The sequence below is a fragment of the Saimiri boliviensis genome, chromosome 6, assembly GCF_048565385.1.
Source record: "Saimiri boliviensis isolate mSaiBol1 chromosome 6, mSaiBol1.pri, whole genome shotgun sequence".
NCBI lineage: Eukaryota > Metazoa > Chordata > Mammalia > Primates > Cebidae > Saimiri > Saimiri boliviensis.
This window is the reverse complement of record NC_133454.1, coordinates 132,037,866-132,156,218: the sequence shown is the minus strand read 5'-3', so window position 1 is coordinate 132,156,218 and position 118,353 is coordinate 132,037,866. Positions and strand designations below refer to the sequence as shown.

Sequence of the window (118,353 nt, the reverse complement as noted above, 5' to 3'; positions counted from 1 at the left end):
GTGTGCGTGCGCGTGTGTGTGAACATCGACACAACTACGTATACATACAGAGCCTTAAACTATGTCACGGTGGTGCCATCTGAGCTGGGGCGGGCGGTTCGGCGCCATCTGAGCTGGGGCGGGCGGTTCGGCGCCATCTGAGCTGGGGCGGGCGGTTCGGCGCCATCTGAGCTGGGGCGGGCGGTTCGGCGCCATCTGAGCTGGGGCGGGCGGTTCGGCGCCATCTGAGCTGGGGCGGGCGGTTCGGCGCCATCTGAGCTGGGGCGGGCAATTTCGTTTTCCAGTTTTTGTACTCATGTCCTTGTCTTCCCTCCTCCCCCATCTGGGGATGTGTATGTGCGCCACACCTTGAAATAAACAGACACATGTGTGTGTTCTCTTCTTGGGGCGCTTCTGGAGATGAGAGGAGGGCTTCCCAGGAAGACTCGACGCCAGCATGGAGCTGTGTGGAGCTGGGTGGAGGGGCCCAGAGGGAGGAGGGCGCGGAGTTCTCAGGGTGCCATGAGCAGCCAGCCCGACCTGTGGAGCCCATGCTGGGAAGCCAGGGTCCTGATGAGCCAGCTGAGGACAGGGAGTGACAGGGCGCAGAGGCACTCCAGGCACCTCAGAGGCTGCTGGGGGCCGTTGGCACAGCCCCCAACACTGGTCCCCATGCTGCCAATCACTGAAGGGGACCCCAGGCTGGACCACCTGACCCGCTGCCCCTGCCTGCCCCTTGCTTCGGTTCCCCTGTGGCCATCACCCCTGGTACTCAGACACCAAGGCCAGTGGAGCGGGCCTGTCCAGGGTGCCCCTGAAGGAGGGGTGCAGAGGGAGACTGCAGCCCAACCCTCACAGCAACCAGAGGACACAGGTGACAAGAGGGAGGGCGGCCAGGCAGCACCCAGGAGACGGGGACACAAGGGGCCTCGGCTCACCACCTTCCTCTGCAACTCCCCACCTCAACCCCCAGGGTCCCAGGAGAGGAGGGGCTGTGGCTGTGGTAGAGGGGGTCCTGACACTCAGCTCATCTGAGAAGCTGCCTGTATACCTCAGACAGAACCCCCTGAAACCACTTGGAGGATGGGGGGCTGCCTGGCTCCAGAGCCCCTGTGTGGAGGCCACACGCCATGGGGCAAACATGAGCTCCGAATGTGAGCCCCGGGCGCAACAGCCTTCGGCATCCTGACACTGGGGTAGGCTGCTCCAGACACCCTGCCAGGGACCCTCATCTTGTCTCCTGCACCCCAGGCCCATGCAGAGCAAAGGTGCTCAGCCAGATGGTCCTGCCCGGAGGCCGCCTACCCAGAGGTCCGCCTCCCACCAGCTCCAGCTGACTGCAGGGCAGGCCTGCGCCTAACACCCCAGCTCCTTCATACCCCCAGGGACAAGACTGGAATCCCCTCCAGAATTCTCCCTCTATCTTACTAGAACTGTTTATTTTTAAATTTATTTTTGAGACAAGGCCTCACTCTGCCACCCAGGCTGGACTGCAGTGGTCTGATCGCAGCTCAGCAGCCTTGACCTCCTGAGCTCAAACGATTCTCTTGCCTCAGCCTCCAGAGTAGCTGGGACTGCAGACACACACCACCACGTCTAGCTCCTTTTCTTTAGAGACAGGGGTCTCACTGTGTTGCCCAGGCTCATCTCAAACTCCTGGCCCCAAGCGGTCCTCCTGCCTTGACCTCCCAAAATGCTGGGATTTCAGCTGTGAGCCATGGCTCCCAGCCCCTTGCTAAGAACTGTTTTAAATCAACACGGAAGAGAAAGCAACCATCCCAGGAGGAAAAAACAGATTCCAGACCCTAGTGCGTCCTGGGGGCGGGGGGGAGCGGAGCATAATCCTAAGGGAATAATTGAACCGGTGCTCAAAGAGGTGTCCACGCGGGAGTGCAGGGAGCACCTCCCAACAGCCATTGCTTGGCTTCGGCATGCAGCTCTGCAGGGGTGGAAGGGAGGGCACCTGACCAGCATTCCAGATATTTAACACGGTTCATGCTTGCCAGGGACACTCTTTGGAGCTCTTGGGGCAGAATTCATCAAACCAATGTGCCATCAAGGCTGTAAGGTTCAGAGGAAATCAAGTGTTCTGAAATGGAAAGCCAGGCTGCACTGATCATACTGAAGAGAGGGCAGTCAGGGCTTATGGCTTCTCAGAAGAAAACCCTCCCTGCTGCTGACCACGTGTGCTGGTATCTCGGTTGCCGGGCTTCCTACCGATGCCAGGCTGTGACGGATTTTATGCACCAGGAGTGTTTGATTCCAGCTTTGCATTTGGCACTCTTCCTGTGTGTCTCGCTGCGCCTCTAATTGGAAGCAAGGCAGAAACCGGCACAAGGGGCCCCACTTTTCTTTCTTTCTTTCTTTTTTTGAAACAGTCTCACTCTGTTGCCCAGGCTGGAGTGCAGTGGCATAATGTTGGCTCACTGCAACTTCCACCTCCTGGATTCAAATGATTCTCCTGCCTCAGCCTCCCCAGTAGCTGGGATTACAGGTGCGCACCACCACACCCAGCTAATTTTTGTATTTTTAGTAGAGACGGGGTTTCACCATGTTGGCCAGAATGGTCTCTAACTCCTGAGCTCAAGTGATCCGCCAGCCTCGGCCTCCCAAAGTACTGGGATTATAGGCATGAGCCATCGCGCCCGGCCAGGGCCCCCAGATTTTCCAAATCTGTCCGTCTGGGATTTTGACCGCAGAGCTATGTCCGCTGAAGCCCATTCTCAGTCAGCTCGTACTTACATGGAGAGACTTGTGTGTGAGTTTATGGACTACGATTTGAGTGAACTGCATAAAGTGTTGTGCATGCCTTAAGAGAGACATACCTGCAAGGCTGAACTTCACTACACGGAATGTTTCCCCCGGCATTGCTGGCAAAGACATGGGGCTTACCACCTGTGATGATGATGCCGCCTCTCCGTTCCTGGGAAATCCTGGAGAAAGGTTACAGACGAAAGACTGGCCTGCCGACCTGCCGATGCACCTGCAGAGAAGGCTGGTGACCTGGGGGACATCCTGGGAAACCAGGATATATGTGCATTACCAGATGCACAGACTGAGGAGCAGGCAGTGACAACAAGAATCTACACTTTGAGCCGAAAGCTGCGGCGTGGTGGGTCGGGGTGCTTTAGGACTCAGTCCAGACTTGAGTTTTTTCCCAGCAACCTCACCAAAACCGTACGGTGCTGCGCCCCTTTCCTGAGAGGGCCTGTATACTCATTCTCCAGAAATACGGGTATTGGCACAAGGAAAATAGGGTCATTTCGGTTTAAAGACAGCTGTAGAATAAAATTATGAAAAACAAATAAAATAAGAAAACCCTGAATATGGTTTTTGGGTCCATCAGTGGAGGTTCCGCAGGTGAGTTTTATATGCAGACCCTGGAGAGGAAACTGGGTGGTGCTACTCGCTGATGACGGAGATGTGCAGCGCCCCGCCCCACTGATGACGGAGATGTGCAGCGCCCCGCCCCACTGATGACGGAGATGTGCAGCGCCCCGCCCCACTGATGACGGAGATGTGCAGCGCCCCGCCCCACTGATGACGGAGATGTGCAGCGCCCCGCCCCACTGATGACGGAGATGTGCAGCGCCCCGCCCCACTGATGACGGAGATGTGCAGCGCCCCGCCCCACTGATGACGAGGATGTGCAGCGCCCCGCCCCGCTGATGACGGAAGTGCGCAGCGCCACGCCTCGCTGATGACGGAATGTGCAGCGCCGCACCCCACTGATGACGAGGATGTTCGGCGCCGCGCCCCGCTGATGACGAGGAGAATGTGCGGCACGGCGCCCCGCTGATGACGGAGGTGCACAGCGCCGCGCCTCGCGCCCCTCTGCAGCAGGGCACCTGCTTGCTGGTCTCAGTCCCTGGCCCTCCCCTGCCTGAGCCTCGCCATCTGAGGGGCCATGACTGGCTAGGCCGCCTGGGCTTCTGTTCCACATCCCAGACGGGACAGGAGTGTGCAGGAGGACTGTGGCCTTTCCCCAGCCTGCCTCTGCCCCTGCCCTCAACTCCCTCAGAAAATACTGCTGGAAGTGGGAGGGACAGAGGTGGGGCGGGGGCGGGGGTGATGGCTGGGCATCAGAGCTGGAAGGGACCCCCAAGACATCTTGGTGGGGGGGGAACAAGGCTGGAGGCGGTGCTTGCCCTGGAGGAGCTGGGGAAGGGGAGGCCAGCGAGGAGCCCCCTTTTCTGCTGAGCGGCGCTGGTGGAGCCTGGATCCTTCTGGTGCATGGTGGTGGGAGGTGAAAGTCGAGAGACCTCTTCCCTCTCTAGGAAGTGGCCAGGCAGCCAGGGAAACCTCTTGGGGTGGGTGGGGTACTGGGGAAGGGATGGGGAGGGCCCGTCCTGGGGGACACCCGAATTCCGAAGCCCAGCCAGCAGCAACCCCCCTGAGACGACCTGCCGTGAAGCCGCGCAGCCTCGGCCAGAGCCAAGCAGGACGCATAGGGGTGCGGTGGGGGGAGGGGCGGGCAGCGCCCAGCGTTCTTCATAGCAGGTGGCACCAGGCGGTCGGTGCAACCTGCGCAGCGCGTCCTCGGGAATCCGTGTTTTTTGTTTTGTTTTGTTTTGTTTTGTTTTGTTTTGAGAAAATGTCTCGCTGTGTGGCCCAGGCTGCAGTCCAGCTTCTGGCTCGAGGGCTCCTCCGCATTGTCCTCCCCAGTAGCTGGGTGCGCAGGCAGGGGCCCCGCGACGGTTTCCATCCCCACCTGAAAGCTGCCGCGGAGACGCCGGGGGCACGGGGTCCTGAGCCCTGCGCAGGTCCCACCGCGCCGCGGGTCCAGGCAGTCCTCCTGGGCCACCCTCCAGAGCAGCGGGGTGACTTTGGGGAAGGGGATTCGCTGGGGGCCGCTGGGGGGCGGCACACTCCTGGACTGCAGCCTCCAGCCTGCCCTGGAGTGGGAGCTTAGCTGGAGGAGGTCGCACCATCTTGGTGGAGCCCTTCTGTTTAGTCACTGCTGCCGCCTGTTTATTTTCTCTTTATTTTCTCCCTCATTCGTCCTAAGAAATGCAAGTAAGCATTGATGGTTTCCACCTTCATCCATGTCCCTGCAAAGGGCATGAACTCATTCTGTTTTATGGCTGTATAGTATTCCATGGTGTATGTGTGCCACATTTTCTTTATCCAGTCTATCACTGATGGGCATTTGGTCGGTTCCAAGTCTTTGCTATTGTGGTTAGTGCTGCAATAAACGTATGTGTGCATGTGTCTTTATAGTAGAATGATTTATAATCCTTTTATGGTAGAATGATTTATAATGTATACCCAGTAATGGGATTGCTGGATCAAATGGTATGGCTAGTTCTAGATCCTTGAGGAATTGCTACACTGTCTTCCACAATAGTTGAACTAATTTACACTCCCACCAACAGTGTAAAAGTGTTCTGTTTCTCCACATCCTCCCCAGCATCTGTTGTTTCCTGACTTTTTAATGATCGCCATTCTAACTGGCATGAGAAGGTATCTCATTGTGGTTTTGATTTGCATTTCTCTAATGACTGAAATGAAAAGTCTTATACAAAAATTAGGCAGGCGTGGTGGCAGACACCTGTAATCCCAGCTACTCGGGAGGCTGAGGCAGGAGAATTGCTTGAACCTGGGAGGCGGAGGTTGCAGTGAGCCGAGATTGCACCATAGCACTCCAGCCTGGGCGACAAGAATGAAACTCCATCTCAAAAAACAAAAGTCTTAATTTACTTCTTATTTGTTTTTTTGTGAATATTCTATAGCTTTTGGTTTGTGGTTATCGCAGGGATTACATTTAACACCCTAAACTTATAACATTGCCAGGGGATTGGTAGCAGCTTAACTTTAACTGTACACAAAAACTCTGCTCCTACACAGCTTCATCTCCACTCACTGTTAATTAATGATGTCACAGAAATACATCTTCATACGTTATATGCCCCAAAATCTAGACTAATATTTTTATGAGTTTGTTGTTTAAATCATATAGAAAATTAAAAGCGGAGTTATAACCAAAATTACAATAATACTGTCTTTTATAATGCCCATGTATTTACCTTTACCAGAGACCTTTATTTCTTCACATGGCTTTTGTTTTGTCTGATTCTTATTTTTAACTTTAAGTTCTGGGGTACACGTGCAGGACATGCAGTTTTGTTACGTAACTAAATGTCTGCCTTGGTGGTTTGCTGCACCTATCAACCCATTGCCTATATATTAAGCCCAGCATGCATTAATTTTTTTTTTCCTGAAGCTCTCCCCCACCTTCTGCCCTCTCCTGACAGGACCCAGTGTGTGTTGTTCCCCTCCCAGTGTCCATGTGTTCTCATGAGTTATAAGTGAGTTCAGCTCTCTCTTATAAGTGGGAGCATATTTTCTTCACATGGCTTTGAATTACTGTGTACCATCGTTTTGTTTCATGCAAAAAGACTCACTTTAGCATTTTTTGCAAGATAGGTCTAGTGGTGATAAGCTCCTCCAGCTTTTGTTTATCTGGGAATGTCTTGATTTCTTCCTCATTGTTGAGGGTCAGTTTTTCCAGATGTAGAAATCTTGGTTCACAGATTTTTTTTTTTTTCCTTTTAGCACCTTGAACACATCAACCCACTGCCCTCTGGCCTTCAAGGTTTCTGATGAGAAATCTGCAATATTATTATATTCCCTGTATATGACAAGTTGTTTCTCTCCTGTTTCTTTCAAGATGCTTTTTTTTTTTTTTTTTTTTTTTTTTTTGGTCTTTGGCTTCTGAGAGTCTTATTATAATGTATCTTGATGTGAGTCTCTTTGAGTTTATCCTGCTTCGAGTTTTTTGAACTTCTTTGATTTATAGATTCATATCTTGAATTCAGTTCTGATCATTTTCAGTCATTCTTTCTTCAAATAATCTCTCTGCCTCTTTCCCTCTCTCTGTTTCTTTAGAGATTGCAACAATTTATATGCTGCTTTGCTTGATAGTGTTTCACAGGTTTCTCAAGCTCTGTCCACTTTTCGTTAATCTTTCATTTTCCTTTTCTTTAATCTTTCTTTTTTAAAAAATCTTTTAATCTTCCTTCTGTCCCTCAGACTCAATCATTTCCATTATACTGTCTTCATGTTTGCTAATTCTTTCTTCTCCCTGCTTCATCTAGTGAATTTTTCTTTTCAGTTAATTTACTTCTTAGCTCCAGAATATCTTTTTTGTTTCTTCTTATGTTTTCTGTCACCTATTGATATGTTTGTTTTGTTCGTAGTTATTTTCCAGGCCTTCTATGTGTTTTCCTTCAGCTTGTTGAGCCTCCTTCAGACAGTTGCTTTTGAGTCTTTGTCTATAAGTTTGCCATCTATTCTTCAGGGACAGTTTCTACCAATCTGATTTTTTCTTTTGAATGGGCCACACTTGACTATTTTTTTTATATGCCTTGCAATTTTTTTGTTGAAAAGTGGCCATCTGAATCTTATAACTCTGAAAATTGGATTATCCCCTTTCCCAGGTGGTGAACAGAACTCAAAATTGTACCCACCATGGGTCTTGCGCTCTTGTGTATCATTCCAGGGAGATGCTCTGCAACTTTTGACAGATTCTTCAAAGTGGCTGAGACAAATAAATAAAACAGAAAAATTCGGACCCCCAGCCATGTCATCAAGAGACACTAGAGGAGGTCAGGGCGTTGCTGGGTGTCCCGCTTGGGGCTGTGCTGTGCGGGTGGAACTGTTATTTTCCCTGTGTTATGGATGAGGCAGCAGAGAGGGTCAGTGGCAAGTGAGGCAGAGAGCTACTAAGAGGCGGAGCTGGGGCTTGAGGCCTGAGGTCTTTGGTGAGCTCAAGGGAACACACAGCCTGATTCCAGGTTTTCAAGCAGTCTCAGGAGCAGCACCTGGAAAGGGTTGGGCAAGTCCTATCTCCTCAGCTGCCAGAACGTGCCCAGATCGCCATGAGGAGGCCACATTTATGCCAGTGATAGCTTTCCACGGCGCCTTCTGTGCACCAGTGTCCTCACCATGAGCGTTGTCCAAGTCCAGAGTGGACACTTCCCCGCCAGGCAACATCAGTCCACTGTTCACAGCAGCTCCCTAGGGCTGGGGGAGCTGGGCCCTGGTTGGAGTCAGAGTTGGGGGGCACTCTCAGGGCAGCGGGCCCAGGATCCTGCCTGCCCACCGAGCAGGGCAGCCCTGACCACACAGGTGTCCAACTCAGGCCCCAGGAGTGTCCTGGGGAAGCTCGACCCTGAGGACAAGGCAGGTTGTGAGCCCTTTCCACTCGTGGACAGGCACAGTGGGGACCTGCCCACAGGCCAACTCCGTTCCTGTGAGGCCCAGCTGCCCCGCAAGACAGTAGATTCCCATTCTGTTTCAGTAGAATTCCTCTAAGGGGCTGTACAGATTTATTCTCCAGGAATAATTCTGCTCTCTTCCCCTCACAGGAATATGCAGAAAAGTATTTTTGAAGGATCTGTCCTGTGGTGATCAGTAACTGGAATTCTTCATTTATAGCAACTGTTTCGAGTTATACCTTTGGAGCTGATGTCAAGGTCTACTGTCTATTTCTGAGAAAGAGGAACGTCTGCCTACATGCAGCTGTAAGGAATTTTCCTAGAGGCTTGAGGTTCACTTTTTCACGTTCACTGATGACACCAGAGAACACAGTCCGCTGTCAAATAGAAGTTTTGTGGTCAAATGCTTTTCACTTTTTAAATTTGAATATTTGATTTCTTATTCTGCAATTTCCTGTTGAGTTTTGTGGGCATAATCAAGATACATTAGATGTCACTTTTATTTTATAACATACCATGTTTTTAAGAAAAACTGTGAGAGGGTGGTAGAAATGCTTGTATAATTCTAGATGATAGGCCCCTGCCAGCTATGATGCCATATTTTCATGGCAGAAAGGTAAGCATTTATTGTGCGCCTGCTACATTCCAGGTGCTTTTGTTTTGGTTTGTTTTCGGGACTTTTTTCTTTTTGAGACAGAGTCTTACTCTATTGCCCAGGCTGGAGTGCATTGGTGCAATCAGAGCGCACTCCAGCCTCGGAACTCCTGGGCTCAAGCAATCCTCCCACCTCAGCCTCCTGAGTAGCTGGGACTAGGGATGTACCACCACACGCCACTAATTTTAAATTTTTTTTTTTTTTTTTTTTTGAGATGGAGTCTTGCCCTGTCGCCCAGCCTGGAGTGCAATGGTGCGATTTTGGCTCACTACAACCTCCACCTCCCGGGTTCAAGCGATTCTCCTGCCTCAGCTTCCGAGTACCTGCGATTACAGGTGTGCGCCACCATGCCCGGCTAATTGTTTGTATCTTTAGTAGAGATGGGGTTTCACCGTGTTGGCCAGGTTGGTCTCAAACTCCTGACCTTGTGATCTGCTCACCTCGGCCTCCCAAAGTGCTGGGATTACAGGTGTGAGCCACTGCACCTGGCCTAAATTTTTTTTAGAGATGAGACCTCCTTATGTTGCCCAGGCTGGTCACAAACTCCTGGCCTCAAGTGATCCTCCCACCTTGGCCTCCCAAAATGCAGGGATTACAGGCATGAGCCACCACTCCTGATAGTTACTTGTTATATCTCATCCCCACTAACAACTCTGCAAGAACACTCCCACTTTACAGATTTTTTTTTTTTAGGTAGAGTCTCACTCTGTCACCCAGGCTGGAGTGCAGTGGTATGACCTCAGCTCACTGCAACCTCTGCCTCCTAGGTTTAAGTGATTCTCTTGCCTCAGCCTCCCTAGTAACTAGGATTACAGGAGCATGCCACCATGCCCAGCTAAGTTTTTTTTGTATTTTTAGTAGAGACAGGGTTTCAACATGTTGGCCAGGCTGGTCTGGAACTCCTGACCTCAAGTGATCTGCCCGCCTCAGCTTCCCAGAGTGCTGGGATTACAGGTATGAGACACCTGCACTGGACTTTTTTTTCTTTTTCAGTAGAGACGGGATTTTGCTATGCTGGCTAGGCTGGTTTTAAACTCCTGATCTCGAATGATCCAGCTGCCTCGATCTCCCAAAGTGGTGAGATTACAGGCACGAGCCACCAAGCCTAGCCCCACTTTGAAGATTCAAAAACAAGACATCTGAAAGCTGAGAGAAGTTAAACTCACCTCAGGTCTCACAGCCAAACTCTGGCTTGCCTGACCTGATGTCAGGAGGCCTTCTCAGTGAAAGAAAGGAAGGGCAGGGTGAGCCTTAGCCAACTGTGTATCTCCAAGAGTCTTCCGACTCTCCTGGGTACCTCCAGTTCCTTCTCTCCAGAAGGCATGTGGCTGTGCTGGGCTTGGGTGATTCATGGTCCTACAGTGATGAGTGAACAACAGGCACCGTGAGAGTCACGGTAGGACCTGGTCAGAACTTGGTCCCCTAATCCCTGGACCTGGTCCCTTCTTCAGGATCAGTTGGGGTCTCACAGAGTCTCCCACATCCTGGGCAGCAGTTACAGCAGATGCTACAGGGTCTTTGCAGAGATGTAAACAAACTCTTCCTTCTTGATTTTTTTTTTTCCAGCTACCAATAGAATTTATTATGGGGCCGGGCATGGTGGCTCACGCCTGTAATCACAGCACTTTGGGAGGCCGAGGTGGGCGGATCATGAGGTCAAGAGATCGAGACCATCCTGGCCAACATAGTGAAACCCCATCTCTACTAAAATATAAAAATTAGCTAGGCCTGGTGGCACGCGTCTGTAGTCCCAGCTACTCGGGAGGCTGAGGCAGGAGACTTGCTTGAACCCGGGAGGCGGAGGTTGCAGTGAGCCGAGATCGTGCCACTGCACTCCAGCCTAGCGCTTGGCGACAGAGCACGACTCTGTCTCAAAAAAAAAAAAAAAAAAAAAAAAAAAAGAATTTATTATGAAGTTAGACATGAGGTATGAGGTTTCAAAAAGCAACTAGAGGATTTTTTATTTTTTGAGAAAGGGTCTCACTGTGCCACCTAGGCTGGAGTGCAGTGGCACAATCATAGCTCACTGTAGCTTCAAACTCCTGGACTCAAATGATCCACCTGCCTTGGCCTCCCGAGGTGCTGGGATGACAGGCATGAGCCACTCCTCCTGGCTAATGATTTTTCTTGACACACTAAAACTCTGCTTCTTAAATGGCATTTCATCTCATTGTGGGTGGGTACACAAACGTTGGGTGGGATATCCTTGGGAAGTGACACCATGCACACAGAAGGCAGGGGCCCTAAGGAACTTGATGTGATTGGGGGTTGGGGATGGCTCTAGAATGGGGTCTCAGAAGGAGATGGAGAAGCCTGTTCTCGGAACACTTCCTAGGGGCTTGCTTTCCGCAGGGTCGGTGGCAGGGCGGTCTCTTGGCTGGAACGCGCGTCCCGCCCGTCCCCAGGCCCTGCTCCAGGTCGGCCTCCTGGGAACCACGCGGTCTCGCCAGCACACTCCGGCCCGAGACCGCCTCTGACCTCTGGGTCGGGCCTGGTCTCCACGGCGCTCAGTGCAATCGCGACTTAAACACCTCTCACAGGACACTCAGTCTTCAGTGTCCGTCTCCCCGCGGCTGGGCTGACTGCTCCCAGCCCGGACACTGAATGCTCGGCCGCGATATGCTCCGCAGCGCGGGTCGCCGTGGGGTTGAACTACAACTCCCAGCATGCTCCGGCCCGGCGACGCCCGGAGCCCCTGGTGGTTGCCTAGCGACCCGGCGTGTCCCGGAAGACGGGCCCGGGGCGGGGCGGGACTTCCGGGGCGGCGGTTGCATCAGATTCTGGGAAGTGTCTGTCGCCGCAGCAGCGGGTCCGGGATTCCCAGCCATGGCAGGTTCCTCCGGGGAGCAGGGTGAGCGGCTTGGCTGGGCCAGGCTGAGGGCGGCTGGGGCCTGCCTGGGTGCTGGGTGCTCGGCTCGAAGGGCGGCGAGGCCTTCTGTCTGAGGGGCGGGGGTGCCTGGGGTATGAGGGGCGGCAGTGCCTGGGGTCTGAGAGACGGCGAGTCCTTGTGTCCGAGGGACGGCGGTGCCCGGGGTCAGAGGGGCGGAGGTGCCCGGGGTCAGAGGGGCGGAGGTGCCCGGGGTCTGAGGGGCGGCGGTGCCCGGGGTCAGAGGGGCGGGGGTGCCCGGGGTCTGTGGGGCGGGGGTGCCCGGGGTCAGAGGGGCGGGGGTGCCCGGGGTCAGAGGGGCGGGGGTGCCCGGGGTCAGGGGCGGCGGTGCCCGGGGTCAGAGGGGCGGGGGTGCCCGGGGTCAGAGGGGCGGCGGTGCCCGGGGTCAGAGGGGCGGGGGTGCCCGGGGTCTGAGGGGCGGGGGTGCCCGGGGTCAGAGGGGCGGGGGTGCCCGGGGTCCGAGGGGCGGCGGTGCCCGGGGTCCGAGGGGCGGGGGTGCCCGGGGTCCGAGGGGCGGGGGTGCCCGGGGTCTGAGGGGCGGCACGCCCTGGGATCCGAAGGACAACGGGTGCCCAGCTCCGAGGGACGGCCACTGGTGGACCCTGTGTGAAGGGCTACGAGACTCGTGGCTGGAGCACAGACCCCGCGGGCACCCGAGCCCGACGGGGGCGCTGTCGATACCACCTTGCCTCAGTTTCCTCACTTGGTTCCTGCCGAGGACTCCTTGTATCTCCACACCAGGAGGTGGCTCTACATCCAACAGCCTCTCCTCAGCCGGTGCCTGGGTGGGCCCTCACCCCATCTTGTCCCAGCTGGACTTTGCGGGAGATACAAAGGCGCAGGAGTTGTTTTGGTTTTCTGCCCAGACCTGGCAGCGTCCGGGAGGTGGGCGGAGGGCACCTGAGGTTGGTACTTAGGGAAATGGGGCAGAGGACGCCGGGGTACGCGTACACACAGTAAAAGAGCTTGGGGCTTTATGAAGGCTTTCATCTCCAGTTCCACAGCAGTCCACTGCAACCTAATTGTCACAGCATTACTGCCCCACTTTATTGCCAACCCTGGAGGTTCCCCGGGGACACAACTGGGTCAGCTCCCCCAGTCACTCATGTCACCAGCGGGTAGACCTCGAGAGACCACAGGGTCTCTCACTGTCCCTCCAGCAAGATTTTAGGTACTGGAAGAGCAAGAGACTGAATCAGAAAGCCCAGATTCCTGACAGTTTGGAGCGGGTTTTCCAAAGGAAACATTCTCAGTATCCAGTTTTTAATTCTCTTGGCTGGCAAAAATTAGATGCAAGTTCTTCTAAGACACCTCCAGCACCTACCTACCCCCAGTTTAGATTGTGCCAAGATTTCCTTGGCATTTGGTGGTGCCCTTTGCCTCTGAGGGTTCACTGGGTTATAGATAGGTAGTTCGACAACCTGGGTATTCCGGTGACATGGGTACACCCGGATGACAGGGCTACCCTCTTGTGCCTCGTGGCAGGAGGTAGTCACCTTCCAGGCATGCCACCTTCCACCCTACCTGTGTACCTGGATTCCAGCACCATCTCCACCCGCCCCAGAGCCAGGCAGCCCTCAGAAGTCACCCAGATTCCTGTAAAACAGCGTCGTGGTTAATAGCCCCAGCTCTGGAACCGGCCCTGGGTCCCAGCTCTGCCCCTTCCTCACAGGAAACCATGGGTAATGGCTCCTACCTTGGAGGATGTAGCATAAATGAGTTAATGGATGAGAAGGACTTAGAACACTGCCTGGCACTAAATAAGTGCTCTGTCCATGTTGAAATTAGAGCCTGTTCTTTTTTTAAAATAAAAATGTGATTTTGGTTCCTTTGTGAATGTAAATGACATATTAGTAGTGTTTTTATCTTGTTTTTAAAAATAGCTTCAGAACTTGAGGTTTTCAGAGTTTTGTAAGAATTGCCTTAATTTTGGAGCTTGTGGTCTAGGTTGGGATTGCCCACTCCCGGCTGTCAGGGCAGCAGGCAGATCTCCCATCCTTAGCCTGGGGCAGCATCTCCAGCCAGTGTTCCCCTGCCCCAGACATGGCCCACCTGCCCGTTACTGCCGCCTCCTTCCACCACACACAGGCTCTCAAAGACAAGAACAGGAAAGAAAATCCAATTGTAAATGCTTTAAGTGACCATATTCCCAGATTTTTCAAGGAGGCCCTCGTTTTCGGACCATCTTCCCTAAGTTGACTCAGAACATCAGTTTCTTGTTCGTGATCTCACCGGGTGTACAGCCTCTTCTCTGTAGTCTTGAAGGTGCATAGGCTTGGTGCCTGTCCAGGGGCGCAGTTACTTCAGAAGGATGAGTTTCATTTCTGAGATTTCTGGAGTGGATGGAGCCTACCTCAGGGCCTTTCCCTACAGATTTGGGATACCACTGAAGTGGCTGCTCGATAGGTCACACTTACAGTTTAGTTTTTATACAGTTTAATTCAAGGGTCTTTGTAATAACATAACCTGCATGTTTTCAGCAAGTCTGTGCCAGGCACTACTCTAAATACTTTATATCTGTTATCTCCTGCCACCCTTGGAGAAGTCCCTTTGAGGAAGATCCTGCTGGCATCTTGTACAGATGAGAACCCTGAGCTTTAAAGAAGTCAGGCAATCTGTCCACCATCATGACTAGCCAGAGGCAGAGCCAGGCTTCCAACCTGGGGAGACTGACTCAATAGGGACCTTAAACTGCTGTGCTGTGCTGCTTTTGATGATGCTCTTCAGAGTCACTCAGAGTAACTCAACCCAGAGAGTTAAAGTAGGCGAGAATAAAGCTGCTGCCTTTGATGTCCTCCCCAGAGCCAAATGAAATGTTTGCTCCTCTATGAACTCCAGTACCATGTTTCCAGTTACTTGAAGAGTCTTAGGCAGTACCCTTGGGGTAGAGATGAAGCCATTTCCAGTGTGGGTGCTCCGGGTGGCAGTATTGCTGTCTAATCACCCCACGGGCTCAGTGTGAGGGGTGTCATGAATAACCTCCTTCCCAGGAAAGAGGAAGATGGAGATGCCGTTCTTGCAGGTGGGATGCTGCCTGGGGACACCTCTGTGAATGAGTGACAGCTCGACCTCCAGGGTGGTGAGCAGGAGAGAGGTGGGAGCTCTCGCCTGTGGGAGGAGGCTCTGGTCTCTGGGACTGGGTAGTGTTGGCTCCTAGTTGGTGAGAGCAGGGGTGCATGCACCTCTCTCCTCTCCATGATTCATGTCTGGGGGCTTTTGCCAGTCACCTGTCTGAGCACTTCTTGGGCAGGGAGTGGGTCATTGAGAGGGACCCAAGAGGAGCAGCTGTAGAGGATAGGACCAGGGAAACATGTGCAGAAAGGGAGTGACCTGCAGGGTGAGGTGTTGGCTGGACACCCGCAAGATGAGGACCCTGGTGGGACCTTTGAAGTAGCAGGGTCAGTGGGCAGAGGGTCAAGGTGAATGCAGACCCCCACCAAACCGAGGCACTTATTAGGAGCTCAGACCTGCTGTGAAGGGGTCTGCATTTTAGCAAGCTGCCCACCCATGGGGAAGCTGGTTTAAACCTTACTTGCTGGACCCACCCCAGAGACTGATTTGGCAGTCTCTGGTGGGCCCAAGAATGTGACGTCTAAGGAGCCCCAGGTGCTGCTGCTGATGGCAGGCCAGGACCATGCCCGAAGGAAGGCAGGAAGAGAATCAGGGCAGCCCAAAGAGGTTTCAATGCTGAGAGGAGGCCGGGTGTTGTGGCTCATGCCTGTAATCCCAGCACTTTGGGAGGCTGAGGTGGGTGAATCACCTGAGATCAGGAGTTCAAGACCAGCCTGGCCAACATGGTGAAACCCTGTCTCTACTAAAAATACAAAAAATTATCTGGGCATGGTGGTGGATGCCTGTAATCCCGGCTACTCAGGAGGCTGAGGCAGGATAATCGCTTGAACCTGGGAGGCAGAGATTGCAGTGAGCCAGGATCATACCATTGCACTCCAGCCTGGGTGACAAGAGTGAAACTCTGTCTCAAAAAAAACAATAAAATAAAAAATAAATGCTGATAGGAAAGAGCCAGAGAGAGGGAGAGGTGGCACTGCCATGGTTGTTTGACATGTCAGGGATGTGGTTCATTTGGTGTGGATTTGGCTTGGTGTCTGCGCTGAGTGATTGTCGGCACCTGCGCTGAGTGATTGTCGGCACCTGCGCTGAGTGATTGCTCGGCGTCTGCTCTGAGTGATTGCTTGGTACCTACTCTGAGTGATAGCTCGGTACCTGTACTGAGTGATAGCTCGGTACCTGTGCTGAGTGATAGCTTGGTGTCTGCGCTGAGTGATTGCTTGGTACTTGCATTTGATTTCAATGTATGTTCTATAAAGACTCCAGCTTTGTAGCTGGTGATAATCAGCATCCACCTTTGGGACATTCCCATGGCCTTCAGTGTGTTTATGGACTGAACTGCAAGGTCACTTGGAGGCAGACATTGCTTCCCGTGGGGGCAGAGCAGGAGCTTTGGCACAGAGTGTGCAGGCTCTACAGTAAGGGCCAATGTCCAGGAACTGGTCCCTGGGAGGCTGTCGTCTGCTCAGAAGTGTTCTCATGTGGTCTCAGCATCAGATTGATGGACCGTAGCCTGGCTCAAACCCATGACCACTTGAAAGCTGACCTATTTTTATTTGTTTCCTCCAGACACACTTAAAAGCAGCTACCACAATTGCCCAAATGACTGCCTCCATCTCGTGGGAGCCTGTGGTTCTCCTGTGCTTCCCCGGGCACCAACACCTTTCTGTTCTGAGCGGGTGCTTCCCAAGCATGCGCTTGGTTCTCTTTTGATGAGCAGTCCAGGCTGCTCTAGATGGTGCATTTAAGAGTGATGTGGTCCAAGATCAAGGCAGATGTGGTAATGAATTTTTAAAAGAATAAAATTAATTCAATAAAAATGAGTGTGTGATCCCCAGGAAATCTCCAGGAGACTCCCTGGGCGTCACGTGTGGCTATTATAATAATAACTGAGCGATTATGATGATAATGATGGCAAACTGGGCCCTGGCTCTGTGCCAGGCAGCTTTTAAACATTTTACAAGTGTAATTTGACTTAATGGCCTGCAGCTTTACAGGGTGGATGTTACAAGCGTGTTTCGCACGCCTCATGTGTCAGTGTAGGCACTCAGCCTCATAGGCGCGGGGCCACCCCTCAGGTCTCCAGAGTGCATCCACAGCGCCTTCAGCAACCAGACTGCTTCGTTAGCACTCAAAAGCCATTGCAGTCGTTAGGACGTGTCATGTTTTTCTTGTTTTTAAAATAGCATATGCTTATCGCTGAACATGAGCCATGAAGAAAAAGAGGGAATTAAAATCACCTGTAACCCCCTCATCAGCCGTTGACACTGTCAGTGTTCAGGCGCATCGCCGGCAGCCTCCCGCCTTCATCAGAGTCTATCCTGAGTGGGAGAGACATTACTGTCAGCTCGCTGCCTGGGGCCGGGGGTGGGTGGGATCTGGAAGCCGATGCTGTGTCACTGTTCCTCAGGGTGCTGCTGTGGCCTCTCCTTCCCTCCTGCTGTCCTGGAGCCCAACCCAGGCACAAGCAGTTGCACAAGACCAAGGCTCAGGGAGGGGACAGGGGAGGGGAAGCGCAGAGGGTCAGTGTCAGGGGAACACAGCTTTCAAACTGTGGCCTGACCCGTGAGGGGACGAGGCTCACCTGGCTCTGTCCGTCATTCTGGCAAGTTCTCTAACCTTGAGTGAACTTCATTTGCTTTATCATGAATGAGACCACTGCTGGCAGCTACAGAACTGTTGGAGGGGAGTATCCAGCTGAACCAGAAGTCTCCTGGTTGGAAGCTGCTCTGCAAAAGAGTTTGGAGGAGTCTGATATTTAATTAGAGTTAGTTTTCCAGGACCTCGCTTTGGGGTGATCGGAGCTGGCATGGCGGATCTCCCTCCGCCTCTATCCTGATCTCATCTCCAGCTGGGAGGAGAGTGCATCTCTGTGTGAGCGGCCTCCTTCCTCTTTCAGAGGAAAGCCCCAGCTGTGCCAGTGCCGAGACTGGGCCGGTAGTTGTGGAGATGGGACAGATGAGCTCCTGGCACCCGCAGGCACCTTCAGCGGGGCCAGAGTCCGCCCTGTGTTTCTCTTTCCTGGGACTGTTGGAAGAGCTAAAGTGAAAGTGACTTGTTCTTGTGGCTCTGGTATCTTTGGGCAGCAGCGCTCCTGCTAAGCAAGCCCTTGGGGGCTCAAAGCTGCAGAGGCTGTGGCTGGTTTCCAGCACTGGTCCTTGTGCAGGTGTCCTGAGAAGGGTGGGGGAGGCCCGGTGCCATAGGGGAACGCCAGCCCGCCCCCGGTGGGATGCGCTCTGTGGCGCCGTGCCGCTGTCCACTCGCCTGTTCCCTCGGCAGCTTTATCCGGTAACTGCAGTATCACACGCGCAGTTCTAGATGCTGAAGATCAAGCGGTGAATGAAGCAGCTGGAGTGGGTGGGCAGATGGTGAAGGAGAGCAGTCCATGCATGTGGTTGACAGGAGTGCTGTGGAGAGAAATGGCAGCCAGGCTCGGGGGCTAGAGACAGACACCATGTGGACAGAGTTCTTGAAGGCCTGATGGGGAGGCCATCACCTAGCAGAGCTATGAAGGATTAAGGGGTCTGCTGGTATCTGGGGAGCATTCCCCCCAGAAAGGAGCAGCAGGTGGAGGGGCCATGTGACTAGGGTATGGTGAGCCAGGTGGGGGCCCATGGCCAGCACAAGGACTGGCTGGTGCTGCTGGCGAGGTGGGTGTTAGGGGACTGTGATGTGAACTTGCACTTTTTAGCAGGGCCGCAGGAGCCTGAGGCTGGGAGGGAAGAGCCATGCTGGCTCCAGGTGGCAGTGCCTGCCTTCCGGGAATCCAGGTGATGAGTTAGAGGCCCGGGGTCCTCCTGTGGGGTGGCTGTGGGTGCTCCTAAGAATAACTATTTTTTTTCTTTTTCTTTTTTTTTTAAAATAGAAATGGGATTTTTCCATGTTGGTCAGGCTGGTCTCGAATTCCTGACCTCAGGTGATCCACCCACCTCAGCCTCCCAAAGTGCTAGGATTACAGGCGTGAGCCACCGCGCCTGGCCAAGAATAACTTGTAAAGGGGCATGATTCCAGTTTTGGCTGGAGAGTGTGCCAGAGCTTTGTTTCTGGGTACCTGTGGCTGCTTGGAGTGGATGGCCATCTTACGGGGGTCAGATGGGACAGTGGCTCCCTGCAGTGAGAGGGAAGCAGGGCCATGAGAGGGGCGTCGCATGCATCCCACCAGCGAGAGTCATCCCAGGAAGCCTGTTTTAGGGCGTGCGTCCATGTTGAGACTTCAGGAAGGCTCTCCTACGCCATGCCCATCCCTTTACTGCAGAGAAGATGTGGCTTCAGGATAGCTTCTCTGGCAGCTGTGGAGGCCAGGCCCTGGGGCATCACGTGGCTCTGTGGGCTCCCTGGCAGATGAGGAGCTCAGCCCAGTGGGCACTCGGGCTGCACTCCATTCTGACTCCTCTTTGCTGACAGCACTGTGTTCTGGGAGGGGCCAGTTATCAGCCTGACATGAAGGGTTTTCCCCATACTAGGCAGAGCAGAGAAAGGCGTTTGTGTGCAGTTACCCCCGCAACACGCACTGCTCTGTTTTCAGAAGCTGTGTGGGTTTGGTTGGGTGACTCCGGCTCTGGGCCAGGGAGTAAACGCGGAAGATGGGGGGCGAAAGGGAACGGGAGTGGGCAGAGTGGGAGACGATGATGTGCAGGCCACCCACGCCCCATGGCTTTGTGGTGTCAGGCAGCCTGTGCCCAGGAAGGGCAGCTGCGCATGACACAGCAAGGGGTGGCCAGACATGTGCTTTCCTACCCTGAGTGAACTCTGGGGTCAGAGGGCGTCTGTGTGGAAGGAGCAGGCATCGCTCCTTTTCCCACAGTCCTCTCAGCAAACACGATCACTGGTTCAAGACTTGGATGCACTCGTGCTCGTGGGCTCAGGACCAGACTCCTTTCCTGGCCGGCAGCCTGGTGCCATCTGTCTGCTCTGCCCCCACTTGAGGGAGGTGGGCTCTGGAGATGGCACCTGGTTTCCAGCTCCCATGTCGGAGGTAATTTCAGCCAGATTTGAGACAGATTTTATTCCCCAATTCCTGACAGTAGGGAAAGGAGCTGCGTTCCTTGCCGATTCAGCAGAGATGACTTTTGGATTTAAAGGGAGAATGATTAGCTGAGCCTGGTGGCACGTGCTACTCAGGAGGCTTAGGCCGGAGGATCACTCGAGCCCAACATTTTGAGGCTGTGATGAGCCTTGATTGCACTACTGTGCTCCAGACTGGGCAATAGAGCCAGACTCTGTCTCTAGAAAATAAAAATAAAAATAAAATAAATAAAAAATAAAGGGAGAATGAAGGAGGGGAAGGAGGACGAGCAAGGGGCCTCCGGTGAAAAACAGCATGGAGCTGGTCAGCGTCCCTGTGTCAAGGCGGCCTTGTCTGCAGCTGGCGGTTCTGAAAGTCAGGGTTCCGCTGCTCCCCGTGGTGACATGCAGAACAGCGGCTCTCAGGTCCTCGAGTGATAGACCTGAGGGCTGGAGGCGCACACTTCCTACTTTGAAGGCTCTAAGGAAGGAGGCTGGGGCCCGGGGCCGGAGGCCAGGTGTGGCTGGCTGGAGTAGTCACAGTCTCCTGGCAGCCCTGTGGGGGCCCACTCCTTCTGAGGCTGTGGCCCTGACCTGCAGACACCATGCTAGAGTCCAGGTGTCTCGGTACAGGGGTACAGATGACATATGTCGTCAGTGTGGGGTTCTCCCTACCCCTCATCCCTCAGCACCCAGAGGAAGAATTGAGGTTGGTTTGGTTCGGGGGATTTTTGTTGTGAGTTTTAAAAAAATTGAGGTGAATTTCATGTAACGTACTTACCTGACAGGTGACATACCACAACGTGTAGGTGGTTTTCCCAAGGTGAGGCTTATCCATTCATTATACTCTGGATGTGCTGACCACTGTGATTTCCCCAAGTGTCAGAAACTGAACTGCATAATTTCTGATACTGTGCAACTGTGTTCGTGCTTTCCCTGACAGAAAAAAGAAATTAAAAGTTTAAAAACTAAGTCATATATGCGGCATAAAATGAAAAGGGCACAGTCCCGTGGTATTTGGTGCATGAAGCTGTCACGCAGCCTTCAGTTCTCCCTAGTTCCAGAGCATTTTCGTCACCCGAGAGGAAACCCGTATCTGTTAGGCAGCCACCGCCCCCCCCTTTCTCTTTGTTCTGTGCCATCCCCCAGCCCCTGTCTCTCTGAGTTCTGCCTGGTGGCTCTGGGCTGCCTCGCCTGCCTGCCTGACACATGTGCCCTCTGTTTTTGCAGCTCCCGACTACAGGTCCATTCTGAGCATTAGTGACGAGGCAGCCAGGGCACAGGCCCTGAATGAGCACCTCAGCACGCGTAGCTATGTCCAGGGGTACTCACTATCCCAGGCAGACGTGGACGCGTTCAGGCAGCTCTCGGCCCCACCCGCTGACCCCCAGCTCTTCCACGTGGCTCGGTGGTTCAGGCACATAGAAGCGCTCCTGGGTAACCCCTGTGGCAAAGGCCAGCCCTGCAGGCTCCAAGCAAGTGAGTAACAGAATGGGTTCCCTGGCCACTCGACCCTCTCCCCCAGGGTCAAAGGCCTTCTCCATCACCTGTGTGGTTACCTGGCACCTGCGGATACCCCAAAGGGAGCCTCGCCCAAGCGTGTCTCCAGCAAGTGGCCTGGCAGGGCAGATCCAGTGCTCGGTGGGTGGAGGTTGGGATAAAGTCACGCCCCATGGAGTTGGTTATTCACCAGTGATGTTCACGTCACTGATACAGCAGGATTGCCTGAGGTGGCGGGGACCCTGGGGTTCCACGCAGCATGCCCAGGCCCCAGGCCGAGCCTTGTGGTTTTTAGCTAAGGCTGTGCCTGGCTCTGATTGACTCAGTTCTTTTTCTTTACGTTTCCTGGAAGATTGCAGTGTGTCTGTCCTCCAGCTTTAGAATCGTTGCATCCTAAAGTGTTAGTCGTCATTGAACTTTTTTTTTAAAGGCTAGTCAAGTGCAGTAGTGAGAAAGGGGAAAACAGTAGAACCAGGAGCTCGATCTGTGACTGGCTGTGAACAGTCAATCGAGAGAACTCGCCGCCTTGGGACCAGCCACTGAACTTTTTAAAAATCAGAAATAGGTCATGTTTTTCTCTTGAGATGATGTCTGTCCTGTAGCTCCAGTCTGTTGGTGCTGGTTGCGCCTGTGGAATGTGGCTGAGGTTATTTGTGGGAGATACTCCTGGGGTGCCTGCATGGCCTCGTCACTCTCCATGGCAAATCTGAGAGGGTTCCACGCCACCACCACTGAAGTGTGCCTTTGGGTGGCTCAGCTCCTCCTCTGGCTGTGGGCACTCCTCCACCTTCATGCAGGGCAGGTTTTGTGCTGTTTTCTGGTGGTCCTGGCTGTACTTGGTGGCCTCCTGGGGGCTTCTCCAGACTTCTTTGGGGCCTGGGATTTGGAACATGCCACCCTGCCTCTGCCATGAGTCACGCCTCTGCAAGGCCACTGTTTGAACCAGGGTGGAGGTGGGGCTGGCACATCTCCTAGGGGCCATATTTTCTGGGTAGCTCTGAAGCAGACACCTCTTCCCCAGCATAGGGTGGAGGCTGCGGCCGTGCAGGTCAGGACCTTCCCCGGGTAGCCATTCCTGCCTGAGCAGCCAGTGTGGTCACCCAGGTGACAGCTGTGCTCTGAGGTGCCTTCTCTCCAAGGGCGTCAGATTGCTCCCCCTGCCGTGTGCCATTCGAAGACATAGCCAGAGGGGGCCGGGATCAAGGCCAGCCAAGCGGGCCTGGTCCCTCCCACTCAGCAGTGGCCTGTCCAGCCTTCTGTCACAGAAACTTGTTGAAAGAACAGTATGGACACATGCCTCCATCCACACTGAGATAAAGGAAGGTTTTTGCTCCTACAGAGAGGACACAGGGCCACACTGCCGCGTAACGGAATAGACCGTGGATAGCACTCGTGGACTTGTGCCCTCTCCAGGTTCCAAATCCCCCTGTCACCTAGGCTGCCCAAGAGGCTGCCAGGGACTGCTTGTGCCAGAAATGATGGACATTAGGTCAGGCGACCCTCACTCAAGCTGGGTGTACATTGAGCAGGGGCTGAAGAGGAAGGTGGAGCTGGAGCCCAGGACTGCTAGGGCGTCCAGTGACAGTGACCTTGAGTGGGTCCAAGACGCCGTGGAGTCCAGTGTAGTGTCCTCGCCCATGTCCCTGGGATGACAGTAGCTGTGGCTCTCCCTCCATGTAGCTGTGAGAATCAGAGCCGCTGCCCCCACTGAGTGGGAACGCCCCCTGCTTCCATTGACCGTACTCCCCAGGCATCCACCTTCCCTCCTGGCACAGTGGGACAGGTGCCTCTCCTGCTGGCCATCGCAGCAGCGTCAGATGTGTCCATGTCTGGCCCTCAGCATGCCCGCCTGTCACCAGCCCCTCCCACGTGCCCTCTGTGACCTCTCTCCGAAACCGTGGGCCTCAGCAGCCCGAGGGGTTCTCTGAGAGATGGAAAGGCTCGGCGATGGAAAGGCTCGGCTTAACCCTCAGGGCCCTGTTCCTGTGGAGCCAGACCGCTTCCTGGGGACCCCTTCCCTCTGGTCAGCCGCTAGCACGGAGGTCCACTAGAGGTGAGGGCGTTAAACTCGTTGGGCCCTTTTCACTCACAGTGGAGGCTCAGCCCTTCCAGCCTGCCGGCCTCTCCCTAGCCCCCAGGAAGGATTGTCTGGATACACTTCACAATAGGGCATGGGTCTGTGAGATGCTGAAACCATGGTTTTAGGAACATGAAGGTTTGCTGCTGCTCTCACCCCTTGGGTGGAGGCCCCTTAACTTCCTTATGAAGGATTTCTGTCCGTGAACCCCTTGCTTGGGTGCTGTCTACGTCTGATGTGACACAGGCAGGCTGCCTGCCACCTGCCACTTCCCGGCTTCTCTCTGTCCATCCTTCGTCTTCAGCCTCCCAGATCCCTGATTTTAAGACATGACTCTCATGAGCGATTCATAGTTGTTCTGTCGTTGGATCTCTCAGGTCAGGGTGGGACTGTGGAATGAATGAATGTGTGTTCATTTTTTCTAAAGAAACAAATCGCAGGCCGGGCGCAGTGACTCACCCCTGTAGTCCCAGCACTTTGGGAGGCTGAGGTGGGTGGATCCCCTGGGGTCAGAAGTTCAAGACAGTCCTGGCCAACATGGTGAAACCCCGTCTCTACTAAAAATACAAAAATTAGCTGGGTGTGGTGGCACACACTTGTGGTCTCAGCTACTCAGGAGGCTGAGGCAGGAGAATTGCTTGAACCCAGGAGGCGGAGGTTGCAGTGAGACGAGATTGCGTCACTACACTTCAGCCTGGGCAACAGAGCAAGACTCCGTCTTGGAAAAAAAAGAAGAAGAAAGCAAAGACTTAGAGAACAGCATGCTGCCTGATTTTCTGGGTTCCTGTGTGAAGTGTAGAGGAACCCTGGTTAGGATCATCAGGTTGTGGGGTGTTACACAGGGCGGAAGACTGGCATCACGATTCAGGGGTCCTGGCCTCTGAGCCAGACTCCTCCAACAGGGACTGGCCCTGGCCAAGTGCTCTCAGCCCTGATAACTCAGGAAGCAGGGAGTGAACTGTAAAAAGTAAGGGTCCTTAGTTTTTCCCCTCTGCAAATCTGAGTATGTGTATCTGGGCTTGGTAACCCATTTCCTGGGGAGTCCATCACCAGCTGTGTGGAAGTAGCAGCCTTAGGGGAGCTGGAAAGCTGGCTGTGGCCTGGCTTCTTGGGCGAGCTCTCAGTCCTGGGAACCCTGGGCCCTTCCCTCATAGCAGGGCGAGTGCAAGGATCCCATGGCCTCATGGCTGTGTTTCTGGGCAGCATCTCCAGCCATCTGAGATGGCAGCAGTGTCCTATTGGAGAAGCTCCAGGGTCTTTGTGAGGGAAAAGAGTGACAGGGTCCTAGAGTGGCAGGTTGAGAGCCTCCAGGCATTGTGTGAGAGTCTCCTTCAAGGGCTTGTGAGGCATTTGAAGTAAACTGAGGCTAGGCTGCACTTGACCTCATAAACACGTGATGTTTCATTAGGATTGGAATTTCCTATGCTTTGGAATCTGACTACCTGTGACTGCTGGAACTTAGCTAGAATGGGGGCTCCTGCTGAGCACTGTGCCTCTCTCTGTCTCCCACCACATCTCCTCTCCCTGCCCAGACACATGTGGTGCAGCCGCCCTCCTTCCTCCCCTTGACCCGTTAGTCACCAGCATGTGCTGTCCTGGCCCGTGTGGCCCGGGCAAGAGCCAGGAGGCCAGAAGATGGCTGGTGCCCAGGACCAACTTCCCTGTGATCGCTGTGTGGCGATTCGCTGGTCATGTTCAACAAAGATTTGAGGGAGGCCTGTACAGGGTCCCACCTGCTGCCAGACCCTCTGGCACAGAAGCCAGGAACAGGAGGAGGCAGGATGCGAGCATCCCGTGAGCTGCCAGGGAGCCTGCTGGGGTGGGCACAGGTCAGTGCCAGGAGTATCCATCTCTTAGGCCTTCCTGGTGCCACTCAGTGGAGACATGTGAAGCCCTTCCCAGGGCCAGGCACAGGCTGGGGTCGGAGGTGCCCAGTAGAGCATGACACAGAACCTGGACCTGTGGGCGACGACTGTGGAGGAAAGTGGGGATCTGCTGGCGGGGGGTGCATGGCAGGTCTGAGCCAGCCGAGGGCAATGGGAAAGTCACCAGGTGCCCTCCTCTGCATCCAGCTTTGCAGGATTGACATTTCACAGGGTGAATAATCACCCTGTGGCTGCCCCTGGCCCCAGAGACAGAGCTCTGCCCCTTCAGGGGTCTCAGATACAGGTTGTGTAAGGACAGCCTCATGCCAGGTTGGAAGCTAGGCCTGGCAGCAGTGGGGTCACAGCAGCCCGGGCAGCCCTGCAGGTGTGTGGAGGGAAGAGCTGGGGAAGCCTGGCCAGGAGGAGGTGACTGGACTAAGGGGCTGACTGGCAAGGGTCTCCACCTGGGGGCTGGGAGGAGCTCAGGTTATTTCTGAAGGCAGTATAGACCTATGCAGAGCTTGAAGCCAGTATCTGGATCAGAGTCTGCCGGACTGCCGGCCCCCAGCTAGGAGCCAGCCCCTCGCTTCCAGTGTCCGAAGTGATGAGGAGGGGCTGGGCTGGAGCCATCCTTGCCTGCCGGCTGTGGCCATGGGGAGTCCTTTCTGCTCTGACTCCTGGCCTCTGTTGCCAGGGCTTGGAGGCCTGGAGGTGGCCTGTGTCCCACGAAGAGTCCTCAATCTCCTCACTGTGTCCAGGTGAGGGATCCGGGAGGGGGAGGTTCCCAGGGCTGGGACAGCACAGACCATGTCAGTGTTAGGCCCTGGCTGACCCAGGAGTGCCAGGCGGCGTGCTCACTGCCAGCAAGGGGCTGGTATTGGAAGAGCAGTGGAATGTCCTGGGCATGCTATGTAGGCATTCCTCAGCCCTGCTGGGGTTCTTAGGGTATTATTGGGGTATGCTGCCATACAGATTATGAAAAAGCAAAAGAAAGATGCAGCTGTCTTTGACCTGGGTAATGTTGGCTGAGATTCATGTGGTTTCGCATTGTTAAACATTTCTGTTGTCCTGTTGTAAAAACCAAGTCTCCAGATGAAGAGGCGACTTGCACTTCCTGGTGCTGCCCCTGGACCTTGACCCTGCTCTCTCTGCCTCCCAGGCAAAGGCCGGCGTGTGCAGCCCCAGTGGTCCCCTCCTGCTGGGACCCAGCCCTGCAGACTCCACCTTTACAACAGCCTCACCAGGAACAAGGTAAGGAGGACACAGATGCCCTGGCACATGCACAGGATGAGGAGGCAGGGCGGCCCAGGTGCCGTCACACAACAGGTGCAGCCTCCTTCTGCTGGGCGCTGGAGTTCCGTAAATCCAGGTTTAAGGTCCTCCAGCCACTTCCATGTGATAGTCTCTGTGGCCCAGGGGCAGAGTTGTGTTCTGAAACTCAGACACATGAAGTATCATGCCTCATGTGGAAGGAAGCCTGCCCATGGCTTCTGGGTGTGGATCACCCTGGCTTGTCTCTCGGACTCTGCCCAACATGAATACCTGATGTCATCCATAGCCAGGCCTTTCAGGAGGATGTAGTTGCAGCAGTTGGGACCACATGAGCCAAGCAGGATGGGCAAAATGGCACACTGGCTGCATGTTGTTGGGAGCACAGCAGGTTTTGAGAAAGCGGCAGGATGGGTTCCTCACAGAATGGGGTTTGCATGGTTTGCTTGGCTCAGGGCAGGGCCAGTGACTTCAGAGATTTTGGACCAGGCTCTGGCCAGGGCTGCTTGGATTTCCATCAGCGAACACACTTGGCAGACGGGGAGTCAAGTGTCAGGCAGTTCATGGCCTTCCTTGGGAAACTGGTTGAAGATGATGCTCCAGAGAGGTCTGAGGATGCTGGGATGTTAGGGAGTGGTGCCAGAGCAGTGGTGAGTAGCACCACGATTCAGGGGTCCTGGCCCCCGAGCCAGGCTCCAACAGGGACTGACCCTGGCTAAGTGCCCTCTGCCTCAGTTTCTCCATCTGTAAAAAGAAAATTACGTAAGCTACATCCTAGAGTGTACCGCGTGGAGCAGATAACGATCAATTGAGTATTTTGCTCAGGCCTGGCACGTGGTAGGTACTCAGTAAATATTAGCTGTATTATTGTTAAATAAGCAGCATTTCAACAAGAAGTAAAATCACTGATTGCCTTTATGGCCTCCCTCCATAGATGAGTGGAACCTGGGGAGGAAGAGGCTCCACCCATGCCGGGCCCGCAGTCGGCGGGGAGGGCCATACATCTCACTGGGCTCCCACCGAGACTGTGACTTTTCACAGTAAAACAGAGTGGTCTGTGTTGAGTTTGTTGACACAAAACGCAAACCACACCGTGATGTTTGTTGCTGTTTTTGGTAATCCTGTGCAGTGTTTCTTGCATTTCTTGTGATCGACATTCCTTCATTCCTAACAAAGGAAGTGTTCATACCTCAAGATGGGAAAAAGGTGACATGGTATTGCTGTGGGCCGACCGTCTATGACGCATCTCACATGGGGCACGCCAGGTAGGTCCACTGCCAGGTGTCCTGTGGCTTCTGCAGTTTCATGCAGAAGCCAGAGCCGTTGGGATCCACAGCAGGGATCTTAGCTCTACAAAGATCTTAGATCTGCCACAGGGATCTGAGATTTGAGGAATCAAGCCTGAATTTCTTCTCTTACTTTTAAGATGAAAATTTTAGTGCCATAAGTAATCCGTATTCACTGCAGAAACACTACAGACGACCAAAAAGTGTCTGCAACCCCACTGCTAACATGCTAGACTCCTCCTGGCCGCTTTTTCTCACGTACCTTTAAGTTTTCTGCCATCCCTCAAGCTCTGGTGGGGCCTCCAGATGCTGAATTCCCATCACACTCAGACCTGACCGGCCTGAGGCTGAGTTGGCTGTGACCCCTGCCCACCATACACTCACTGGCTGGTCATGGCTGTAGCTCCTGACAAGTAGCTGGCGATTGGGGTAAATGCCACAGAGTCCTTTTATTTGTTCATGTTTTAGTTGCAATGCCAAGGTCATGTATAGTCAACCCTTGAACAGCCCAGAGGGTGGGGGAGTGTGGCCCTCTGCACAGTTGAAAATCCACATACAACTTTTGATTCCCCAAAACGTCACTACTAAAATAGCTTCCTGTTGACCAGAAGCCATACCAATAGCATGCCAGTCAGTGAACACATATTTTATATATGTATTACATGCTATATCCCTAACAACAAAGACAGCCAGAGTAAAGAAAATATTATTAAGAAAATCAAGGCTGGACGCGGTGGCTCAGGCCTGTAATCTCAGCACTTTGGGAGGCTGAAGCAAGCGGATCACCTGAGGTTGGGAGTTCAAGACCAGCCTGACCAACATGGAGAAACCCTGTCTCGACTAAAAATATAAAATTAGCCAGGTATGGTGGCACATGCCTGTAATCCCAGCCACTCGGGAGGATAAGGCAGGAGAATCGCTTGAAGCTGGGAGGTGGAGGTTGCAGTGAGCTGAGATCGCGCCATTGCACTCCCGCTTGGGCAACAAGAGTGAAACTCCGTCTCAAACAAAAAAGAAAAAATCATAAAGAACAGGAAATATATTAACTATTAATTAAGTAGAAGTGGATCATCGTAAAGGTCATCCTTGTCATATTCACGTTGAGTAGGCTGAAGAGGAGGGTCCTTGCTATTTCAGGGGTGGGAAAGAAAATCATGTATAAGTGGACCCATGCAGCCTCACGCCTGTGGTGTTCAGTGTTCAGCCGTATATATCGTCTGATTTGGAAATGTTTGTTTTTTTCATTGCTTTAGGTCCTACATCTCTTTTGATATCTTGAGAAGAGTGTTGAAGGATTACTTCAAATTTGATGTCTTTTATTGCATGAACATTACGGATATTGATGACAAGGTAAAAGGATTTTACAAGATTAACTTTTAAATGCAGTCGGATGGCGTGAGAGAAGACAGGACTTTTGCATAAGTAAATAAAATAATGTAGGCTTGATCCAGCTTGTGTTTTGACCTGATAAACATCATTTTAATCCCCTCAATGAATAGTATTACAGCTTATGCTACTGCTATGTTCGTTTATATAGATGTTCAGATGCAGTTAGAAACCTGCATGTTGGTCAAGTGTCAGGAACCCCTGGTGTTTTGCAGAAGGAAGGCCGCCCATAGCACGCACTTCTACTTCTGGCTCCCCAGGGGAAGCCGGGGCCCCCAGGCTTGTTTCCTTAAGTGGCAGAAAGATCACGTTAGGCCTTGGCCATTGCTTGGCAGGTGGGAGATGGAGGGTGGTGTTTCCGTTTGGTGATGGTGTGCACGTCCGGGGCCCGCAGTTGTCTCCCCCGCCCTCACCCTCACTTAGAGTCAGCCAGGTAGAGAGCGGCCCGCCGCACAGGGATGGAACTGGGCTCTACGCGTCACTCCCCAGTGTCTGCCTTCCCTCTCTAGATCATCAGGAGGGCCCGGCAGAACCACCTGTTCCAGCAGTACCGGGAGAAGAGGCCCGAAGCGGCACAGCTCCTGGAGGATGTTCGGGCCGCCCTCACGGTGGGCCTCCTGCCGTCTGCTCTAGAAACTGAGCCCTTTGCTTTCTGGTCTCGGTCCTCTGTAGGGTACTGTCCCCAGGGTAGTGTCAGTCTCTCAGACTTTCACAAAGTGTACGCTACGCAAGCCAGGGCCGTTGGAGCGCTGAAGTCTCCGTAGGTGAGGTCCCTTGACCTGTGACAGTCACCAGGAAAAACGCACTGGGGTGGAGTGGAGAGTAGGTGACATTCCTGCCACTTAAAGGAAAACAACTGAATTCACCTTGGTGCCACTACTTACACTTACAAAAATGCTTACCAATACTGCTGTCTCATCTTCAATGCCAAGGTCACAACGAAATCAGAAACTTCTGAGTGAGATGCAAAAGCTATACGAAGCTTCTTAATTTGGTAGTACTGTAAATTTTCAGAATTTTTTGAAGAAGTTTGTTCTCTCTAGTATTTTCATTCTGAGTAACCAATATTATATAGTTATTTTTACGGCAGTAGTAAGAATAGGTCATTTTATTGTCTTTACTAATAGTAATTGCAGTAATAATTACTGGCATGTTTATGTCATTTTATCTCAAAAGCAGGAATAAAAGTAGAGCTTAGCAATCTTTTAGATCAGTGAGGCCTGAGTGCCTTCCTGATGGGGGTGTCTGCAGCCACCTCAGAACTCGCTGGGTGGCCCACTTTCCCTCATCCCCAGAACAGCCCTAGAAATACTGCTCTCACACCCATTTTGCACTGGAGAAACTGAGGCACAGAGTGGTTAGGCGCTCTGTCCTGGGTCACACAGGAGAGGGCAGTACCAGGAGCTCCTGAGCCGGGAGCTTCATAGTCTCTTAGTTACTTACTGCCCTGCCCCTTGGGGTGCAAACTTCTCTCTATGGGGCCATGGGAAAAACTGGTCTGTTTTCTACCTTGAATCACCTTTATGAACTTGGGGTTTTGCTGAACTGTATCTAATAGGTTTGACATCTCTTTATGGTTGTAGCCATTTTTGGTAAAATTAAATGAGACCACAGATGCCGATAAAAAGCAGATGCTTGAACGGATTCACCATGCAGTGCAGCTTGCCATAGAGCCACTTGAGAAGGCTGTGCAGTCCAGACTCACAGGAGAGGAAGTCACCAGCCATGTGGAGGTGAGTTTCACACATCTCCCAGCCAGCCCTTTTGGGTCACGTGTCAGGCCGTGCACAGATCGGTCTGTGTGCACAGATTGAGTCCACAGATTGTCTTAGTGGAAGATACTCTGGCCGTGTCTTCTATAGCTCCACTGTGGCAGGTGGCCCTATTCTGTGGTGGCTGAGTCAGTGCCCCTCCCCTCCCACACGCTCCTGCCGCATTTCCTGGGTGCAGAGCCTGTGCCACGGGAAGGAGACGGGAGCCACTACCCTCACCGTCACTTAAGCGTTGGTCAGGTGAGAGAGTGGCCTCCATCGGACAGGCAGGAGGTGCACTTGGAATGCGGGGGCACAGCCTTCTGTCGAAGCGTCCCAGGATTCTCCCGTGGACTTTCCCCGCACCAGCTGGAGAAGGAAGAGGAGCAGGGTTAACGCTGAATTGAGCATTGAGGACTGTGGGTACCTACTGGGCTTGGGCCTTCACACTGACCAGCTCTGCTGTCCCTGCCAAGGCCGCCTCCACACACAGGGAGAGACCTGGGTGCCGAGGGGCCCTGCCCCCTTCCTCAGGCGTTCCCCCGGGGCCGGCGCCCTGGACGCGGCTAGGATGGCCTTCTCCGTCGTGCCGGCGCCGCCTGCTGGTCACTGTTTAAGAACTCGATGGAGAAGAAGAGATGGCTGCAGCTGTGCCAGGAGAACGAGCTCCCCTTAGGCCACAGCCTTACTTAACCACTGCCCCGGCCCCGCCTCACGGATGGGGCGGGGATTCTGCGGCTGCCCTTCGTGGGCCTGTTTCCTTTCCGTTGGGTCTCCTCTGTGTCCTGGCCCCGCAGATGACTTGGTTGTGCCTGTGTCCAAGCTTGCTTCTGGGATGGACCCACGTGGCTGTCACTCCCTCAGTGCCTGCCTGGGGGCCGAGCTGTCTGTTCCCCTGGGACAGGCAGTTAGGTTTCCTTGTTACCAGCAATGCTACTGTACATTTTCCCCCAGTTATACCACTAATATTCTTTGTTTTTAAATTGTGATAAAACACACATCATATGCAATTTACCATCTTAAGCATTTTTACACATTTTGTCTTTTCGTGTCTGGTTTGTTTTGCCCAGCGTAGCGTCCCCATGGTTTACCCATGCTGTCGGCCTGTCGTACTCTTCCTCCTCCCGTGGCTCAGTCATACTCTGTGGTATATATAGATAGGCCACAATTTGTCCATCCATTCACCTTTTGGTGGACATGTGGCTTGTTTCCACCTTTTGGCTATTGCGAGTAATGCTGCTGTAAACCTGGGTGTACAAATACCTGTTCGAGTTCCTGCTGTCACTTCTTTTGGAGACGTTGCTGGTGATAGGATCATTCTGTCTTTGGTATTCTGCGTAACCACCATGTTGTTTGCATAATGGCTGCACTATCACACGTTCCCACCGTAGTGCACCTGGGTTCTGTTTGTTTTGTTTTGTTTTGTTTGAGTCTTGCTCTGTCACCCAGGCTGGAGTGCAGTGGCACAATCCCAGTTCACTGCAACCTCCACCTCCCAGGTTCAAGCAATCCTCCTGCCTCAACCTCCCGAGTAGCTGGGATTACAGGCATAGCATGCCTGACTAATTCTTGCATTTTTAGTAGAGATTTTTCCATGTTGGCCAGGCTGGTGTTAAACTCCTGGTCTCAAGCAATCCTTCTGCTTTGGCCACGCCGACCCCCCGCCTCCCCGGCCAAAGTGCTGGAATTACAGTTGTGAGCCACCACGCCTGGCTTGTTTTGTTTTTAGTGTCTTTGTTTTGAAATGAAGTCTCACTCTGTCACCCAGGCTGGAGTGCAGTGGCATGAACATGGCTCCCTACGGCCTTGACCTCTGGACTCAAGTGATCCTTCTGCTGAAACCTCCTATATAGCTGGATCCATAGGCACACACCACCATGCCTGGCTAATTTTTTGATCTTTTGTAGAGATGGGATCTCACTTTGTTGCCCAGGCTGGTCTCGAACTCCTGCCTCGGCCTCCCAAAGTGCTGGCATTACAGGTGTGAGCCACCATGCCCGGCTGCTATTCTGGGTCTTTTGCCTCTTCATATAAACTTTGGAATCAGCTTGTCGATACCCACAAAATAACTTACTGGGATTTTGATTGCATTAACTCTATAGATCAAGTTGGGAAGAACTGAAATCTTAAAATACTGAGTCTTCCTATTTATGAACCTAGAATATCCCTCTATTTTTTAGTTCTTTTTGACTTTTTCCTCAGAGTTTTAGAGTTTTTCTCATATAGATCTTGTGCATATTTTGTTAGATTTATTTCATTTTACAGTTGCAAATGTAAGTGATAGGATATTTCTAATTTCAAATTCCACTTGTTCATTGCTGGTATATAGGAAACTGATTGACTTGTCTGTTAATCTTGTATCCTTCAACCTTGATATAATATCTTATTGGGTCCAGGATGTTTTCTTTGTCAGTTCTTTCAGATTTTCTGCATAGATAGTCATGTCATCTATGAACAAAGACAGTTTGACTTCTTCCTTCCCAATCAGTAAACATTTTACAGGTTGAGTATCTGTTATCTGAAATGCTTGGGACCAGAGGTGTTTTGGGTTTCACATTTTGAAATCTCTGCATTTTTTTCTTTCCTCCTCCCATCCTTCCGGAATCTTTGCGTTATACTTAACCAACTGAGCACCCCTAATCCAAACATTGGAAATGTTCCAGCCAGTGAGCATCATGCCAGCACTAAAAAAATTTCAGATTTTGGAGTATTTTAGATTTTCAGATTAAGGATGCTCAACCTGTTTTTTCTTTTCTTGTGCCAAACAAACAAGTCCTTATTAAGCCAGGAATCTGGAGGTTAAAAAAAAAAAACACGAAAGTGTGGGGTCCGCTCTGACTGGGTCCCTGGAGTTTTTACCTGTCAGCCTTGCCTATGCCAATCTGTGAGTTACATTCCTGGTTTTCCTCCCGACGCTGGTTTCCACAGTTCTCAGCTCATGGGTCCTGCTCTGGGAAGTTGGGATGCTCTGGTCGCCTGTTGGTCTCCCCAGTCTGGTGGGCAGTGGTTTGCCTGTGACCTTACTGCTCTTACGGATCTAAGAAGAGTTGTTTTTTTTTTTTCAGTTTGTTCAGCTTTTTACCTATTGTTAGGTAGAGTGGCAACTTCCAAGCTCCTTACTTATGTGAACTGGAAAGCAGAAGTCTCTATCATTTTGGTTTATATGTTTTGATTGTTAATCTGTTTGCTTAACCAGCAACTCTGAGTGTTCCTGTCCTGTCATCAGGCAAGTTTTAGAAACCTTGTCTTAGAAGTATTGGTGGGAAGCAGTTCTGTCTTGTCTCGAAGTGTGTATATTTCCGTTTGTTCAAGGTGGTTGCTGTCTTCTGGCTTCCCTTGTTGGCTGTCGTGGAAAGCATTGGCTGCCCTCCAAATCACTTATCTTTGATCAGTGAATATGTCTTTTCTATCAGGCTCCTTATAAGAATATTCTATTTTCAGTTTTCTGCTCTTTCACTAAGACAATGTAAGAGATTGCTTTTACTTGCCCTTTGGATATTCTGTGTGCTTCCTGGGTCTGGACTGTGGGATGGGTTTTGAGAAATTCTCAGATGTGTCTTCAGGCATCACCTCTCCTCGACTCCCTTTCTCCTCCCCTGGGATGCCAGTGAGGTGTGAGTCTCAACATTTCGTCTCGTCCTTCTCTGTGCCTCCTCACCTGTCTTTCCGGTTTTCCTTCTTGTCCCTCTTTCATTTTGGATGACTTCTCGAGCTCCATCTTTGTAGTCAGAAGTCCTCCCTTCAGGCAGGGAGTGGAACACACTCACTCAGCAGGGTAGGTAAGACTGTTCTGCCTGTTACTAGAGTTCATCTCTGAAGATTCCATTTGCTTCCGTTTTCAGATGTGCCTGGGCCGTTCGGCTGGCCTCTTCCTGCTTGCTACTGCTTATCACCTGTGAGTCTGTATTTATTTATATGTTTATTGTTTTTTATTTGTTTGACACAGAGTTTCGCTCTTGTTGCCCAGGCTGGAGTGCAATGGCGTGATCTCAACTCACCGCAACCTCCGCCTCCTGGGTTCAAACGATTCTCCTGCCTCAGCCTCGAGAGTAGCTGGGATTACAGGCATGTGCTGCCGTGCCCTGCTAATTTTGTATTTTTAGTAAAGATGGGGTTTCACTATGTCGGTCAGGCTAGTCTCGAACTCCCGACCTCAGGTGATCCGCCTGCCTTGGCCTCCCAGAGTGCTGGGATTACAGGCTTGAGCCACCGTGCCCAGTCCATCTTTATTTCTTTAAGCCTGTGGATTCTACTATGTGTCTGTAACTCTTGCACTGAAGTGTCCATTTGTCGTTTCTGCGGACTCCCATTCACAGTTGCGCATGTTCTTTGGCGTTTGGTGACCTCAATTAGGATGTCAGTTCTTGCTGGGTCATGACCTTGGTGATCCTGAGGGCCGGGATGCACATGTTTCCCTGTACTTGGGGTGGGCCCACCATTTGCTTTCTGGGCATGGCAGCCTTTGGTGCTTGTCGACCCCGAGTGCCCTGCTGTGATAGCGAGGGTGTGTCCATTCCTGCAGCTGTGCCTGCAATATATGAACACATCTGTTTGATTCAGGAGCTGTAGGCAGGGACTGCGTCAAGAACCTGGCCACGTGGGCCCTGTGCCCCCTCCGTGTCTGTGTTGTGACTTCGCCGTCCACCCTGTGTCCTCGCTGTCTGCCAGGCCATTTTCCTACAGTTTTTTTCTCCGCCTTTGGCTCTTTGCGTGCATTCCCGTGGGAGGCCACAGACCAGCTGCTTGGTGCTGCGCCCTGTGCCAGGTCCAGGTCAGGGTGTTGACAGCTCTGGGTTCCTCCCAGGTAGGTGGAGGGCAGACACTTCTCCCTCCAACAGGAGTGCAGTTGGGACATGTCTCATACCTAGAGTGCGTGTGCCCAGGACCTGGGTCACGCAGATGCCACGTTGTGCTGGGATTGGTTTTTCCTCCCATTCCATGGTGTGGGAAGTGGGGGTGGCATCTGCAGTCAGTGGCATCAGGGAGATGGATCCTTTGAGACCTCCAGGACCAGTGCCCTGCCCGTCTCTTCAACCTCTGGCTATCTCCTCCATGAATGTTTTGAACGCACCGAGTGGTCGTGCCGTAGGTGACTCGCTGTGCGCTCCTGCCCAGCCTCTGCCCATGACCCTTCCCTGCAGGGCCCAGGTAGGCTGCACGTGCTTCCCAGGCCCACCCTGGCCCTCCACCTCTTTGTGCCTCTGCACCCTTGGTCGCCTCGGCTCTGTTCCTCTGAGTTCATGTGAGACCCGCTGGTTTGTGGAGCCTTGTATTCGTCCCAGCTGAGCCAGTTGTGTAAGTATCACTGTCTCCCTGGGAGATGGTGACTCGTCACAGGTCAGGGCCAGCACCTTTGCATTCAGAGCTCTGACTGGCTCACTCCAGCTGCACGAGATGAGCTCATGTGAGGTATGTGGCCCCCTCCTGGAGTCTTGTTTCTTTCTCTTCAGGTGTTGCTCGAAGAGGCCAAGGATTTGCTCTCCGACTGGCTGGATTCTACACTTGGCAGTGACGTGACTGACAATTCCATCTTTTCCGAACTGCCCAAGTTCTGGGAAGGGGAGTTCCACAGAGACATGGAAGCTCTGAACGTGAGTGTCACAGCTGTCTTGTGCTGGCTCTCTTGCACTAAGGGTCCTGATTTCTAAATTCCTGTTTTGGTAAAGCCAGCTCTGTTAAGTGGCCAAGTCAACATTGAACTCGAGCTGAGGGACATAAAATGGGCTTTGGTTTTATGAATTGGTGACGTTTTCCTGGAGCGCGTGGCTTTCTCTTGTCTCTCACAGGTTCTCCCTCCAGATGTCTTAACCCGGGTTAGCGAGTATGTGCCAGAAATCGTGGACTTTGTCCAGAAGATTGTGGACAATGGTTACGGGTAAGCACAGGGCCCCGCTAGGGCTGCAGAGCGTTGCACGGGAGGTGCTCCCAGCTCTGAGTCTGAGTTTGGGAAGCAGGGAGTTGGTGTTCTGGGGTTGCCCCAAGAAGCCAGGGGAGCAGGTGTTCTGGGGCCACCTAGCTAGAAGTCCCAGCAGACTTCCTCCTGCCACTCGGGTCCCCACCCAGTGACTGAGGAGCATGGGTCCGCCCTGCCCTGGGGGCCATGGTGAGAATCTAACCGAAAGTCTGCTGGGAGGTTTGGACGCTCAGACCCTCGGTCCTGGGGCCACAGAGCCGCATGGTGGTGAGTGCGCATGTGGCTGGGCCTTCACAGACATCAGCGCTGTCGCATGGACATGTTGAGAGTGCCAGTCCTGGTGTCGTAGCCCGAGGGAGGGTGCATTTCATCAGCGTCTATTGCTTGGCTATGATTTTAGTGGTTTTTTGTTGGTGAGTCTATTGCACACTTCCCTGGCCTGTATTGTCTCAATCTCCAAAGTAAGCATTTTCAGAAATGGCCAACAAATGGGAATGCAGACAGGAGCCTGGTTATCTGTCTGTCGCATTCAGCACTGTGCCGTGCCCTGCTCCCGGAGACTCACTCTGCAGGGCCCATCAGGGTTCCCTGTGTCCAGCCTCAGGTTGCTTCCCTCCCCACCTGGTTGGGGAAGGTGAGTCATGCAGGAGCCACAGAGGCTGGATGAAAGAGAAACGAGAGGTTGCGGCAGTGCCAGGAGCAGTAACGCTGCTTTTCTCCCCACTGAACACACACCACTGTGGGGCAGCGTAAGAGCACGTGCCAAGCCGAGAGGCCTGGGCCAGCCTAAGCTCGGAGAGGACAGCTCATGCCAGACTGGAGTCATCTGGGGTGCTTCTTGGAAGCCACGAGCCTCAGTTGGGCTAAGCTGCGGGGGTAGAGCGTGGCCGTCCAGGGACAGGCGAGGCAGGCCACACAAGGATGAGGACTGCAGCAGCCCCGGAGCAAGGCAGGGTGGGAGCTGCATGGCCGCAGGATCCAGGCAGAGGGGCAGTGGGATGGGCCCTTTTGTCCCACCCAGTCCAAACTAGCTGATGCGGTTTTCAGCGTCCACCACAGAGAGTAGATAGGCCACGGATTTCACAGGTTTATAGCCCTGCTTTCTTTGGCTGCTGGCGTCCTGCTGGCATGCCTTCAGGTCTGTTAGATCCCCCTACTCAATTCCTTTTTTGTTTTCCAGCTATGTCTCCAACGGGTCTGTCTACTTCGATACAGTGAAGTTTGCTTCTAGCGAGAAGCATTCCTATGGGAAGCTGGTGCCCGAGGCCGTTGGAGATCAGAAAGCGCTTCAGGAAGGGGAAGGTGAGGAGGCGGCCTGAGAGCGCTGTGGGCTCCCCGTCCTGGCACAGCCTGGGTGGTGTTCACCCTGCGTGGCCGCGGCGCATGCTCTGAGCCCACCCCTCAGACTCTTGGGAACAGTGCTTTTTCACCTGAAGGAATTTTAGGAGTTTTCTACACTAAGACCATGAAATGTCTTAGTGTTCATAATCTTACTGATGCATGATAATTGTGCAGTTTGTGCTGTACATGTGATGTTTTAATACATGCACACAGTGTGTCATGATCTGGGTAATTAGGGTACACATCACCTTAGACATTTATCTTTTCTTTGCATTGGGAATGTTCCGTATCTTCTAGCTATTTTGAAATACACAACAAAGTTCTTTGGTAGCTGTAGTCATCCTACTGTGCTTTGAACGCAAGAACTTCCTCATTCTGTCTGTGTGTTCGTGCCTAGAAACCAGCCTCTCTTCACTCCCTCCCCTGACCGTCTGGCCCTTCTTCTGGTGGCCACTGTTCTACTCTACCTTCTTGAGGTCCACCATGTTTTAGCTCCCTCATAAGACGGAGGCGTGTGATACTTGTCTTTTTCTGCCCGGCTTATTTTGCTTAATAGAATGCCTTCCAGTTCCATCCACGTTGCTGTAAAAGACAGGATTTCATTTTTTTTGTGGTGTGTTTTTTTTTGTTTGTTTGTTTGTTTTTTAGTGTTTTTTCTTTTTTTTTTTTTTGAAAGAAAGATGGGGTTTCACCATGATGGCCAGGCTGGTCTTGAACTCCTGACCTCAGGTGATCCACCCACCTTGGCCTCCCAAAGTGCTAGGATTACAGGCGTGAGCCACCGCACCCATCCTTATTTTTCAAGAAACAGAAGACAGTAAACACAGTGCTGTCTTGAGAAACACAGTAGCCGTGGAGCCTGGATTTGCAGGGCTGGTGTTTGCTGTCTGAGCACATGAGGTTTACAGTGGACTGTGGAATGCTGAGATGTGTGCTGAGCGATGCGTATTTGACAACAGCCCATCTGGATCCAAATGCTTCAAACCCGTATCAGGCTTTTTCTAGACCAGGCAGAATTATATTTGGAACCCTTTCATTGGTGTTTTCTTCATGTTTACTCTTTATTTATTTATTTATTTTTTGAGACGGAGTTTCACTCTTGTTACCCAGGCTGGAGTGCCATGGTGCGATCTCGGCTCACCGCAACCTCCGCCTCCTGGGTTCGGGCAATTCTCCTGCCTCAGCCTCCTGAGTGGCTGGGATTACAGGCACGCGCCACCATGCCCAGCTAATTTTTTTGTATTTTTAGTAGAGACGGGGTTTCACCATGTTGACCAGGATGGTCTCGATCTCTTGACCTCGTGATCCACCCACCTCGGCCTCCCAAAGTGCTGGAATTACAGTCTTGAGCCACCGCGCCCGGCCTCATGTTTATTCTTTAAGAGAGTCTGGGGACACATCCAGAAGAGCCAGGGTTGGAAGCCTCCCTGCAGAGTGGGGTCCCCAGTGTGCCAGGGCACATTCTGTGCCCCACTGCCTGCCCTAGTGTTTCTGGAGGACAGTTTGGCTGTAAAACTGTTCATACTTTTTGATCTAGTAATTTTAGGTCTCTATTCTAAAGAAATGTTAGAACCTAAAATAAAATAAGACAGGCCAGGTGCGGTGACTCACGCCTGTAATCCCAGCACTTTGGGAGGCCGAGGTGGGTGGATCACCTGAGGTTCAGAGTTTGAGACCAGGCTGACCAACATGGTGAAACCCTGTCTCTACTAAAAAATAGAAAAATCAGCCGGGTATGGTGGCACACACTTGTAATCCCAGCTACTCAGGAGGCTGAGGCATGAGAATCACTTGAACCTAGGAGGCAGAGGTTACGGTGAACCAAGATTGCACCACTGCACTCCAGCCTGGGCAACAAAACAAGACTCTGTCTCAGAAAATAATAAAAGTAAAATCAAATAAAAACAAGACAACACAGACTGAAAAAAGATAGACTCAGCTAGGTTAACAGCGTAAATATCACACCCATGGCACTACAGGCTCCAGGTTTGTGGGAGTACGGGGGCAGATTTGTGACCATACAGTGCCTCAGCCCTGAGAGGACCCAGCCTGAGCCTCTGTGGCCCAGAGGCCTCCAGTAAACATCAATTTTTTTTTTCTTTTTTCGAGACAGAGCATAATCTTGGCTAACTGCAACTGCCACCTCTCGGGCTCGAGCAATTCTCCTGCCTCAGCCTCCCAAAGTGCTGGGACCACAGGTGTGAGCCACCGCACCCGGCCATCAATTTTTATATCAACTCTAAATTATAACATTTAGCAATTTGGTGATTTTTTATGGTCATCATTAACACTGTTTACGTTTTAGTTGTAATCCTGTCATTATCCACTCAGGAATGGTAATTTCGTCTTTTTCAAAATGAAGTTAAAGTCTTTGATCTTCTCTGAACCATAAGGACTGCTAACAACCATTTCAGCAATAACTATTTACTGAGATTTTAAAATATTTCAAGGTAACTAGTCCTAGCAAACTGGAAAATACCAACTCTAGAACACTAGGACTGGAGTGGACACCCCGCGTTTCACACACTTCCCAGGAACTGACAGATCAAGCAGGCAGAGAAGAATAAGGATATGAAATGTTTGAAATACAATTAACAGGCTTGGTTTGAGAGCTGGGAACTTTGCACTCAGGAATTAAAGAACATCCTTTACTTCTAGAAACACAGAACCATATGCCAGGCCACAGAAAGAGATCTCCACAAATCCCAGAGAACCATTTACAAGGAGACCTCATCCTCTGACCACGGAGCAATTGTATTAGATAACAACACAGCCGGACATGGCGACTCACACCTTAATCCTAGCACTTTAGGAGGCCGAGGCGGGAGGATCACTTGAGTCCAGGAGTTGAAGACGAGCCTGGGCAACATTGGGAGACCACCCCCTTTCTAAAAAATTTAAAAATTGGCTGGGTGTGGTGGCATGTGCCTATAGTCCCAGCTACTTAAGAGGCTGAGGGAGGAGGATCACTTGAGCCCAGGAGGCCAAGGCTGCAGTGAACCCTGATGTGCCGTGTCACTCCAGCCTGGGCAACAGAGCAAGACTGTGTCTCAAAAAAATGAAAACAGTTTAAAAAAAATAATAAATAAATAGATACCAACACTGACAGGACATCTAAAGTGTACAAACCTGCCAGGGGAGTTGAAGTCATGCTCCCGGATAATTCCTAGGAAAGAAAACCACAGAGGGAAGTCAGGGGTGTTTAAGCCAAACAGTAGCAAAGGTGCCACCCACCAAATCTGGAGAATGCCCCCAAGCACCGATTAGAGGAAACTGATGTTTTAAAATGTAGTTAATAAAAGATTGAAAATAAATGAGTCTCGGGGCGCAGTGGCTCACGCCTGTAATCCCAGCACTTTGGGAGGCCAAGGTGGACGGATCACGAGGTCAGGAGTTGACCAGCCTGGCCAACATGGTGAAATCCCGTCTCTACTAAAAATACGAAAATTAGCCGGGCGTGGTGGCATGTGCCTTTAGTGTCAGCTACTCGGGGGATTGAGGCAGAAGAATCTCTTGAACCTGGGAGGCAGAGGTTACAGTGAGCTGAGATTGCACCACTGCACTCCAGCCTGGGCAACACAGTGAAACTCCATCTCAAAAAAAAAAAGAAAGAGAGAAAAGAAGTGAGCTAAGCAGTCGGTCAAAAGCCAGGAAAAGAAAAGAAGCAGTGGAAATAAAAGTTAAATCAGAGATTAAAGAAACAGAAATAATTGTAAAAGCCAAAAGCTGGTTCTTCATAAAAAGTAACATAGAAAAACCCTTAACAAGTTTGGTTAATAAAAACAGAAGATTCAAAAATATGTTAGGGCTGGGGCACCATAGCTCATGCCTGTAATTCAGCACTTTGAGAGGCTGAAGCAGGAGGATTGCTTGAGACCAGGAATTCGAGACCAGTGTGGGCCTCGTAGTGGGACCCTATCTCTACACCAATTTTAAAAATTAGCTGAGTGTGGTGGCGTGCACCTGTAGTCCTAGGTACTCAGGAGACTGAGGCGAGAGGATTGCTTGAGCCAGGGAGGTCGAGGCTGCAGTGTGCTATGATCGCACCATTGCACTCCAGCCTGGGTGACAGAGCAAGATCCTACGTGTATATATGTCTGTCTAAATAACAAGACAAAAACTGAAGGTAACTGTGGATATAGTAGAGCGTTTCTTAAAGTCCTTAGAGGAAAACATGAACAACTCGCACTACTTTGACGCTTAGATGTCAGGAGGAAGCCAGCAGCACGTGGGAAAGGTGGGACTGGGAGGGCCTGAGGGACTGGTGAGTGCAGCAGCGCTCTCAAGGTCACACGGCGAAGGACTGTTCTGGAGGCAGCTGGAGCACGTGAACCCACTGCTTTATGATGAACCCACTGCTTTTTGCTATCAGTACTTTTTCCTCTTTTTTTTGAGATGGAGTTTCACTCTTAACTGCCCAGGCTAGAATGCAGTGGCGTGATCTTGGCTCATCCCAGCTTCTGCCTCTGGGGTTCAAGTGATTCTCTTGCCTCTACATTTAGTACATATTTTGTGATCACGAAGTTGGTGTTTTAAAAAAATGTGACACTAAGCTGAGCGTGGTGGCTCACGCATATAATCCCAGCACTTTGGGAGGCCAAGGCGGGCAGATCATGAGGTCAGGAGTTGAAGACCAGCCTAGCTAACATAGTGAAATCCTATCTCTACTAAAAATGCAAAAATTAGCCGGGTGTGGTGGCACACACCTGTAGTCCCAGCTACTAGGAAGGCTGAGGCAGGAGACTTGCTGGAACCGAGGAGGCAGAAGTTGCAGTGAGCTGAGACCATGCCATTGCACTCCAGCCTGTATGACAGAGTGAGACTCCATCTCAATATATATCAGTGCTTTTCCTGTTGACTCTGTTTCTCAGGGCAGCTTAGGTCTGTTGCCTGAAAAGTAGATTGTTACCTGGAAAGATCACCCCGCAACCTCTTAAAGGTCACCTGAGTTAGAACCCTAGATGGAGTCTGTTCTTCCTCCACAAGGGGGATGACAGCAGCTAGGGCAACCCTTAGACCAGGGACCAGGAAAGGCTGCAGCAGCTGGGCAAGACCTGGCATGGGTCCTGGCAACCTTGCGCCCAGAAGGCCTCTGCTCTGCCCATTCATCGAACAAAGGGGATTCTCTGTGTGACCTTTGGACTGACTCACAGGTTTCTGTAGTCACAACAGCTAATCTTTCCATTGGTCCTGCATGTATCCTTTAGGGAAATCTGCAATGATGATGCATTCCTTTTCTGGGGACTCAGACCTTGAGTGTCAGGTGGCTGAGTGTCACCAGGTCAATGCATGGAATTCACCAGGCGGTTATTTCTCGTCCCTCAGCAAGACATAGATGGTCTGGTCTTTGTTGGCCAGGTGATCGTTGGCTTTGTCCAGGAAGCAGAACTTGTGCTGAGAGCAGCGTTCCCTTTGGCTCATGCCCTTACTGGACTCTTCTTTAGCTTCCTTCACCCTTTTTCCCCTTACAGACACACAGGAGCAGCAGATGTCCCCTTTACCACCACACTTCCCTGGAGGAGTACACAGCAGCTTAGCTGCGTCCTGGTATCCCCTGGAGCCCATAAACAAATAGTTGTGCGGCCCTTGACATACTGGTCCCACCTGCATTAACCAGGCAGGATCCCTGAGCCATGCCCCAGTGGGCCGCACCCCTGTGTCACCTCCTCGGGAGTGCTCTCACTTGTCCCAGACACTGGTGGGCAAATGCTGTGAGGAGGCAGCAGGAGGCGAATGTCTTACGGAGACCCCAGCTGTGGTTCAGGTCAGCCAGGTCTGCTTGGACACCGGTGTGTAAGCCGGTGACTTTGGGGCTTATGAACAGTTTTGTAAATCAGGACACTGGGGTAACACTAGAATCTGGTTGTACATAGGAAACTTGAAGAAGTGCTTGAGGCAAGTTAATAAACAGAAGTTAGTCAGACAGACTGGCCATTAGGCACCCAGGATGGCCTTAGTGAGATGCATGGGACTGTGGGTGCTGCTGAGTGACCCTGCCTGGCTTCCCTCACGTTTGCAGGCGACCTGAGCATCTCTGCAGACCGCCTGAGTGAGAAGCGCTCTCCCAACGACTTTGCCCTGTGGAAGGCCTCTAAGCCCGGAGAACCATCCTGGCCGTGCCCTTGGGGAAAGGTGAGCGAGTGTCCTAGACGGTGTTGGGCTTGGGCAGGGGCACTGGCACCAGCCACGTTCTCAGGCCCCCAGCCGAGGCTGCTCTGTGTGTGAAGGATGTTGTCACGGGGCCAGAGCCTGGTGCTGCTGCAGCACAGACTGCCTGGCCCCATGGACCTAGACATCACGGAGATTCCCTGAGTCTCTGGACAAGTCACTTCTCTCTTTTTCTGTTTTCTGGTCTGTAAGTGAAGGCATGATCAGATTAGACAACCATGCAGGCTGCTTGGTTCTTGTGTTCTATGACTCTGAGTGGAGTATTCCGGGCCCCAGGGTGTAGGATGTTTCCTGGTGTCCCCGGTGACAGCAGTCTTGACTTCAGGGTACCCCAGGAAGGGGCGTGACCATCTGCAGCTGTCAAAGGCTCAAAGGTCTGGACGTAATTCGCAGACTCCACCTAAGCCTCAGCCCACACAGGACTGGTTTATGAACTTCACCAAAGAAGGCTACCATTAGTTTTTTCGTGTGTGGGAATTAATACTTGTTCCAATAAAGTTCAGAGGGTTTAAGGCCGTCAGTTTGGAGTGATAAAGGCCTGGACAGCGGCTGGGCTGGTCAGTTACTGTGTGTTCGTCTTTCTCCAGGGTCGTCCGGGCTGGCATATCGAGTGCTCGGCCATGGCAGGCACCCTCCTAGGGGCTTCGATGGACATTCATGGAGGTGGGTTCGACCTCCGCTTCCCTCACCATGACAACGAGCTGGCGCAGTCGGAGGTAGGCGAAGACAGGGTCCCCTTCTCAGATGCAAGAGCACGCTGTTCTTACTGCAGTGGAGGAAAAGTCAGCCTGGGCCTCAGGACGGCCTCTCTCACTAGAACTGACAGGTTCATCAGGGCTTGTGGGTGGAATCTGAACCTGATCATTTAGTCTAGTTTCCAACATTGACAGCCTGGCCTTCGGCAACAGAATGGCCTGGATTTGAACCAGTTGTTACCCGCTGGCTTATTAACCTAGGCTGTCCTTCCAAGCCCCGCTTGCGCCAGCTCAAAAATGCGGCACCTGCCTGTGGACAGCGCCAGCAAGGCGGCAGACGGTGCAGGTGGCGGGAGGCCCCGGTAGCGTGTGGCTGTTGACATCCTTCGTCCCTTTCCACGCAGGCCTACTTTGAAAACGACTGCTGGGTCAGGTACTTCCTGCACACAGGCCACCTGACCATCGCAGGCTGCAAAATGTCCAAGTCACTAAAAAACTTCATCACCATTAAAGATGCCTTGAAAAAGCATTCAGGTATACACTGGCTTCTCCCGCAGACCCCACCCTCCTTCTCAGAGATGCATAATGGCTGTAGCACTCGGGAGAATAAGGGCATCGCTGTCTTGTGTCCCCCCTGCAGCACGGCAGTTGCGGCTGGCCTTCCTCATGCACTCCTGGAAGGACACCCTGGACTACTCCAGCAACACCATGGAGTCAGCGCTTCAGTATGAGAAGTTCTTGAACGTGAGTCCCCAGCCCCTTCCTGGAGGTCGGTGGAGTGGCCTCCCCTGCACGGCGGGCACCATGTGGAGCGGCGATGGGTGCAGCAGCCTCCCGGTCCTGTGATGGAGGCCGGCACATGGGGTGAAGGCACCTCGACGCTAGCGGGGAAGACAGACTCGGGGCCACCCCTGAAATGCCCGACGGCTCAGCAGAGCGGACGGAGGCCTCGTCCTCCCAGTCACTGCAGTGCACGTCCTTCTGACTTGTACTCGCCCCAAATGAGCGTCTCTAAAGCTAAAGCAGGAACGTGTTTCTGTCATAGAAACCCCTCTCCCTTTGTTTCTGACCTCTTGCGTAATGCCAATGCATTCCGGCCTTTCCGACTTTTACCAAAAGTAAAATCACAGCAGAACAGTTGATTGGATATTTCAGGATGGAAAGGTTGCCGACATGCTGTTAAACCGATTTTTCCAACTTTAGGAGTTTTTCCTAAATGTGAAAGACATCCTTCGAGCTCCTGTTGACGTCACTGGTCAGTTTGAAAAGTGGGGAGAAGAAGAAGCAGAACTGAATAAGAAGTAAGGTGGTGCCTTTTCTTTGGGGTTTTCGAGCATGCCCATGTTCTGTGCCTAGCCACGCGTCGTGGCCACCACGTGTCCTGGACTGCCGAGGACACCAGTCCTACGTTGTGTGGAGCTCATTCGGGATAGGTGGCTCCGCTAATGGGATCTGCCCTGGTGTTGAAGTGCATGGCGCATTTCTGTGCTGTGTCATCACGGATGACCTCTCATTCCTTTCTCTTCGTTGCTCAGCTTTTATGACAGGAAGACCGAAATTCACAAAGCCCTCTGTGACAATGTTGACACCCGCACGGTCATGGAAGAGATGCGGGCCTTGGTCAGTCAGTGCAACCTCTACATGGCAGCCCGGAAGGCCGAGAGGAGGAGGCCCAGCCGGGCTCTGCTGGAGAACATCGCCCTGTACCTCACCCATATACTGAAGGTAAGCCAGGCCCCAGGCAGGCGTGTCTCCATAAGCTGAGCACAGTGGTGCAGGCCAGGTGAGGGTTTCACTTGAGCCCAGGACATAGTGAGGCATGACTGCTGCACTGCGGCGCTCCACCATGGGCAGTAGAGGGAAGACCCTGTCTCAAAAGCAAACAAAAAGAAGTAATGCCCATATAGTTGTCCCTTACTCGGAGCTAGTTTGTCTTTTGCCTCAGTTTCCCTCTACTCCCATCTTGGAGTTTGAAAAGCAAAACCAGGGAGAAGCCCTCCTCTCTGAACACATCCTGTACAGAGCCCTTCCCTGCCATGCACCTTGAAAGGCCAGCGGCGCCCGGACTCACTCAGCTCGCCTCCTCCTCCTTCCTTGTTGTCGGGCTCCAGTGGCTTCTGGCTGAAACAGAGTTGGAGCCGGCAGCTCTGAGTCGGGGCCATCCTGGTGCAGTGAGAGACCCCTAGGCTCAGGTTTCTGGGGTTCCTGGAGCTGCTGCTTCCGTCTCTTTCTGGGTCTTGGGGCACCCCTCCCGTGAACGAGGAACACAGCTCGTGGCTGCTCGCCACATGCCTCCTTCATTTTGTGCAGCTTCCGTCCCATCTGTTTCTTTTCCTAGATCTTTGGAGCCATAGAAGAGGAGAGCTCTCTGGGATTCCCGGTCGGAGGGCCTGGAACCAGCCTCAATGTGAGTAGCGCGCATGGTCCTGCCTTCTGCACCTGCTCCCTCCTCACTCACTCCCTCCTTTGTGTGCCTCCGGAACTGCCCCTCCTCTGTCTACCCACCCACGCCAGACCCTTCCAGACAGCGCCTTGGGCCGAATGACAGATCTGGCTCTGAGCGCTCAGTGTGGTTCGCTGCCCTCCCGGTGTGGAGGGTCTGCCTCGGTTATGACTGTTGGTTTGGGGCACTTTGCCATGGTGCCATCACATGAGCTCAATCTTGGACCCCAGCTAGATAGGCCGCTGCTCATTCACATTGTGCTGCGGCATCATGAACTCTCGCATGACTTTGTCACATCAAGTGACCTGTATTCAGTAAACGCTTCATCAAAAGGCTACGGAGTTCACAAACAGCGCAGAGTTTACACTGATGGGGAGATAGCCACTGTCTGCCTCAGTCTCCACCGGACCAGGCCCAGCCCCGACCCTGAGCCCAGGTCAGTCCACATGGCCTGAGCCAGAACCCCCCGCCTCAGAGCTGTGGCCCACAGGTCAGGGGGTGGGCGTGATGTTGAGTCCCCTGCCTGGTGGGTCTGTGTGGTGAGAAAATTCATCCAGAACACTCCGGCTGTCCGTCGCTGGCTTCCATTTGCAGTTGGCATACGAGCAGACACACATGGTCAGTCATGTCCCTCTGCTGCGGAACCTCTGTCCCCTCTGACACACCCACAGCCAGGCTTCTTAAAGACAGACTTCCACCCCTCCCACGTCAGGAATGCTCTTTAACTACTTGATTAGAATGCATATCTAAACATTTAAATATATCAGCTGTAATTTTAATTAAAACAGGAAGTTAGTACAAAGTAAAAATGCGAAACCTTTTTAAAATCCTGTTTCCTAATGACAAGCGGTGTGAAGAGCCCCATGCAGATGGAGCTCACAGAGCCTCCCCCAGGAACCGGCTTGCAAAGAGAGAACAGTCCCTGTTGTAAGGAGTCCCGCCAGAGTGCCCAGCCCACGTGCCTGTGCCTTTTGCCAGCCTTAGCACTAGCTACCTGTTGCTGTGGTATTTTTGAGACTTCTGATATGAATCTCCTTTGGTGCTTTTAAGAAAACCCACATAGCTTCTTTGTTCTCTTGTGCAAATGATACTAAGATATTTATTTTCTTTAAAAACAAAAAACACACCTCTTGGGTTAGAGTGAGCCTGCCTTTGTACTGCAGTGTTTTTCGTCTTAACGGCTGCTGCGGTTGTGGGGGGTTGCCTTCCGTGTGCTGTGGACTCACATCCCCCAAGCAGCCTCATTTGGCCTTTGCAGTCGGCTGGTTGGGGAAAAAGCAGCCGCAGTGAATAGTGAGCCTGCTGGCAAAACGTCCTGTGCCCGTACGTCATGGCCATTTGACATTCGTGGGTTAACTTCCAAATCCAAATTGTCTTAGCAGACGAGGCAGCTCCTACATCCTGCACCACCTCAGTGTTACCACGAGGCCACCTGCTAGCATGCTCAAGTGGGGGTTGCAGCCCCAGGCGCCCCGGAGACAGACCCCTGCAGCCGTCCGGAGAGTCTCCCTCCAGTCAGTGCCCCCGGGGCTGGGGCTGAGGCTGGCTGTGTGGTGGGTGGAGGTACAGATCTAAAACCCCCAAGAAGTCCAAAGTTCAGGTGCAGGATCAGGTCTCAGGGGGCTTGGCTTAGACTCGAGGGCTTGTCAGCCTGCCCAGCTTTTGTGCGTGCTATTTTTCGTTTTTGTTTTTGAGACAGAGTCTCACTCTGTCGCCCAGGCTGGAGTGCAGTGGCGTGATCTCTGCTCACTGCAACCTCTACCTGCCTGGCTGCCCGCCTGCTGCCTGCTCCGCTGTCTGAAACAGGCCCAGATTCGGCTCCTCTGCCTCTCAGTGGTGCATACAGGCATGCACCACCATGCCTGGCTAAGTTTTTTTTTTTTTATTTTTTTTTATTTTATTTTAGTAGAGACAGGGTTTCACTGTGTTGGCCAGACTGGTCTCGAACTCCTGATCTTGTGATCGATCCACCCGCGTCAGCCTCCCAAAGTGCTGGGATTACAGGCGTGAGCCACGCATCTGGCCAGCACTTGCTAGTGTTTTTATTTTGGTTATTGAGCTGCTGAATCAGCTAAGGGGCAGGGAGCAACCTTGCCCAAAAGCCTTAAAACTTTTCTGTCCTATTAAAAAAGGGAAATGTAGTATAGAGGCTTTTCTATTATGTGGCTGCCTCCCCAGTGCTGCTGTGGGGAGTGAATCTTAGTGTAGCTGCTCACGTGTGCATAGATGGTAGGTACTTAATGGAGATCGTTCATCTGAAACAAGTGTTTGTGTGACCACAGCTCAGACAAAAGCGCAGCCCAGGAGCTGCCAGCTTCAGGACAGGTAGGGCCCAGCCTGGGGAGTGATGTCCTTGAGCCCCTTAGGAAACAGTTCTTCCCAGAGATGGCCCCTCCGAAACCAGAAAGACAAGCTGTTTAACAGCAGCGTGTCAGACCTGAGAAAAGCAGGGCATGTCAGCACCCGGGCAGAGCAGCTGCAGGGCCCACCTGCCAATAGAAAGGAAGCCCACTAAATGCTCTCTGGCCTGAGAGTCCGTGTGACTGGCACGCCTAGCAGGGACCTTGTGTTGGGCATGAGAGCGTCCCGGCTCTGGGATGCTGTCACAGCCGTAGTGTGCACAACAGCACTGCCCATGCCAGTCCCTGCCTTGTGGTGTGGCCGCTGAGCAATTACTCACTTAAGAATATAGTGGGGTGAGCGACTTTCAGTGAACCGAAACTGTTCTTTCCGCAGCTCGAGTCCACAGTTATGCCCTACCTTCAGGTGTTATCGGAATTCCGAGAAGGAGTGCGGAAGATTGCCCGAGAGCAAAAAGGTGAGGACCAGCTGCTACAAAGAGTATGGGAGCCCTGCCCTCACTGGGCTCCCTGGACTCGGCTGTCTCCCCGAGGCACTGTGGTGTTGGGGCCAGGTCATACTCTGTGAAGGCCGCCCTGTGCACCACGGGGTGTTGGGACAGCATCCCAGCCTGGACCCCCCCATACGCATCGGCACCACACACCCTAATCACTGCAGCCACGAAAGTCCCCACAGGGCAGACTCCTCAGTGAGAGCATCTGGCTGGGGGCTGGGGACTAAGGATGTGATGTGGTGGGCCAGGGCTGATTGCCTCTCCTCTGAGCAAGGCAGAATGCAGGGCCCTCTGACCAGCCCAGCCACCACCTGCCCTCTGGCTTAGTTCTGCTCCTGGTGACGTGGTGAGCTGGCTGCGCTGACGTGCGGCTCGTTCCTGCTGCAGAGTGGATCCGAGCTGGAGCTTCCAGGGTTTCTTTTTCTGCTCAGGCATGGCAGATGAATGTTTAAACTTGGGGTTCACCCAGGGGCCCCTCACTGTCTGTAAGCAGCCATTCCTTCATCTTTTGACATTTCTGAGAAGTATGTGGTTTAAGACGTAGAAAGTGCTGGATCTGAGCCTTTATTTTGAGGGCCAGTTTTTAGGAAGTGTTAAACACAGCAGCAAGCGCCAGGCAGGCCTTTGCTTCTCACTCTGAGTGGTTGTGAAGTGGTGAGTAACAGCACAGCTGGGAACACACACTGAGGATTTAGGGTGTGCTGGGCTCTGCCCACTGCATTCTGCACATGGCCCCATTTACCCTCATGATGCTCCAGAATAGGAAGGCAGAGCCCTGGCCGGTCACACTGACCTCCAGTGTTACCCCGTTACCTGCTGCGCTGTGTTCCCTCCGCAGGGGCCTCTGTGTGGTGGGAAGTCGGACCTGGGATCCACCTGGCCCCCATCTGTGCAGAGCCCATTGTTGCGGGTCACGGCGGGGCAGCGTCCAGGCAGGGCATACTGAAGATAGTGTGGGTGGAGGGACTGAGAGGCAGAGGAGCCGAATCTGGGCCTGTTTCAGACAGCGGAGCAGGCGGCAGGAGGGCAGGCAAGAGCTCCGGGAGCTCAGGTCTCCACAGGCTGCAGGACAAGGTGCAGGACACTGGGTGAGAGGAGAGGCTGGCTGGGCTGCCACACGTGCTCTGTGGAGAGGGGCCTGGGCCTGACCGAGCCCCTAACTGGCAGCGGGGGGCACACTTGGTCGGTTAAGCACCATCACCTCTCTCCAGCACCTGGCACCCCTCAGCGTTTCAAAGCACTTGAACCAAACTGAACCCAGCCCGGACCAGCCTGTTCAGGACCGTGCAGGGCTCTCCAGCGGCAGCACTGACTTAGCAACATCGCTGGGGTCACGGGCTTGGGAAAACCGTTCCTGAAGGCAGCCTGGGCATTTCACCTGCCTGTCTGGGGGACGTTGAAGGCCGAGCTGAGCAGCTGGCACAGGTGTCCTTGTGCGTGGACCCCCTGCCCCCACCTCAGGGACTACATTTTCCTTTGCTGTGTGCTGTAGCGGCTCCAAGGCTTCTTCCTCAGCTCCTCAAAATCCACACCTAGAAGACAGTGTGAGCCGGAGGGCTGGAGCCTGTGTCCCTTTCCTCCAGGCAATGTGGCCCGGGAGGCTTCTTGGTGCCTGCTCTGATGATCATCCATGGCGGGTGGGCTGGGGTGCTGGCCTTGTGGCCTCCCAGGACACCCGTGACAGTGACCACGGGTGCTGGCTTGCCTTCTTTCTAATGAGGGTGCTGTCCAGGGGTGGCTTTCGAAGGCTGAAGGGCAGGCACCTGCCTCAGCTCATGCCCCAGGCAACCCCTCCTCCAGGAATGATACCTCAGACAAATACAAAAGGCCACTGTTCCCCAAGGTCCCTGCCTAGGGTGGTTGAAACTCAGGAAGCTGCCCGGGATGGCTGTGCTGGTAGGCGGGGCCTTGAAGTCCCCAGGTACGGGTTTTTGTTTTTTTGTTTGTTTGTGTTTGAGACAGAGTCTCACTTTGTTGCCAGGCTGGAGTGCAGTGGCACTGTCTCAGCTCACTGCAACCTCTGACTCCCTAGTTCAGGCATTTCTGCTGCCTCAGCCTCCCGAGTAGCTGGGATTACAGGCATGCGCCACCACGCCCAGCTAATTTTTTTGAATTTTTAGTAGAGACGGGGTTTCACCATGGTGGCCAGGATGGTCTCGATCTGACCTAGTGACCTGCCTGCCTCAGCCTCCCAAAGTGCTGGGATTACAGGCGGGAGCCACTGCGCCCTGCCAAATATTTGAGTATTTTATCCAGCAGTGAATGAAGGTGTTGGGTACCCAGCAGGAGCTGCAGCGGTCTCCGTCAGGGGGCACGGCAGCACGCGTGTGGTCAGTGCTGCCCAAAAGGCAGGGCAGGCAGGAGGGCAGGGTGGGATGCAGGGGTCCCAGCAGGCTGCGGGCAGAGCACGTTCACACCTCGCACAGTTGGGCGCAGCAAGCTGAGGGGCCAGAAGAAAGCTGAAGGGTGGTGATTCCAGCAAACCCAAGGTCAGACTTCGGAGCAGAACGTTGTTACTTGGAGAGTCCAAGCACCTGCCCTGTCGATGTAGTCTGGGAGACGCTGTGCACCACCTGGTGCTCTGGAGTCTCTCTGAGATAGGGCGGCATCCCGTTTACCCCGTGACACCCAAAACTCCTTATGTCCTGTTCCCCACCTGGTCGTGGTGTGTGGACAGGAGACGGGCAGAGCAGAGGCACAGAGGGGCCCTCCAGGAGCCTGTGTGAGGAGCCCCCCAGGATGCAGGGCAGGTCTGCAGTGCTGTGCTCTGAAGCCAGTCAGCCACAGACGTGTGGGTTTCCAAGCGAAGCTCTCTCCCGCACGTGACATGCCTCCCTTCACCCTCCCAGCTGGGCTGGGTCCCCAGTCAGAGGCAGAGGGGAGCAAAGTCTTGGGAAGCAACCTCCCGCCTGCCCCCACCGCCTTTCCAGCTGCGTGCGCTTCAGCCCTGGAGGCCTGATTCTCACAGACCTAGAGCTCCTAAGTGGTCCTGGGACACAGCTCTCCTGGGTCCTGATCAGGACCCCCATCCCAATCCTGTGTGCATTTGGGAACCGAGTCCTTAGGGACTTGAGTCTGAACAGTCCTTCCTTAAGAAAGCTGACTCTGGCACCAACAGAGAGAGTCTGCCTCAGGTGAAGAGTGTTAGCACCAGAGGGACCCCCAGGCCTGTCCTGACCCTCTCACCCCCACTGCCTGCCCAACTTGTGTCCCTTTTCTGGAAGAGCCGCTTCCAGCAGCCTGTGCTATGCTTCTTCCCGGCTCTGCCCTGCTCCCCCAGAACAGCACCTGGGGAGACACTGGTCTCTGGGCTTGTGCAGCTGATCCTGCTGCGGGCCCCTCCCTTGCAGGCACTGGAGGAGGCACGCGGTCTGTGGGCCTCCTTTCCCGACAGAAGTGCTTTGCTTTCTCTGCAGTTCCTGAGATTCTGCAGCTGAGCGATGCCCTGCGGGACGACATCCTGCCTGAGCTTGGGGTGCGGCTTGAAGACCACGAAGGTGGGTGAGCCCTTGCTGTTTGCTATGAAGTTACCAAGAGCTTGGAAAGGTGTCACAGGGAGATCTCCCGGGGCTGGGCCAAGGTTCATGCATCATGACTGTGGACGCAGAATCCCAAACTGGCAGCCCCGTGGGTCCCCCGGCACCATTTCCACGCTGGCAGCCCGGCAGGGGCCGTGGCGCACCCATAGCTCCTTCCCACTGCATCCCACCACGTCGTGTGGGGGCGTCATCTCCCCTGTTGCTGCAGCCGCTGCCACCTCTGACGCTCTCAGCTAAGGAAATGTGCCCGTGCCCTGTAGACTGTGAACACATTTCATGCTTGTCCTCCCACCTTGTGGAGGGTTTTGTCTTCCACAGAAAATTAATGTTTTTGTTTTTTATTTTCATTTTTAAAAATTTATTTATTATGTATTTATCAAGACGGAGTCTCATTCTGTCACCCAGGCTGGAGTGCGGTGGCGCAATCTCGGCTCCTTGCAACCTCTGCCTCTCGGGTTCAAGCAATTCTCCTGCCTCAGCCTCCCAAGTAGCTGGGACTGCAGGTGTGTGCCACCACGCGCGGCTGATTTTTGTAGTTGTAGTGGAGACGGGGTTTTACGGTGTTGGCCAGGCTGGTCTCAATCTTCTGACCTCAAGTGAGCCACCCGCTTCAGCCTCCTAAAGTGGCATGAGCCCCCAAGCCTGGCTTGCTTTCACTTTTTAATGGATGCATAGTAGTCGTACATATTTATGGCTTATGTGTGATATTTTGATACATGCATATGATACATAACGATCAGATCTGGGTAATTGAGATGCTGTCACCTCAAGCAGTTCGCATTTGTGTTACGCGCCCTCCAATTCCACTCGTCTGGCTATTTTGAAATTTACACTAAATTATTCTTAATTATGGTGGCCCTGTTGTGCCACCCCGGACTGGATCCTAGTCCTGTGTCCACCTGTTTGGACCCGTTAACCATCCCCTCTTTACCCCCCTCCCCACTACCCATCTCTGCCCCTGATCATTTTACATCTCAGATGACATTTCTTCCTTTCTGACTCCTGGCTGGGTAAGACCTTCCTACCTTCCAATTACAAAATGTTCTCGCCAGGTGTGGTGGTTCATACCTGTTACCCTACCAGTGAGGTGGGCAGATCGCCTGAGCTCAGGAGTTCGACACCAGCCTAGGCAACATGGTGAAACCCCGTCTCCACTAAAACATTAGCAGGTGTGGTGATGCGTGCCAGTAGTCCCAGCTACTCAGGAAGCTGAGGCACGAGAATTGCTTGAACCCGATAGGCAACGGTTGCAGTGAGCCGAGACCATGCCACTACACACGCGTGCGCGCGCGCACACACACACACACACACACACACACACTCTGTTCTGTGCTGTTCCTCACTGCTGTTACGGAGGTTTTTGTTTGTTTTTCTCCAGTGGGCACTCACTCTGACCAGGCAGCACCGCATGGTCTGGGCTGGGCAGGGGAGGGCAGGCTGGCCCAGCAGCAGAGATGCCCCGCAGAGCAGAGCGCAGCTCCTTTTCACAGACCGCTCTCTTTTCAGGACTGCCCACAGTGGTGAAGCTGGTAGACAGAAACACCTTGATAAAAGAGAAAGAAGAAAAGAGACGGGTGAGTGAGATGCAGATGACTTCAGCTTGGTATTTGTTGAAAATGTGAAAAACATTAGGGTTATTACATAGTTTACTTTTTAAGCATTGATGTTTACACTTTTATTAAAATGCCAGGATTTATAAATGTTAGAAAAATTAACTAGTATCTTCTAATGAAGGACCTCTTTTAAAAAGATCATCCCCTCAGCTTAAGTGAAAATGAGTCACTTTTAGCAAACCGTGCAGCTGACATGTAAGGTCCCAGTCTCACCTTGCCCTCACCTGGGTGGTGCGTGTCACTGGTGTGTGTCCACCTCCTGTTCCCAGCACACTTCCCACCTGCACCCACAACACTCGCGGGATCAGGGATGGTCCAGGTTCCTCGGTGCCCAATAGGAGAGAAGAACAAGAATAAAAATACAGTGTCAGAACCTCTGGGCACAGCGTATGGGCACCCTGCAATGCAGGCAGCAGGATGAGAGGCACCTGGGCCCCCAGTGCACTCCATGGGAGGTGGGCCTAGGGGGCGGTTGCCACCAGCAGGTGGGCCCAAGAGGCTGAAAGCAGGAGACCACCCTGGAGGGCGAGTTTTGATGCCACAGCTCTCAGGAAGGAGGCTCTGGCAGGAGCTGAGGAAGTAGAATCGACAGGGTGGGTGATTGACAGATGGGATGTGCGGGTTTAGGAAGGCATCTATGCCCAGCCCTGGACTGGCACCACCACGAGGCACAAGGCACGAGGGGAGAGCTGACACCAGATGGAAGTGTGGGTGGCTGGAGTTTGCAGTGCCTGGGAGAAATAACACTGAAACTCTGGGGAAAGCTCCAGACTGTGGTGAATGGTCTGCAGGTCCATCCTGGTTGGCAGGTTGGGAGGAGCTGGTCTTGCCCTGTGAGGGTGGCTGCTGTGACCGCCCCATCAGGGCCCCTCCCCGTTCCATCACAGTCAGTCATCTAGCCTTGGGTCTGGCCTGCCATGCTGTGCTGTGACGTGGCCTGGTGCTGGCTGTGCAGACGCCCTGGCGTGCTGCACTCCGTGGCAGAGTGCGCAGAGCAGGAGGCAGATGAGGAGCACCTCGCAGGCCCTGCGCCCTTTGCGCTGGCTTTTCCACTGTCCACCTTGGCTGTGCCTTGTGACTTCTAGTAGCTCCTATTTCCCAACCAAGGGACTCTCATCTCACCAGACTGCTGCGAGAAGGCATCCCTACGCCCTTCCCACCAGCTCGTAAACACTTCCTAACTTTAAAAGGGAAAAAGCAGAAATTTTGAGCACTGCTTCTCTGGTTCCTCCAAGCTCAGCGGCCAGCTCCTTCTTCCCCTACCTTAGCCCCCTTCCCCATCTCAGCCCCTTCCCCTCGGCCGGCCCTGCTCTCCCTCCATCTACCTCGAAAGAGCTCTAGATCCTGGTGGCCCAGCCCCATCCCGAGTCTCTGAGACCTTTGTGCCTCCCTGGTTTCTTTTCCCCAGCTCTCTGTGGAGCCTCCCCAGGAGACCTTATTTGGCCCTGTGGCTTCTCCACCATCTGTCATGTATCTGGTGGCCCAAAACCATTGTGCCCAGCCGCCTGCCTGATAGCTCCACTGAGCCAGGAAGCATCTGAAGCCTAGGCTCTCCAAAGGAAATGTGATTTTCGACTCCCCAAACTCGCTCCTCCTCCCTGTCAGTGGAGGGCATGTCTGTTCGTGCAGGGGCTCGGGCCAGAACTTCCCAGAGCAGCCGAGGCCTCCCCTCACCTGCACCCAGCCTGCTGGCTCCACGAGCAAGCCCTTCCCTGAAGCATCAGGCCACCCTTGCCCCTGCCCAGATGTTGTCTGCTGGTTGGAGTGGACTCTGGTCTCCTCACCTAGCCCCCAAGGCTGGCCTCTGCCCCCCTCTTCCCATCCTGCCCTGGGGCCCCTGCTGCTTCCCAGGCACCCCAAGACCCGCTCAAGGTAACCTTCACAGTGCTGTCCTAGTCATCACCTGACGGAGCCTCTCGTCTTGGGCCAGGCTCACCATGCTGGTCCATTTCTTCACGGTAGTTGTGCCTGGATCTTTCAGCATTGGTCTTGTTTGTCTGCCTGCTGCATACCTTTGCACCTAGAGCAGGGCCGGGCACCCAGGGGTGCCACTGAGGCTCCCCATGGGAATGGACGAAGGTTGGTGTGCTGCCCAGCTCATGGGCTTTTCTCCCCACAGTGGGGTGGTTCCGTCATTGTTCAGTCCTCCAGGCCCTAGGAAAGGGGCTGGTTTTGCTGGCCCTCCCGCTCCGGGAGACCTGGCAGCCTCAGGCAGCCCTGTCTCACCCGGCTCTGTACTGCCCCTCCAGGTTGAAGAGGAGAAGAGGAAGAAGAAAGAGGAGGCGGCCCGGAGGAAACAGGAACAAGAAGTAATGCACTTTGTTTATTTGAGGGTGAGGGCTCTCCTAGGCAGGAGTGTACCCTGACCACGTGCCTCGTGGCTCTCTGTGCCTCCGTGGACCTCAGCCAGGCCCCTGCACACCTTCACAGACCCTCACAGAAGGAGCTCCACCCTCTGCCTCCACTGCTCGAGGCCTGCCAGGCCCTTCTCACATGAGTCGCAGGAAGACCTGGCCAGGGGAAAGGTGGTGCCGTTTGGTCACAAGCGTTTATAGACTTACTGCTATTAGAGTTTTTAGCCAGCTTTCCACTGTTCCTTTTCTGTTCCCTCCACCTCAGCCTTCCCCTTCCCCTGTCTTTCACAGTGCTCTGAATTTGAGGGCGTGGAAGCAAGTTGAGGGCTGGAGGTGTGAGCAGGCTGGTCACGGTGCAGAGCCCCAGGTGCCGCTCGGTGGCAGTGACCGTGTTGTGTTGTGTGTTCTAGGCAGCAAAGCTGGCCAAGATGAAGATTCCCCCCAGTGAGATGTTCTTATCAGAAACCGACAAATACTCCAAGTTTGATGAAAATGTAAGCATTCCTTCTTTTCTTTTCAGAACTTTATTAGTCCACATTAAATTGGGAGGACAGGGATTTTCAACCTTGAACAAGCAGATTTTCTGTTTGTAGAAAATTTGGAATCAAATCTGACACTTGCTTTAGGATCCAGAGACTCCTGGCCCAACTACTGAGCTCCTCCCACAGCCCAGCAGCTAGGCAAGCCCGTGCCAGGGCAGCCCTCCGCTGCTGTGGCGAGCTCCACTCCCTAGCACTGGGAGTTGTGGCCCGGGCCAAGGTCCACCCAGGCCCTCGCAAGCTGGCTGCCGTGGCGCAGATAGGCGTCCTGCCCCCAGACTCTTCGTCATGGCCATTCACAGCCACTGCCTCCAAACCTCTAGGCCCCTCCCTTCTGGCCCTTGGATGTGTTTGCTATGTACCCTTGGGCCAGCTGTGTCAGAACTCAGCCATGAGACGGCTCTGAGGGTCACAGTGCCGCTCACCTCAGGCAGGAAGCACTCGCAGATTCTGGTCATCCCTCTCCCATTCTTAGCTGCTAGAGCCAGCACTGCCAGATGAGTGTGCTGGCCCAGAGCAGTGTGGTGACTGAATGTCCAAGCAGGAGGACATGGCTGCATCAGAGAGATGCGCGCTTTGAGACAGGAGGCCCAAGAAAGGGGAGTCGGGGTTACCCAGGTGCAGAAGAGGCCAACAGCTGCTGTGCTCTGGCTTTTCAGGGTCTGCCCACACACGACACGGAGGGCAAAGAGCTCAGCAAAGGCCAAGCCAAGAAGCTGAAGAAGCTCTTCGAGGCTCAGGAAAAGCTCCACAAGGAATATTTGCAGATGGCTCAGAATGGAAGCTTCCAGTGAGGGGGCACGGGACTGACTTTTGAAGCCATTGTGGACTGGTGGCTCCTGTCTGCCTCAGTGACAATGCCCCAATGATCCAGTCATGTTTACAGTCACCCTCGGCTCCTAAATTAAGAGTTGTGTTCACGTACGTTCATGTCGTTGTTGGCTCTGAGACATTAGTAATAAATTTTTCTCAACAGTGGGACCCTCTGTGCCTCGCCCTGCATGCTCAGCGCTTGGCAGGGGCCCCGGTGGCCAGCGGGACCCTCTCTGCCTCGCCCTGCATGCTCAGCGCTTGGCGGGGGCCCCGGTGGCCAGCGGGACCCTCTCTGCCTCGCCCTGCATGCTCAGCGCTTGGCGGGGGCCCCGGTGGCCAGCGGGACCCTCTCTGCCTCGCCCTGCATGCTCAGCGCTTGGCGGGGGCCCCGGTGGCCAGCGGGACCCTCTCTGCCTCGCCCTGCATGCTCAGCGCTTGGCGGGGGCCCCGGTGGCCAGCGGGACCCTCTCTGCCTCGCCCTGCATGCTCAGCGCTTGGCGGGGGCCCCGGTGGCCAGCGGGACCCTCTCTGCCTCGCCCTTGCATGCTCAGCGCTTGGTGGGGTCCCCGGTGGCCAGCGGGACCCTCTCTGCTTCGCCCTGCATGCTCAGCGCTTGGCGGGGGGCCCAGTGGCCAGCGGGACCCTCTCTGCCTCGCCCTGCATGCTCAGCGCTTGGCGGGGGGCCCGGTGGCCGGCTGGGGCTGCTTGGTCAGCAGGTCACAACTTAGGTGTTTGGGTCAGTTGAGCTGCTTCAGCTGGCCAAGGAATTTCTCCCCCATGCTGATGGCTATCGGCTAATCTCTGGTGTGTGGGCACATTTGGAGGTATTTGAGTAGGAAAAAGACAGGCTCAGACTGGCAGAGCCTGCTGAGCCCTAGACAAAGGCCGCTCAGTCAGCCCTCGGGTTCTGATGAATAAACACGCTGCAGGTTTTCCTAGAGCCGCTCCATACTGGGCAGAAGCAAAGCCAGCGGCTCAGCAGGCGGGCCCCTGGCACGCTGCCCAGAACTGCCGTTGGAGACAGCGAGTCCAGGATCTGCATGGCTGATGGGTGAGATGTGGGGGTGGGGCCGTCTGTCCCCAGCGTCCAGTGTTGTCCTTGCCATCCTGCCTCCACACTTGGATCACCTGGACTAAGAATCACCACCCAGGTGTGAAGGTGCTTACCATCCTCGGCTGAGGAGGGTGTAAGCAGAAGCCAGAGCCTGCTTCATGCCTGTGGAAGCTGCTGCCAGGCCAGATCCATTGGGACAAAGGACAGTCATTATTGCTGTGGACAGCCAGGGGGATGCTCAATCCAGTGCACATGGATAGCAGCGGCAGCCCCAGTGTGGGGAGCATGGCAATGTTGGGTTGTGGGTGCACCAGTTCTTTTCCTTGCACTCCATGTGCGAATGCTGTTTACTGCAGTGGTGTGTGACACAGCGAAAGGCTAGAACCGGCCTGTCTGTGTGTCAGCAGGGTGCTTGGCACAGCTTGAGAGCACCCACCCAATTACACAGGGAGCGCTAAGGTTATAAATCAGTGAGGACTGCCTCTAGGTGTTAATAGGTCTGACTGAACCTTGTCAGTGTTGTATATATAAAAGAAATTTAGGCCAGGTGTAGTGGCTCACGCCTGTAATCCCAGCACTTTGGGAGGCTGAGGTGGGTGGATCATGAGGTCAAGAGATTCAGACCATCGTGGCCAACATGATGAAACCCTGTCTCTACTAAAAATACAAAAATGATTAGCTGGGCATGGTGGCGCATGCCTGTAGTCCCAGCTACTAGGGAGGCTGAGGCAGGAGAATTGCTTCAAACTGGAAAATGGAAGTTTCAGTGAGCCGGGATCATGCCACTGCACTCCAGCCTGGTGATAGAGCAAGACTCCATCTAAAAAAAAAAACAGTAAGAAAGAAAAATTCCCCAAAGTAAAACAAACACGTTCCAGTTATCTGTTGCCACTTTAACAAATCACCCCAAAACTTCATGGCTGAAAACAACTATCGTGTTATGACTCATGGCTCTGGATTGACTGGGCTTAGCTGATCGGTTTTCAGTTATAGGGAGATGGGGGTCATCTCTAGGTTTGTGCCTGGGTCCCATACTGGGGTGGCTTGGGCACCTTTTTTCTCTGTGTGGTCTCTCCAGCTTGGCAGCTTCAGGGTGGCAGATTTCTGTCGCAGGAGCCTATAGTGCCAAGGGTGCAAGTCCTGGGAGAGAGAGGCAGGAGCTATATGGCCTTTTAGGATCTAACCTTGGAGGTCATGTCTTGACTTCCACTGCCCTCCCTAGTGGAGGGCATCACAAGTCCCACCCACATCCATGGGGAGGGGGAGGCACAGATACCACCCTGTGGTGGGCATTACTGGGTTCCAGAAGGGATGGGAAATACTACTGCTGCTATTTCAGAAAGTAACATCTGCCACAAAACCATAAATCAAATTGGCAGCCTCAAGAAAAGAACTTCAGCTTTCTAAGAATTGGCCATATTTGTTACACATCTTTAATAGGGTATTTTCTAAAGTAAAAAAAAAAGTGCAGAAAAGTCAATTTTAAGAAATAGTTTTTTTTTTTTTTTTTTGAGGCGGAGTTTCACTCTTGTTACCCAGGCTGGAGTGCAATGGCGCGATCTCGGCTCACTGCAACCTCCGCTTCCTGGGTTCAGGCAATTCTCCTGCCTCAGCCTCCTGAGTAGCTGGGATTACAGGCACGCGCCACCATGCCCAGCTAATTTTTTGCATTTTTAGTAGAGACGGGGTTTCACCATGTTGACCACGATGGTCTCGATCTCTTGATCTTGTGATCCACCCGCCTCGGCCTCCCAAAGTGCTGGGATTACAGGCTTGAGCCACCGCGCCCGGCCTAAGAAATAGTTTTTTTGTTAGTAGTAATATTGGAATTGTTATTTTCAAACCCTATATGCCAAGACAAATAAGATCACTGATGTCAGCAACCAAAACAATTTTTTTTTAGATGGCGTCTCCCTCTGTCACCCTGGCTCCAGTACAGTGAAGTGATCTCTGCTCGCTGCAAGCTCCACTTCCCGGGTTCAAGCAATTCTCCTGCCTCAGCCTCCTAAGTAGCTAGGACCACAGACACGCGCCACCATGCCCAGCTAATTTTTGTATTTTTAGTGGAGACGGGGTTTTACCATATTGGCCAGGCTGGTCTTGAACTCCTGACCCCAAGTGATCTGCCCCCATCCGCCTCCCAAAGTGCCAGGGTTACAGGTGTGAGCCACTGCGCCCAGCCTACCAACCAAGTTTTCAGTGTACGAGAAAAAAATACAAGGATAAAAACAAAGAAATCAAGGAAAATCACTTTATTATTATTAAATATGAATTAGAAAAACTATGAACTGACTTGCAATTTAAAAACGTAGATTGTTTCCTGGCTATGTAGATGGGAAGGGAGAAAAGCAAGGCATCGCTGGTGTCAGTGAGCAGTCCCGGCCCCAATCTGGGGCTCTGAATCCCACCGCCACCCACTGAAGAAACAGCCAGTTCCAGGTCTGCAGCAGCAGGAGTAGCTGAGCCCAGGTCCCGTTGTGCCCCAAAAGGGAAGCTTTCAAACACCAAGGAGTCACGTCAGAAGGTCATAGGACAAGCTAGTGACACACAGCAGCTGGGCGGTTATGTGTCAAGGGCATTCTGCTAGGTGGAAAAGCCACCCCTGAAATGTCACATGCTGTGTGACTCCACGTAGGTAACATTCTCAAAATCCAAGCTGTAGGACTAGAGAACAGATGGTGGTAGCCAGGGTTAAAGGTGGGGGCAGGTTCGGGGCGGGGAGTGACTGCACAGGGACAGCGGGGAGGTTGGCAGGGAGGGCAAGTCCTTGTTCTTGTTGCCATGGTGATCACAAATCTGCCTGTGTGATAGCAAAAGCTAGAACCACACACACTGTACCGTCAGTCTCCTGTGTTGATCCTGTCCTCTGGCCAGGCACAGTGTGACCGTCAGGAGACCAGGTGGACAGCACGCCAACCTCTACTAATTTTGCAGTTTTCTGGAAACCTGTCATCACTTTTAAAACGAGGCTTCAGGAGCTCCTACTGGACGTTTGGGACAATTTGAGCACTGAAAAGAATGCTTCCAGTCAGGGCAACATAGTGAGACCTCATCTCTACTAAAAATCAGAACAATTAGCTGGGGTGGTGGCACATTAGTGATCCCAGCTACTCAGGAGGCTGAGGTTGGAGGATGGCCTGAGCAGGGGAGGTCGAGGCTGCAGTGAGCTGTGATCACGCCACTGCGCTCCAGTCCAGGCAACAGAGCGAGACTCTGTCTTAAAAAGAAAAGAAAAGAAAAGAAAAACATTAGTTGAAACCCAGGCAGCTGTATTTATTCTCAAAAATAAAGAAAGCTACAACACTGTCATTACTGGAGGTGGCTCCTGTGTGAGCTCCTTCTGTAGAGTTACTCAGTGACAGAACCAAGCATTTCTCCTTGCATAGGAAGTGTATTTGGGGGCCACCAAATGGCACTAGCTAAAGGGGGAAAGTTGTTCTTTCCCCAAGGATGCCAGCTAAGAGAAGAAGCACCAGGATTAGATATCTCCATTCTGCAACCCCACATGAAGTCACTGATTCAGGCAAGGGCTGACCTCAGATGCTAAGACCCCTGGGTGAAAGCTGGTAGGTGCTGGATGATTTCGTGATGCCAAAGTGTCACCCTGCAGGTGGCTTGTAGGTTTCCAGGAGGAGATACATGTTACTTTCTGATGTTGGGCTCTGCCGGTCTGTCCCCCACTCCGGCAACCACATCCCCACAAAAAGAAGGATTTCCCCTAAAAATATAAGTCGGTATTGAATGAAGCCTTTAGGCTAGGGCTTCTCAACCTTGAGCGTGCCTATAAACCGCCCGGAGTTGCTTGTTAACACAGATTCCAGTTCAGGTCTAGGAGAAGCCCCAGGTTCTGCCATTCCTGCAGTTTCCCAGCTGAGGCCTGGGCTGCTGGGCTAGACCCCCCTCAAGAGCAAGGCTGTCCAGCTCACTTCTTGCCTCCAGGAAATACTGAGCACAGAGAGACCGTGCAGGTGAGGCCATGAAGCAGCCACCAGACTCGTGCAGAAGGTGGGGCACTGTGTCGGATGACAAGGTGGTGTTTTCAATACGCCTGCGTCAAAGAGAGCAGAAAAGAAGGACTGGGAGAGACTCAAGAAACAAAACCACCGGGTTTGAGGGGTGATCTTTGAAGGATTCGAACCAACCTGCTGTAAAGACATTTCAAGAAATCTGAATGACCAGGTATTGGATGACAGTAAAGATTTTTGCTAATTTTGTTACTGTGATAATGGTGGCTGCAAAGGAGGTGTCCTTAACGAGATACAAAGTAGCCTGAGGCCTATAACTCAGTATCCTTCAGCCACGGAAACTGATGCAGCACACCCCAGCAGCTGGAATCCCTTCCACAGTGTATCCCCTCCCCTGTGCTGGAAAGCAGGTACCACATGTCCTTACCCGGCCAGGAGGAAATACCCTTGTCTTTAGCTGCCACCCTGGCATGAGCAGACGTTGGCCGAAGGCCACAGTGCCATCTAAGGAGGCAGGAAGGAGTGGCCTGTGCCCGGCTCCCAGGGGTGGCTGCACGGAAACGTGTCCAGATTGCCAGAGGCCTGGTCCCCACAGCTGGTGAAGGCCTAGCTCCACCTGGACTGGAGTAGGGCCAGCTGTGGCCAGTTTCACACCCCGCATTCAGTGATTCCGGGCCGCTTTCCTGCCTGAAGTTTGCCCGCTCTGAGTGCCCACTGACCGGTGCTCCTGCCCGCCCCCAACTCCCTCGAGTCTCCCCTGGCTGGGTTGAGGGCCTGCCGTGACCCAGGCTGGCTGGACCCAGGCCGCTGGCTTGGCCCCCAAGAGGACCCCAGCACCTCCCTACCCTGCGCTCTTGCTGTCAGGGTGCAGCAGATTCTTCTGGAATGACATGGCGTGGATATTTTTCACGTATATTAGTTTGCCTGTGAAAAGTGTTTTTGTGTGTGTACATGAAAGCTCTGTTCAGCTGGAAGAGCCAGATTTATATCTTCCTGTTTTTCCACAAAGAGCAGTCTTTGGTGTCTTTATTATAAGAACATCACGGGCCGGGCACTGTGGCTCATGCCTGTAATCCCAGCACTTTGGGAGGCCGAGGCAGGTGGATCACAAGGTCAAGAGATCGAGACCATCCTGGCCAACATGGTGAAACCCTAGCTCTACTAAAAATACAAAAATTAGCTGGGTGTGGTGGCACGCGCCTGGTAGTCCCAGCTACTTGGGAGGCTGAGGCAGGAGAACTGCTTGAACCCGCGAGGTGGTTTGCAGTGAGCCGAGATTGCACCATGGTACTCCAGCCTGGTGCCTGGCAACAGAGCGAGACTCTGTCTCAAAATAATAATAATAATAGTAACACCAAAAATTTCCAATATAAAGAAGAAACTGAAAGGCCCTGTGCCCTGCCTCTCAAATCCCTGCAACCTTTGGGGTACGGTCTTCTGGAAGCCTTCTTTCTGAGGGTGTGAGGCTTGCAGAGCCACTCCCTGCCTGTGCACCCCTCTTTCATGTGGAGTATACCGTGGGCGTTTTCTGTTCTCCATATACCAGAAGAAACCTGCCTCCTCTCCTGGATGTCTCTGGAGCCCCAGTTCGCTAATGCTGCACAGGCTGAGCCACCACCCTACCGAGGGGGATGTGGGCCTTTCTGAGGCCTAGGCTCCAGCTCCTGCTAGCTGTGAGGTTGCCCAGCAGGTGAAGGACATGGTCCCCTCCAGGGTCAGAGAACTTAGCCGGGAGCACTACAGGGATTTCTGTTTTCTCCTCTGTTGAATGGGGCAATGATTCCTGCCTTCTCTTCCAGGCTAAGGTGTAGCCATTGTCAGTAGTGCCCAGGTAAAGGCACAGCTGACCAAGTGCCAGGCGCTTTTCCAGGTACTAGCAACGCAAAGGAGAAAGATGCAGTGTGGTGACTGTCTGGGGTTGTTTCCCCGAGCCCCAGTGAGGACAAGGCAGCCACAAGCAGAACCACAGGCAGGGCAGCCGCTGGAGGGGACTCTTGATCTCCAGGTTGGGGGCGGCTGAGGTGGCAGAGGGGCTGTAGACAGGTGGGCTCAGGCCTGAGGCCTGGCAGAGGCAGCACTGGGGAAACAGGGAGGAACTCCACTGAGTGCTGAGAAGCCTGGGGCTGCCCTGGGAGTCCTGACCCCAGTGGCCTTCAGCCCCGGCTTCACATCAGCATCAACTGTGGACTTCTCTGTTTTGACACAGGGTCTTGGTCCTGCTCTGTCACCCAGGCTGGAGTGCAATGGCACAATCACAGCTCACTGTAGCCTCCAACCCCTGAGCTCAAGTAATCCTCCCGCTTCAGCCTCCCAAGCAGCTGGGACTGCAGATGCACCACCATGCCTGGCTAATTTTTAAATATTTTGTAGAAATGGGATCTCATCATGTTGCCCAGGATGGTCTCAAAACTCTTGGGGTCAGGCAATCTGCCCACCTCGACCTCATTACCTAATTGCATCTGTGAAGACTATTTCCAAATGAGTCTCTTCCAAGTTTCTACCACCACAGTCATTCCAGTTCCAGCAGATCTCCTGAGTAGCAGGTCCAGCTGCCCCCAGCACCAAGGCCCAGCTCCCTCGGGGGCTCCACCCACCCAGATGCCACCCTTACCAAGCCGACATCCAAGAGCAGCTGGATCTCATTACCGCAAACGGACTTGAGACTTTATTCGATGGGAGGAAGGACCCTCAAAACTGCAAAAGACCAGGTTCTTTTCTTGTGTCATTTATTTCGTTTATGCTTCTGCAAAGCAAAAAGCACGATCATTGTAGAAAAGTCTGAAACTCTAAATTAAAGGAAAATAGGAATTGAGAGCACACACCCTCTCTCCTAAAACACAGATGGCCAGAGAGGACTCAGCACGCTGTGTGGGTCAGACCTCCGCCAGGCACTGGTCACCTCTGAGGGTTTTTAAAAATGTTTTTTGTTTTAATTAATTTTCTTTTTTGTTTTTTTTTGAAACACGGTCTCCCTCTGGTTACCCGGGCTGGAGTGCAGTCACTGCAGCCTTCACCTCAAGGGCTCTGGTAATTCTCCCACCTCCCACCTCAGCCTCCCAAGTAGCTTTACAAGCCTGAGCCACCACATCTGGGTTTTTTTTTTTTTTTTGAGATGGAGTCTCGCTCTGTCACCAGGCTGGAGTGCAGTGGCACTATCTTGGCTCACTGCAACCTCTCCCTCCCGGGTTCAAGTGATTCTCCTGCCTCAGCCTCCTAAGTAGCTGGGACTACAGGCCTGTGCCACCATGCCCAGCTAAGTTTTGTGTTTTTAGTAGAGATGGGGTTTCCCCATGTTGGCCAGGATGGTCTCAATCACTTGACCTCATGATGCGCCCGCCTCAGACTCCCAGAGTGCTGGGATTACAGGCGTGACCACCGTGCCTGGCCTAATTTTTCATTTTTATTTTTTGTAAGCAGGGAGGGGTGCTCTTGCTATGTTGCCCAGCCTCTACCTCCCAGGGTACTGGGCTTAGAGGCCTGAGTCACAGCGCTCCGCACTAAATTTTTTCAGAGATGAGGTTTCACTATGTAGCCCAGGCTGGACTTGAATTCCTGGGCTCAAGGAATCCTCCTGCCTCAGCCTCCCAGCTTCCCTTTTGAGGTTTATAAGCGACCCTATGTTCTTAAGCCCTCAACCAGGAGCCTTTAGATGGTTCTAGATTTTCCCCATTACAGGAATAACTTGCTAATAATAATTGTTTCAAAAGTAACCTCACCCCAAAAAAGAATGTTTCGGAAAAAAATGCACAGAAGTCATGAAGACCGACGATGGCACGGTTGAACACGGAGCTCCATCAGCCTCCAGAGTCCCAGCGTAGGGGTTATTTTCCAACCAAAGTGGATGTCTTTCTACAAAATGTGGAGAGGAGGGGCTGGTACCTTCACCCCAGCCTAGAGGGCAGCCGGGGAGGGAGAACCAGGCGGGCGAGACCGGCAAGCCCCAGCCCTCCGCCCTGCTCTGCTTCAGGGGCCTGAGCTGAGGGCCCAGCGCGCCCTGCCTTTCCTCCCGGTGCGGCAGGGTCTCCCCCAGGCCAGAGCCAGGCTGCCGGGACACTGCGGGGCTCCGGGCGTGCGCGGAGAGGCGCGGAAGTGGGCAGCCCCGCCGCGTCCGCGCAGGGGACCCAGCCCCACCTCTTCGCAGGAGCGTCCTCCAACTGGGACCTCGGGCGTGAGCAGCGGTTAGGCTTAGGCCCCAACCACGAACGGGGCCGGCGAAACGGCTCCCAGGCCGAGGGGCCCCCGCGAGGTACGCCGCGCGAGGCGCGCTTCTCACGCCAGCGGAGCACGGAGGGCTGGAGGCACCCGCCGGCGGCGGACGCCATGGAACTAGGGACCTGGGAGGGCGCCGGAGACGGGGACGGCCGTGGCACCCAGCCTCCCGCGCGGATGCGGTGCCACCCGGGGAGGGTCCCAGGAGCGGGAACCCGGGCCCGCCCGGAAGGAACTACACCGCGCCCCGTCCCGTTTAAGGAGGCGGAGGAACGCAGGGCGCCTGCCGCGCGGAGGAATATTTGCATACGGCGCGGCGCTGCTTCGGGGGCCTCTGATTGGCTGCCGTCTGCGGCGCGAAGCGCAGTTGACTTGCGCCACGCTCGCCCAATCGCAGCCCGTCTTGTTCGCGGAGAGCGGAGCCAGGAGTCTCGGCCAATGGGAGGCGGCGTTGTTGGCGGCCACGGCGGCGCAGCCCCAAAGTGAGCGAAGCGACGGTCGCCGCCACTGCCGCAGGAGGCGCGAGGTGCGGAGACGCGGGTGCCGGGCGGGTAACGGCGCGCTGGAGAAGGCGCCGCGGCCGGGGCTGGCGGGAGGGGCCGCGGGGCCGGGGTGGGCACGGCCGGCGGCCATGGAGGGAAGCCGCGGGGCGGCGGGCAGGGGCGGGGCCGCGTCCTGGTCTGGGCGGACGGCGGCGGCCGCGACGGGCCTGGGGTTTGGGGCCTGGAGCTCGGGCCTGGGGCGCTGGCGAGCGGCCCCTCCCGGCCCTTGGGGCGCCCCGCCCGGCCGCCCGCCGCCCTGAAGGTCAGGGCGCTTTGTTCTGCGCCGCGGGCGGCCTCCTGGGCGGCGGCCACGCGGAGGAGGCGAAGACGGCGGGAGGCGGCGGCCGCTCAAATCTCCCGCTAGCCCGGCCCGCCCCGCGTGCGGGGGCCGCGGCGGTTACACGGCGGGGCGCGCCGGAGCGTTCGGGCTTCTCGGGGTTAAGGCGGAGACGTCCAGGTCCTCTTGGTTAGATGTTTAGGAATTTGAGCTTTTCCGTGGGGCGAGGGTCATCGTGAGCCTCGGTGGGGTCGGGCTGCGCTCCCCGGGGCTGTGGTGGTGAGTTTGGTGTGGCCGAGGGCACGTCGGACGGGGAGGAAAGCCCTCGGCGTCGCTTCCTAGCTGTGGGTGCGATGGGCGGCGCGCGCACCCCGGGGCCGGCCACCGGAACGGCCTTGGACTAGTCACTCACGGGACGCGCTTTGCTAGCCAAGGTGGGCAGTAAGTCTTTTTACTATTTTAAAACGGACTTTCACAAGGGAAAAGCGAAATCTCCAAAAAAAAAAATTGTACGTGTTATGGATGGGAAAGTGCCATGCTTTCCCTTCAGTTCAGAGATGGTGAGACAGGTCACATTTGTGTATTTTGACATGACCAGAGTCTTTTTTTTAATTTTTTTTGTTTTCCCCTTCTGAATGTTCTCTGTTCACCCCCGCGGAGGATGGCCTGGTCGTGATAAGACTTTCCACCGTCCGCAGTTCTCTGATTGCGGTGCAGGACGCAGACAAGTTTAGGGTCCAGTAAAGGGGACTCCAGTTGTGGGACCTTTAGACCCTAACGTGTGTCGCATCACCTGCCAGGGGGACTCTGCGCCCCTCTGGCAGGAAGGTCTGTCATTTCATCCTGTTGTCGGAGGAATCGTCGGGACGCATTCTTCTGTGCTTTGGTTCACATACCCAAGTCTGCATTACTTCTAGCCCCTTGCCTCAACTTCCTGCATTTAGGTATACGGTATAAAAATAGACTTTTGAAAATTCTCTTATCTTAAAAATACACAAGTATGTACATGAGGTTGTTGGACCTCAAAGGTAAGTCTTTTTAAGTTACTGCCCTCCTGCAGTAGTAAATATACCTCTAAATGACTAATACCTGTTCACTGCGCACTAGGCCTCCAGCCGGCTTACGTGTGTTAACTCATTTCATAATTAGTAACCTGTGAGATCAATACTATTGTTTTTCCATTTAACCACTCTGAGGCCCTGGGAATTTACATATCATGACTTGTCCAAGCTTAGATAAAGACCCGGGCGGTTTTAACTTCACCCAGGTTTACTGCTTCCGTGGAGGGAACGAAAAAAGTTTTAAAGAAAAATTGTTTTCATCACTATACTAAGCCTAACTGAACTCTAGCTTGTGAGGAGTTGAGCTGGTTGATCTTTACCATCTCGAAATTATATTATTCCACAGAATGCCAAATGCCTCCCATAGTATAATTTTTAGATTGAGACTGGGGTGAACGATTGCTGATGGAATAAATGATATGCAAATGTAAAATGAAGTTCAGAGAACGGAACGCGGTGATAGCATGGGGATATATTCCAAAGATTAAATGAGTGACTACGGAGAGAAAAGTGAGTTATTTAATAGTAGTTCACCAGTTTACTTACAGACATTTTTATGAGAATTTTAGGGCCTCATGGTGTGATTTTTTTTTTTTTTTTATAACACCTTACTGCTATCTTAAATAGCTGTTATTAGTATACAATTGCAGTCTTTTTTTTTTTTTTCCTGGTTGAGCAGTTACTGCTTCAGAATGTCTGCTGTTACTTGTGCCTATATATCATAACATCTTAACAGTTTGTGAATTCTGTTGTGTAAGCCTTAAATCCTGTACTATTTTTCAAAATGAATATAGTTATTGGGGAAATTGGTTGAATTCTTTGCAGTAGCAGAGAAATTTTAATCATTTTTTTTTTTTGAGACGGAGTTTCGCTCTTGTTGCCCAGGCTGGAGTGCAATGGCGTGATCTCGGCTCACCGCAACCTCCGCCTCCTGGGTTCAGGCAATTCTCCTGCCTCAGCCTCCTGAGTAGCTGGGATTACAGGCACGCACCACCATGCCCAGCTAATTTTTTGTATTTTTAGTAGAGACGGGGTTTCACCATGTTGACCAGGATGGTCTCTATCTCTTGACCTCGTGATCCACCCGCCTCGGCCTCCCAAAGTGCTGGGATTACAGGGGTGAGCCACCGCGCCCGGCCAAATTTTAATCATTTTTAAGTTTCATAACCTTGGTAAACTGAATTCTGAAAAGTTTACACGTTTTAGGGTGTCCTCAAAATGTACAGGATATTGTGTTTGCAAATTAGTCATTTAGACATCAGATTCTTCTGTAGGATTTTGAGATTTTTACCCACAAGAGGTAGTTCTTATTTGTATGGTGGTTAAGTACCTGGGGATGGGATGTGTTCACCTCTTTACAGTGTGAATTTGAACTTGAAGCTGAAATGAAAACACTTCCATTAACCTATCAGTTTTTAGTAGCCTATTGTTATTGATGGCATATTAATTCCCTGTTAGCTATTTGCAGCTAAGTGTGGAGATTGAAAGCTTTATTCTGTTTTTCTTCTTTTGAGCAATTGATAGTCTCTAGCATCTGGAGGAAGTGACCTCAAATATATGTATATATAGTAGTGCTCTGTTCTTCCGTTTGTCTGCAGTTTAAAAACTATTGTGATGAATTTATGTTGTACTTCCAAAAATTTTGCGAAAGGGCCTAAATTTTTCAATTTGTTTTGGAAGAAAAATACTTTGTGGGCAAGAAGGTGATTTAAATTCCTGATGGCCTAAGGGCCATCAGCTGTGTGAAATAGGCAAATGCTGTTACTGCTGGGAACCAAAGTTTGAATGATATGACAGCAGGGATGAGCTTGTTGGGAGTTTGGCCTGAGACTGCTAGCTAAGGAATACTTATTTTTGTTTGCTTAAAGGAAAATGTGTTTTAGGCATCCAGAGTAAAAAGCTGGTTTTACTTAGTTCGATTCTTCGACTACTACGGTGATAGGAAGTAGCTGATCTCTGCAGGAAACTGCTCTCATCCGGCCTCAGCTTAATTTTTGTGGGACCTCTGAGGTTCGAATTTATGCCTCCCAAAACTACAGTTGTAAGTAAGGTTTGTCTTTGAGCATATAGTAATGGAAAGCCCTTATCGACGGGTAGCTAGTAAATAATTTTGTATTTGACTGCTGTGAAATTTGTAAGAAGTAGTTTGTGATGATGGATTTAAATTTGTTTTCATCTGGCAGCCGCTGGTTTCCCATTCTGCCTCTTAAGAGAGAACAGGGCTGCTTTTCTTTGTTTGCCAGAACTTTAAATTTTGCATTTAGTAACAGAGGTGTTGTGTTTTTGTAGTATGAAAACTGTGAAAGATCACTTTGTAAACTTTACTTTTTGATTTTGACCACTTTGTATCCTTAAATTTCTTCCTACAAGTATTCTCTGTGTTAGCTGTTAAAACTAAATGTACGTTGATTCCATGTCCTTGGGACTTTTAAAAATGCGTCATGCATTTATCACTATCCAGAAAAGCCTGTTCAAAAACGAGATGATTTCTGTTTAATTAATTTGTGTTAGAAAGAATGACACTACTCTTTTATGTGCAAAGTACATGTTTACTCAGTTACTGAAAAGTAGCTTTCAGTGATTTGCATCTATTTACTTATTCATGAGCATCTTCTGTGTGCTGGGCACAGTTCTAGGTACTGGGGCCTCCCACTGAATAAAACAGAAGGCTTTGCCCTGGTTTCTGCTGTGGGAGACAAACGAACAAATTAGAGAAGGTGCCCCCAAACTACGGCCCGCGGGCCGCATGCGGCCCCCTGAGGCCATTTATCTGGCCCCCCGCCGCACTTCAGGAAGGGACACCTCTTTCATTGGTGGTCACTGAGAGGAGCACAGTATGTGGCAGCCCTCCAACGGTCTGAGGGACAGTGAACTGGCCCCCTGTGTAAAAAGTTTGGGGACGCCTGAGTTAGAGGGTGGTAGGTGCTTTTGAGAAACTGGTGAGGAGCTGGGATTTTGGTGGTCGCGATTTGAAATAGGTGGAGAGGGAAATACCTTACTGACAAGGTGACAAGGTCTTTTAATACGTACTGGATTAAGAAAAGTGTGTTCCTCATGGAGCTGTGTACTGATGAACTGCCCAGGAAAGAAGGGTGGTGTGCAGCAGTAAAGACTGCTGCACCACTGGTAAACGTAGAGTGTTTGGTTAAGGAAAGGAAACCATTTTTTACTTTCTTCTTGAAACCCCAGGGCTTGACATTCCATAAAGTCGCTGAAGAGATGGTCTGCTACTGTGCGGAGTCAGGTATTTCAGTAGATCTTGTAACCAAACATGAATGACTAAGGAAATGTTTCTTCTGTGTGTCTTCAGAAACTGCTTGAAACAGGCCTGTGTGTGCATGCAGACACCATGCTGTGTACTGGTAACCCAGAGACAAGCTGTCACTCAGCAGTGAGTTGATCAAAGATTTCTAAGCAACCAATCTCATTCCGTCTTGTGCTGGGCCCTGGGACTGCTGTTGAGCAGGTAGACAGGGTCCTTGCCCTCGTGGAACGTGTTCTTTAGCGGGCAAACATGTATTATTCGTTGCTTTTTTTTTTTTTAGACTGAGTCTCACTGTGTTGCCCAGGCTGGAGTGCAGTGGCACAGTCTCGCTGCAACCTCTTGCCTCCTGGGTTCAAGCAATTGTCTCGTCTCAGCCTCCTGAGTAGCTGGGACTATGGCCGCCCACCACCATGCCCTGCTAATTTTTGTATTTTTTTGTAGAGACAGCGTTTTACCATATTAGTCAGCTGGTCTCGAACACCTGATCTCAGGTGATCTGCCTACCTCGACTTCCCAAACTGCTAGTATTATAGGCATTAGCCACCATGCCCGGCTTTTGATAATGTTTTAAAGCAATGAATAGGTCAGGTGCAGTGACTCATGCCTGTAATCCCAGCACTTTGAGAGGCCGAGGCAGGTGGATCACCTGAGGTCAGGAGTTTGAGACCCTCATGGCCAACAAGGTGAAACCCCATCTCCATTAAAAATGCGAAAATGAGCTGGGCTTGGTGGTGCATGCCTGTGGTCCCAGCTGCTTGGGAGGCTGAGGCAGGAAGGAGAATGGCTTGAACTTGAGAGACAGAGGTTGCAGTGAGCTGAGATCGTGTCACACTGCACTCCAGCCTGGGCAGCAGAGCGAGACTCCGCCTCAAAAAGCAAAAGCAAAAAAAAAAAAAAATATATGAAAACATTATCATGGAAAGTTTAACAACATGATTAGCTTCTGATCCTGGACAGTGGTAATGATAGATTCAGCCAGGAGTCTACCAGCCAGGGCAATAGAAATGAAATCTGGAAGGTCTGAGGGCTTCGTATATTTGCCAGGTTTTGTGGGTGGGGATGTTGGGGTGTCCTGCAGGGGTATCTGGATTCTTTGTGAGAATAGATCATTCCATTGCTCCTTCTGATGTCCTGATCTAAAACATTCAGTACTCGTGGAGGATTTGAACCTGTGCCCAATGACTGATCCGACTCCCTCTTGGGTTGAGAATGTTGATTGCCATTCCTCAGACTTAATGTGGGTCAAGCAATTGTGCTTCAGAAATTCTTTATCTTACTACCTTACCTAATTTTGTAGGATTTATAGGATGTAAGGAAATTACAATGAGTCTTGTCGAAATATTAATTACATTTGAATTAATTTTAATCCTTCAGTTACCTCTTATAAAGACATTGAGGACCTTTGAATTTATTAAGGCAGTAAATATATAAAAGTTTTGGGAAGTATGACCACACTCTCTAGCTTTATCTCTCAAACATGGGCCACTTCTGTTTCTTTTCGTTTGGTTGGGTTGGGTTGGGTTTGGGGGTATGGGGGGTGGGGTGGGGGTGGATTTGAGACAGGGTCTCACTCCGTTGCCCAGGCTAGAGTGCAGTTGAGCAATCTTGGCTCACTACAACCTCCGCCCCTCAGGTTCAAGCGATTATCCTGCCTCAGTCTCCTTAGTAGCTGGGACTACAGGCGTGTGCCACTATGCCCAGCTACTTTTTGTGTGTTAGTGGAGATGGGGTTTCACCATGTTGGCTAGACTGTCTTGAACTCCTGACCTCATGTGATCTGCCCACCTTGGCCTTCCTAAGTGCTGAGATTACAGGCATGAGCCACCGTGTCTGGCCATGGGCCAATTTCATAGTTACTGTAGCTATAGAGTAGATTTTTTCAGTTCAAAATTAGGAATTTAAGGCTATATTTTGTTAGAAAAATTTAAAAAATTTTCATATGAAAATAGTTGTGTTGTTTGGGGTAAAAGGAAGTTAATCCATAAATAGTATTGCTACAGTGTCTTATATAAGTAAATGCAGAACATTTATTTATGTAATCATGGGAATTTGTTTTTTTTTCCAACCCTATTAACTCGGTGAAGATTTTCTTGCCCATTCGAATTTAGAATTGTAGACATAGTTGAAGTGTTTGACTTTGAGAGGGAACCTGAACTTCAGACAACACTCTTTTGCCTGGTATCCCTGTCATAATTTAACTTGATTGCCTTTTATTTATTTTTAATTATTTATTTTTTAATTAACACAAAAATCATATGTGTGATATATAATGTGGTGTTTTGAAGTACTACACATTGCAGAATGGCTAAGTCAAGTTCACATTAGGTGGTATACTGATTCTGACAGGAACACTCAAAAATCTCTCAGGAATTTTTCAATTGTGTGATACGTTGTTGTTAACTCAGTTGTACAGATCTCTTGATTTGCCTTTTAAAAGTGAGAGAACCTTCCGTATGAGTCTTTAGACTGTGGTTTTATCAAACTAACCTTAAACTGAACATATCAACATTTAAAACAAATGGTATTTATTTTCCTCAAACCTGTCAATTTGATAGTTCCTTATAACTTTCCGTTTTAGCAGTGATAGAGATTGCTCAACAAAAATAATTCGTGATGCTGAAGCTTGACTGACTGAACTCTAGCTTGTTTATAACGTCACCACTCTACACTGTCTTTCGTCATGCAGACAGGGAGCGTTCCTGATCCCAAAATCAAAAATCGAAATCCTCCAAATTCTGAAACTTTGTTAGTGTTGAGTTAATGTTACAAGTGGATAATTTCACACCTGACTTCATGAGACGGGTCACAGTTAAAACTTTGTTTCATGCACAAAATTATTTAAAATATTATATAAAATTACCCTTAGTCTGTGTGAATAAGATGGGTAGGAAACAGGAATGAATTTCATGTTTAGACACGGTTCCCATCCCCAGGATGCCTGATCATGTTTATACAGATATTCCAAAATCCGAAACACCTGTGGTCCCAAGCATTTCAGATAAGAGATCCTCAACCTATATAAAGGGTGCAGTGTTTAAAGTAACTCCGTTTGTTGGTTTCATATCAGGGAATAGACATAGTCTATATGAATGACAGAAAAGTGCAAAGAGACCTGGCCTGCTGTTACGTACTAGGCAATTTGTCTTCATTAACAGCTTCTGAGGTAGCCACTGTCTTCTGGTTTGTGGATGATGAAACTGAGGTACAGAAGAAGGTTATGCAGCTGGGAAATGATAGGGGTAGGATTTGAAATCAGGCTCTTCAGTGTGTGTGTGTGCCTGTTCTAGGCATTGAGTTCTGGGTTGGTTTGTTCTTTAGTCAAAATTATCTTCTTTTTTATTGTGTAAATTGGTTATTTTGTTTTTCTATCCTTGATTTAGTACTTTTTAAAATTGAAAAAGAATATTGTGTTGGGTTTCATTTAACTGCCTTGTCATCGTGTCACCACAAGTAGCATTAAACAGCACATGCTGAGCTGGACATGGTGTCTCTTTCCTGTAATCCCAGCATTTTGAGAGGCCAAGGTGGGAGGATCATTTAACAACAGGAGCTGAAGACCAGCCTGGGCAGCACAGCAAGAACCTGTCTCTCTACAAGAAATAAAAATTAGCCAGGTTTGGTGACACATGCCTGTTGTTCCAGCTTCTTGAGAGGCTGAGGTGGGAGGGTCACTTGAAGCCAGGAGTTTGAGACTGCAGTGAGCTATGATTAACCACTGCACTCCAGCCTGGGGAGCAGAATGGGACTGTGTCTCCCATAAAAAGCACATGCCTTCACGGAAATTGAATGAATCATTGTATCAGTGGACTCTGTAAAAGTTGAAACAGGTACCATTCCATGGGACGGCCCGTGTCATAAAATAGGTTGTTTAAGCATTCAACCGATACCGTGCCAGGAACTGTTAAGATCTCTGGGACTGCATAGTGAACAGAATCAAAAGAGAGTATTTTTATACTCCATTTCCAGACAAAATGGATTTCTTGGAGATGTTGCTAAACAGCAGGATTTCAACCCTAAGCTGTTGCTTGTCACCTGTTCCAATAGCAGCAACAATCTTTTTTTTTTGAGATGGAATCTTGCTGTGTTGCACGGGCTGGATTGCAGACTCGGCTCACTGCAAACCCCTCCTCCTGGGTTCAGGAAATTCTCCTGCCTCAGCCTCTCCAACTGAGATTACAGGCGTGTGCTACTATGCCTGGCTAATTTTTGTATTTTTAGTAGAGTTGGGGTTTCACCGTGTTGGCAAGGCTGGACTCAAACTTTTGATCTCAGGTGATCTGCCTGCCTCAGCCTCCTAAATTGCTGGGATTGTAAGTGTGAGCCACCGCGCCTGGCCTAGCAGCAACACAATCTTTAATGAGCAGGTAGAAACAGCCGGAAGTGAAGTGGTGGGGGTACTAGGTAAAGGTCAGGAGTCCCATTTGAAACACAAATGCATGTTTTACTCGTCATGTAATCTTGGATTAGGCACCTCACCTTTCCAAGCCTCAGCTTGTTTTCATATAAACGGAGGATAGTCCCTCCCTAGTGGAGTTGATGTTGGTATAAAATGTGTGAAGTGCTTGACATGTAGGTCCCTTGCTAGTACAGGCGGTGTTGGAGATGAAGTGTGTGGCTTTATGAGGTATTATTTATTGGGTGGCGAAAACAAGAGTCTGTCCATTAAACTGACAGTGATAGATGCTTCCAGGTCAGTGGACTCCTTTCAGCAATTAGTGTGTGTGTGGTATAACAAAGGTGCTGTTAGATATGTTTGTGAGGCAGTGGAGGGCTTCAATTAAGTAGCCAAATAACAGTTGATGTAGTTGTGTAACTAGTTTTTATGTATCAGAATCCATTCATGCATTTTGACCCAGAAATGCTACTGTATCGGTCATGCAGTTGGCCTATGAATTAAGGCTAACTGGGTGTTGGAAGCCATGTAAGCTGAGATGTTCATAGAGACATTATCAGAGCATATAATAGAAAAAATCCACCTCGCTATTATCAACTGGTAGATGGTGTTTTAGCTCTTAGAATGTTGTCCTTAAACAATTACTTAGAAGTCTGACTGCCTCACACCTTGCATTTGTAATATAAGAGAAGGTAACTCTAACCTCAGGAATGCTGTGCAGCAAACATGGCAGAGGAGCCTGAGTGGGAATCAGTGTGGGGAGGTAGACAGGGCCTCAATTGGTAGGAATGTGTATTTTGTAGAAGGTGACAGAACCTTTTTTTTTTTTTAATTTTTTGAGACAGTTTTGCTCTTGTTGCCCAGGCTGGAGTGCAGTGGCATGATCTGGGCTCACTGCACCCTCCACCTCCCAGGTTCAAGTGATTCTCCTGCCTCAGCCTCCCGAGTAGCTGAGATTACAGGCATGTGTACCACACTTGAATTTTGTATTAGTAGAGACGGGGTTTCTCCATGTTGGTCAGGCTGATCTCAAACTCTCGACCTCAGGTGATCCGCCTGCCTTGGCCTCCCAAAATGCTGGGATTACACGTGTGAGCCCTGGAGCCTGGCCTCCATTGAAGGGTTTTTCCATCTTCACTGACTAGGGCTGGGTTTGGGTTGCTGCTGTGGTTGTGATGGTGAGCATAGCCAGCCATTGTAGGATTTGTTTGCTGCCCCCCCCACCACACTTTTTTTTTTTTTAAAGCCAGGGTCTTGCTCTGTTGTCCAGGCTGGAGTGCAGTGGCACAATCGTAGCTCACTGTAGCCTCTAGTCCTCCCAGTTCCTGGGCTCAAGTGATGCTCCTGCCTCAGCCTCTCAAGTAGCTGGGACCAGAGGCATCAACCACCACGTCCTGTCGCATTTTTTTTTCCCCTTGTTTTGTGTTGAGACAGTTTGGCTCTGTCTTCTAGGCAGGAGTGCAGTGGCGTTGTTCTGACGCACTGCAACCTCTGCCTCCTGTGCTCAGGCGATTCTCTTGCCTCAGCCTCCTGAGTAGCTGGGACTACAGTTTCGCATCACCATGCCTGGCTAATTTTGTATATTTTTTGTAGAAATGGGGTTTCCCTGTGTTGCCCAGGCTGGTCTCAAACTCCTGAGTTTAGGTGGTCTGCCTTCCAAAGTGCTGGGATTATAGGTGTGAACCACTGTGCCTGATGCATTTTTTGTCCTTTTTGGTTTTCATCTGCTTCATTAAAACAAATAATTTAGTTTTTTGAAAAAAACAATGTTAATACTTGTATTTTGAATTTTAAAAATAGCACATTTTATTTTGAAACAGTAAAAACTTAATTTTAAAAAAGTAGTTGTGTTAAATACAGAACAGTTGTAGATCATAATTATAGCTTTTTCTTAAATGTAGAGGGTTTTGTTGTGGTTGGTTGGTTTTACCTAAAGCTGTGTGATTCAGAGGTTTGGGATTTGCTGAGATACCGAAGAATGAACATTGACCAGTTTTCAGCTGGAACAACCCTTTAGCGAGGCTCTCAGGTGTATTTACTACATCTGAGTTGAAGGAACTTCATAACCACACCTGTTTTACTTTACATTTAAGGACATTTTTAAGCGATGTCTTTAGCTGAAAATACTTTAAATACATTTAGATTAGATTTTGAAATTGTATATGCCAGGCATGTTGACTCACACCTGTAATCCCAACACTTGGGGAGGCTGAGATGGGGAGGATCTCTTGAGGCCAGGAGTTTGAGACCAGCTTGGGCAACTTAGTCAGACCCTGTCTCTACAAAAAATAAAATTAGCTGAGCCTGGTGGCACATGCCTGTTGCCTCACCTACCCAGAAGGCTGAGGTGGGAGGATTGCTTTAGCTCAGAGGCTGCAGTGAGCCAGGATTGCATCACCACACTCCAGCCTTGGCAACAGTGAGACCCTGTCTAAAAAAAAATGTAAATTTTATTGATATCAACTTCTTCTGTTTAAGAAGTTCCCTAGAACCCACCCTTTATGTTCAGTTATAATGTCATCTAGTTCTATCAGTATAGAAATCATCATTAAAAGTGGGATAATACTGAGTACATTACGCAAGGTTTTTACACAAGCAGTACATCCTTAATGTAGAAGTAATGGAAGATACGGAATAAACAAATGTAATTAGAAAATAACCCCGTAAGTTAATTTGAAAGTGTGAACACTAGTAAATGCTTTGAATTACTCTAAAATAATTGAGCTAGCATTAATATATGTTTGTGTTGCCAAATTGTGTCATAAAAGATAAAGTAAATTAGAATTGATGTTATTCTGAAGTATGGTTATTTTAGTGCCGATAAGAGATTTTTTTTAGATGGACTTTTACTCTTGTCGCCCAGGCTGGAGTGCAGTGGTGCGATCTCAGCTCACTGTAATCTCTACCTCCTGGGTTCAGCCTCCCAAGTACCTGGGATTACAGGTGTCTACCACTCTGCTCGGCTAATTTTGGATTTTTAGTAGCAGTGGGGTTTCACCATATTGGTCAGGCCAGTCTCGAACTCCTGACCTCAAGTGATCCACCTACCTCAGCCTCCCAAAGTGCTGGGATTACAGGCATGAGCCACTGCGCCCAGGTGAGAAATTGTTATGAGTCAAGTTTGTGTGTGATGAAATGCACAGATCTAAAGTGTGTAGTTTAATGAATTTTAACAAATGCATATATCCAGGTAACCTCAGTCAAGGTCTAGAACATTTTCAATACTCTGGAAAGTTCCCTCCTGCCCCTTCTAGTGGACTCCATCCCATAGGCAACTATTGTTTTAAAAGTATATTGGACAAATATTTTTGTTTATGAATATAATGATTACAACTCTTTTTCATTTATAGGGATAAAAACATTCAGATGGCAGATAACAGGTAAGCCAAAGTGGACTTTGTTTATTGAAGTTTAAAATTCAGTTGGTGAGCAACAGCTAAGCCATGTTTCAATAAACATTAGAATCAAAGTTAAGTGCACTTCAGGGTCTAGCTGCTGGCTCATTCTTGTGTGTGTACTAGAGCACATGAGGAAATTACTTCAGATATAAACAGTGCCTCAGGTTGACACTTAGAGATCCTTTATGGAAAGCAGCCATTGTGCTCTCCCTGCATTGTAACAGTCCTGGGCTGAAGTCAGGTAAATAACTTGACACTATCCTAAGTGTCTGTAGTTGTCAGTGATCTAGTGGAAGATTTTGTTTTGTGGATCGAGGATCACTTTTAGTTGTGTATGTTATTTGATGTTTATTTTTTTATGAGGGAAGTGTGTCCAGGCATTTTTAAAAACTGTTTGATGGCTAATTGTATACTTTCCATGGCTAATTTTATAAAACCACTTTGGGCACTGTCTTAACTTGATAAGACTGCCTTGCTCTGATCACATGAGCAGCTGACCAAACAGCAACATGCTTGTTGGTTGATCGGTTTGGTTTGAGGGCTGGAAGCAGTGTTTTGAGGAAAGAAGCCGTAGAAATGAAAGTTGTCTAAGAAGCTTTGGCTAACGTTGGAAATAACTTTTTAGGGCTGTATGTTTGGGAGAAGAGGGGGTGTTAAGTAGTAGAATGTTTTCATAACAGAGTACAGTCTCTTAGGTAGCATAGACACAGTAGTAGTGGTCTTCTGCCCAAATCTGACATCACTGTACAGATACCTCTTAATATATTGAATAAGAAACTTGTCCATTTGTGCTATGTCTTTGGAACTTTCATTATAGTAATACTCTTAAAACATATTGTTGTTTTAGTTTTTCAGATGGGGTTCCTTCAGATTCCGTGGAAGCTGCTAAAAACGCAAGTAATACAGGTCAGTTCACTGCACATGAAAAACATTAGCAGTTGGAGAGAAGATTCCAGGATGGGGAATCTTCTTTCTGGAACCATTTATTAATGCAAGTAAGGGATTACTGTACTTCAGTGATTTTTAGGAAAGTTAGATTAATTAAAATGAAAACTCAGTTTCTCATTAATAAAAGATGTATTTATTATTTATTTATTATAGGAATTCAGACTCGACAATAGGAAAGCGAAAGTATAGTGTACCTTCCTTTGCCTACCATTACTCAGCTTTAGTATTGATCAACAAATGGCCAGTCTTTTATTTTTTGAGATGGAGCCTTGCTGTGTTGCCTAGGCTGGTTTTGAACTCCTGGGTTCAAGCGATTTTCCTGCTTCAGCCTTCCAAATAGTTGGGACTGCAGGCACAGACCACTGCACCTGGCCATTTGTTTTTCTATCTTACACCTTTAACTTTCCTTCCTTTGGTTGTTTGGAAGCAGATCCTAGGAATGTCATTTTGTTCATAAATTCACAGATGTAATATCTTTCCCCCATTAAAAAAAACCCTATATATCTATTCCCCACTCCCTCCAAACTGTTTGAAAACAAGTGGTGGCTTTCTTTTTTCCTAAAACTTTTCTACAATGCTGTTACCGAGAAACTTAATGTTGGAACAATACTGTCATCTAACATGCAGTCATGTTCCTATTTCCTGGCTTTTCTCAGCAATTTTTATCCCACACCCAAATCTAGCACCTACTCAAGGATTACGTATTTTGTTTTGTTCTAGCTCCTTTGTTCTAGAGTCACCTCCCTACCTTTTGCATCTTTTAATACGTTGACACATCAGAGTGGTGTGAGCCACTGTTGTCTTATAAAATGCCCACAGTCTGGATTTGCCTAGTCATTTCTTCCTGATGAGATTCAGGGTAAACATTTGGCAAGAAGGGCACACAGGTGACGTGATGCAGTGGTCATTGCTTCGGGAGGCACATGATGTTGGTTCAACACCTGTCTGGGGACACTGAGATTGATGACTTAATGATTAAGACAGTGCTTGCCAAACTTCTCTGCTATCAAAGTCCTTTGACCTTGCAAGCAGTCTGTCAGGCACGTATAGATATCTTCTTCTCCTTCAGCAAACTTTCACACAGTGATTTTAGCACCCATTGATGATCTTGCCTGATAACGTTGGTGGTTGCAAAGGGATGTTTTTCTAATTCTGCCAATTCTTCCACACGTTCCGTTAAAGAAGAACTTACCCCTTCCTTATTTTAGTGTCACTATAGACTCATGAATTACTGGTTTTTTTGTTTTGTTTTGTTTTTTGAGATGGAGTTTCACTCTTGTCGCCCAGGCTGGAGTGCAATGGCACGATCTTGGCTCACTGCAACCTCCACCTCCTAGATTCAAGGGATTTTCCTGCCTCAGCCTCCTGAGTAGCTGGGATTACAGGTGCCCACCACCAAGCCCAGCTAATTTTTGTATTTTTATTAGAGATGGGGTTTTACCATGTTGGCCAGGCTGTTCTCGAACTCCTGACCTCAGATGATCCACCTGCCTTGGCCTCCCAAAGTGCTGGATTACAGGCGTGAGCCACTAAGCCTGGCTGAATTACTGTTTTTATTCAGTGTGTTGTCAGTTGCCATCGTTTTTCTTCTTGGTGTGCAAATTGTCCCATTTGGCCAGTGGGGATCCCTTCAGGCTGGATTCTGGGTCCCCCCACCCCCCCCCTTTTTTTTTTTTTTAAGACAGAGTCTTGCTCTGTAGCACAGGCTCGAGTGCATTGATGCAGTCTTAGCTCATTGCAGCCTCCGCCTCCCAGGTTCAAGCCATTCTCCCTCAGCCTCCCCAGTAGCTGGGATTACAGGCACATGCCACCATGCCCGACTGATTTTTGTATTGTTAGTAGATACAGGTTTTCACCATTTTGGCCAGGCTGGTCTCAGACTCCTGACCTCAGATCTGCCCACCTTGACCTCCCAAAGAGCTGGGATTATAGGTGTGGCTACTGCCTCTAGGTTCTTTCAACTCTTTGGTTCTTGAGTACTTCTAGCTTTGTAGTGTGATGTTCCATTTTATCTTGTATTTTCCTTGCCCTAGACCTGAAAATCCACTGTTGATTCAAAAGACTTTGATCCTTCTAATGGAGGAAGATACTTACTTGGTTGGTGCAAAAGTAATTGCGGCTTTTGCCATTACATTTAATGGCAAAAACTTCAATTACTTTTGCACCAACCTGTTGAAACCAAAACACAGATACTAGATGTCATTGTTTGTAGGCCCTTTCAGTGGACAGAGCTAGAGGAGATGTGTGTTTGTGTATGCATGAGTATTTACATACTATACATGTGTACACAGTTTTATATATACAAATTATGTACATTAAATACACTTCATGTGCCTCATGTGAGTGGTTGTGTTTGCAGTTCTATTATAAATGTTTAAAATTGAGTGCCTAGGCCAGGCGCAGTGGCTCAAGCCTGTAATTCCAGCACTTTGGGAGGCCGAGGCAGGCAGATCATGAGGTCAAGAGATTGAGATCATCCTGGCCAACGTGGTGAAACCCTGTCTCTACTGAAAATACAAAAATTAGCTGGGGGTGGTGGTGCACACCTGTAGTCCCAGCTCCTCAGGAGGCTGAGGCAGGAGAATTGCTTGAACCCTGGAGGCAGAGGTTGCAGTGAGCCAAGATTGTGCCACTGTACTCCAGCCTGGAGCCTGGCAGCAGAGTGAGACTCTGTCTCCAAAAAAAAAAAAAAAAAAATTTTGAGTGCCTACTTGGTGTGTTTGACTTACCACATCATGGGAGAATAGTTGAGTATGTACTGGCCCTGAGTAAGGCAAGGGCGATGAGTTTGGGTTTCTGTATTGTGTCATTAGGAGGGAAATTGTTAAAGAGTCTGTATCACAAGCCAGATGTCTGCCACTCCTTAGTCACAACTGAGTAAAGGGACAGTCACTACCCTCACAGGGTCTCATTCATTGGTTTATTGGGAAATGGGCTTCTGAATACAAACTCCTCAGGACTGTGAGCTCACTACACACCTGGGTTAGCCGTAAGTGGGTGGAATGGTCGGAAGTGCTTCCTGGACTGAGGTGGGTTTGGGCAGAAGAACATTGAAGGCAGAGGTGAGCAGCACATGCAAAGAACAGTGCCATCAGGGGCTGGTGAGCACTGGGCTCTCCTAGACTGAAGTCCATGGCAGCACAGTGAGCGAGGGTGCTAGTGGGTGCTCTTCTGCCTTGAGTTACTGATCTCATCTCTGTTCTTGGCTTCTGGACACCACAGTGGGACACGTGGGTAGACCACGTGAACTTAATTATTAATGATGTCCTCAGTTGTTTAAGCCTGGAGCTAAACAGCCACAGTCCTGGTGAGAGCCAGGACTGTAGGTATTTGTTCAGTAGATTTGTAACGACCCATCAGGTGATTAACCTGTTAAATTCCTTTTAAAATAAATTTTAATTGTTTTCAAAACATGTTTAAGAAGTCACTGGTATATGTATTTAGAAATTAGATGTAAATCTAGGCAAAGCTAAGTAGGTGATGTTACTAATTTTTGACTCTTGGCTATTGTGTGTGGTGGGCATATTTTAAATGTGTTTGGTTTTAACTCTTCATAGAGAAGCTCACAGATCAGGTGATGCAGAATCCTCGAGTTTTGGCAGCTTTACAGGAGCGACTTGACAATGTCCCTCACACCCCTTCCAGCTACATTGAGACGTAAGTATGCTGTGAATAGGGTCTCATGCAATCTGAAGAAACAAAAGGAGGACAAAGGAAAACCCGTTTTTCAGTTACTCAGAACAGGAATAAATGTGTTTTTCATTTGTTGTCTCTGAGAGACAGGCACTGGTAAGAGAGGAGTGACCCTGTACCCTGTGCTTAGGCGCAGAGTTTGCCTGGCGGATGAGTAGTGTCTCGTCAGTTGTCTGATAGGAAGTGCACAGTGCCATCTTGTGGAGGCCTGGAGGACTTCATGGATCATCCAAGGTGGGGAGGACAGCTGGTGGCTTCTAAGTTAACTCAAAGGACTGCTCCTTCCTGGCTTACCCACATGAGCCTGCGACACTAACACCTTAAAAAAAAATTAGCTGGGCATAGTGTCGCACGCCTCTGAGTTTTCACTACCCCTCAGCCTGGGTGACAGCGAGACTGTCTTAAAAAAAAAAAAAAAAAAAAAAAAAAGTGGGGTCTTGCTATATTGCCTAGGCTGGTTTTGGTTTTGAACTCTTGGGCTCAATTGGTTCTTCTGCCTCCACCTCCCAAAATGCTGGGATAACGGGTGAGCCACCACACCTGGCTTACACCTTTGCTTTCTCACAACAGGCCTATGTCCTAGGTGTATTGCAATATGAAAATGAGAAGGATGGTGATCCTCAAATGGCTCATCAGGACCTCCCTCTCTCAGTTCTGGAAGGAATTTTGGTTTTTGAGTTGGAGTCTCACCCTGTAACCCAGGCTGGAGTGCAGTGGCATGTCATAGCTCATTGTAACCTTGAACTCCTGAGCTTAGGTAATCCTTCTACCCCAGCCTCCAGAGTAGCTGGAACTATAGGCGTGTACCACCATGCCTGGTAATTTTTATTTATTTTTTTTTTGAGAGGCATGAGCTGTTACTGGGCTTCCATCTGTAATTGGGTCAGGGCTTGGTCTCTCAAAGGTCCCACCTTACATACTGGTTTCCCCAGTTACGACTGCCAGGGCTATTATGACAAGAAGGGGACTTTGTTTTTTTTTTTTTGTTTTTTTTCTGAGACGGAGTTTCGCTCTTGTTACCCAGGCTGGAGTGCAATGGCGCGATCTCGGCTCACCGCAACCTCCGCCTCCTGGGTTCAGGCAATTCTCCTGCCTCAGCCTCCTGAGTAGCTGGGATTACAGGCACGCACCACCATGCCCAGCTAATTTTTGTATTTTTTTTTTTAGTAGAGACGGGGTTTCACCATGTTGACCAGGATGGTCTCGATCTGTCGACCTCGTGATCTGCCCGCCTCGGCCTCCCAAAGTGCTGGGATTACAAGCTTGAGCCACCGCGCCCGGCCAACTTTGTATTTTTTTTGAGACAGAGTTTCACTCTGTCACCCAGGCTGGAGTGCAGTGGCACACTGTCTCAGCTCACTGCAACTTCCGCTCCTAGGTTCAGGTGATTCTCCTGCCACAGCTGGAATTACAGGTGTGAGCCACCATGCCCACCTAGCTTTTTTGTATTTTTATTTTTATTTATTTGTTTTTTTTGAGACGGAGTTTCGCTCTTGTTACCCAGGCTGGAGTGCAATGGCGCGATCTCGGCTCACCGCAACCTCCGCCTCCTGGGTTCAGGCAATTCTCCTGTCTCAGCCTCCTGAGTAGCTGGGATTACAGGCACGCGCCACCATGCCCAGCTAATTTTTTGTATTTTTAGGAGAGACGGGGTTTCACCATGTTGACCAGGATGGTCTCGATCTCTTGACCTCGTGATCCACCTGCCTTGGCCTCCCAAAGTGCTAGGATTACAGCACTTGAACCACTGCACCCGGCCATATTTTTATTTTTTATATTTTACTTTAAGTTCTGGGGTAGATGTGCTGAACTCAGGTTTGTTACGTAGGTGTACGTGTGCCATGGTGATTTGCTGTATGCTTTTTTGTATTTTTAGTTTTTAAATTTTACCTTAAGTTCCGGGGTAGATGTGCTGAACTCAGGTTTGTTACGTAGGTGTACGTGTGCCATGTGATTTGCTGTGTGCTTTTTTGTATTTTTAGTGGACACGGCGTTTTGCCATGTTGGCCAGGTTAGTCAGAGTTTGCTTTGCCCATTTAGAAGTTTTCCAGGGGATTACTTAGTGGGTAAGACGTTTTGATGTTATTTTTTTGCAGGCTAGATTGATGATATAGAGTGATACTGAGCAGGAGTGGCAAGAATTGAGAATGAGTAATGGTTTCCGGTTTTCTCGCTTTAAAACTGGGTTAGTGGGGTGGCATTCTGTGAGAGGAGCTGCTTGGGCGGCAGCTAGTTTATGCGGGACTAGAAGTGGTTCCGTACTGGCCATATTCCAGGAAAAGTGCCCTCGGGCCCGGGCGTAGTTGATAGGAATGATTGGAGTTCTGCGGGGGCACACTAGGGTCCAGTTTGTTTAACGTGCTTTGTCATTTTACTTCAATTGGAAAGTTTCAAAAATTGAACCAATTTAAAGTTGTGTAATGAGCCAGACATGGTAGCTAAAACCTGTAATCCTAGCACTTTGGGAGGCCAAAGCGGGCAGATTGCTTGAGCCCAGGAGTTTGAGACCAGCCTGGGCAATGTGGCCAAACCCCATCTCTACAAAATGCAGAAAAATGAACTGGCCTGGTTGTGTGCCCCTGTAGTCCCTCAACTCGGGATGCTGAGGTGGGAGGATCATTTGAGCCCAGAAAGTTGAGGCTGCAGTGAGCTGAGACTGTACCACTGCACTGCAGCCTGGGCAACAGAGTTAAGACCCTGTGACAGTAAATGAATGATCAGTGCAGAAATGAGGTACAGATGCCAGAGAGAATCTTCAATTTTGTTAAGTTCTTTATGCTTTTCCCTTGTTTTCATCTACTAGCGGTAGTTCTAGAATGTTAAACATTATTTGAGAGTCTTTGCTTAAATTAAGGATCTTTAGCTTGAGGTAGCTGTGGCTATGTCTCACCCAGGAGAGTGGTCCTTTGGGATGCAAGGCAGTTGTTCTAGCACCTCCCAGCCCGGTGATACCTGTGTGAGAGTTGCCTATTGTTCTCTGCAGTTTGTTGTTGGAGGGTAAGTCATGCACTTAGACTTCAGGACTCTGATCATGTGAATGAATATTCAAGATGCAGGACCCATGGCCTTGCCCCAGGTAGATTATTTGGGTCTGTGATGAGGCCAGGAATCTGTTCTTGAGTCCACATGATTGTGACCAGGGGCTTTATTTTAAACACATAGTTCTGTTGGGTTAAAAACAGGGATTTATCTTTTGATTTATGGAAGTTTTACATACAAACTAAAATATTTTTTAAAACATACAGCAGGATTGAAAGACAAACTCATTGCTGGCCTGACTCTAAAAGACAAACTTGTGTTATCTGTGATCTGTGTTTCTGGGATTTTTCCTCCAGTGTGTTAACAAGTGGACTCCCGCGTGGCACTGAGTATTCTGGACAGTGTGATGATGAATAGGCCGTGTTTGAATACTGTTGAACTTCTATCGTGTAGTTTTCAGTTTTACGGATCTATCGACGGACACCCTCCAGCATGAATACTTGATGAGGATAAATTTTTTTTTTCCTTTTGGTAAGATAGGGTCTTGCTCTGTTGCCCAGGCTGGAGGGCAGTAGTGCAGTCATACACAGCTCCCTGCTGCCTTGACCTCCCAGACTCAAGTGATCCTGCTGCCTCAGCCTCCTGAGTAGCTGGGACTACAGGTCAGGTGCACATCACCATGCCTGGCTATTCTAAAAAGTTTTTTGTAGAGAGAGGTCTTGCTCTATTGCTTGGGCTGCTCTTGGAGTCCTTCCCTCAAGCAATCCTCCCAGCTTGGCCTCCCAAAGTGGTGGGATCACAGGCATGAGCCACTGCACCCAGCTTGAAGGATAAATTCTTAAAGTTAGAATTACTGGGTCCAAAGAAGATTTTCAGTATTTCTGCCCTTAAGAAAGATGAGTCAGTTAGAGGGCTTCTTAGCCCTTAGCCTCATAAAACCTAGGTGTTTTGTTTTGATTTTAATTGCCAATTTGGTAAGAAATAGATGAGTGTTTTTAAATGTTTACATTATTTTGGATATTTTATGAGATCGAATCTTTCTTCATGTTGGACAATTTGTGTTTATTCTTTTGTGAATTGTCTTTTCTGCTTCCTCCTGTACCCTTTTTTCCTATTGAGATGTTCATCCTTAATGATTTTTAGGAGGTCTCGTTCATTGTAAGGATGTTAGTTCTGCTAACCTGAATTTATTTTAATAGAATGGAAAAGCGTGCTTCCTTATTTTGCAGGCATGAAGATGTTGTCTTTCTTATTCCCTTTTTTAGTTTACCTAAAGCAGTAAAAAGAAGAATTAATGCATTGAAACAACTTCAGGTGAGATGTGCTCATATAGAAGCCAAGTTCTATGAAGAAGTTCATGACTTGGAAAGAAAGTACGCAGCATTATACCAGCCTCTCTTTGACAAGGTAGGGGACTCTGTTAATGAGTTTAATATACAGATAGTCTCCAACCTACGACGGTGTTACATTCTGATAAACCCAGTATATGTTGACAACATCTAGGGAAGAAAGGCATCTCCCCTCCCGGATTTAGCTTAGTCTGGACTACCTTAAACAAGCTCAGAGCACGTTGATCTTCCACAAAGCCTGTTTTATAATAAAGCGCTAAGTATCCCGTGTCCTGTACCGAACACTCCACTGAGAGTTGAGCACAGTGTGGCTCTGTGGGTGCCCAAAGTGTGGTGCTTTCTGCACCATCGTAAGTTGAAAGTCTTTAGTCAAACCATTGGAAGTCGGGGAGCATCTTTATTTTAGATCTTTAGGTGAAACATCCAGAGTTACCCAGGGAAACATGCAATATTTTTCTTTGAACCCTAAGATTTAGAATCTTAAAATAGTTATAAAAATAACCAGTTTTCAAAGTCTCTTTGTAGACATTATTTATACATTTAACTCTTGAGTTTCCAAATAAGCTAATAACATAATTCTAATAAGGCCTCATTTTTATGTAGAGAAGAGAATTTATCAGCGGTGATGTTGAACCAACAGATGCGGAATCGGAATGGCACAGTGAGAGTGAAGAGGAGGAGAGACTGGCTGTAAGTCTTTAGAAAAATGAATTCTGTTGAAAATAAGCATTTGTACGTGCTTTTAATTACTAGTAAACTTTGGTGCTTCTCACAGTAGCTGCTGCTGTATCATTAGGTTGGGTGTTTAGATTCCTTTCTGATACGGATCTAGCATCTGACAGCCCTGTCAGTTAGCAGGGGGAAGGTGTAGTACCTCCTCAGTTAGCTGTGGACAGGAGCATATCGAAATAAGGGGTCAGACGAACAGAGGTCGAAACTTCAGAGGAAGCAGAGATCAAGAGGAGATACTCCTGTGTGCTCAGTCACTGGACGATGGGAGGACTTGGGAGGCGAGTACCTTTCTGCTCAGTGGCATGGACTAGCGCGCGCCCTGAGAGGGGCTCAGCCCGTGGATTGGTTGAGTATGGTGGTTGTGGTGTGACTGTCAGTCACCTGCTCACAGCCTTCTTCTAGTGACTGGTCCCATTCCAGTGCTGTGAAAACTCCCAGTACACAGGTTAACTTTGTCAGCCTGATTTTATGTTTGGGAGACAAGTAACTTTTATCCTATAACTAATTTTTTGCAGTTTTTATTTGTTTGTTTTGAGGTGTATGATAATTTTGGTGGCCATATGTGTTTTTTGATCCTTTAAAAATATGTAGAACTTGGCTCAGTTGAAGCCATGGCTATAATTTCCTACAGCTGAAGGGAAATCTGCCTTCGCTGATTTAAAAAGCCTGCAAGATCATTTCATCGTAACAATCCCATTTGGCAAGACATTCCGAATTTACCATGGTTCCGTTTAGTGTTGTGTTTTACTTCCCTTGGTCTACCTTTTCCGTGGGGCCTGATGTTACAGTTTCCCTGCACTTTGCCAGGTAGCCTTTCTGGTCACTTTCTGATGGTTGCATAGTGTTCGTGAAACGGCATTTAATAGCCATAGCCGTTTCCTTAGAACTGGGTTAGTTGCAGAGTACTTTCTTGCTGCAGATACTGCTGCAGCAAATTATTATTATTATTATTATTTTACTTCAACTTACTGCCCCCCGCCCCGCAAATTGTAACCAAAGGTCAGATTGTTAGTCCAAGTGAGCTTCTTTATCCCTGCACTGGACTTTTTTCACTCGGTGATAGATGTTCTGCATATTTGTGTTGCATCTCCCAAGGTTGAGGTACAGTCTTTGCATCTGCATTTGTGGTGATGATTGTCTGAAGATGGCACCTCACAGAGCTAGCACTGGGTGGCCTTTCCCAGAGTTGGTGGCACTCTGTCATCTCTTTAGTTTTTTCACCTTTGATGTGAGATCATATCATGGATTTCCATGTGGACGCAATATCTTGAATGCTTTTTTCCCTCAGAAACGTGAAAAGTGTCGCATGGCCCAGTGAGTGGCTTAGACATGCAGACTCTGAAAGAAAGGTTTTTGATCAGAGAGAAGACAGGGTTTGGAAGTGATACTCGGCATTAGTCCACTGAGTTATTTGTAAATTTGTATTTTTGTGATCTATTTGCATCTTTTTTTTTTTTTTTTTAGGGAGACGTGAAAAATAAAGTAGTCATAACAGAAAAAGAAGCAGCAACAGCTGAAGAGCCAAATCCCAAAGGAATTCCAGAGTTCTGGTTTACCATCTTTAGAAATGTAGATATGCTAAGTGAATTAGTCCAGGTAAGCACATTTCTAAGTTACAGAGAAATTACTTGGTAGTCGTCGTCTTTTTTTTTTTGAAACAGAGTTTTGCTCTTGTTACCCAGGCTGGAGTGCAGTGGTGCGATCTCAGCTCACAGCAACCTCTGACTATCTGGTTCAAGCGATTCTCCTGCCTCAACCTCCCTAGTAGCTGGGCTTACAGGCACGCACCACCACCCAACTAATTTTTGTATATTTAGTAGAGATGGGGTTTCACCACGTTGGCCAGGATGGTCTCGATCTCCTGACCTCGTGATCTGCCTGTCTCGGCCTCCCAAAGTGCTGGGATTACAGGTGTGAGCCACCACATCCAGCCTACATGGTAGTCTTCTAACATTACTTGTCTATGGTGTTTTTGAAGCACTAAACTCAGCTTTTGAAAGGTACTTTCTTTGACCAGGACCTCAGGTGACCAGTCCTAATCTCATAGTGAATGGTTTATTCACAGTGAATGGTTTATACCACTTCCATGCTGTCTTTTGCAGCTTTTGTTAGAAAGCCAGGCACCTCTGAGTCTCATCCAAAACTTTCCAATCAGTTCCTTACCTTTTACTCCCTATAAAGGTCTCTTGCCTTGCCTGTGGGGAAGCCTCTGAATAGATTGAGAGCCCACCTCCATCTTACTATGGTGTGAGTGCGCAGGACAGCGTCAGAGTAGGATAATTAAGTTTGAAGGGATGAAGGGTGCGCATACACACATCTCTAATTTTTGAACAAGTTGCTGATGTTTTCTGAACATCTCTTTTGAAAAAGTACTATTTTTTTTTTAAAAAAAAAGAAAAGGCCAGGCATGGTGGCTCATATCTGTAGCCCCAGCACTTTGGGAGGCCGAGGTGGGCAGATCGTTTGAGACCAGCCTGGGCAGCATGATGAAATTCCATCTCTGCAAAAAATTACAGAAGTTAGCTGGGCATCGTAGTGTGCACCTGTGGTCCCAGCTCCTTGGGAGGCTGAGGCAGGAGGATCACGTGAGCCCAGGAGGTCGAGGCTGTGCTGAGCCATAATCACGCCACTGCACTCCAACCTGGTGAGTTGCAGAGTGAAACCCTGTCTCAAAAAATCTGTATATAGCCAACCTTTCTGTTTTTGTCTTGGCATGACATTTTACTTTTTATGGTGAAATGGTGAACAAATTAAAAGATAACAAATTTGGGTTTCCCTGAAATGAGTTGTTATAGAAGTTTCTAGAATACAGAAACAAGTCTTGCCTTAAGTCTCACTGACTGACTTGCTGTTGGTTTTTATTGCTCCAGAGTCCCCAGAAACTGCACGTCTGCATTCAGACTTGCTCAGGACAGCTCCAGGCTCTGCTTGTGTGGGCAGTGCTTCTCCCGTCCAGAGCATAGCCACTGTCCCTTGCAAACTGCCCTGTTGTCATTTGCACAGGATTTTACAACTACATTTTTAATAGGCTTCAGAAATGTATCCCCTTGCTGCTTCTGCTGCCTCCCTTCTTCAATGCTTATCCTTTGTCCTAAGCCAAACCTTAAGAAAATATGGAAAGAATGATGCATTTCTGACTCTCCTTCCAGACCAAAAAGCATCTACAATAGAACAGCCTTGGTTTTCCTGATCTGAGCTTCCTTTTCCTATCAAAAGGTAGAATTTAAGACTACTAGACCATACTTTTAAAAGAATGCCATGAGCCAGAATTTTATTGGAAAAATGAAGTCATGTGTACCAGAGCTGTAGTCTCCCGATAGCACACTCATCTGAGCAGCTTTGAGAGTTTTGAGGTGGTTTTAGGAAGTCCTCATGTGACTCCTTGAGAGTTGAGAGTTGAAAATCCCCATGGCAGGGAGCAGGTGGAAAGATTGGCTTATAGGTTATTTCTTCTCAGACTTTGGGGACACGGGGAGTGGTATAGAAGTGCAGATTCTGGTTTTGTGGGGCTGCCTGTCTCACGTGTCCTGGCGTGATGCTTGCCCTGCAGGCTTGGAGTGTCCTCACCTGGGATTGAGGGTGCAGCGATACAGGGTTTGGGAGCTGGAGTTAGGTGACTTGAACGGGTTTTGGTGTCCTCTTCTGTGCGTGTGGCAACCTGGTTGGTTATGGCGTTGGGGTCACTGCCTTGGGTTTTGACAGCACAGAGGGACATTTGGCCACATTTTAATGGGGTGTCCCTTCTCATTCTCCCAGCACCTTTGTTAGTGTCGGTGCTTCTGTATTTCAGCCCTGAAGTGTCTTAATTGCTTTTTGTTTTAAAAGCTTAAAAAGATATGCAGGAGTTGATAAAGTACTCATTTAATAGCAGAGAATGACGAAATGTTATTTGTAACCTCATAGCAGGTAATGGTAGCATGTTCTATTTTGAGTTTTTTAACAATTGTTTTTTAATGTCTCGTTTTGAAGTCTGCCATTTTTGAGAGAAGCCCTTTCCTTTTTAAGGGATGTGGTCTTGCTGTGGTGCCCAGCCTAGAGGTCGCTAGAGCCACTGACGTGGCTTTTCATAGGCACAGTCATAGTGTACTGCTTTTTCATTCTCCTGGCCTCGAGTGACCCTCACGAGCAGCTTGGAATACAGGTGTGCGCCACTGTGCCCAGCTCATTTTGGTCCAGTATTAAATCCCAAAGACGGATTGACTCTAAGTCCCTTTGTTCTCAAAATTTGGGAATTGTTGAAATACATTTCTCCAAGTAGAGTTGTGAAAATTTGAGATAGTGGCTTTCTGTGCCTTTGGTTCCTGGGGTGTCTGCTGACGTGGGACATTGCATTGTATTTGCCCTGGACTTGAAAGTTTTGGCTCACAGGGCACATGGCTACTTGAGGAAATTAGAACAGAGTGGTTATTTCATGAAGTTTGGGAGAACATCAGTGGGCACTGCTCCTTTGAGTGGGATGAGTTTGAAGTTCCCAGTGCCACCTGTGGAAAGCATGCTGGTGAAAGTGCTCATCCTAGGGATCCAGAGCCAGCGTGTATTTCGGTGGGTAGCACGCGCAGCGTTGGAGACTGAACGTCACGTGCAGGTGTGGCCCATTTCACAACTGCCTTTGGGTTACTTTTTGTCTAGAGACTTGCAGGTATCTTTTTGTTTTGTTCTATAATGGCAGAAGAATTGAAAATTAGGGCTCACTTAACGGAAAGTCAGGCACAGAAAGGTAAATTGCCTCATGGTCACACTCAGGTGGGAGCTACAGAAACAGCTCACTGAAGCGGAGAATTGTTGTTAAAGGCTAAGAAGGGGAGACGGGGAGGCTGAATCGGGAGAGGACTGTTACCAGATACAGAGCGCTGCTGGATAGGAGGAGTAAGTGCTGGTGTTGTGTAGCACTGCAGGGTGAACGTGGCTGACGGTAATTTAGTGTATGTTTTCAGAAAGCTTGAGGACAGGTTTTGAATGTTCAGAAATAAATGTTTGAGATCGTGGTCCTGATCCATTACACATAGTAGACATGCATCAAAATGGGTATTCCCAGACTTCGTGGGTAAAGAAGTGACTATGGTGTTAGAAACAAAGGACCTGCCACTAGGGCGTGGTTGGAAGGATTCAGGTCTTACCCCTCCTCTTCTGACTTTCCTCACTTGGACTTTCTAAGCTGACAGGTATTGGCAAACTCTGAGTTTAAAGAAATATCACTTGTCAAATGATACAGCCACAGATAAGAATTTGCACACTCTTGTGCCTGCAAGTTAGAGATCAGACACACTTTGTGTAAGTGTTCTTAAAGAAGTGACCTGTGGGGCCGGGCGCGGTGGCTCAAGCCTGTAATCCCAGCACTTTGGGAGGCCGAGGCGGGTGGATCACGAGGTCAAGAGATCGAGACCATCCTGGTCAACATGGTGAAACCCCGTCTCTACTAAAAATACTAAAAATTAGCTGGGCGTGGTGGCGTGTGCCTGTAATCCCAGCTACTCAGGAGGCTGAGGTAGGAGAATTGCCTGAACCCAGGAGGCGGAGGTTGCGGTGAGCCGAGATTGCGCCATTGCACTCCAGCCTGGGTAACAAGAGCGAAACTCCATCTAAAAAAAAAAAAAGAAGTGACCTGTGTATCGTGAGTTTTGGATGCAGTCATGAGCCACATAACACATTTTGGTCAACAGCAGACTGCATTTAGGCCAGTGGTCCTGTAAGATGATGATACCGTATTCTTACTGTACCTTCTCCGCGTTACCAGCTGCTTTCAGTATTGATACAGTCACATGCTGTGCAGGTTTGCTGCCTAGGAGCAATAGTGTATAGTGGGCTGCACCGTCTAGCTGTGTGTGAATATACTCTGATGATCACACACAAGTTGCCTAGCAGTGTTTCTCAGGAGATGCCCCCGTTGTTAAGCCACACACAACTATATTGCCACGGGTGGGGAAGCTGGCTGCCAAGGCTGCAGCTGATCTGGCCTTCTCTTCTAACTTCCAGGCTTCTCTGCCTCCTCGGAGAGGCTACAGACCAGCAGGCTTGGTTGGTAGCTTTTCTCATCTCTGTGTGCCGTGGGAGCTGCTGGCAGGAAAGCAGCAAAGCCCTTGCCCCCCAGTATTGCAGGCAGGCAGTGTCAGTGGCACTGTGCTTCACTAGCGGTGATAGCCACCATTGCTGCACACCAGGGAAGGTGGACACCTTGGTGCTGCTTCTCTGTGACAGGGAGTTGGTGAATAAGTTTGGGTTCCTTCCTGGTAGTTATTACTTGACAAGGGCAGAATTCCAATAGGGCCGATGATGCAACATCTGGGAGCCTAAACATCCGTGACTCTTGGGGAGAGATGTGTTGTGTTTTAAAATCCTATTGGAAATGTTTTTCTCTTTTTGATTAGGAATATGATGAACCAATCTTGAAACACCTTCAGGATATTAAAGTGAAGTTTTCTGACCCTGGACAGCCTATGGTGAGTACTGACTTGACCTTCTGATTGGCATCAGGAGTTAGACTCAGTACTGCATTGCCTGTCTGCTCCCTGAGAGTTAGATGGGGATTCCATTGCCTTTCTGTGTCCCGCTTGGCACTGTAGTCGTGAGTCTGTGCCGGATGATTTGACAGTGATTGAGACCATGTGATGCCCCAGAGCCAGATGGGCACCAACACAGGAGTCATCTTGCAGGTCCTAGTCTGTGGGGGTGTCCACTGTGCCAGGCCTCGCTCTTGTAGTTTGTTTGTTCACCCTGTTGGGCGGAGACGATACTATTCTTTTCCCAAGTGTCTTTCAAGTTTGCATCCTTCTGATGCATATTTTTAAAGTTTAAAAGGATGGGAGATATGTACACATAATGATCAGCACTTACTCAGAAATCTGAACCTACTGGGTTTTATCCTTTTAAAAAAAGTGCAGATAGGACTGAAAAGTGTTTTTCTTTCTGGTTTTTGATTTGTCCTGAAACACATCTTTACAAAATGCTTGCCATGGTGTGTCATTGCACTAGTGATGTCAGTGGCATGGATCGGCCTGCCAATTGTTAGGACAAGTTTCACTGTATCAGCCCTTTTTTACCTGAGGAAACATAGGCTCAGCCTCGGATAGCCTCGCTGGGCTGTCTCATCCTAGCCTGGTTCTTCCAGGCAGCACTGTTCGTAACCTGTCAGCCTGGCTGTAGCTCACGGGTTCCATTCCGGTGCAATAGCATTTCCAGCGGCACATGACTGACTGACTGGTGGCTTTCAGTTTCAGGTCTTGGAGACAAATACTGCATGAGGGGCCATGGGTTCGGGATCTTGGGGGTGGGTGGTGCTGGGAACCTGGGACCAGTCAGCAGTCCCTTCCCTCCTTCCCATCTCAGCACTGGGGCCCAGGCTAGTGGATGAGGACCGGCATGAGTGGGCTTTCTTTATTGCAAGTGCTGCAGGTAGTGCCTGGGGCAGTGGCAGAGGTGGGTGGTGGATGTACCTGTATCTGTCCTTTCTACTTTTTCCTGTCTATTTTCCACTGTGGAAGGTGACATTCAGGTGTCCATCTCTGGGGGAAGGCACTGGGAGCCAGGAGTGATACCTGCTCACCAGCTGGGGGGCTCCCTCCAGAGGGGACACCCCATCTTCCCTTTTCCATGTGGGTTATAGCAGGTCCTTCTTCCTGGGCTTGCGTCACTTTTGTTAGGGCTTGATCACAGTGCCCCTCGGAGCTGCCTGGGCACTTCTGCCTAGTTTGCCCTCATTGGGTGTGGTGTATGTATGATGCTTTTAAGATTCTGTGTTTCCTTGTACTTCTTACCTGTGATTCATCCAGACTCAATTAACTTTTTTTCTCTTTTGGGTCAGTTCCTTTTTTTCCCTTTCTTTTCTCTTACTGGACACCTGTTTGATGATTTCTGAGGTCAGTTTTCCTTCTCAGCTTGTCATCTTATTTCCTCCATCTCTTGGTGACTCTGGACTAGAGCTCTAGCTGTGGTAGACTGGGGACTACTCTATTATAAAAGTCATATGTGCTTACTCTAGAAAATTTAGAAAAGACAGGCAAGTGTAAAGAACGCTGTACAAATCTGTCTTCTAAAAGTAAATCTCAGCAGCTTCCTGAATTTCCCCATACACTTTTTCCTTTGTAAAATTCTGATGAAGCATCTAAGGCATTTTAAGTTATAAAGAGAAATGAGACTTCAAAGTGAATCTTGGCTGGTGTTTTTGCAGCTCCCAACCATGCCTCATGCCCTTCCCTTGAGTGCTTGCCCACCTGGACACACAGTGCATGCGTGTGCCACATGGCTTCTGCCACACCACATGGCGTGTGCACAGTGTCACCTGCTGCCCTGTGGCACGGGCTTGGCTGGGGGAATGTCTGTTACTGCAGCCGTCAGATAGAAAATGGTTTAACATTCCCCTATGTGTGCCACCTCCCCCATTGTAAATTGTTGCATTATGATCAGCATACTTGAACCCAAATTTGTGTTGAAATGTTTTGTTTTGTTTTGAGACAAGTTTCACTCTTGTTTCCCAGGCTGGAGTGCAATGTCACGATCTTGGCTCACTGCAACCTCCGCCTCCCGAGTTCAAGCGATTCTCCTGTCGCAGCCTCCCGAGTAGCTGGGATTGCAAGTGTCCATCACCATGCCCAACTATTTTAAGTAGAGATGGAGTTTCGCCGTGTTGGCCAGGCTGGTCCTGAACTCCTGGCCTCAGATGATCCGCCCGCCTTGGCCTCCCAGAGCGCTAGTATTATAGGTGTGAGCCACTGCACCCAGCCGTGTTGAAATGTTTGATAATTTCCTTAGTTTAGATTCCTTTCGTTGTAATTACTGAGTCAAAGAGGATGAAGCTTTAGAAGGCTGAAAGGTTGTTCACTTGGGATTAAAGGCATGAGCCACTCAGGCCCTGCTTAACAGTTGCCAGTAAGAGTGGGCATGATGAGCATATTTATGTCTTGCCTGGCTGTAGTGTGTGTGTGAATGGAGCAGTCTTATCTTCAAGCCGCTTTTCGGTTGGGCACTTAAACAGTTGAATCATCTTCAGTTGTGTTTCAGTTACTATTGACTAAACAAAGGCAGAGGGGAGAGGAAAAAAGGAAAGTAGGAAGAAATAAGAATCTCTCCATAGAAAAGTAGGTTGGGCGTGGTAGTCCATGCCTATAATCCAGCGCTTTAGGAGGCTGAGGTGGGAACGTGGCTTAAGCCTGGGAGTTTGAGACCAGCCTGGGAAACATAGGGAGACCTGGTTTTTAAAAGAGAGAAAAAAAGGGAGGGGGAACAGTCGGGCATGGTGAAGGTCCGCAAGTATGATAGTATCGTTTGTTTTCTGGGGTCACCCCGTGCCCTGGGTTGGTTGTCCACACTGGTCACAGCCTTGAGCAGTTCTGGAATCGTAGCAGTCTCTCCATTGGTTGGCTGCTTGCCTTCCCTCTTTGTTACAGTTTTTTTCTTTTTAAGCCCTGGAGGGTGGGAGAGAAATCGAATCTTATTTGATGCTGATTCCTTGTAGCTGCCTGCCTTTCCTTGTGATTTTTGCCAGGCAGGTGACTGGCCTTTGCATTGTTCTGTGTGGTTCATCTGCAGTGCCCTAACCCGCTTTGCTCTTGCACAGGCCAGTGGAGAGCTCCTCACCAGATCCTGCCGCTGTCCCTTCAGAAACCGACTAGTCTCCCTGATTCTGATTTCCTAAGCCTCATGCCCCCTCTCCTCCTCTGCCTTTCTTTGGGAGTTATTTTTTCACTTCTCCTTTGTGGAAGTGGTTTGTTTGAATGTATATACGTGTGTGTGTGTGTGTGTGTGTGTGTGTGTGTGTGTGTGTGTAAATGTTGCTATATATATATATTTTTTTATTAGTCCTCTTAATTTTCCCTCCATTGATGGTCTTACCATTACAATGAAAAAATAGAAACAGCTACCATTTAGCCAGCCTTGCCTGTAAACCTGGCTCTGTTCTGAGTGATAGAGATTAACCATGAACTCAGAGAGCGTGTCATTTCTCGTGTACAGATAAGGAAACTAGAGCATGGAGACTGAGTAGCTTCCGCAAATTGCCCAGCACTATAGGCAGAGATGGGATTTGAACCCAGGCTGAGTGCAGAATTGGTCTTGTAAACTGTCTATAAATTACTCAACCAAGCTCATCCTCCATGTTTTTCTTTTATAAATAGGGATGAGGTAGATGTCTCGGCACATATTGATGCATCCATCCAGGTATTTTCCTTAAGTAGAACAAATTCCTCAAAACAGAATTACTGAGTCAGGGAATGTGCCTTTTATTTTTTTTGATACTATCAAATTATCCTTCATAAATCTGTTGACAGCATAAGAGTGTACCCAGTACCCCAAAATCCTGGCTGGGACTACCTATTTTTGTACATTTTGCCTCAAAGGCATTTCATTTTGGTGTTTGTGTGTGTTACCTGTGAGCATGAATGTCTTGTTGCTGCTGTTGGCTGTTGGATATTGTCTGTGTCTGCGTTCACGTTTGCATCCTTTTCCCGGTGTGCTCACCTCTCTTCCAGGTCTGTAGTGTGCTTTGTAAGTGAAGGATGAGCTTTCTATCCTTGTAGAGATTTGTCCTTTCCTCCCACCCACCTCCTAGGAGAAAAGCTGTGGGGTCACCACTTTTACTGCACAGCACAGATTATAAACCCTGGCTTCCCCCGGTAGGGTGGGGGCTTTGACTGAATGGAAAAGGAGAGGAGGGGATGGGCTGCCGGTGCCCCCACCTTCCCCTAGTCACCTTCCCTCCTTCCAGTAAGCAAGGGCTGGGAGCAGCTGAGAGAAGCTAGGGTTCCTTAGGAGAGCTTGACCCCTGTTGGTGGGGAGGTGTTGGAGGAGGACATGCCTCTACTCGTGAACTGAACAAATAATTCCCTTCAGTCCATCATTTGTTTCTTTAACGTCATCCTGATCGTTTTTGCGATGGAGAAGTTTTACTTGATGTATGGTCCTATCTGTTGAGTTTTTCCAAAATAGCTTCTAGTAAGTATTGTGTGCTCCAAGCATTCTGTCCCTGTTATTTTTTGATTTTAACTAGTGCTTACTCTGAGTTTCTGCTTTTAGTCTTTTGTGTTAGAGTTCCACTTTGAACCCAACGACTACTTTACCAACTCAGTCCTGACAAAAACCTACAAGATGAAATCAGAACCAGATAAGGCTGATCCCTTTTCCTTTGAGGGTCCTGAGATCGTGGACTGTGATGGGTAAGAAAATGTCATTCTACCTTGTTTTTCTGCAACAAAATCATGAGATAATTATGTAACTTTATGGGTAAGATAGAAGTAAGGAATTAAGTGCAGTCTTGAATCTTCTTGGAAGCCTGGTAGACAAATACTTTACTTGTCTTTCAGTTTGGGATTACTTGTAGTGCAGAGCTTGGAGTTGACGGCTGAGCCTGGAAATGAGTCAGATGGTTGCAGATGCAGGCGTTTGGGACAGTGCCCGCGGTTTCTTCATTTTAATGAAAGTATTAGGTTGTCTAGACGCCATGAATTGAAGTTCTTAAAACTGAACTGATGGATTACCTTTAGCAAATAAATACTTGTTGAATGAATGAGCCTCATTCCAGGGCTGTATTGATCAGTTAGTTGCTTAGGAAATAGGTGGGGGCAGCGTAGCTCTTGTTTGACTCATACTGAGTTCAGTCTTTGTAGATCACTACAGAGAGAAATTGGTTTAGAATTAATTTCTGAAGGTTGGTTTGATTGAGAAATGGTTTTGGTCTTGACTTGAAACAATTATCCTTCTTTACCAGAACCAAGTACTAATTGTTAATTCAGGACTTTATTAAAAGTCCTTCTGGAGTAATTGAGAAAGATTATTTTTCAGGGCCAGGCCATCATGTGAGAAAAAGGCCTGGTCTTTCCAAGCATGTTCCTAAGCAGGCAGTACTCAGGTGCTGCCAGGCATTTCCTGGGTCCACGGTTATAGAGCATTAGAGAGCATGCGATGCTCAGCCCTCAGCTGGCATACCCAGGGCTACTGTGGTCCTCACTGGCCTTCAGGATTCCCAGTGGCCACCTGTTTCCGTTCTTGAGGTTATCCCGCTCACTTGGCTGCCTTGAACAGCAGCAACTCCTGCTTCCTTGGGAAATCGCGGACAAGCGCTTGTGTATCATGCAGACTTGACAGGGCTTTGCCACAGAATACACATTTCAGAGTCCTGATGAAATGTCTTGGGAAAATGATACCATTGTTCCAGATGTCTGAAGTTTGAGGCAGTGGTCACACCCAGGTTGCAAGAGGACCAGGCCATTTCTCTTTTGCCAACCTCCGAGTGAACTTTATGGGCCCCTGCATTTGGTTTGCAGATTGGTTTTATGTAGTGTTCCAGGTTTGGCATAGAGCTGTGGTTTGCTTCCCGCCTGCTTTTGTAATGGATTTTTCTCATGGAGCGTGTGCTCATGACAGCTGTCTTGTCCTGGTAGGTGTACTATTGACTGGAAGAAAGGAAAGAATGTTACTGTCAAAACCATCAAGAAAAAGCAGAAGCATAAGGGTCGAGGCACTGTTAGAACAATTACGAAGCAAGTACCCAACGAGTCATTTTTCAACTTCTTCAATCCACTGAAAGGCAAGTCTGATGGGTTGTTAATATACATTTTGTACTTTTGTACTTGTATAAAATAATTTTGGTCACCTGGTAGACTCCTAACACTCGGAGACTTTAGTCCTGTTCTTTCAGGCAATTTTGGTCAGTAGGGGCACATTTGCTGTGTCGCAGGCTGTTCTGTTGGTGCGCTGGCAAGTGTGTGCCGGGGTCAGAGGCAGTAAGGACAGTAAGGGTAGGAGTGTCGTCCTCTGCAGGAGAGGGAGGAGCTTTACTTGCTTGGCTACAGCCCAGGCAAAAACTTGCAGGTTTGTTTTAAGAAAACAAAGGAATGTTTCCTCACCTGGACATCTGGAACACCCTTCTCCACCAGCTGGCATTTCTGCCCCTCTGTTGTGTCCCCAGGGACTGCTCCCAGCCTTGGTGGAGGGCTGCTGGGTTTGCTCTCCAGGTACCCGTTACTGCTGTACCCTGGTCTAGTTATGCAGTTTTTGGATTATCTGCTCAGTTCCCCTTTTCTCGTAATTTTGTCCATGCATCATTTGAAAGAAGTTTTTGGAATTCATGTGTTGTGATAAACAGAAGTTGTTGAGATTTTCATTTTTGAAAAACATCGGCAGAATCACAGCTTGGAAGCTCTTTTTTTTTTATTTTTTATTTTTATTTTCCTAAGTGGTAAAATAAAGATGAAACCGTTAAGCTAGTAAAAGTTGACCAATTGATTTTAAGAGTAAATTTCTTGGGATTTTTCATATGGTTTTCTTAATCGTGAGAGAATGTGGAAGTCAAGCTGCTTGTTAGTGTTAAAGTACTCATATTCTCTTCAGTTCCCATGAACAAAAACAAGTGAAGAGATGTCAGCCCCTGCTGTAGATAATCATTGAGCGTTTGCTTGTATGTGGGGCCTCAAAACGGCTCTCTTTTCCAATCTGAATGTTTGATTTTTTTGGTTTTGTCGGTAAGCTTAGCACCTTTATTTATCAAGCTACCTTTCAGAGTTTAGTCTGCCATTTTAATTGTGGTGCCTATTTTCTGCAATTAGACCTTGAACCTAGAAGGTGCAAATATATATGGTTTGGGGAATAAGAGCAGTCATAAGTTTAGATATTACATTTCCATTTTTGGGAAGATTCCTTTTAGACACTTGGGTTGGGCGTTCTGGAGATGATCTGTGAATCCACCATGAAGCCAGGGGGCTTTAATTTCTGGAATCACTGACTTTGTATAGGTACTTTTCTTAAAACTGATTTAAAAATAGTTTTTAGAATAGAAAGAGTTGATAGTGGACTCAAGGGAATTTTTAAGTGTTGTTTTTTTTTTTTAGGTTCTAAAACTTTCATGGTATGATGGTTGCACAACTCTAAAATTAATGCACTAAAAGTCATAAAGTTGTACATTTAAAGTATATGCCTTTTATGGTATGTAAATCTCATCAGTAAAGCCACTTTCAAACTAATCAAACACATAACTTAATATCAAATATGATAAATGCTATGAAAAACATTGAGGATGGCTGGGGGTAGGTAATAGGGTAGCGAGGGAACAAACAAAATGGACTCCGTGGTGTGAAGTGAAGGACACGTTAGTGAGTCCAGCGCTGTCTCAGTCCTTCAGGCTGCAAAGCCAGTCCAGAAGTCTTGAGTGCTGAGAATCCTCGTGCTGATTCATGGCGCGGGCCAGAGACCCCTGGGGAGCATGCTGCTCCAGCGTTAAGACACCTTGCCTTGCTCCAAACTCATGTCTTAAACCTCTGGGTGGGGCTTGGGAACCCTGCCTTGCTCATGGGTGGTGTTTATGCACCCAACACTTGTGTCTCAGCAGCGAGCAGAAAGTGCTGCCACGGTTGTGGTGGCTAAATGGAAAGAGACACTCAGAAGATCCCAGTGGAGATTGAACAGGCAGGTATGAGACTAAGCAAGAGTAAACACTCAGCTCCTGATGAAGGGCCGCGTCTTGTAGGAAATGTTTCTAGAATCAGGGGTTTGGGTCGTATACCACTTGAACGTTGCACAGCTTCATTGTGGTTAGAACCTGCCTGTCTTGCTGTGCTTAGCCCATCCAAGCATCGACTTTCAGTGAGGAGCTGTGCCACTCTCCAGGGGGCACTGGTGGGCGTTTCAGCAGCCTCCGAACGAAGTGGAATTTCCACCTCCCTGAGATGCAGTGCCCTAGTGACACTCATAGCTTGTAAGGCATAAGGACTTTCTCTTCTGCGCCATCATGTATAGTTCTGCAGGGCATGAGTTAAATTGCCCCATAAAGCACAAGTAAACTGAATGGCCACAGTCTGGGGCTGTTTGCCTTTCCTCATGTTAAAACATTAACCCTCTCAAATGGTTTTCTCAAGCTTGAGTGCCAGTCCATGGCACATGATGGAGGAGGAGAAGGGAGGGGGGCTAGGGGCCCTGGGACCAGCTTCAGAAGTGGTGGATGGAGCTTGCAAAGATGTCTGTAAGGAGATGCAAGGCTTTGGGAATTTCTAGTTTAAACCTCAAGGTAAGAAATGTTATATTTTGTCTACCAGCAAAGCTGCCTTCTGTGTGGGCTTTAAAATTCTGAGGAGTTGTCACTGTAACTTGAATATGTTTTGTCTTTTCTTTTTCTAGCATCTGGGGATGGAGAATCACTGGTAAGATTTATGTTGTTAATAGTCTCATTTTTGTATTAAAGACTTTCCTGAGTGAATGTCTACTTGTTTAAAAAAGTCCAGTCCTGGCTGAGTATGGAATCAGTATGCCTGTAATTTTAATGCTTTGGGAGGCTGAGGTGGGAGGATTGCATGAGTCCAGGAATTTGAGACCAGCCTGGGCAACATACCAAAACACCGCCATCTTTACGAAAAATTAGCTGGCCGAATTCGGTGGCTCATGCCTGTAATCTCAGCACTTTTGGGAGGCCGAGGCGGATGGATCACCTGAGGTCAGGAGTTTGAGACCAGTCTGGCCAACGTGGTGAAACCCTGCCTCTACCTAAAATGCAAAAAAAAAAAAAAAAAGCTGGGCATGGTGGTGAGTCCCTGTAGTCCCAGCTACTTGGGAGACTAAGGCAGGAGAATCTCTTGAACCCAGGAGGAGGAGGTTGCAGTGAGCTGATAATCACACCGCCACTCTCCATTGGGTGACAGCAGGACCCCTGTCTCAAAAGATAAAAAAATTAATTAGCTAGGCATGGTGATGCACTGTGTAGTTCCAGGGTCACTGGGGCCCAGGAGCTTGATGCTGTAGTGAGCTGTGATTGCATCACTACACTCCATCCTGTGTGATAGAGTGAGACCCTGTCTCTTAAAAATAACAAATCCCTTTCTGTTTCTAGAAACGCTGGGATTAATTTGAAATCATTACACATCTGAGTAAAAGTATGTGTTTCGTATGTTGGTAGCAGCAGCAAAAGTGTGGTCCTGTAGTGAGGCTCTGGCGCTCCCTCCTCTGGCGGAGACCGTTGGACAAGCAGAGGAGCCGTGGCCCTCGCTTCCTACTTTCTCTGCTAGTTTTGCTTCAAAGTTGGTTTTTTGTTTTCGTTTGCTTGTTTTGTTTTGTTTTGTTTTGTTTTGTTTTGTTTTGTTTTGTTTTGGAGATGGGGAGTCTTGCTCTGTCACTCACGCTGGAGTGCGGGGTGGCACTATCTCGGTTCACTACAACCTCCGCCTCCTGGTTTCAAGCAATTCTCCTGCCTCAGCCTCCCAAGTAGCTGGGATTACAGCCATGTGCCACCATGCCTGGCTCATTTTCTGTGTTTTTAGTAGAGATGGCGTTTCACCGTGTTGGCCAGGCTAGTCTTGAGCTCCTTGCCTCAGGTGATCCGCCCACCTTGGTCTCCCAAAGTGCTGGAATTACAGGCGTGAGCCACTGTAACTGCCCTTAAAGTCGTTTTAAAGGGACTTTGAGTGTCTAGTGACTGTCCCCTAGCAGTGCAGGAATTTGGTGTTTTAAGTCAAGTAAATCAAAAGTGAGGGGCTGAGGTTTGGCTGAGGGTCGTGAAGCAAATGTTTTTAATTAGTTAACATGTAGGTTTTTCCTCCTTAGGATGAAGATTCTGAGTTCACATTGGCCTCTGATTTTGAAATTGGACACTTTTTCCGTGAGCGGATAGTCCCACGGGCTGTGCTGTACTTCACTGGGGAGGCCATAGAGGATGATGACAATGTATGAGGCTGGGGAAGCGGGGAGCCCCCACCTGGGTGTTTACCTCTGTTGCTGCAGAGTGGCCCTGAATTGTGGCTTGGGAAATCCCAGTACCTAATCTTTTTATTACATCATCAGCCAGATATGTAGTCCCAGCTGCTCTCCTTGTGGGGGACATATACTTGGAAGAGGAGAAGTCTGAGGAACACAGCAGGGAAAGTGAGGCAGACTCAGAGTTGATTGCCAGTGACTCACAGTGTTCTCTAAAAACCTAAGCTTCAGGGAACTTCTAAACATGAGGATAATTTCTTTCATGGAGGTCTTGCCCCTGCAAACATTTACCTGCTGACAGTGGACTCATGCTACCCTATGGCTCATCAACCCCAAAGAAATAGAAATTCCTGAACTTTATCTGATTAGGTAAAAAGGAAAAAAAAAAAAAAAAAGAAAACCCATGTTCTCCAAGAAAACAACAAGATTGCATGTCACTTTCCTTTCTGGGCTTGAGGGAAGCAGCTTTTCCATGGTCAGAACTTGTGGGCGCACAGCCCAAGCACCGCCTAGAAGCCCCTCGCCAAGGCTCGGGCAGCTTGGAGCCATCTTGATCTGTGGAAAGTAAAATTTTGTTGTATAGAATGTCACTAGAGGTATGTTCTGATGATGATCTCTTCCTTGTAGAGCTCTTGGGTTTGTGGCTATGCTGGGTTTCCTTTCTTAGAAGGCCTGGTCTGTGGGGCCTTCAGACAGGGCAGCAAGAGCTTCGGCAGGTTCAGGGGCCTTAGCCCCCTGTGGCAGTAAACGCCAGCATCTCCTCACACTTCTCCCATTGTATTGAGTTCTACCCGTGGGGAGAATAGACCAGTGTGAAACTTGTAAAACACAACTTGCTTGTTCATCCCTAGGCTGGGAGGTGATTGTAGGTCAGACAACATGGACACCCAAGCAGCTGCCACGACTTACTTTTATGGATTCTAGGCTGGCACTTTCTCCGGTAGAACCTTCTCTTGATGGAACTGTCCTCTGGCTCTTTGGTCCAGTGCAGTAGGACTGACTGTGTGTGCCACTTGAGTACTTGAAATATGGCCGCTGTGACTGAGGAACAGAACATTCCATTTAAATTAAGTTGAAATAGTGAGCCAAGGGCTAGTGGCCACACATTGGAAAGCTTATCTCATACATTTTTGATCATAGACCGTCAATTTAAAAGACTTGAATATGCGTGTGTGCTCTTTGCTTGCTTCTGTGCAGTGTCTGTGCTGCTGGTGAGCACCGTGGCTTGTGAACGTATACGTTTGTGTTGGTGATACGTTCAGCACAGGCACTGCCGACGAGCAGTGGTAGAGAGGCTAGAGTGTCAGCTCGGACTAGACAGCTTCGACCTGCATCCCCATTCTCCCTCTTAGTAGCTCCACCACCTCTTGGAGCTTCACTTTCCTCAGCTGTAAGTAGAGCTCATGGGAAAGACTGGTTACTGGGTAAGCCCTTCACATAGCGCCTGGCACGGAGCAGTGACTCAGTAAGTGTTGGCGTAAAAAGTCCTTGATGATGTTACACTCTAGACTGCACCCCAACACTAGAAAGTTGTTGAAGGAGGAAGTGAGTGTGGGAGCCCTGGTCCTGTCTCGGCACACGACAGCTTCTGCTCTGCCCAGGCAGGAGATGCATCTGAAGGAGCCCCTGGGCACAGCACCTCAAGGGTGAATCGCTGAACTCAGAGCCTCAGGATAGGCACTGGAGCCCGACCTGAACCAGAAGACTGCTAAATCTTTCCCTGCCTGAGGCCAGTTAGGATCCTTAGAGTGAAGGTACAGCGCTGTGGTCAGATCTCATCCCGGCTGCCACGTGGCGCAGGCTGTGTGAACTCTTGTTTTAGGCTGGGTCACGCCACCGCAGTAGGATCCTTCTAAGTTCCACTGAAGTTGGCTCTGAGGAGTACGTGGTATGGGCTCAACAAAAGGGAGATGTGGAGAAATGAAATTGCGTTTTCCTGTACTGCCCTGGTGATGCAGCCGGTAGTAATAAGATGGTTTTGCTTTTGGTGTAAGTCTCATGTTTGAAACTTGATTTTCAGTCCAGTGATGTCTTTGGATGTAGGAGAAACTGATTCAAGACAATTGACTAATGCTGGAGGCTTGCCTTTGAGTACCTTGGTTTTTACTTATTTTAAAAAGCGCCCAAGTTTTAATAGATTTCTACTAAGATTTCTTTTAATCTTGTGTGAGATGTAAAATGATACCCAAATTCCAGTATCCAGTAACATTATGCTCCTGGTTAGATAGCAGATTGATGAGTTTACAAAAATCTTTTCCTGTGCCTGCCCTTCAGTGTGAGAACAACCAGGGCAGAGCTGTGGTGCCAGGTTCCCAGCTGTGCCCAGGGCACACCCTGGCTGACCAGCTTCCTATCCTGTCCCTTGTTTTGTGTGACTTTCAGTGTCCTGGCATGCTTTTAAAATGCAGTGCTCACAAGCGAATGGTTCCTCAGCCAGGCGAGGCCCGGCAGGCAGCATGGCTGGACTTGCTGCTCTTAGGCTGGATCAGTGAGCCACTCGATGGGGCCGGTGTCTCTGGCAGGTCGGTCTCATGTTTTGTAAACCTAAAAATGTTTTTCTCTGTTTTTCCAGTTTGAAGAAGGTGAAGAAGGAGAAGAGGAGGTAAGAAGCAGGTTTATGCGGCTTTGCTTACTTCCGTGATGTCGTTTCTTTGGCTTTCTCTGCTTGAAGGTTGTGACTCAGGGCTGTGTTACAGCCGGTTTTTGTGAACCTGCCTTTGACTCTAGCAGTGTTGTTGCAACATATTTGCTAAGCAGAAATGCATAGCAAATGCTGGGACAGTTTCTAGAATTTGACCCTACAGAAAATGTATCTTAGAAAATAATCATTTAACAAACAAAATCTACGTTTTCAGAAATGTGTTTCTTTTAGGGTTATCTGTGAGAACAAAAAGATACCTAGAAATAATTGTAAGCGTCCAGAGGAAGTGGTGAGTCGCTTGTAGGTAGCCGTAATTTCCTTCTAAGGCAGTGCATTGCTCTCCTGTGCTTGTGGATAGTGAATGCCACAAGAATTTCAGTGTCTTTCCAGCTAATTCTTACTTTTTAATACAGGAGTTAGAAGGTGATGAGGAGGGAGAAGATGAGGAAGATGCGGACATTAACCCCAAGGTTGGTAACTTTGGGGCCACCCAGACCTCCTCATTATGCTGCAGTTAGAGTTTTTAAAATGTTCCCCACTTTGAGGCAGTAGTGTTAACAGTATTCATTATTCCTTAATTAGAAAGTTTAAAATGTGTCAGAAAAATACTGAAATGATTATTCAGATACTTAGTGTAAAATTGAGTGTCAAGTGTACATATTCGGTAAAAGCTTTTCCAGCTGTCTCAAGCTGTGTCTTATTTACACAGACTCTTTCAGTAGAGCAACTTTTATTTTCCAGATGTTTCATTCTTTTAAGGTAAGGTGATGATTTAGCTGACAACATAAATAAACTTTTCTTTGTGCCTGTTTGGAAATGGTGCAGAGAAGGGATCTTGGGGCTCTTTTTGTTCAGAAACAGAATAATGGGATTGTGACTGTGGGCGTCATTGTACGGTCGCACCTGGACCGCGCATGCCCAGGTGGTGTGTCTAGGTAGCTCATCTGTCTCAGATAACTTAAGACTAATTTGGAAGGTTTACTGAAGAAAACTGAGTTTAAAATGAGTGGGCAAGCCCATTAATTTTAACTGCAAATTTAGATTTTTTTTTTTTTTTTTTGAGGCGGAGTTTCGCTCTTGTTACCCAGGCTGGAGTGCAATGGCGCGATCTCGGCTCACCGCAACCTCCGCCTCCTGGGCTCAGGCAATTCTCCTGCCTCAGCCTCCTGAGTAGCTGAGGCACGCACCACCATGCCCAGCTAATTTTTTGTATTTTTAGTAGAGACGGGGTTTCACCATGTTGACCAGGATGGTCTCGATCTCTTGACCTTGTGATCTACCCGCCTCAGCCTCCCAAAGTACTGGGATTACAGGCTTGAGCCACTGCGCCCGGCAAATTTAGATCTTTATTTGTGGTCTCAGAGTAACTTAAATCAGGGTGCTCTGACCATGTGACATATCTTAGAGTCAGAACTGCTTTAATGTTATCCTGAAGCTGTCATAAGAGTTTACTCTTGTAAAACATGAAATGTGTAGTTCACCTGCCTCTTTAAGTATATTATGGGCTGTCGGAATACTAACGTTACCTGGTGTTTTTGTAATGTGTCTGTCCGACTAGATGTTTTCTGCTTGTTTTTACCTTTGTTTTTTGGAGTGTGCACTAAAAGCTGTTGGCATGATAACGTGGTTCTGTCTTCAATTGGTTAAAACCCGGTATTTCCATGAATGCATGTTCACAGTACTGGTTCCTTGAGGGAAGGGATGGGAGAAGAGCTTTTAAAACTTTAAAAAAAGTGTCATAAATGCCCTTCTGGGAATATGCTCATGGAAATGTTCATCTTCTAAAGGTTGGCCTGTTGATGTGAGAGGACTCTGTGCTGAAAGTGTGCCTGTGCTCAGCACCATGGTGGTGGGTGGCGAGGGCGGCAGAGACCAAGGCCTGGATCTGCCTTGCGTGGATCGCAGTGTGGGGGCAGGTAAAATGAGGGCTATCAGCCAGCCAGCGAGCAGCTCTGGGTGAATAAATGCTGCCCATCACTGCTTCGCAGGTGTCTGCTGGCCCCAAGGGCTGCGTGTGCTTCCTGGGCCATGTTTCAAGGTTGCAGCCGTAAAGCAAGGACTGGGGACAGTTGGCAGGGCCATCCTCAGACGCCGCGCACAGCCGCCTCTGTCCTTGCTGCTTGTCCTCGTCTTTCCCTCCCCCGTATTCTGTGCCTCGGCTTCTCTTTTCCTGCCCTCTGTTTGTTCTGTCACCTTGGACAACCTTCAGTCTCCTTTCACGTCCCAGGTTTCTATAGGAGCATTCTCACCAGCCATTGTAGAGACCACACCGTGGTGGATGACACATAATAACACCCAGGAGGCCTTTGACATATTGTGTTGGTTGGGGGAGAAAGGACTAAAAACTTGTTGAGGCTAATGGTGTGAAGTTCAGAGACTGCCAGGCATGTGTGGCCTGGTAAGGCCCCGCCTGCTGTCCCTGTCACATGCACCTCTCCAGAGAGATTGGCGGTGTTAGAGGCTACACAGGCAAACGAAAACAAGGCAGGAAGGGAGATTTCTGTATCAAGCATCTGATAGAAGCGAGAGTCATGCTTCTGCGTGTTTCTGAAGGTGTGACCTGGTGTGGATGCTGCTCACCCCGAGTGCGGTAGCTCACAGCCCGTCTGTATCATGAGAAATTGTGGCCATTTCCTCCTGTATAATTTTGTGCATTTCATTTTCTTTCATGCTGACAGTTCCTTTCAATTTTTTTCCCCATTTAGGTGTAATTTTTGTCTGTTAATCATTCATACGTTTCTAGGTAAGGTGGAATTCCATTCATACCTAACTTCCAAACTTGTGTCCTATACTTTATACAATGCATTGTTTTGACTTTGAATAAAGAGGAAGCTGCTGTCCAGGCAGACTTACTGTGGCTTAGGTCTGACATGGGGCTTTCGAAAGCACAGTGTTTTCTACAGGTGTGTGTTACATGTACTTTTAAAATCAACCAAACCGAGATTTGGTCCCCGCTTTCTGAGCCCAGTGTTTCTTGCTAAGTAACAAAGATGTAACTTGGGTGGTATTTTCATTGCGGATGGTACTGTTTTCCAGCAAGAGGGCCCTGGATGGTCAGCAGCCTGCAGGGTGACATACACAGACCACCATAAGCAAACAGTCTCTGCAGAGAGCATAACACGGTTGGCATCCGAGCTGTGCTCAGAACACCCCCTCTGGCAGTTGAAATAGGCCCACTGTCATTACCAACACGTGTCTGTTGAATATTTATACTTTTTGAATTCATGTCTTGTGCAGACCAGTAGGTACACAAAGGGGTGACTGAGCTTTTACTGTGCCAGCATTTTTTACCTAAAACATGAACTGGCGTCTGTTTGGATGTCCGCAGTAGAAGGTACTGTTGTGAGGTTGGTGGAGAGTGCTGTAACTGAATGAGGCCAGAACCAGTCGTAGATGAAAGTGAGCGTCAGTGAGCCTGGGAACCGCTCCCACCCCCACTCTCTTCAGTTCCTGTAGCTCTGCCCTGTCCTGGAATGGCTGACAGCAGGCCCATACGTGGACAGAGGCTCTTGCCTGTGACAAGACCTGTTCTCTCGTGGCACCCTTGGGAGGTAGTGGGAGAAAGCAGAGAGGTGGGAACAAGAGGTGCCTGAGAAACCTCAGCCGTGGCGGGGCCTCTGCATGCTGGGGTTAGTAGGCACTCCGTTGTTAAAGGTCTTGTCACAAAGCGGCAGCACAATGCTGGCAGTCCCCTAGACCAGATGTCCTTGAGGTCTGAGCACTACCGCCCTCTGCCCTTCCCCATGTAGGCCGCTTCCATGGGAAAGTGATGAGAGGACGTGGGGCAGGTGCAGCTCATGGAGCGATTTTGTTTTCCAGGGCCAGGGTTGAGAATTTGCATGTTTAAAATTGTGTTGAGCTGCCATGAGTCCTGTTGTCCCCGAATGTCTGAAGAGCTTAGCCACTCTTACGTCACCGGTACCCCCCCCCACTCCCCCCATGCCACCAGCTATTGTGAAGAGAATCCTCGCTGCCTGCCACCTCTCTGTTTCAGCATGCGTCCTTGGAAGAGAAGGGCAGGGTGTGACAGCAGCAGCCCCCAGGACTGTGGCACTGAGGCCTCTCCAGCTGTAGCGCTCTGGGCACTGAGGGCTGCTGCTCCTGCGGCGCAGCTGTCATGGGCCAGTGTGTTCAGAGGCATGTCTTTGTGCCTTTCTCAGGTCTGTGAAAAACCCACCTTTTAAACGGTCCCATGAGAGACAAGATTTTTCCTATTAGTTGGTGCCTTTTAAAATGCCAACTCTCCCTCCCTTGATAATCAGGTCAGCATTTATTAATGACCAAACTGTCCTTAAATTCTTGTGACGTGAAATAGAGCATGTGTCAGTCAATTTGCAGTCATCCTTTGACGTGTGATCACAAGTGAAAAAGCAATTGGTGTCTCATTTATAAAAGTCACCTCTGAAACTCCTGTCACTCACTTGCAGACGCTCCATCATGTTGTGTGAGCACCAAAGCGTGGCAGGGGAGGGCCGTGTGCTGTCCTTCCTCGGGTACAGGGGAAGCAGCTCTTCCCACAGCCAGGTGCCTGGCCTGCTCCCCTCCAGCAAGGCACTGGGTCAGAACACCAGTCCTGAGGGTCTCTGGGTTCTGTGCAGACTCTGTTCTCTCCAGCAGTCTTCATCACCCAGGATATTGGGTTTTGTTTTTTTGTTTTTCTTTTTCTTTTGAGACACTGTCTTGCTCTGTTGCCCAGGCTGGAGTGCAGTGGTGCCATCTTGGCTCACTGCAACCTCCGCCTCCCAGGTTCAAGCAGTTCTCCTGCCTCAGCTTCCCCGAGTAGCTGGGAGTACAGGCGTGCACCACCACACCCAGCTACTTTTTGTAGTTTTAGTAGAGATGGGGTTTCACCATGTTGGTCAGGCTGGTTTCGAACCCCTGACCTCGTGATCCACCCACTTTGGCCTCCCGAAGTGCTGAGATTACAGGGATGAGCCACCATTCCTGGCTATTGGTTTTATTTAGGACAAATAGAAACTACATTCTCATGGTTGAAAATATTTATTACAATATTTACAACTTAGGACAATTTATATTTATTTCTGGTTGAGCATTCCAAATCCGGAATCCTCCTGTGGGCATTTTCTTTGTCTTGTTGGCACTCAGAGGGTTCCAGATTTTGGAGTATCTCGGATTTGGAATTTGGGATGCTCGGTCTGTGGTAGGATAAATTATAAAATCGGGTGTATGACATGACATTGTGTTTGTATAACTTAAATGTCCATAAAGATGGAGTCTCTGTCATCCTGTGACCAGCCTCAGTCCTCCCTGGCCCTGAACAGCTTCCTTATTTGACCTCCCATTTTCTAGGCCAGTCCCACTCCTCCCCTCACCCCTCCCCTCAGTGCACCTGCCCGGGGCACCCTGCATCCCCCACGCTCTTAAAGCCAGTGGTTCAGTGTCCTTGGCCACTGCATTGGGCCACCTTCAGTCTACCCTCGAATGTCAGATTGGCAGGTCTCAGTTGGCATCTTTTTGGCTAGCGTTTTCCGTGAGCCTCCTCTTCTCGGCCAGGCTCTTGGGCAGCCTGCGGGGTGGCTGAGATTGGGAGCTTAGACCAGGGTTCAGGGTTATTGACAGGTTTTATGCATCCCTGATACATTTCTTTTGTCATCCCTTAAATGTGATTTCCCAAAAAATGAACTGTTGCCTCAGCTTACAGCATGGAAGATGACAGTTAGTGAACCCAGGGGTCTTTTTTGCCCCATACCCTGAATGTTCTTAGGTTCTGTAGGCATACTGGATTAAATCTAGAGCAGTTCGTAATCTCAGCCAGAAATCATGGGTTACAGATTCCTAAAGTTACTAGCTCAGAAGCATTGGCAAGATCGTGATGTCTTTCATAGGCTGTTGTTGGCCTCCACACAAATCCATGGAGTTGCTGGATGTGGTCTAAGGGGTGTGAGATCTGTGTTAGGTAATATTGGAGTTAATCCATTCCTCTGGAAGGATCCATCCTTCCCGGATGCCATCGCGGGAAGGATAGCATTCCCCCGTCGGTGAGACTGTTGGGAGGGTGAGTGACAGGTGCAGCTCTTGGGAGGGGCAGCTCAGCATTTGTTGGTGCCCCGGAGGATGGCTCTGCCAGGGCACTCCCCACTAGTCCAGAGCAGGAACCCACTAGAGGAGATATTTGCTTCCTGTGAGCGCCAAGGGTCCAGCCTACCCAGAGACACGTGCACCTGAGAGATGAGGACTGTTGACACCAGGAGGGGTGGCCTCGAGGTGGCCTTTCTGGCTGAGCTGCTCTGTGTGGGCGGGGCGGCTGCTTCCCAGCCCTTTTATGGGCAGTCCCCTGAAGCTCCACCACCCCAAGGGGCCTCAGAACCCTCCTGCTGAACACACCACGAATTTGAGTGCCTCACGGGCATATCTTTAGGCAGCCCTGCTTTGACTTGGCAGGGATACAGTTAGCTTTGTTCTTGTCCCTGTTTTATTTAAAAGTATATTTGCAGTAACCATTTGTTTGAATGAGGAAGAACTCATTCAGTCTTGGTTTTCTTTGTTGATTGGAGCTCATTGGTGAGCGGCGCTGGCTTTGCTCTCTACAAGCCTTGTCTTCTCTTTCATTGACAGAAGGAACCCAGCCAGCCGGCGGAATGCAAGCAGCAGTAGGAAGCGGAGGCGGGCACCTGGCGGACTGTGGTGACTCCAGGCCCGTGGGCGGGGCCTCGGTCCTTGCCCAGCACCAGCCCGTCAGCGGCGCTTGCTCCATCTAACTCGTTTTCAAGTGCATGATTTTCACTTTCACTTTTCCTTTTTCCTTATTATTTTGCTTAACTTGTACAGTGGCAACTGAAATGCATTTCAGAAATAGGAGGTTTCGTCCAGCACCCTCAGCAACCTTGGTGCCTGTAGCTCTGGACTTGCCTGGGCCTTTCCCTCTGGGGGGGCCCCATAGACCACGTGGGGTGGGGTGGGGGTCACTTGGCAAAAAGGGCCGAGTCTGGTGATGCGATTCCAGGGATCTAGAACCTCTCCTACCACTCCTGCAGTTGGACTGAGTTCTTCCCTTTTATTTGAAGAAACCCACTGGCTGTTTGCAGCCGCTGAGTCTGCCGAGTTGTGTGCTAATCATCTCAGAAGGGCTGCGTAGAGTAGGGCGCGTTTTGCTTAGGTCATTGCTTCTTGATTTTCTTTTTTTAGGGGTGGGTCAGGGTTGTGGCACACTAGCTCGGGCGAGAGCTGCCGCAAGTCACCTCATATTTATTGATCCCTTCTTACCTGTGAGGACTGTGGCCTTTTGCTGTCACTTGTCCTTACCGTTTCTGAACCACCTTGGTGACCTGGGCAGGAAGATGTGCCACTTCCTAGCAGGAGTGAGGCCTGTGCAGAAGAAACGTTGCTCCCTGCCACCAGGACTGAAGACTTGGGATGCAGGCGCCGCCCTGCTGCCGCAGCCGGCATTTGGTGGTCGTCTCCGGCGGGGAGCTGGGCTGGGAAGGAAGCCCTGTGTTTGAGTTGAGCGTATGAGCGTCAAGTCCTGCTTTCTCAGGAGCCCCATTGCTCGGCCCCACCATTCATCCTGTCTGAGGGTCCTGGCTTTGGTGTGACCTGTTGGCGGCTGGCGGGTGGGGTTTCCAGTGGGTGGTGGCGCTCTCCGGCAGCCGGGGATGGCCGTGTCCGCACAGCCTAACCTTAGAACACATTTGTAACTCAATACAGTGTTTTCAATTTGTACAGAATAGTTAAGAGTATTCTATTAAAAGTTGTGAAACCTGGAGTCAACGCTGTGCTGTGATTCTTTATAGGGGAATGTGGCGGGGGAAGCGGGGTGGGGAGGTTGCGGGGGCACCCTCTGCTCCTCTCCAGCGGCTCGGATGTGCGGCACACCCTGCTGGACTTTGTTGAGCCCTGGGTTTGGTGGCTCCAGGACCGACTGTACAGTTTGTTTTCTGAGGCTTTGAAAGCCCCGTTTCAGGCAGAGGCCGCTGTAGCCACCCCTCTACACCCGAGTCGCTGCTG

General features: G+C 50.0%; 2 protein-coding genes, 1 long non-coding RNA gene and 1 other non-coding gene across 14 annotated transcripts; 3 read left to right on the top strand and 1 right to left on the bottom strand.

Annotated features, from left to right (window-relative positions):
- The first annotated feature begins 11,601 nt into the window (after positions 1 to 11,601).
- CARS1 (cysteinyl-tRNA synthetase 1) lies at positions 11,602 to 59,388 on the top strand. 7 transcript variants are annotated; one of them, XM_003943298.3, is made up of 23 exons: positions 11,606 to 11,704; positions 21,044 to 21,292; positions 26,415 to 26,506; positions 27,701 to 27,789; positions 29,064 to 29,160; positions 29,706 to 29,804; positions 30,780 to 30,929; positions 36,398 to 36,538; positions 36,734 to 36,822; positions 38,042 to 38,163; positions 44,222 to 44,334; positions 44,958 to 45,086; positions 45,470 to 45,599; positions 45,706 to 45,809; positions 46,269 to 46,366; positions 46,601 to 46,790; positions 47,404 to 47,472; positions 50,245 to 50,326; positions 53,779 to 53,859; positions 55,408 to 55,475; positions 57,764 to 57,823; positions 58,279 to 58,362; positions 59,067 to 59,388. In XM_003943298.3, exons 1-23 carry the CDS (start codon positions 11,680 to 11,682, stop codon positions 59,199 to 59,201), a joined length of 2,496 nt encoding a protein of 831 aa, XP_003943347.1. In that variant the 5' UTR covers positions 11,606 to 11,679; the 3' UTR covers positions 59,202 to 59,388. The 7 variants fall into 7 exon arrangements, with proteins under 7 accessions (XP_010329457.1, XP_003943347.1, XP_010329458.1 ...); XM_010331156.2 differs by having other exon boundaries at positions 58,279 to 58,370; XM_010331153.3 differs by having other exon boundaries at positions 11,618 to 11,704; positions 27,654 to 27,789.
- Positions 59,389 to 62,511: 3,123 nt separating this feature from the next.
- On the bottom strand, positions 62,512 to 68,738 carry LOC104650124 (uncharacterized). Of its 3 annotated transcripts, none has more exons than XR_012518234.1 (4): positions 68,371 to 68,738; positions 67,956 to 68,088; positions 66,851 to 66,982; positions 62,512 to 63,487 (listed from the first exon to the last, which is right to left on the bottom strand). It is a non-coding gene; the product is annotated as an uncharacterized LOC104650124 (long non-coding RNA). The 3 variants fall into 3 exon arrangements; XR_743838.2 differs by having other exon boundaries at positions 62,512 to 63,491; positions 68,371 to 68,736; XR_005579785.2 differs by lacking the exon at positions 62,512 to 63,487 and adding an exon at positions 63,506 to 64,322.
- A 139-nt stretch (positions 68,739 to 68,877) lies between these two features.
- NAP1L4 (nucleosome assembly protein 1 like 4) lies at positions 68,878 to 118,111 on the top strand. Of its 3 annotated transcripts, XM_039471010.1 has the most exons (16): positions 68,878 to 68,974; positions 81,337 to 81,366; positions 82,232 to 82,290; positions 85,890 to 85,989; positions 90,270 to 90,411; positions 90,957 to 91,043; positions 92,550 to 92,681; positions 97,451 to 97,522; positions 102,090 to 102,229; positions 103,454 to 103,599; positions 106,182 to 106,204; positions 107,598 to 107,717; positions 110,320 to 110,349; positions 110,802 to 110,858; positions 113,094 to 113,131; positions 116,965 to 118,111. In XM_039471010.1, exons 2-15 carry the CDS (start codon positions 81,353 to 81,355, stop codon positions 113,097 to 113,099), a joined length of 1,128 nt encoding a protein of 375 aa, XP_039326944.1. In that variant the 5' UTR covers positions 68,878 to 68,974; positions 81,337 to 81,352; the 3' UTR covers positions 113,100 to 113,131; positions 116,965 to 118,111. The 3 variants fall into 3 exon arrangements, with proteins under 3 accessions (XP_039326944.1, XP_039326943.1, XP_003943348.1); XM_039471009.2 differs by lacking the exon at positions 113,094 to 113,131; XM_003943299.4 differs by lacking the exons at positions 68,878 to 68,974; positions 113,094 to 113,131 and adding an exon at positions 69,396 to 69,701.
- LOC120364827 (small nucleolar RNA SNORA54) lies at positions 98,192 to 98,314 on the top strand. Its single transcript, XR_005579966.1, has one exon. It is a non-coding gene; the product is annotated as a small nucleolar RNA SNORA54 (small nucleolar RNA).
- Positions 118,112 to 118,353: the final 242 nt, after the last annotated feature.

Bases quoted from the DNA above. Each gene is read 5' to 3' on its own strand.
- CARS1 (XM_003943298.3), top strand. From the start codon at position 11,680: ATGGCAGGTTCCTCCGGGGAGCAGG. The intron at 29,161-29,705 runs GTAAAAGGATTT...TTCCCTCTCTAG, and splicing joins TTACGGATATTGATGACAAG to ATCATCAGGAGGGCCCGGCA. The intron at 30,930-36,397 runs GTGAGTTTCACA...CTTTCTCTTCAG, and splicing joins AAGTCACCAGCCATGTGGAG to GTGTTGCTCGAAGAGGCCAA.
- NAP1L4 (XM_039471009.2), top strand. The intron at 82,291-85,889 runs GTCAGTTCACTG...AACTCTTCATAG, and splicing joins TAAAAACGCAAGTAATACAG to AGAAGCTCACAGATCAGGTG. The intron at 102,230-103,453 runs GTAAGAAAATGT...TTGTCCTGGTAG, and splicing joins GAGATCGTGGACTGTGATGG to GTGTACTATTGACTGGAAGA.